Genomic DNA, 127,532 nt, shown 5'->3' with positions numbered 1-127,532 from the left:
CTCTTTAAAAATTAACACCATGAAATTCTTCTTCAATAGATGTTCTCCAGCCTTGCAGATGTCAACATGTGCCACAGGTGTACCTATGGAGGAGCTGTTTTGGAACTGCTGTAGCACAGGCATCAAGGGCTCCAGGGATATCTCACCTCTCAGTCCCATGGGGACAGTTTCTCCCCTTAGCCAGGCAAACAAGGTGGATAATCAATAAATACAAATGCAATGCAGAGCAGTCAAGAACTTCTGGCGCACAGTATGACACATCAGCCACCATTTTTGGGCAGGTCTGGGGGTGACTTTACCTCAGAGCTCATTGCCAGACCTGACACACGTCTTCTGCCCATCTCAGAGCCTTCAGTAATTTCAACATGATGTGAGTTTTTTCACTTTCTCTGCAAACCTGAGCTGGGTAAAAGCCTGTGGGAAGTCAGGATGGGATCAGCCAGCTCAAAAACACATGAGCCACTTTCCTTCAAGCTTACTGAGGGCTTTTTCCAGAAGTTCTGAAGCCATGGTTTGCTCAAGAAGGACATCACAGAATGGCAGGGGTTGGAAGGGACCTGTAGAGATCATGTAGTCCAGCCCCACGTCTCCCAGCCTAAGAGGTCATGCTGTATCAGAATGGAGAGCAACAAGATTGATGGTATGAAAAGACCTGATGCCTTGCTCCTGGTAGGAGTGAGTCATTCTGATAGTGTGATCCCCACTAGATGAGAGTCTGGGGCATTGATTGTTTTCTGATCTTCAGCTGCTCTTTGGTTAATGATTGCCTTGGCAGCACATCTGGATGCCAGTGGTGATACAACCACACTACAACCATGTTTTCCCCATGCCCTCAAGGTGATGATGCCAAACTGTGAGGGTACAGCAACACAGAAATCTATACTTACAGAATAATATGAACATTGGAACTGCAAATGTATTTCATACAGTTTCAAGCAGGATAAGAGATTTCTATTTTAGTAGGCAGTGGGTCAGAGGAACCCTTAGTACACCATGTTAGTACTGTGGCTGCTACTTATTACTGATTGAATTAACAGTTTCAAGGTAGCTCATTTTATAGAGAACACTTATTTCCTGGGGAATGATGTTATTCACCCATATCAAAGAGAGTGGGCGATTCTCTGTCTCTCAGCTCCAGAGGGTAACCTTGAGGGCCATCCCTGCTAGAGGGGGAAGATTTTCAGACACACTCCAACGGAGAGTGTGCAGAAATCCTCTCACCCTCACAGAATGGGACTGGGCTTGTACAGAATAAAGTGATTGACTGTAGAGCTAGCAAGAACTTCTGGTTTCCAGCAACAACATTATCTCTGAGATGTCTGTTTCCCTGCCCACTAGCTCAGGAATTTTCTCATCTCCCAAGTAAACCTTGGAGATAGTCAAGTCAGGCTGGTCTGTAACAGCCTTCACTGCTAGAAAACAGCCTGACCTTGAATTGTGCCTGGGAGTGACAGAAACCAAAACCAAAGTGGGGCACAAGAAAGCAGGATGCTCCTGGTTCTTGAAAGCGCTTTGTGTGAGATCACATCCAAAGGTGAAAAAGAAAACGTGTGCCCCTGGTTTGCCAGATTTCTGTTACACAGCCTAGGACTTTCTCTGGTGGAAAGCAGGAGGTGTTTTTTAACTCCTCCCCCAAGAGTGGGGATTTTTGGGAGCTCACTGCTGCTCAGATGGACCCAGCACCCACCCAGAGCCCTCTCCAGCTCATTTCAAGAGGGGTTGCAGTTTATTGCAGCAAAGAGGATGGGGGGGTTGTGCATTCAAAGAAAAGCAACGAGCACAAGTCTGCTGGGGAGCAGCTGAGGGAACTGGGGATGTTCAGCCTGGAGAGGAGAAGGCTGATGGGAGACATGAGCACTCTCTGACAGGAGAGTGGAGGTCAGTCTCTGCTCTGGCGCTGCAAGTGACAGGACAAGAAGAAGCATCCTCAAGTTGCACCAGGGCAGGTTTAGATTGGAGATTAAGGACAATCCCTGTCCCAGTGAAGTGGTTTTGCCTGGGGCAGGGTTTGGAAGCAGAGGAGCTACAGGGCTTCTTTAAACAAGGAGCTGCCAGAAGCTTCCCCTGTAGCTCACAGGGCTCATGCCAGGCAAGTCTAAGCTGGACCCACAGCTGCCCCAGGCCTGGCCAGTTAGTGACTGAGGTAACCCCTCTGGGAATAACGTCTTGGAGAAGGGGAAGAAGTTGCTGAACTGCAGCAGCAACAGGGAGTGAGACTGTGAAAACATCTCCACACACACCAAGGTGAGTGGAGAAGGAGGGGAGGAGGGTGCTCAGGCCCTGGCAGAGAGATTCCCCTGTGCCCTGTGCTGCAGCCCATGGTGAGGCAGCTGTGCCCCTGCAGCCCATGGAGGCCATGAGGAGCAGAGACCCACGGGCAGCCCGTGGAGGAGCCCACGCCGCAGCGGGTGGGTGCCTGAAGGAGGCTGTGACTGCGTGGGAAGCTCACCCTGGAGCGAGCTCCTGGCAGGGCCTGGGAGCCCGTGGGGAGAGAGGAGCCCAGGCCAGAGCAGGGTTGCTGTCAGGGCTTGTGACGCCGTGAGGGCCCCGGGCTGGAGCAGCCTGTCCCTGAAGGACTGTTCTCCTGTGGGTGACCCACGCTGGGGCAGGGTGTGAGGAGCTGCCCCGTGACAGGCCCCGTGCTGGGGCAGGGTGTGAGGAGCTGCAGCCCGTGGGAAGGAGCCACGCTGGAGCAGTTGGTGAGGGACTGTGTCCCGTGGGAGGGACCCCACAGTGCAGCAGTGGGAAGTGTGAGGAGGCCTCCCCCTGAGCAGCAGCAGCGGCAAAGTCCATCTGTGATGAACTGACCGTAACCCCCGTCCCCCATCCCCTGCGCTGCTGGGGGGAAGGAAGGACAGTCCTGGGCAGAGGGAGGGGTGGGGGGAGGTGTTTTATGATTCAGTTTTATTTCTCATCTCCCCATTCTAATTGCTCCTTTAATAAATCAAAACTTTTTCTCCCCACGTTGAGTCTGTTTTGCCCCTGACACTAATTGCTGAGTGACCTCCTTGGCTTAACTCACAAAGTGCTCGTTATATTTCTCTCTCTCTCTCTCTCCAATCCAGATTGGGAGGGGAGTGATATTATGACTTGGTGGACACATGGCTAAATCACCACACCCAGGCTGCCCAGGGCAGTGGTGCAGTCCCCATCCCTGGAGGGATCCCAAAGCTGTGTGTCTGTGGGGCAGAGGGACATGAGTTAGTGGTGGCTGTGGCAGTGCTGGGGGAATGGGTAGACCCAAGGAGTTTAAATGGCTTTGCCAAAAGAAACAATTCTGTGATGGCCCCGTTTACGTCTCATCACTCTGCTAAAATTGGTCTCTTTTCCTTCCAAGGATTTCGTTCTCCACTGGTATGGGTATGGCAACCAACGAAATGAAGTCATTTTCCCGAAGCCATTTGATATTTGTTGCAAAATGGGAGCTGGCAATGCTTCACTGCACCGAGTTCAGAGCAGGATATTGGGGCTGATTAAACACTTCCTTTGAATTACACCTTTACAAACACATCCCCAACACCAACCACGCAGAAAGCAGTGATTAGGCTTTAGGATATCTCAGATCATCCTGTTTCAAGAAGGGTAACCCCAAATTCATCCTTTCTCTCCATCCTCCTCCTGTTTTTGGGGAGCAGAGGTTTTGTTGTGTTTTCCTTGGTGGTCCCCCAATGCTGTCCCCATCCCAGCATTCCACCAGCTCCCTGTGGCAGCACCTTTGGGATGCAGCCGCAGCCGATACGGAAGTCAGGGTGAAAGGAAAGCCCTCTCCTGGCATCATCCTCAGCAGCAAAACATCCTTGCTGCAAAACCCTGTCAGTTCTGCCACTAATCAGCAACACTGCAGTATTTTATTTCTCGAAATCCACTCTTTAGTCTCAAGGTGGCTTTGTGGTAGCCAACAATAAGGCAAGGCTGATGGCTCCTGTCCACATTTCCAGATCCCGGGCTTGATACCCTGAGAAACCACCCTCCTTTGGACTCATCAGTGGCTAATTACCTCAAAATAATGTCTGAGTAATTTAATTTCGGCATTACATGTGGATGATTTGATTTCTTTGGCCCTTCCCACAGCCTGTTTCTCTGTTGGCTGGATGGGCAGACTCTGGGCAAGGTGATGAGCCCAGCATGATCAGACAAATTATTGCAAATCAGTGTTTTGACCTTTTTGCCTGTTTTTGGAGGCACTTTTCCCTATCCTAGGGGATGCGGCGATGGCAGACACAGCCTGTATCCTCCGGCTTTGGTGCCATCTAGTGCCTTCCCATGGGCTGCTTCCAGTCCGGGCTTCCTCAGCCAAAATGTCAGTGGCCAAATTGCTTTAAAAATCATTAATATTTCCTCCCTCGCAGACCAGATGCTGCTGATAGTCCTTACCTCCACCCACACGCCTCCACTCAGCCTTTCCGTGGGATGGGGAGCGGGTCAGCCTCAGCCTGGAGCACCAGGAATTGAGGGATTCTCCCCAGGGCACAGGGAAGAGGAGGATGCAGGTTTAAAGATTTTGAAGTGGTTTTGAGAACTTTTCTGAGCATTTTAGAGTTTTGCTCTACTCCTGCACAAGCTGTGAGTGCTGGTCCAGGGCAAGGCCTCCCTCACGTTGGCTATGGAAGCTCAGCATCACCCCTCCGAAAACAGAGTGTAAATCATTACAGAAACATCTTTTTGGCAGTCAGGGAGCCCAGACCCTCCTGGAAAGTATGTTCCCTGCCTTGTGCTGTGCCCAGGTGGGACTGCTTTAAAAATTACCCTGTCTTCCTCTTAACCAGCAGCTGGAGGAACGACAGATTGTGCAAGGAGCCAGCGGTTCCATATCTCCAAGCGGGACGAGGCTTTTAATGGTTTGATACTGCGTTTTAGTGGCAACCCAGCCACGGGAAAGGTCCTCAAATGCTTCCAGGAGGTGTGGAGGACATTCAGGTGTGCACCAGGGGCTCATCCTTGTTTTGCAATGGAGGAGGTGAACTAAACAGCATTTTCAACTTGACAGGTCTTGTCTGAGGCATGCTGCCTTTTGAAGGTATCCCTCTTTTCATTAGGATTTTCTCATTGTGCTTTGACTTCTGCTCCTGGTTTCTTAAATCCCCAGCTTGCCCTTCACCTTCTCACTGCTGAACTCTCGAGTCTACCCTGGGTTACCTCAAAGACCACCTGCACACACCTCCCCACCTCTGCAGGGCACAATCGCCTACAAATACAGGGGAACCCAACCTGACTGATGAAAATGGTGAAAAAGTAAAACTCGAATGAAGAACAATACTGTGAAGAGTTTTATACCTCCTTGTAGCAGGTGAAGGCCAGCACACTGCTCTCCAGTCCCTTAATCACATCCCAGACGTCATGTGTCAGGGTCTGAGGTGGGGGCTGGGCTTGGCTGCACAAGGAGTCCAAGGGCTGCACTGGGGCTCTGATGCTTGTCGGGAAGGATACACCTACAACACATCCGTGGCAAATGAGTGCATCAGCACTGTTAAACACCCCATCTTCAATTATTCAAGGGAAGGCATCTGCTTACTCCAGCCTAAGTAATGCATGATCAATTGAGCAGCTTCACACCTCCCCTGGAGCCAACAGACACGAAAAAGCCACAAGATTGTGTGAGGTGTTAAGAGATGGGTTGGGTGTCTGGTTATTTAGTACGTCCTGGGGTTGTGGGAGCAAACCTCTGCCCGGCCCCGAGTACCTGGGGAAGGTCAGATCATATTCACACTGCTTCCCCTACGTGCTTCTGTCCCCACGTCTGCCTTTTCCCAGGCCTGACACGGTTTGTGGACACACAGTGACTCCCAGTGATTGGAGTTTTCATCGTTTCAGGGACTTTTTTTAATGAGAGGTATTTGGGAGGTTGGTTGGGCAAAGCACAGACATGGGGTGCTTCTACAAGCCCACGGCTCTCACGTCTGATCGTTTGTCAGGATTTTGTCTGGATAATCTCCACCTCTTACATGTCCAGAGATGGAAATGGTTATCTGAAAAGTTCTGGTCCTTGCACAGACCAAGGGTGAGCTCCCATCACTACCTCTCCAGCCTAATGTTCAGCATGGTACTGGAAACGTGGCACTAACAGTCTGAGGAAAGACCCAGCAGGCACAAAGAACCATCAGAAACAAAAATGAGCTGACAAAATAACCAAAGCTGCAGCTTCTCCTACTTCAGATGATTCTCAAGAGACAAGCATAGCCTGTCTCTCACCTTCATTGAGAACCATCAGAGACCATCCCCACCAGAGTTGTGTTTACAAGCCAAGGATTTGGCTGAATTGCTCCACCGTACCAGGGATGACCCTTCTGCCCAGGGCTTGAGGATCCCCTCCAGAGGCAAGAGGAGAAGGTGGAGAAGCAGATCAGGAGTCATTCACCAGTTGGCCTTGATGACATCCCACTCCCACGGGTCCCATTCTTGTGCTGGGAGGATCCCTCGATCCTACCCCACTCCTGTGCAACAGAAGTCATCAAATCATAGAATGGGTTTTGCTGGAAAAGTTCGTGAAGATCATTGAGTCCAAAGCCCTCCCCTCAGCACCTCAGCTTTGCAATAGCTCCAGGGGTGGGGCCTCCCCCACCTCCCTGGGCAGCCTGGGACAGGAGCTGACAACCCTGTCAGGGAAAAAGTTCTTCCTCATCTCCCAGCTAACCCTCCTCTGGCACAACTTAAGCCCATTTCCTCTTGTCCTGTCACTCATTGCTTGGTAGAAGAGGCCAATCCCCACCTCACCACCAGATGAGAAGCTGAGCAAGTGCAGTCCCTCACCTTCAGCCAACCACAAATGCTCAGAACCGTCACCTCCCCCAAATCTATTCATTCACTAACATCACTTTACTTAAGAGCAAAACCACTTAAGATGTTGTTCCCTCCTGCTGCTCTGAGCAATAGAGAGATGAGGAGGGATTATCCTCCCTTTGGGATGTGCTGCTGACCAAGAAAAGGAGGAAAGCCCAGCCAAGGAGGTGGTTTCCAGCACATGAATGCTTCTCCTTGGCTTTTTGTGCAGCTGGCCGACCCCGTTGGAGCTGTAAAACATGAGCAGAAGGGAAGTGTTAGGGAGGCGTCAGAAAACATATCCCAGGCACTCGGCCGGTGATTTGTAACTGGTGGGTTTGTCACACACTGTCCAGGAAGAGTGAGAATAAATGGGCCTGAATGGGAAGTGTAATCATGTGGAAAAGCAGGAAAATTACCCTTTCCTGAATCTGTCATATCCTGTGCCAGGTAAGATGAGCTTTGAGTGAGAACACGGAACACCGGTGGCACATTTCCCATTAGGATCTGAAGAGCATCACTCCAGCCCAACCAGCTGACTTGAAAGCTCCTCTTTGGGTTTACAGGACCCAGATAAACATCTCCTTCATCTCTACAACCCCAGAAGGCGGATTTGGATGCACCCTGCTTTGAAATGGCAGCCTCCTCTGAGGATCTGTGCTGCCAAATGCTGGGGCACTCAGAGGCCTATAGCTGTAATGATGAGGGGCAAAAAACCAAGAATATTTCACAATGCAGGTAATGAAATCTGCATGTGTCAGCACTGGGAAAGAGGCATTAGCAAGGAAGCAATGGAAAGTCTCTATTTTTATCATAGAATCACAGAATGGTAGGGGTTGGAAGGGATCTTTACAGATCATCTAGTCCAACCCCCCTGCAGAAGCAGGTTTACCTAGATCAGGTCGCATAGGAACATGTTCAGGCAGGTCTTGCAGACCTCCAAGGAAGGAGCCTCCACAACCCCTCTGGGCCGCCTGTGCCAGGGCTCCCTCACCTGAACAATGAAATAGCTTTTTTTTTACTTTTTAGTGGAACTTTTGTGTTCCAGCTTCATCCCATCACCCCTTGTCCTGTTGCTGGCTACTATAGAAAAAAGGGATGTGCCAACCTCCTGACACCCACCCTTTAGATATTTATAAATGTTAATAAGATCTCCCCTCAGTCTCCTCTCCTCCAGACTAAACAGCCCCAGTTCCCGCAGCCTTTCCTCGTATGAAAGATGTTCCAGTCCCCTGATCATCTTGGTGGCCCTGCACTGGCCTCTATCCAGCAGTTCCCTGTCCCTCTTGAGCTGAGGAGCCCAGAACTGGACACAGAGCACCAGATGAGGCCTCACCAGGGCAGAGTAGATGGGGAGAAGAACCTCCCTTGACCTGCTGCCCACACTCTTCTTGATGCATCCCAGGATGCCATTGGCTTCTCGGCCACGAGGGCACATTGCTGGCTCATGGTCGGTTTATTATCAATCAGGACTCCCAGGTCTCTCTCTGCAGAGCTGCTCTTCAGCAGTTCGACCCACAGCCTGTACTGGTGCAGGGGGTTGTTCCTTCCCAGATGCAGGACTCTGCACTCGTCCTTCTTGAACCTCAGGAGGTTCCCCCCTGCCCAACTCTCAAGCCGGTCCAGATCCCTCTGAATGGCAGCACAGCCTTCTGGGGAATCAGCCGGTCCTCCCAGTTTGGTGCCAGCAGGGAACTTGCTGAGGGTCACTCTGTCCCCTCATCCAGGTTGTTGATGAAGATGTTGAACAAGACTGGGCCCAGAATCGATCCCTGTGGAACTCCACTGGCCACAGGCCTCCAACTCGCCTCTGTGCCATCGATCACCACCCTCTGGGCTCTGTCATTCAGCCAGCTCTCGATCCACCTCACTGTCCACTCATCCAAGCCACACTGCCTGAGCTTTCTGATGAGGATGTTGTGGGAGACAGTGTCAAAAGCCTTGCTGAAGTCAAGGTAGATGACATCCACCTGGCAGAAAGGAACTAGGAAAGATTTGGGTGTCCTTGAACACAGGCTAGGCAAAAGCTGTTGCTGTGGTTTAACTCCAGCCTGTGCTGCAGAGCAGCTCTTAGCCCTCCCTGCCAAGGTGATCTTCACCTGCAGGAGATGGCATTTTGTCAGAGGCAGATGCAGGAACCTCCCTGGAAAAGGCACTAATTGGACTCCACGAGTTCTGTATTCCATTTGCATCACCTACAGCAATGAAAAATGAATTTGATGGGGAACTCTTACCTGTTTCTTTTCCCACTGCTGATGTGGTTGTGCTGGGTTCCCCGAAAGCTGCTGAAATTTCAGTTTTCTTCTCCTACCTACTCCTGTATTGTCCCAAGATTTACAGTCTGAAAGATCTCTACTTCAGAGTAGGTGCAACTCAGTACCAACATTAAACTGCATTGCAAATCCAGATGACTAACCAAGAGAAAACTTCCCAGCAGCATTTATGTATCAGTGGTTGTGAATCTATCAGGAATCTATTTATACTTTCATAAACTCCCTGGTATCAAGACATAGACGTGGTAGGGGCTGGATCCTCATCTCCTGTTCAGTTTCGACAAAAGGAAAGTGTTCACCTTATTTGCACCAGAGATTAAAGTAAATCACAGAATCCTAGAATGGTGGAGTTTGGAAGGGACCTCCAGATCTCATCCAGCATTGATAAGAACCCCCCTCAGTGTTCTGTTCTCCAGGTTGAACAGCCCAAGTTCCCAGAGTCTTTCCTCATATGAAAGATGCTCCAGTCCCCTGATCATCTTGCTGGCCCTGCACTGGACTCTCTCCAGCAGTTCTCTGACCCTCTTGAGCTGGAGAGCCCAGAACTGGACATGGGACTGCAGATGAGGCCTCACCAGGGCGGAGGAGAGAGGGAGCAGAACCTCCCTTGAGTTGCTGGCCACACTTCTTGATGCATCCCAGGATGCCATTGGCTTCTTGGCCACGACACACATTGCTGGCTCATGGTTAGTTTGTTGTCCAAAGAAAACAACTGTGAGGGTGGAACAAGGAGATGCAGTTGGAAAAATACTGGTACGAAGGAGTGCCTGAAGGACCGCGGTGTGTAGGAAGATGTAAGCTGGGCAGAAATGCTTGAGGCCAGGGAGGCTCTTGGGAGTGCCCTGGTCAGGCTGGAGCGATGGGCCGAGGCCGATCGCATGAGGGTCAACAAGGCCCAGTGCCACGTTCTGCACTTGGGCCGCACCAACCCCAGGCACCGCTACGGGCTGGGGGCACTGGGGCTGGAAAGGTGTCTGGCAGGAAAGGGCTTGGGGGTGTTAATCGACAGGCGGCTCAACATGAGCCAGCAGCGTGCCCAGGGGGCCAAGAAGGCCAAGGGCTCCTGGCCTGTATCAGTGTCCTGGTTTGCACTGGGATAAAGTTAACTTTGATGAGGAAGCAGGAAGGGGCACAGCATGGGCAGCTGACCCAGGCTGGCCACAGGTATTTGATACCATACTGATGTCATGCCCAGTACATATAGGCAGGGAGCTAGTCGGGGGCAGCGCTGTGGGAGCGTGGGATCGGCTGCCAGTTGGGAGCGGTCGAGTCAGTCCCGGGTGGTGAGCAGCTGCAGCACGCACCATTCCTTTGTATATCTCCTCATTTACTGTTAGAACTGGGTTTTTTCCTGAACTTGTTTCTTCTTATTGTTGTTCTATTAAACTGTTCTTATTTCAACCCACGCGGGTTTTCCCCCTTTGCCTCTGGTTCCCCTCCCCGTTTCACCGGGAGGGGGAGGAGTGAGTGAGCACCCTCGTGGCACTTTGTCCCCGGCTGGACAAAACCAGGACAATCAGAAATAGTGTGAGCAGCAGGGCCAAGGAGGCGACTGTCCCCTTGTACTCGGCGCTGGGGAGGCTGCACCTCGAGTTCTGTGTCCAGTTCTTGGCTCCTCACTGCCAGAGGGACACTGAGGGGCTGGAGCGTGTCCTCAGCCAGACAACAAAGGTGGGGAAGGGGCTGAAGCACAAGTGTGATGGGGAGCAGCTGAAGGAATGGGGGTGTTCAGCCTAGAGGAGACCGAGGGGAGACAGGAGCACTCTGTGTAACTTTCTGACAGGAGGCTGTGGTGGGGAGGGTCGGTCTCTGCTCCCAACCTACATGACAAGAGGAAATGGGCTCAAGTTGCCCCTGGAGAAGTTTAGATTGGAGTCTGGGAAGAACTTGAGTTGTCAGCCCCTGTTCAAGCTGCCCAGGGAGGTGGGGGAGTCCCCAGCCCTGGAGCTATTGCAAAGCCATGGAGCTTAGGTGCTGAGGGACACGGGTTAGTGGTGGGTTTGGCAGTAAGGGGAGGGCTTGGACAAAATGATCTTAAAAGTCTTTTTCAACAGAAATGATTCTGTGAAACCACAACTCTAGAAGGGACATGCAGAGCATGGTGGGCAGCAGCCACTTGCTCCTGTTCCCCTGGCAGCCCCTGCTGTGCTGTGGGCAGAAGTGCTGGTCCTGCCCCGGTCTGAGAGATAAAAGCAGAGCTTCTGCAGTCAGGAAACACTCTGGACATTCAAAATGAAACGTGCTACAGAAATTGGGCAAGCCTATGCTTCTGTGAATTGTGACTCGCTCCTAGAGCTTCTGTCTTTGCTTCGGAAACGTAAAAATACCAAAGTGATTAAAAAACAAAATCCCAAACAAATCGATATTGTTTAAATAATACACTCTATTTTATTTTGTCTTAAAATAGTTTAACCTTTATGCTACAGACTTGTTTCAAAAAACAGAAGTTCTCATCTTGCACCAAAAATATATATATTTATATATATATATATAACACTCTGTTTTATTATTATTTTTTCTCCAAAGACCATTAAATACTAGATGGAAAATGAGAACTAAATAGTGAGTGTCGAGAAGAATCAAATTTTTAAACTAGAGTTGCACAGTTTTAACATTTATATACTAAAGCAGTGATTTGTCTTCACTACAGAAGATCCCAAGTTCACACTCCAGCAATTCAGGAACTGCTAAACCATGGAGGGCTCAAGCCAATACACACTGAATTCAATGGAAAGCCCTCCACCAGCTCCAGTGGGTTCTGGATCAGGCTCCAATTGCATTGGTTCTTAGCCATACAACAGCTAACACTTCTCTTTCCTGCTGAGAAGAGCAAAACCATCCGGGAATCTTTTGCTCTTTTTCATTACAAAGGAAAAAAAACAAAACAAAACAAAACAAAAACAGAAATAACAATTAAAAAAACCCAACAGGAGAAAATCACTTCCCAGCTATCCAATGACTGCGGTTTTCATGTCACTACCCTTCCAAATTTGTTAAAGGAGAAAATATGTAGTGTTTTAAGTAAAAGAAAACCTGCATCAGACTGCAATACAGGGGTTGTTTCAAACAAGCACAGTGCACAATTAGAGGAAGTTTGGTTAGGACTCAGTCATTTTCATATTTACAAGGAAGTCACATCAAACTAAAAAGCAAAAGAGAGTTAGTTTGCATTTTTCGTGGAAGGATGACAAATGGGTCCCTGCAGCTTTCTTCAAAACTGGTCTTGCAAGGGCTCTGTGAAACACGGGAAAGCAGCCACGCTCCCTCACTGTTCTACAGTTGCCTTTGCAGCACGTGTGCCAGCCCACTGCTGGTGCCAGCCCACTGCTGATGGTCGAGCTGCACCATTACAAGAGGAGGAGAACAGACCAACAGCCACTACTGACAGTGCCCCGAGAGCGCAGGGCACCTGCAATGCAGACGGGCTCCCTCCCTCCCACTCCCACAGAAAGAACTCCCTCACTACAAGCACCATGTGCATGTTTCTGGCCATGCAGTAACACACTTGGATGTTCAAGAAAGGCTGATGTTAGAGTATCAATCCCTTACCTAGTTGTTTGTTAAAGTGTAGCTCATAACCGCTCTGCTTATTAAAGGAAAAGCTGTTTGTCACTATTCCACTGCTGCTGTGCTGGGTTCTGTCTTTCTTTTAAGTTATGTGACAACTAAGGTAATTTTATGTCTCTTCTTTTATTTTTTGCCCATGGATAGTACTACTGGAAGCCAAACAAATTTAGAAACCAGCCAACACACACAGAAAACAGAACTTCCCATGTCCTGACCACCCCCTGCCCAGCCTCAAATGGCAAAAGAATCTGACGACACCGCTGTACAAAATTCCCACTAGAAACATTTTGAATACAAAGGAACATTTTAATTGCACATTCGACATTTAAAGTATCACCTTGTCAAAAGTCTAGTCTTTGGTTTTTGCCTTGAGAAATGAAGGATGAGGGGCAGGAATTTCCACACACGCTACAGAAACTGGAGCCCACTAGAAGTAAGTAGTTCCACTGATTTGGGGAAATATTCTGGTAGAATGTGTTTCCTGGATCATACCCGAAAACCAACTGCAAACCTGGGATAAGAGACTTGACCTAAAGCCAGGAAAATGGTGCAGATCTAGTTAAATACAACAACATTAAAAACCCACAACCCTAAAGCCCTGACCCTGCAATACCTTTTTCGGGCAGAGTTTTATGCACTTGAATGGCCTCATGAGTTTCAGCAAACTGCTGGGCCTGAATGCAACACAGCCACTAAAGTACTTTGTCAGGCTGGGCCTTTGCAAGGTGTGAGCAGGTTTGTTGTTTGTTTGGAGATGGTCAGTGAAGCAAATAAGCAACGGTAGAAATGAAGACTATGAGCAAAAGGTTTCATCCCTTTCCTACTCCAGGCAAGATTCGGGTATAATTATATATACTGAAAAGGGAGGGGGATGTTGGGCCTTTTTGTCACTTTTCTTGTGCTTTTGCAATGCTCAGCAGCTATGAGGTCACTACTGCTACTGCTATTTTAAACTGTCACAGGCTAGGGGAAACGATCAGTGAAACACAGTAGTCAAGCAGACAGAAGACTCAGCACTGACAAGAGTGTAAACTATAAATTATATTGAAAATAGAAGTCCTTTAACTAAAAGCTGCTCAGTGCATATGTTATGGGCCATTTGTATTAAAGACAGTCCCTCCTGCTGGTAACCACATCAGCTGGGGTATAAATAATCCTGGCCCAACTTTCAGAAGTGTTGAATACCCCACTGCCAGGTTCCACTGAAATCGGTGAGGACACAGCATTTCTCAAAAGCACTGATGCTCACACAGCAAAATACTAACTTCTACAAAGAAACTCAATACACTGATAAATTAACAACGTTCTGAAGCTGGGAGGTGGGAAAGGGTGGGAGGACGTTAAGTTTGCACACAGTTACTCCTTCAGATTAACACACACATGTCAGTAACTGTAGATGCGCTTTAAATCTGGTGCTATTGGGTTTTCATTCTGTGGAGCAATACTCCTTTGAGAAGGCAAAAACATTTTAAATGATACTGAAATTATACTACATTCTTATGGAAATGAAAAAAACTTGGTGAGTTTGAGTTCTGTAATGCCAGGAACAGGGCTTCTGAAGCTGAAGCTTTAGCAATGAACTTCTGTGCCACAAAAGGGAGAAGGGGTGAGGGCAGAAACACAGTGACACCGCACTACAGTAGATATTTGCGTCTGGTATCCTCATCCAAAGTGAGGTCTACTACTTCTGGGGGCGAAGACCAATTCTGCTGGGGAGCCACAGCTGTCCATGATGGTGTTTGCTGAGCGCTCCAGAAAGACACACTCTGAATCACACCTCCCCTTGGATGCACACACCTGTAAGCAAGGCAAAAAAACCCACAAAGGATTAAAGATATTACTGATTGAATCCAGGCACAAGATTCTTCGCTGCAGTGTTTCATCCCTTAGGCATGTTGTTGACAGCTTCCTCTCCAAATGGTCCTCGTGGACTTTCTGTTTGTGGGCTCTGTGACATCTTAAGTACCCAGTAACAAAGCTGAGACTGAACTTTTGGAACTCGTGGGTGATGGTGGGGATGAAATGCTTTTTAAGAACTGTGTAAAACGTGTGCATTTTTCAACTCCTGTCCATATGTGCACGGATCCTAAGGATCCTGAAGAAGCCTGCCCCATCATGTGTGGTACCATGCATCCACTATTCAGAAGCATAGTTCTCTGCTAGCAGTTTTGTCCACTGGACTTGTAGAAAGGGAAAAAAGTTAAGTGGGGCTTGATGAGGCAAAAGCTGTCTTTCTGTATGAAATCAAAACCACGTTAAAATAAGCACATAACGATACTTTCATTACAATAATTACAAGAGACATCTTGCAATTACGTTATTACAGCCATTGCATTTGACTTTTCTTCAGTCTTGACTGGAAATTACAAACAAGCTGGGAAACACTCACTGATAGCAGTACAGCCCCACTTCAGCAAAACATTTCAGCTTTCAGTGATTGTCGTCAACCAGACCAAATCACATATTTAAAGATAAGCACACACTCAAGTGCTTTGCTGAAGTGAAGTACATATCTACTTACAGGGGTTTTTTTACCTATTCTGTTCATAACAGATATGTGACAACTGAAGGGGAAGCTAATAGTAATTAGAAAAAAAAGCAAAGAGAAAGACTTTGTTACACGACAAAGTGATGACAGGAATTTACTGGAGTCTTTAAGATGATCATTCTTTTCCAGCTGTAAATCTTAAAACAAGTGCTAATAAAACTTTATACCTAGTGCTCCAAAACTTTGTTTGCACTGGTGGTGGCTGTAGCTGCTCCTGGCTGCATACATAAGCAGGAGATGTCTGGCTGCTGGGGTAACCTTTTCCTGTTTCTTCTTTCCAAGGCATGTATGTGTACTTGGTTTCAGGAACCCAGTTTTTCTGCACTGGTCAAATATCCCTGACATTTCCATTTTATTTGTTTTAATTTATGGTAGTGCAACTTATTTCCTCCAGAACTACTTAGGTTATGCTCATCTCTCTTGGCTCTGGTTAGAGTCTCATGAAACAGAATAAAAAATCTCATCCTCTCCAAGCTCTAACTGCTCTGAATATAAATGTCTCATTTCCTTCTCAGACACGCTGTTTAGTTTTGGATGAGATGTTCAGAATGACTTTTTTATTACTTCCTCAGTCTTAAAAATACATACTTAAAGGACATATCTACAGAGAATCAGTAATAAAGAGACTGGAACTCTAACAAATGTAGGAGATTTTGGGTTTTTTTTCACAAAAAGCTTTCTTTTAAGGTGAAATATTTTTTTCAGCATAACTGGTAAGAAAAGCTTGTACCCAAAGCAAACTAAATATGATGTTCAGTCCCAGGGACTATGGCGCATTGTTTTGATACAGAACAGTCCTCAATGCTTAGGCAAAGCTAATACTAACTTTCCTCCCTCAAGACAACAGAAAGCAAGCTACAAATGGTCTCACAGAAATAACTACCTTGCAAAAATAACAGTGTTTCTTCTCAAGTCACAAAAGAAGCCAACAGCAAAATTTCAAGCACGAGCTTAGAGAACATGCTTTCCAATCTGCAGCTAAGGGAAGTCACCAAGGAAAGGCAACCAAAAAAAGGAGGGGGGGGAAGAAAAGCCTTGGGAAAAAACAGAGGAAGACTGTTTTATACATATGCATGGGAAAAAAAAAACCCAACAATTTATTGGAGAAGAACAAACTGAAAAACATGTCCTAAGATGGACAAACTCAAGTGTCACAACTCATGCCAGTCCAACGATGACATGGAACATGGAGCACGATAAAACATGGTGTGAGCAAAGGGACTGAATCCAAACACCACACCAAGTAAGCATGCAAAAAAAACTAGGCAAAAACTTAAACCTTTTCCAAATGACAACCCTGTCTGAAGCCTATATGTACTTCATAACTACAAGCCTAAACCCGCAAGAGAAATAACACTCTAAATAAAGATTCAAACAACTGAAATGTGTGATTATTCAATGAAGCCAGTAAAAACTAGTCTGTGGAGAAACGGTAGATGGTTACATGAACAAAGGAAAGCACAAATGTCTGTTTTAAGTCTGTCTTTGCTGAAGTTATTTAAGCCTACATCTAGTAAACCTGACTTTCAAGAGTAACTCTGCATTTACTTAACATTTCTACTCCTGTACATGGCAAATACTATCAAAGCAGCATGGAAAGCTTTTGAATTAGGGGACCTCAAGCAGAGGGTTGTGTGTACTTAGTGATACACAGATCCACACAAACTAGTATTAGAGGACAAATTCACTCTGCTTATCTTTAGGACAATGTCCCTCCAAGCCTCAGGTGTGCTGGATTAACATTCAGGAGTATCTTCATTCAGGAGTAAGGAATGAGTATCTTCCAAAAGCATTAGCCATGTAAGGACTTCACTATTCTAAAAGAGAAAACTAAATGTGTCTTCCTTCAGCTCCTTAAAATTTCCTTTTTTCACATCCAACAGCACTGGACTGTTCCCATACTATCTGTAAACCCTCCTGCCTGGGAATTTGGGTCCTGCACACATTCCTTCTTGCTTTCCTCGAGAAAGGTGTGGTCAAGGAACAACAAGGAACTGCTCTGTTCTTTTTCCCTTACACTCCTTTTCACCCTCCAAGCATCCAGCAGGCAGCAGATTAATTGTAGAAAGAGCTTGTCTGTATACCGTTTTAATTGTTTTTATTCTACCAAATTAACCCTGCACACTATGTGAAAATGCCAGTCTTGATCAACTGCCTCATAATACCTTCAGCCAAAGAAAGACCGTAGACCAATGATGAAGAGTAACATTAAAAAATGCTTATTGAGAACAACAGCTGAAGCACAGCTGGACAGCTTTCCACCTGAGCTTGAGACAAACTTCTGGCTTCCTTACCCTCAGCTGCTTCGGGGGCTTGAAGCCTCTTGTATCTTGAAACAACACCAAGATTCATAAAGATCTGATTTTTAACCTAAAGGAGCTATCTTATAATATTAACCATTGGACAGTTGATAGTGTTTTGGCGTTCATTTACATTAATTAATTAAATACACTGGAAGCTGATCAAATGCTTCAAGAGAATACTTTGAAAGGAAACAAGAACACTCACAGAAATATTTTTGTTTATGTATTTGCATGTTCACTTGATGCCCTTAAAATCTGCAATTCCAATAATATTTCCTGAAGTAAATCAACTTGGTGTCTCAATATTTGGTATTTTAGTACTACATATGTTTAGCCTGTTAATGTTTAATACCAACTCACAACGTTAACTTGAATTCTTATCAAGTTGGTAACGTTCTAAAGAAAAACACATTCCGACATCACTGTCAGAATAGAAAAAACAAGTGCAACGTTTGCTAGCTTTCAGGCATCAGTCATGGATGGATAAATACAGGAGTGGATGTCAGCAGTTTTTTTCTTCATTAATTTTGGCAATACAGATATTCTGAAAAAATGAAAGAAATATTAGAGCAAGAAAACAGAATCCATACCTGGCATGTTCTTGAACTCCAACAATCTCTACTTCACTATCAGAAGAGGCAATATTAATTTCTTCATTGATCTGGGCATTAGCAGAAGAGGTTTTGTCACTTGTAAGGAGGTCTGGATCCAAATGACCTACGTATTGAGAAGATGCAAAGACAATGTTTAATAGTTTACATAACTCAGGAATCAGCTGGAAAAGGCATTTCCCAAGCTAACACCACCCTCTCCCCTCCAAAAAAAGACTAGAACACTGAGGCCAGAAAATCTTATATTGTTACCCAATTTCCAGTTCATCACCTAATAAAGGATGAACACTGGATTTATCCAGCCTCAACAGCTCTACTGATGGTGTTATTACACAAATGTGAAAACCCAACTATTGCCTCAAGAACACCTGAAGGCTTTCCAGCTGTGATTGTATGACAACAGTAAGAGTTAGACTGTGCCTAAACCTCTTTGAAATAAACACAACAATCTATTGTCATTAAATCAAACTGTGTTAAAAAAAGCCTATAGGCTGAGCAGGAACATCATATACACCCAGGAAAATGGATTTCTCTTTTTTTATTATTAGGGAAAGCTGGTCAATGACAAAAAAACAACAAATCCATCAGTTTTTGGTTGTGCTGCTTCTCACATCTGCTCTAACATTATTACAGACACTTGAAATCTGGTTTTCCTAAGTTCCATATCCTGCAGTGTTGGGCTTTTAATACAGACCCTCAGTGCTACCCAGGTCCTCAATCTGTCAAAAAACAAATCCTCTCTAAACACATACGATGATGGCGGCAGGTTTTGCCTTTCCTGCCAAGTGCTGCCAAGAAGCAGACAAGATTATTATTTGAGTTCCAGAAAGTAAATGATTTTAAAATTAATTTTTAAAATAATACTTCAATAAAAGGATACAACTTCTACTTTTTTTTTTCCCTTAAAAAGCCTCAAGATTACTTCTACTGTCTCTCTTTAGCAATAAGCTGTAAGATGCCGAGAAGCCCTGAAGCAGATAACACTACCTGTGCTTCCTGGAAACAGCTCACACAGGAGAAGAATCATTTGTCAAGCAGGAAATTTGAGATTAGATTAATATATTACGCATATCTAATTTGACTGGCCGCTCCTTCAAAGATGAGAGAGGGAGGATGAAGTAATGATCCACCAGATTGCAAAGGTGTGTGACTATGCAGAACTGATCGTATCCCCCAGGCAGATCAATAGGACACAGAGAAAGAAATTAAAGCTAAAACAGATGCCAAGGAAACCTTGTAATGACTGCTTAAAGTACTTGGAACAGATGCAAGCAAACAGAGGGGCAGAGATCATACCGTATGTTGAATTTTTGGAAAGCAAAGACCGTTGGTGCAGCATCTGATCAGGGTTAACATGGGAAAGAAACCTGTCTGTTGCCATGTACTCAAAGGAAGTTCCCACTTCTCAAGACAAAAAACATCTGTCAGCTGAATTTCAAATAAATTAATGGCCCAGGCAGAATTTTCCTAACATTACAGTTCAACTGAACATTCCTTGACAAATATCAGTGACTACCAGAAAGTACCAAAACAGGTCGAGGTTACTTCTTCAATAGACATGGCTGGGCACACTATGAAACATGACATGGGAAGTGCTTAGAGGCTTTGATTCATGCTCCTGAACACCACAGGCAGCAGGACAGCAACACAGTCCCTGGTCATTTGATTCATGCAAACTGGGATGGACACCAACCTGCCTTAATATATTATATTAATCATGTACCACCATTCCGCACCATGCTTGATAAAGGAAATGGCTGGCAGTGGGACAAAGCAGACCAGCTATTAAATAGCCCCAAAACGAATCCCCAGATGCATAAACAACAATCCCAAATGTAGGCTATTACCATAGACAACAAAAAGGTGGATAGCAGTGGAGAAAGCATGATTAGCAGGATAACTATTGCAACAGTTGCTGAGCATAAATCAGGATTACAGCATACAGATAGATTTACAGCCTCTGGCCATAGAAATTTCATGCCTAATGACATGCCTACGCTGTTAATTTCTCTGCACTAACATTAGGATGATGCCCAAAGGAGATGTTTTGTTTGCCCTACAACATCAGGGCTTGCAAAACACCCCCAAATATTTGCCCATGCACAAAGATGTGATAGTGCGGCCTAGTAAGATTTTTCACTTCGATAAAGTCTATGTTGTTATTTTCCCATGGGAACACGTCATTTAATGTCTGTTAAGCCAGATACTGACTGAAGATTAAATTTGTGAACAAGATTTGAGGATTCTGCTTTCCAAACGTGCAATCCCAGAGATGGTAAGAAAAGGCCAGTACTGACAGATATCCAGGCAGAAGTGTACTGAGGCTACAGGGCTCTGGGGCAAGGGGTATGTATGCAGGAAGGAAAAGTTTCATCCTTTCACAAATGGACGTGGCCACAGCACCAGGAGCAAATTAGTATGAACACCTTCTCACAAGGTGAGGGACAAAAAGGCTTCTTGAAGTTTTTTTTCTAGTTTTGTTTTACCTGGTGACATCCCCTTGGTTGTCGGCGGAGGAAGACAGACAAACTCCTACCTGCACCCCAGCATTGTATTCATAACTGGAGGAAATCTTGGTAAGAAACACGACTTTTTATTTCCTGGCACTCCTTTGTGGTACCAATCAATTAGTGCTATGTAATAATTTCTGGCGTTATCATTTAATAAATCACTTAATAAAGATGTGGGCTTATTAGAGGTCAAATAGCTAACCATCAGTCAGCTGCTATCCTGCAAACAGCACCAGTGAGTTTGGAAAACACCACGTAGCTTCAAAAAGGCTGGAACAACATCCAGCCACAGACAGCAGTGAAAATAATGCAACAGAGATCCTCACACTTGGATAATGGACTCGTCCATTCCATAATAATGGAACACTTCTTTCAAAATCAGCCACACACTTGTCTTTCTTTAAGCCTTACAGACACTGAAAAGAAGGAAAATTGAACAATTCCAGTGTTGGTGGAAAACACAGCATGAAACAATAAACTGCCACACTCCAGCACTGCATGTGCTAAAAATCTGTTAAAAAATGAGTGGAAAGGGAGGCAGAATGTTGGTGTAGAAGGCTATGGGATGATGTTGACAGGAAACACTCCCTATTAGCTCTTTGCAGCCAAAACACAGAAACATTTCATGTTGCTGTTTAACTCTTTAGTTAGTGAAGAGCTGCAAGGCTGAACAACTTTCATGAGCTACATCAACTTCTCAGAATTCTTCTACAGTGTTCTTGCTCCTGTCTTCTCAAAGGAACTTTCCTTGCTGTCTCCTGATGCTAAGCCCACTAACCAGCACCTTTTTACCCTACATCTGATGCTGGTCTGTTCAATTTTCTAAAGTACACTAGAAATGCAGATGGAATATGGGAATAATTGATGCCCATACGTTAAATAAATAGAGAGATAAATGAAAAAGACTTACACAGATAGCCATGATACTTAAAATGAGTTTATGACTGGTTTACTAACTGGTGGCATGGGTCATCGTAATCAACCACTCAGTAAGAAGCTCAGCTCACTTTCATTTTAAAAAAAACCCTAACATCAAGCCCCAGGACTAAGTTCCAAGGAGTAATTACAGGGAAAAGGGGAAAAAATAATTCAAAACATTATTGTGATAAAATACAATGCAGAAGTCTTTGTCAAATTATATCAGTTGTGTTTTTGGAATACATGTCAGGCATTTTTAATAAGCATCTAGACTGATTTATAGTAAAAGCTACAAGAGAAGTTTTAAAGCTGTATAAACTACAAAAACACTCAAAGCAAGGGAGGCAGAGACACTGGCTGAGATTCTGGAGGAAGGGAATTTAAACAAACCTGTTTCAGCACTCGGGTCATCTAGCAGCCCTCTGGTTTTCCATGTTGATTCCGAGTCTTGGGTTGCTAAAGAATTATTGTGCTCTTGGACTACCGCAGCCGCCAACAGATTGTCCACATTTACCACTTCTGGGTCTGAATTTGTGTCTGATATATCATAATGAGCTACAACTAGAGGTCCATCTGCAAGAGGAGAGAAAAGCAACATGGATTAGAAGTCAGGACACTGTGAAAGACATCTTCAGAAGTACAAATAATTTAAGGATTAATGCAATCTCCTACATGAAGCTCTTAAAGAATTATAAATTATATGAATTATTAAACTTCAGTTAATGAACACAATCTGAGATTACAGAGACATTTACATCTTTGCATACACAGAAAACACAAATGCAAGAAAAACATGTCCATCAATGAACTGGTTATTTGTGTATTATCTTTCACATTAACACATAAACATCTCCACAGCTGACAATGTTACATTTACAAATCTTCAGTTTAAAATAAAAAATAGTAAGTTACAGGACATTAAATTTGGCAAGTCAAGATACTTTAACTAGAGAATTTTACAAGACTCAAGTGACAGGTCACAATTACTTCAGGGCTGACTGAATAAAATCAGCTTTCTGTTGTAACTGATCCAGTGACAATTTAACGTTAGGCAACCTTCCTTACATGGCATTTACCTGTCAAGGACAGCAGAATAATTTTTCAAATTGGCAATGCTCTTTGGTGTTGGGGCTTTTTTTAAGATCAAGAACAACAAGAAACAAAACTATAATGTGCACTGATAAATATGGTTTTAATTCAGTATGATTACCATATGCATTCTTGGCCACCAAAGTGAAGCAGGAAAGAGGGAAAGAAAATTGGTTGCACAATTCTGTAATCTGTTCTTGAGGAATAACAAAAAGCTATTTCTGATCTGCTTTGTTAGGATGGACTAATTTCTTTGTGAGGGATGAAAATCACTTCTAATGGAAAGCTTGCTAGAAACACAGGAGACTCAAGAAAAAAAAGGTCAAATTCAAGATGGGGATTAATGTGGAAACAAAGAGATAACAGATAAATATTGTAATTCTGAAAGGATAAACATTTTAACTTAAATTCTTTGTCTCAGCTACAGCCTGTTGACTCAGAATGGATGAGAATTGGTTGGAGTCTCCACTCTCCAAATGAGAGAATCAAAACTTTCTGTGGGTCAAGACTTCAACCACAAGAAAAACAGCTTGGCCAAGCTCAGCTGCTTTGTTACTGTAAGCCTGTAACTCCAAGGAAGTTCTGGCAGTTGAGTGTCTGCAGGACTTTTTCATCAGGATTATAATACAGAGAGAGTAGAATTTGTGTGGGAAAATAGAAAATAACAATAAACTAATCGTGTGTTTGGGAAATACAGCCTTCAGAGGTACAAAATGACTACAGAAATACTTAAAAGTTCCAAAGAATAAAACGAAAAGGAAAGATTGGTTTCTTTTAGGAGCGTGATGTGCTGTTGCAGATACGAAGAATGTGACAAATAAAAAGTTTCTTATTTCTTTCTCTGAAAAGCTGTTTCTACTGAGTTCTTTAGGGTGGGTGTTTTTGATTTTGATGGATGTACTTTGTAACTTGGTCCCTTAAATATCATTCAACTCACTATTTTAAGAAACATCTATTTTGTGACTGGCAACACGCTTCCTTAAAGAGCAACCTCATTGCTTAAGCCGTACTAATGATGAGTTGTGCAACAAGGCATGAAGAAATTCACAAAATATTTCCAATCAGATCTGCCTCCCAAACAACAAATTTCATAAAACAATGTTATATCACAAACTTAAAACAGACCCGACAAAAAGAAATGGGGAGTTAAACGTCAATGCATCAAAGACCAAACTGTTCACAACACGAAACGCTGATGATTACGACTGGAAAAGAAGTCCCAATAATTAACTGAAAAGCAATCTTTGTCTTTTCAAAAGGCAGTTACAAAATAATGGACTATCCAGTCCAAAATCGAGCCAGCTGATGTTCAATTAATCATTTGTGAAAGCCGATGATTAAATTACATGCAGATATTACAACTGGACTGAATCACGAGAGGCATGTTTTCTTTCAGTCTTATCATCAGAGTTCAGCGTGAACGTATATAATGCGATCTATAAAAATAAACAGTCGAGTGCAGAAGATACGAGGGTCAAGTACAATATTGACTGTTTGACCATTTTTTCAATGTTATCTAAAATTTCAGGAGCTATGAATTATTAGAGTTCCTTCCTTATTCAAGTTCCTTCTCTCGCTTCTTACTAAGATCTCCAAAAGCAGAAGCAAAATTTGGTTTTAGATAGACGTGTCTACACAAGTAGAATTGTATTTGGACAAAAGGCACCAATAGTCTCAAGTCAAAATTGTACCACTCCTACATGTATAATCATGCAAAAATGTATAATAATGTATATACATGCAGAGTGATATTCTCATCACCTACCCATATAAATAACTTGTGTGAAAGTCTTCATCAGTAGGAAATACAAGCATATACTTGTTATCTGTAGCTCCACTCTTGTATCTTCCACACTTCCAAACAGCACACCTTATAACTTAGCTTAAATTTAGTATACATCAAACAGACAAAAATATTTTCAATATAATTTACATATTGTAATTATATTTGTCAGTGTAATAGCCATCAATTTAACAATCTGGAAAAAAACAAGCTGCCTATTTACAAAGCAATCACAGCAGAGATCTAATTTGGCATTTCTCAGCCTTGCCTTTCAGGATCAGATTTGGAAATGAAAGGCCCCTGTCACCAGGGTTACCCGTACCTATTCACCAGTAATTGACCAACGAGGCCAAAATAATTACCACAACCTGCAGCATATCCCAGGACTCCCAGCATGTATAAAAGAAGAAATGAGCAATAAATGCCTGTGATAAAAAAACCCCAAACAATTCCAACCAAACAATAAATAGCCCAATAAATAAGTTGCAGACACCCACAACCAGATGAGAGTTGCAGCAAAGGCATATAAAAAAAATTCCTCTAAAAATCCTCCATTCCCAAAAAGCTGTTTCGTTTTCAGTGCTACAAGGAGCAGTTAAATTTAGAAATAAAGAATACTTCCTTAGCCAACTACGTGATCATCCAATGATGTGATGCAAAGTGAAAGTGTGGTACCAAGACATAAGGACAACAGGCTTTAAGCTGGAAAAATCAGTGAGGGACAAAAAAATGCTTTCAGGTTGAAAAAGGTAAAAGGATTAAGTACAGCCACAGTTGCAACTTCTCATCTTTTCTTTACAAGTGAGCCACTCCTCATAATTACTGACTGCAACGGGATTTCAACAAATAGAAAAACAGACACTAAACCAAACAGTGCCAGAATCAAAACTTAATGTAGCACGATTAGGAGGTTCCCTGGTCAGTAATTTAAACAATTCATTTAGGAAAAATCACATCTTTTGAGAAGACAAGGTAGCTGGAAGACTTACATTTCCCTGGTGATAAGCTTTAACTCATTTCTAAAGCAAAAAAAATGCTTGGAAAAAGCAAGGCTGAAAGTTAATAAGTACCAGCAGCAAAATACAGCTGTTGACATTTAATGTTAAGAGGAGGAGGGGGAAAGACTGCTTTTTAAGTGTTTTTGTAAAGAATTTTGAGGCAGAGGTCACTGCGGGGACAGCATTTCCAAGTGTCCAATTCTCCCTTAATTTACACAGCTCATCAAAACTAATTCTGCTCAGGACAACCGATTCAGAAGCCACATGCACATAAATCCAGGTCTACACATATCAACTTTCATTCTAAGCTTGCAACAACGAAAATTCAATCATTTACTAGACACTCCCACGCTTTTCACAGAGCCACATCTCAACATTCAGTGGTCTAAACTCTGTCCTCAGACCCACACTCCTATTATCCCTTCATTTTCATGGCAGCACAAGCAAACAGGGGGAATCAACTGGAAAATTTCAGTTGTAGGTTAAAAGCAGCCATGCTGTAAGCAGCACCGTACCTTTGCGGCAGCTGTCTATCAATGCACAGCAGTACCTTATCGTAGGAAATAAAAGATAATTAGCTAGCAGAACCTTAACGGGGAATTTAGTCCTTGAAGTTATTACTACTTTTTAGCTTGTTTAAAATTGGGCATGGAGGGCCAAGCTTTTCACCTAGACTCCCTTCTGCTCCAGCCAAAGAGCGGAATTTCAGGGTCAAGTAATCTTGGCCTTGAAATCGTAGCCTGAAGCATCATCTTCTCCCCTCCTTTCTCAGTAAACAGAAAGAGCATGGACAACCACCTCACACATGGCACCTAATTTTTGCACTGTTGAAGTTCAGCAAGATGAATGCCAGGCTTGGGGATGGGATTTGAGCTTTGCTGTATTTTCTCTATAAGTAGTGGAAAGAGACTGAAATCTCCAGAGGACTATCCTGATTGAAATCGTTACAAAATTAGAAGCCTAATTTTGGTGGTCTGAATTGCCCTCTGGAGTCATCAGGGTCTTTGGAATGAGTAAGCATGGAGACTTATTTAGGTGTAAATATCACCTGAGCTTTAAACCACACTAAACAGGTACAATAGCAATAATAATTGCAGCACTTTATTATAACAAAAAGCTTTCCATCAGTGGAACCCTGAGAGCTCTGAGGTGGTTATTAACCTCCTTCTGCCTATGGGGGAAACTGAGGCAAGCAGAGATTTGCTGCTTGCTCAAGGCTAACACACAGAGGAGCTCAGCTTTGGTGAAAACATCACTCCTCTCAAATTACTGAGCTATTTTTAACTGGTAAGTTATTGAGGAGATTAAAAAGTGTTTAGGAAAGCTTTTGTGAAACCTGCAAAAGCTAAAAATTGCAAGCCCAAGGAAACACAAGTTCGTCCAGCCTCACCTCTAAATCTTCCCTGTGAACGTGGGCACTGCTTTGACTCAACCTCAGCACTCTAAATTGCATTTGTTTCTATATGACAAAAGAGAATACTGAAGCATTTAAAAGTAAGAAGACATCTAAGAATGCCCTCATTTCAAGTTTAAGCAAAACACAGAATGGACTTCAACACCTATGTAAATTTTAGGATCTGATGATCATTACAGTAATCAAAATCATTGTATTTTGTGTGCTAAAACCTAGAAAATTCATCTTATTTGCCAGACTAGTTTTAGCGTATACACACAGATCCAAACAGAAAGGTTTAATATACAAGGCTACAGGCTGAAGTGACAGTATTTTTGTTTTAGCTAAACAATACAAACCTGGTATCATTTAAAACATGATCCAGAGCTGTGGTTTATAAAAGCATGTGTGGTTCCCATGGCACAAACTAGCTGAACCCTAAAAGAATTCCCAAAGGAGTGTGGGGGGCAGGAGATTTTTATGTTGTTTAGAAACATGAAACACTTCACTACGCTTTATATTTATTTATTTATTCCAGGTTACAGTAGTTACATTTCAAAATTTACAAGGTTAGGCGAAGATTACATCGTAAATACAATAAAAAACAACAGTAGTGAAACAACATTCTCTCTAAAATTATAAAGTGAACAAAGAGTTACTGATGAAACCGCTTTCCTCACATTTTCCTCCATTTCACACAGTAAAGCTTTTGTGTTTGCCTTTTTTAAACATAATAATAAAATAACAACATCAAAACAACAGGATCAAATGAGTATCTGTTCTCAGACTGGATCATTTTTAATATATCACATCAAAAAAGGTCTTAAAAATTCAAGTCTTGCTAATCAACATTCATTTTATTCAGGCTTTTTGATGACTAGATGGAAAATATCTTGGATTTCTTTCACTAAATTTATGTATAAAGACATATTAAAGCCTTTTTCATTGTGCGTTAAGCAGAGGCACATGGAACATGGCTGTCTATTGAAAATATCAGGAAGTGGGATGCACTTTATATCTCATAACCAGATTTATTTTCCCTGATGCCCCCTAATGATTCATCAATTATGGAAGCAGATGTATATAGCCAGATCTCACCCCCAGTTTTACTTGCAAAAGTGTTTTAAGAGAGTTTTGGAAACATCATGCTCTATTCTTACATAGCTGTGACTGTTAAAAAAAGACACAACAAATGTGTGTATTTCCCAATGAAAATACAACTTACATTAGGAAAAGGCAGTCAAACACACACCTCACACACACTCCTCCAGAAAACACAATATTTTTGCAAGTACAAACTGCTTCTACCCATGATACAGCCTTGATGCAAAACTTTTCATGTTCCGGACTGACCCCCCGCTCAATCACTCCATGAGATTTAACAGAGAGCTCAAAATTGCTTCTAACTTAATAAGCCTATTTTCCATGTGCCTTCATTTTGCTGATCTAACACTGTGAGACTAATAAAATTTGTGAGAATGGCCGGTTCCTAGCTTCATGTTTTGCAAGGTACTGTCCATCTCTATCAGTCAGCCTGAATATCTTAGCTTCTACAGTACAAATAACAACAGTGCATTTGTTCCAATGCTTCCAAATGTAACTGCAGTGGTCACAGTGCAGACCTTCATTATTTTAAAAACATCCACTCAACTGGCCTGATTTATAAGCTCGTCAGGCAAAGACTCCCCTTAGAGCCAGCTGAAGGATTCTCTGACCAAACACTGCAGAATACGTTCAGTTTCTAATGAGGTGAAATGCTAGCCCCATTGAAATGAGTATCAATTTTCTACTGGTTTTAATAGGGCTAGGATTTAGTATATCTTAATGCCCTTGAAATATTACTTAAAGAGAAAAAAAAAAGACTGACAGTATGTGGATACAGGAAGAGGCAAAATATATTAACAAGAAAAATCGGTGATAATAAATAAGTTTCAATTTGTAAATATCTGCCAAATATCATTCCATTTCATTGAAGTTAAGACTGGTCCTCCAGTCTTAACTCTAGCAGCTCAGATAAAATAACTCAATAATCCAGCAAAACCACCAAAAGACACTGTGAATTAAAAAAAAATTAGAGGTATATTTCTGCCTGAATCCTTTTGTCCTAATGCTGTTCAAAGTAACACTGAAGAGCAGTATATCTGACAGGTTTAACATTTTTCTCTGTTTTTTCCCTGCTCAGGTCTCTTTTTTTGCAATGGAAACACTGAATAAGGTTTCACTGCCTTTACTTGAATCTGGTTCATGTTGTATATTACCTTCAATTTCTTTTTTCTAAATAAAGTTATGATGTTCTCTTAGAAGGACATGAGGCAAAACCCCTGACTCTCAGATAAAAGGATGAGTGAAGCTGAATTTCTTACAGACCTTCCTTACCAAACCCCATGCAAGAGAGGGAAGCAACACCAATGCCTGGGGAAGAACATGCGGCCAAGCCTGAAAAAACATTGCACTCTTAAGTCCCTGGACTTCCAAGGAATCCTTCATCAAGCCCAATTCTAGGAGTAAACCCTTTAATTTTTCATTTACTGAATTGTCAGTTTGACATTTAGTGACATTTAAGTTGAGCCTTTACACAAAGCCTGATTTCTTTTGCACTTGCACTAAAAACGCTAATAAAGTGGCTGTGGATTTGCCTGCTACTAAATCCTAGTCACAGGGGTGTTCAATTACTCCCATGCAAACAGCTGTCACATTGAAAACATATAATTTTATATTAAAAATGACAAAACAGAAGCTTGAATGAGCTGGCTGGGTTGAAACTGGAAGCGCCTTCCCTGGAATTGCACCAGTCTACCCCAGCTGACCTGACTTCATGCATTTATTTTTTTCAAATCTAAGAAAACTTAAATTCTTTTTAAAAAGCTGAAATGTTCCTTTACTCCATTCCGAAGTGTAAAACCTTGGGCAATTAAGAGAAACGCTGTGATGTCCCACAGCTGTGCAAAACTCCTACTGCCTTCTCCTCCACTTGTTAAATTTGGTAGGTTTTAAGTAATTTGTTGGGATGTGAGGATAAACATACATTTAAAATGCAACTCTGGGTTGGAAAGTAGAGTAATTTCCTGCTGATAATCTTAAAATAGCTTCAAATGAGGCCAGACTGCTTTAGTGAAATTTGGAATGGACGGGATTAAAATAATAAAAAAAAAAAAATAAAATTTAAGTTAAAATTTAATCTGAAGAAATCTCAACTCCCTGAAAGTTTCCAGTCAAAGCCCTTTGAAAATAAGACCTTTGAAATGGAAATCATGACAAACTTCACTGCAGTCATACACTATGGCCAAAAATAACTCCAGGAAGAAAAAACAAAATCTGAAATTATGTATTAGGAACCTGTTTTCTCAAAGAGAGACCACAGGCTGCCACACATACGTTTAAAATACAAGACTCATGTTCCTATGCGACCTAATCTAGGTGACCCTGCTTCTGCAAGGGGGTTGGACTGGATGATCTCTGAAGGTCCCTTCCAACCCCTACCATTCTGTGATTCTATGATCACTATCTGAAGGTTCGTTTCTTCAGTGCCCTGCAGCTTTCCAATTCACAGTACAAAACAAGATGAGAGATGTTCCTGTTTAATTGCACAGCCTGCCAAATCCTTCATGAGGTGAGTTATACTACACTTGAGCAACAGAAAGGTGGGGTTCCCCTCTCAGTTCCTAGAAGGAGAAGCATTTCTTCACATGGGAAATGAGCTGAGGGACCAGATCTGCAACTGTGTAAGGCAGCACACACTTTTCAAAGGAGCTGATTTATGACAGCTGAAGTTCTGGCTCCAGTTTTGAGGTGAGTGAAAAAAAGAAGCCAAAAATATTTAACAGTTACCATTTACAAAACCATTTACACAGAGCTTCTTAACACTAGGTAGCTTTTGTAAGGAAACTAAGTTAAATTTCTATCTATTATGAACTACTCCCTCAGTCTTCTGGGCTCCTTGGAGTAAGTTTACCCTAGGAAGCGTACAGCATTACAGTCTGTATGCTCGACTGCTGCTTGTTTCACATTCACAGCTTCTCAAATGGAAAACAAGAACTAACAGGAATGACTACAAATGTTTGAAAGTTAAAAGCTTTTGTCTGTAATAACCAAATCTAATTTTTTATCCCTAATGAAGTTATCACCCACTGATAAGATCCATACCTAAAGGTGTGTTAGTCTGAGAGATATTTGTACTTCAACTGATCTCCTTACAATGTTTGTTTCAAAATACCTAATAGCTCCATATATACTATTTTATTATAAAAGGTTAAGGGCATGCTTATGGACATATAGAGTTAAGTGACTCTTATACATTAAAAGAAACCAGTCACTGCAAAAAGCTGCTTCTGCATGCATGGGAAAACTTGTAAAGTTGTCATGCTTTAAAATATGATGCTCTTATCATGGTCATAAAGGTATCTATACACATATGTGTATGTATATCAAATCTATGAACACCAGAAGGATCAGATTTTTCTTTTTCACATCAGTAAATATTCTTCCCTGAAGGATCTGGAGTTTTAAACAGATGAGGACATGTTTATTCAATTGTAATCCAACATAAAATGACTGATGTAACTTTTACCTACAGTTAAAAATGCACACAATTTCAGACGAGGGGGTTTTCTTACAGGTTCATATCAAAATCTTTGTATCAAAATTCTTCATGAAAGTGATCTGTAAAGAATTTATTCCGGTACTTAAAAATTATCTCCTACATAGTCTTTCAAACAGTTACTCTGAAAATAACACAGTTCTCTAACCTCTTTTGTTTAAATGAAGGCATTACGTACTTTAAAAAAAGTTAAGTCTGGGCCAAGTATAAGGTTAAAGCACCAGTGTTTACATTATACTGACAACAAAAAGGAATTCTTGAGTTCCTGTTACAGGTTTGATTCAAATCCCCATATAAATTGATGGGAAAATTCCCAGTGACTTCAGAAAGGAGAAAAAAGAAAAAAGCCCTCAGGCCTACAGAAGATGCAGTGGTTACTTACAATAGGAAAAAAAAATAATTACCCTAAAATAATTAGGGAAAAATAAATGTTTGTGCAAAATAACAGAGCTAAAGGAAACCTATAGTATTCTCTTTACTTAAATTATGTCTACGCAGACTTTCAGTTTCCACTATTAGAATTTCTATTTCAATTGCATTAGAAACTTTTAGCAAGTTTAACTGATGATAACTATACATTTTTGGTAGCTACAGAGAAGTTAGTCCACATGAAGAAAGGCCTTAATGAAGAGGTGACCAAAAAAATCTCTGTGTATAGTGAAAATAGAATTAAATAGAGATTTGTAAGATATAGTTTAAATTAATCCTACTTTAAACATCACAGTTTCAAGCCAGGATAACTATTAGTATTAAAAAAGCCACACAACAGCGAGTTATTCTATTATTTAAATGAAACTAATACTCTGGCATTCTCCATCACAGGTAAATAATGATTTCAGTGGCATCCAAATGTGGTTCAGAAGAAGCTCTTGCTGCCTGACCCAGACCAGCAGCCCACACCTTCAGACCACCACAGTGTTTACTAATCTGTCAATCCTTCCTTTGCCAAGGCTTAATCCATCCCCCAACAGCTGCTTATCTTGGGGCTGACACGACTATTTTAGTTCCAGCCTGAAGAATGTGGTTTGGTTGTATATACAGAAAGATGCAGTAGTGCTTTGTGTGCATAGGTCATGCATGCACACGCACTTGGGTGTGTTTCATCTCACCTAACTTTAGCCAAAAGTTCTCTAAAGTGTTTCTAATGGAGGATTAGACAACGAATGGAAGAGAAAGACCTTGCCGGGAGGTATCCTCTGTAGGTGCTCATCTCTTCCCATGGACTCAGGAGGAGATCCACACAACAGCAAACTACACACCTAAAATTAGAGGAGATGCCTTCCACCCAAACCTTTGAACATAGATATATGTATACATGTGCATAATTGTGCACACAATAGAAGACAGCTGCTTCCATAAATATGCCTTGTGCAACACAGCAGTAACATTAATAAAAACTCTGGACAGAAAATGAACCACTAAATGGGAGACAAAAAAAGGAATCAGTTGTGCACATTTGTTATATATAGCTAAATCTTTAGGGCAAGCTTATTTATTACTTCTGCCTACAAAGGAAGAAGAAAAACCTAATGTGTCACACGTTCAAGCTGGAAAACTTGGGAGTAAATAGATAGTTAAGGAAATGTTATGGGTCTGTATCTAGACTGGTTCTCTAAGCTACTTTACATCTTTAAATATAAAACTTATTTCCTTATATAAATGTTTTAACATGCAAAAAGAGCATTTGGACAAAGACTCTGAATGCTCCTATTGTAGCAAACATAGCTCTACAGAGTTTAGGGTACTAAACAGGGATTCTAAGTTATATTTTCCCAAGTTTGATTGATGAAAGCTTAGGGTGGTTCCTCCATCTTTAAAGGTGTTTGTATGTGTGTGTGTGCTGGCACATGCACATGGGTATACTGTGGGGTGTTTTTGAACTACATATATATTCTCTATAAATTAAAAAAAAAAAAAGGCATCATGTTAATAAAACCCAAAAGAGAAAAACAAAACAAACACATACGAAGAAAAAAGCAAATCATCTCTTTAGCATAATCCAAAATAACATCGAGATTGTAAAGATTGGTTTTGCTTTGTTTTTAAAGTTTATGATTGATTCAGATCAGGCTCTGCAATATTCCCATTCTCTGGAAAGATAGGTGGAAAATTGTTATTAAAAGTTGCTGGAAATTCTAGCGTAGCATCAACGTTTTGATAGCCCACATAAGAATTAAACGACTGCTGTGGAAGTACTTGGCTATCAGGCATCTGTATGAAAGCCCCTGACTGTGTGGTAGGGGGAATTCTTTGGCCAACTAGTTGAATTTTAGGTTCCCTGGGCTCCAGTTGTTGCTTGCTTTCTTCATCTGTGTCAAGACGGGTTAGTTTTTCTATCCACATGCGAAATTTCTCCTCTGTCTGCCTCTGCATCTCGGCAAAGCAGTTCATGGCCTCTTCCAGGACATTGCCTATGCAGTTCCTATCCCACACGGTGCCCCTGTCAAGCAATCCTGGAATTTCCCTGGTCGCTCCTCCAGATCCCCCAGCACGACTGAAGCCAGCTTTAAAGACATTGAGGCCATTTGATAAGACATTATTAAGTCAAGAACATCATATTGTTTATTAAGGCATGTTAACTCAGGAAAACAAACTGTTCTAATTGTGTCCTTTGGGTATGACAACAGGGGAGGAATTAGCAAATATTAATCAACAGCATTACCATTAAAAAAAATTTACACTCACTGAGGTTATAATCAAAATTTTGGCTTCAAATTTATTTTCATTCCAGAATTCTCAGACAGTTGTCACATTTGTTTTTTCAATAAACCAAATTAGTCCAATTCCCTTGCACTTCGTTTTGAACTCAACTGAAGGTGTGAAAAACATTATACAATCCAGTTTAGCTCTATTAAGTTGTGATCCAAAATATTACTGTTTAACTGATGAACTTGAATAACTATGCATATTTCACTTATATACTTGAACGCTTTTGTAATGGACTTAAAACCAGACAAAATAGTATGCAAGATAACAGTGATAAAGGCTGGTAGAGTGATTGCAGCATCTCAAGTAGCAGAGCCCAAAACTCTTGGTCTAAATTTGGAGAACAGACTAAACACCAATGAAGGGAATACACAACATGAGCACGTTCACAAACACGGAAAGACAGGTGAATGCAATGCTAATACAGGAGGTGAAAAGCCTCTTGTTAGCACTGATGGACAGAGCTACACCACAGGGGTAAATCCACATGACACACACAAGCCATCAAGCCCCCACCAACTGGAAGCGTGCCCTTTGTTGCACTAGCCACCAGATGTGCAGAGTTCCTAGTGTTAATTCCGGGTAAGGCAGAAAACAGACATGGCAGATATGGAAGGAAATTGTTCTCCTTCCTTCTATCCCTCAGAAAGAGGGTTAAAGTGATTGGCTTTGGGACTATGAGGAAGAACTTTAGCAGCAAGAAGAAAAGGCCATCCTCATTATCTTACTCAACGTATCAGTAAGAAAAGGCAGAGGTGTCTGTATTTTTAAGTTTAAGGTTCACTCAAGAATCCTCTAAAAAGCAATAACCACCCCACCCCCCCCCCCCCCTCCGCCCCAAACGAGGTAATGTGCCTGTTTGAGCAATAATATACAATGTATGCATGAAATGTTACCTCAGGTAATTCCAACACAAGACAAGAATTACATTAAACTACACAAAACAGCTACAGAACCTGACAGTTTCATAGGGAAGCGTTTAACTTGGGGGATCCTCTAGCTTAATAGAAAATATCCTAAGAGTGAAAGAAATCATTGCACAACCTAAGCAAGTATTTACTAATAAAAACATAAGGCACTAAATCTTTTTTGGGACTTCACTGTGAACACGAAATTACAGTATTACTTGAATGATACATTCTTTCTGGGAGCTCTTTAAATGAGGTATACTTAAGTCCTTCAGTAGCAGCTACACAAAGCCTAGGATTGTTCTCTTATTTCTGAGCAGTAGCAATGCTACTCATCAGCAGCCAAAAATCCTACTTTCTACGTTTTCTCCCCCATCTGTTAACACATCACGCTGGAAATTCAGCATTCAGGCCCTGAGCACAAAAATAAATTACTTTACAGCAACTAATTTACATTCTTCTGACAGTATTTTAAGAAAAAGTAATTCAGTAAAATGGTATCTTTTTCCTAAAATGTGTCTCTTTTTGTGTATTCAACATCTTTTTCCTCCCTGAAAAAAAATCCACTACTTCTGATTGCAAACTCCTAGTGTGGAACATGCAGTATGATTCTGTTTATTCATTTTCAGTCAGAGATCTTATTCTGAGTAACTAAATGGCAGTCTTCCTGACTTCCACGGGCTTTACGATCAGACACCTTTAAGTAAAGTTGAGTAAGTTTTAATTGCAGTTTAAATAAAACCTATGGATGGCGATGTGTGGAACAATCTAGCTAGGCTTTTAAAGTTAAGAATGCATGGCCAAAACTGACAAAAATTGCTTTGTGAATTGAAATTGTATATTGAAAATTGTAAACTGAATTGTATATTGAAAAATATACAACACTATTTTTAAAAGACATCATTCATAATATAGCTATGATTTACAGATCAAGCAAATCAACGTTTCAAATGCTTGCCTTGCAGTTCGTGTAACAAGCCTTATTCAACCTTTTCTTTACTGATGGCCTTCAAAATTAAGTCTAAAAATGCATTTTGTTACATTAAAAATGCTACTCTTTATCTAACTGGTCCCTTAGCCACCTGTGACCTTAGAGCTCTATAGATTTTAAAGTTATGTCAATCAAAAAGGCGAAGGGGTCAGAATCCAAGACTCTTATTTTCAAGACAGTATCTCCTGCAAAATAGCACCTAAGAAGTGCTCCAATGCTGTCTCTTTATGGGATCTATTAAGTACTAACTAAATAATAACCAAATCGAAAGTTATTTAATTTAGGAAGTCTGACAATGTAACAACGTGATAGGCTTCGGCTTCATTCTTAATTAGCAATGGTGGATTCCTCCATGTTGTTATGCTACTCAACATTTCCAAATGAGTGTCTCATTGCAAATCACCATCAAGCTGTTGTTTTTTTTCCGCTGTTCTTACGTAATTGTCATTCTGAGTTACTTCAACCAAATTCACTCCTTACAAGATGCTTCAACCAAGGTCTGTGCACAATTCGTAAGAGGAAGTAACCTAGCTGAGAGTCCCTCACACACACTGTGCCCGTCTCTTTGGATTTCTGCATATTGAAACTTTTCAACAGATTTGTTTTGAAAGACTAAAACACCACTTGCCCCTATCTCAATTTGCGTTTTTCTGAGTTGTAGAATGCACAATGGTGACGAAATGCCAATATTTTTATACTATATTTGAATATTTACAAACCGCTTCCTTCTTCCAAAGAAAGTGTTTACACAGAAATAAATACTGATTCCCAGACTTGCTCTCATGCCAAGTTCATTCAGAGTTAATTTGCATGGTCAAATTTGAAATTATTTAAAGGAAAAACTACCAGGAGCAATAGGTCTAGCAAAACCTATTTCAGGACTCAAAGATCATCCTCTTAATGCTGTGAATACAATCAGATGTTTGTTTAAGAATGGTGCAATCCTAAATGCCAACAGAGAGGCTCAACTACTAAAATAAAGTGCTCCCCATCTGCAATAAATAAAAAATCATTTTATTCTTTGATTTAAAGAGCCCAAGTCTATTGTGTCTGCTTAGGCCAGTGCAAGGATTCTCAGTAGCACCATCATGTTTAGACTGGATCTGTATTTTCAGCTGTAAATTAACACAATGCACTCCAATTAACATAACATATGTTGCGCTTAGGTGTTGCTAAGCTCACAATATTTGTATTGAAGTTTCACCACAAGATCTCAACTCTTTACAGTTCAGTTTTTCTTGAGAAGAAAAACAACCCTGCCAGTATTTTAATTCACATTACATGTGAGTTCAGCAGAAAAAGTGACTCTGTTGCACAACTGCTCAGTTCACAACTTCATGGCGTTATAACGTTCACCACTGAGCACTTCCCTCACCTTATTCAGAGCCAGTAATGTGGAGGGTTTGGAAAAACACAAATAACTGTACTATTAAAATGAAAGAGGTTTAGTTACACAATATGAAAGACGATTGTATTCTCAAACGTGGCACTTAAATTTTCACACCACTCAAAGCATACTGTCACACCACGTGTCAATAGAACATTAAGAGACAGAGTACATATAACCTTCATATGTGAAGGTCACACTGTCACCAGAAGTTTTAGAGCATCTCTGTTGGCAAATCTATTTTAAGAAGTTTGAAGTTTGAAAATCAGATTATTATAAGCTACATTGAGACAGTTGCCAACACTATTGCTGTGTCCAAATATAGTAAAACTAAAGGGAAGACAGGCTACCTGTAATCTGCATCAATGTGTACAGACTTTTTCTAAAAGTAAAGGCAAAAGTTTCTTCAAGTTTATGCCCTTCTGACAGATACACTCCAGTTTCTTGCCACTCAAGTATCAAGTTAAACCTCTTAGCTTTTGATTGTGTGCAGAGGACACTCATGGCCTGAATGTAATGCTTTTTGATACCCTGTATTATTTTCTAACTACATGTTCATTCCCTAAATTTTGAAGATATTCACAGTGTAATGCTAAGTGCACTAAAATAATTTTCCATTAAAAAAAAAAGTAAGCACTTTGCCAGTTCCAAGGAGAGGGATTGCAGATGGCATGTGAACCTACCACTGCGACAGAGAGCTGCAGGTCCTTCTCAGACTCACAGCTTCACTGCATCTCTCAAGACCATAAGGTTTCTTTAACCCACAAGCAACACGGGAGGCATCTTTGGCCAACTTCATCCTTACTTCTATAGAGAATATGTTTCTCTTGTACTTGGAGATTGTTTCCCACATAACAAAGTCACTTCTATTTAAAGTAAAACTGCAATGTGGCAGGTATGCATTGTACCTAATTCCAAAAGAACAGCTCAGAAGTAAGTGTCTTAAAAGTAATTAAGATCATACAGAGGATGCATGCTATGAAATAAGAATAAAGATCCTTGTTCCTTGGGATGGTTTTTTGACATATTCCGTCTTGCATTGCAGGTAAAATCGGGCCCTGCTGTAACCAGCACTGCAATGGGAGGTTTTCACTGCAAACACCTCATGGATAAGATTGAGAGCTCAAATACAGAAGAGCCTAGTGACACTGAACAAGGACTCTGGAGTGGTTTCAGGTCTCTGCAATGGAAGTCAAAAATCTAAGCAAGTCTGAAAACACCATGTTTTGCCTTTCTGGGTCACAAGGTATTTTTAAGACTTTAAAAAAAAAACCCTCAGTGGATTTATTGTGTGTTTGTTTTGGGGTTTTTTTGGAGTGTGGGGAGGAATCTGTCCTAAAACTCAGTGAAATAGTCTTCTTTGGCAGGCTTTAGGTAAAATTAGTAAATAAAAAGACACCAAACTATGAAAGCTAAAAGTTTGTCTAACTACTAAATTGGTAAAAATATTTTTAGATGTTTATTAAAAGTTTACCACACAACAATTTTAGGAGGACCATTCCTTTCTTTCTAATAATAAACATTAATTTCCTTTATGCAACCTGCTTCCTAGCAAAATTTGGGAAAAGTGCCAGTCCTTGAGGTGACAGAATCATTCACCATAATCAAGTCAGTTAAAACATAGTTATTTGTAAAATACGCTGCAAATATTTCCAATAATTCACCTAGTAAACATCAGTTCAGCAACTTTAGACTAGTTATTGCAGTTTTCCTTTAAATATTCTTGCCCTGTGTAAGCTGATAAATTTATCTCAAAAACAATATTCCAGCACAAGAGGCCAAAAGCCATGTAGCCCAGTAAAAGTTGGCAAGCCAAAAAGTTTATTTTTATGTGGTTTTATTTTTGATTGCTTTGTGAAGATTGCCATAGGATCATGGTTTTGTGGTATAATATGCTGCAAGAAAAACCCACATGAAATCCTGTCCACAGCACTTGGGCTAATAAAATAACAAAGACTCAGCAGACAAAAAGTTAAAAGTATTCAGCTTTCTTTTGCTAATAAAATCATAAGAATGGCCCTATAATTTGCTGCCTCCAATCCTAACACAGATGTGTCAGGAAATTAGAAGTATAGAAATCATAAATCCTTATGACATAGGAAAATGGAAAGAGCTTTGTCTAACATTGAAAATTTAGGTAGCTTGGGCACCTGCATAAACAAATTTATATTGATGTCCTAAAATAGGTGACCAGCTGCAATTTGCAAGAATTTACAATAAGGCTAAGAAGGTTTGGCATGCACTGGAACGTAGAGCTGAAAACACAGCTTAAGTGCAACAAGGAACAGGCCTTACTGTATCACAGGCAAGAGGTATGCCATGGCATTTCTCACACAGCTGCTGAGCTGTGGTCTTAATATATCAAAGCAAAGCTGGCCACTTATCTTAAGAATGTATTTATTGGATTATCACCATCTAATGGGATTTGACAACACTGGTAGGAGTTCATATAGGCTTACAAAGGAAAAGATATGGAAATCCAGAATTCAAAGATAGTCCTTCCTCCAATTTACCATTTCTATGCTTTGTTGGTGTGTAAAAGTGCACTGAAAACCCAGAAGAGACTTTTAAATTTGCCCATGTCTTGTTAATATACTGCAGACTTCAAATTTACACAGAGCTGCAGTTCTCCTGGTTTTTCTCAAGTGTCACTCATCTAATTTAGCATGACAGCTGAGAAATGATGTCAGATGCGTTACAGTTCAGTTTAAAAAACATCCTCTACCTGGTATCTCTGCAGTGATTGTCTTGCTGCTCCCTGAAAATTCTTCATCATCATCTGATGAACTCGTGCTCGAGTCGCACGTCAGGTCACTATCACTGGTACTGCTGTCCTGCAGCAGGTTGTACTTCTTGCGAGCAGCTGCCTCCCTTTTCTGTCTTAAGAGACGGATTCTTTCTTTGTGCTTTTGGCTTCTATGACCTTTTACCTTGGTAACTCGACCATTCTGCTTATCACTAGACTGTCGGTTTTTCTTGGCAGCCATTGTTGAAGTTTCACTTTCGGACCTGGATCGCCTGGATTTCCTCCCAATTGCAGTCCCAGACACCACAGAAGGGTCTCCCTCTACAGCAGCTTCAGCTTGACAGGGCTCATTCTCTTCTGTAGAAGACAGCGTATCTGAGTCAGCCAAATGCCCACTGGAAGAAGGGGAAAGCATGCAATGATTAGAAGAGTCACTCTCATAAACTCGACCACTCATTGGCTTATCACTCTCTGTAGATGCTAGTTGAGACTCCGAGGAGTCTCGCCTCAGTTCCATCAGTAAGCAAGGCATTGAAGAGAGCACCGCAGAGTCTGCTCCAGCTGGCACAGTGTCTTTCTGAGTCTCTGTCTCGAGATCTATAGGTCCGTCTTCATCAGGAGCAGTCTCTTGCTTTTCAGAAGTCTTTGGTGGAACTTCTGAATCAACAAGTTCTTCTGCTTTTCCCACTGCCTCCATCTTCATTTCAGAACACCAAGGGCCTCCTGGTCTCAAAGCATTGAGCACACGGTCTGGAAGACTGGGTCAACTAGACACGGGCTTCAGTAGTACAGCAGCCTGCACAAGAACAGAACAGGAAGAACAATTTACCCAAATAACTCCATTCTGGTCTTCACAGTATTACCTAAACAGCTCATTGCTTTCAATTACAGGCAGAGCGGTTCAGTATCTTACTGGTTTTCTCCATTTACTTTTTCCTAGTGAACTCATTCAGTTACACCAAACTACTCTTCTACACACCGACAAAAGATGGCACGGGTATCACAATAAGCACAGTTTACCTCTCAAGAATAATCAAAACAGATCAGAAAAATAATAAAACTGTTTCTAAGCTCTTACAACATTTAAATTAATATATTTTAAGCAAGATGTGCTAAACTTCTTTACCTACAACTTGAAACATATTTTAATGCAGATTATTAGCTCTTATAAACAATGTCAGCCTGAATATTCCCAACCTTGGTAGACATCTGCCTGGACATAAAAGAATACAGCTCAGTTTCCCTATCTATGAGAAATTTGCTTTCAGTTGAACAAGATTTCAGCCTTATAAAATTGTACTCTTTATGGTAATTTGCAAACTTACAGTACTACCATGACACAGGAGAAACCCAGTCACTTAGAGCAGAAATCAAGTAGCTGCTGAACATTACAGAGCAAGACTACAAACCCCTTCCCTTTCCAGTGCACCTGCTCCTACATACCAGAGACCTATTTACAAGACATGTCATGAAGTGGTACTCGATTGTCAAGGTTTACGACACCTACAGGAAAGGTCTTCAGAAGCATTACTATGAGTAACACAGACTTGCTTCCAACAGAGAAGCACCATGCTGGTGAGTCATGTAAAGAGTTTTTAGGAGTATCTAATACATCATTCCAGTACTCCTTGAGTGTCTCCCATACAAGCCCTGGTTGTATGAGAACCTACAGGCTGACCTAGTTTCTCTCAAGTCTGCCAAGAAAACAGCATCAAATAGTAAGGGCTGCAAGCAAGAAACAGTATCCACCCACATCAGTATCCTACATTTTACTTCAAGTTATAGTTTAATTGCAATTAAATACAAAACCCAAGCTATTTATCTGATTGATAACTTGCACCTTATCAACCCAAAAGCATGTGAAGCAGCTTCAGGGAAATTTTGGTTTAGAGATCCAATATTAATCACGGATTTTCCACAAGGATTTTCATTTGGATTCAACACAGAATAAAGATCTTTCAACTATCACACCTGCTTACAGATGAACGGTAAGGAACAAATTGTTCCTGGGTTTAGAAGCAATAAATTCATGGCACTTCAAAAAAGAAAAAGGGCATAGACAAGAAAAAACAGTAGTAAGATTTAATCTTCTGTTTTTTAAAAAATGCAGTTCTGTAGAAAAGAGGGATTAATACTGGAGCAGCCAAAAAGCAAGGATGGTTCAGAGACTCTCCTGTACCCTGACAATCCTCCAGTTTCCTGATCCATCCCAAGCTGCCTCTAATTTTATGTGTGCAATTGTATATATGCAATTGCATGTATGTCATTCCGTGCTGCTTCCCCCTCTCCATCTGCAGCACAGAATAAGGCTACTTCTCTGCCTCAAAAGGTGCTGTGAAAAGCTCAGTGTCCCACTTTGAAACTTCATTTTTAAAGATTACTGAAACAGAGTTCATGTTTCCTTCAGGCTAACGAATGAAATGCTGTAGGGTGCAAGGGAATTATGAAACTATTTATGTGAGAGAAACACCAGTTAAGAAAGAATGCTTAGTTAACATCAGACAATGCAAGAACGGTGAGATGACAACATCAGGTCTGCTAAGTATGGGGAAAAAATAATTCCCAAAACCCCGAACAAACAGTAAACCCAGCATTTTACTTCTAAAAAAACCTTACAAAATAGAAACTGTAAAATACAGGGACATAAATATAAAGAAAAATGTTTGACAATACTCGCACTGAGTGAAACTCTCTTGAAAGCAACTTAAAAAAATTATTTCTGGAGATGGTAATTTAATGCAGGCCGTAAGTATCAAACAAGAACCAATTTATTTCCAAGGCCACAGCACAGCATCAGCAAACCCAAATGACGAATACACAGGTTTTGAGACATAAAAGCATCCCAATACTGGAATAACATCAGTATTTCTACATGTTTCACCTGCAAATCTACATGTTCAAATAATTCTCCTGTTATACGTGTAAGTAAAACACAGATTTGATGGTTAAATGACTGGCCAAGAGTTGTACAGCGTGGGATATGTGTTGTACTTACTAGGGTAACTCTCCAGCTTTGCTCTGGTCATGCACTTTGAAAATAAAAACATCTTTTTTGTGCAGAGTTTGGAAATGTACACTCAATAAAAATTCTGGTTGCTCAAATACATACCAGAAGAGTATGAGGCTGGCCAAAAGAAATGTGTTTAAATAATGATACCACAGACCAGCTTCTGCACTATTCATCCTTTTAGCCTGAAGAGCACAAAGAACAGAGCTTGACACAAAGCTAAAGGGCAGCCAAAGTGAACTACAGACTCTTTTTTTCACAAATGTCCTACTTGGGAACATCAACATCAGCTCCATCACAGCTCCCAAAGGGACTGTAAGAACACCAGTTCTTGCCTTTCCATCCCTCAGGCCTATCAGCCAGAAAAAAATAAAAGAGTTTCATCTATATGTTCTTGCAAAAAGGAATTATAATGCCTTAAAGAGATACTTTTTTTTTGTATTAATAAGTAGGATCTTTAACTACTCAAACCCTGCTGGTTTGATCCCTCACATAGCATGATTTCAGTGAGACGGCAGCACAGAGACCAGAAACTCATCACAGGTAACTCTGGTGAACCATAACACATGTTTCTATGCATGTAGGAAAAAAAATACTTGCTCTGAGGAGGTTTGTATTCTCCAGGTCCCTTGAACTGTCTACTGAAATGCCAACAATCTGAGTATTCGTATGTATCTAAAAAAGAACTTTATCTCACTGGAAAAAAAAAAAAGCCTATCGTGACTCAAACAGATTTTGCTGCAGTGAAGAACACAGGCAGTTTCAGGGAAAATATCTATGCCAAAGAAAGCCTTGCCTGAAAGAAAATGAAAATGTACTGATTTAGTTCTACTTGAGAGCTGTTTAGATGAGAGGAAGTGACTACATTCAAAAACTCCCATTCCTTTTTTGCCATTCGCTTTTCCCGTAACAGCACTAGAAAAGGTAACGGCAAAGTGACACTAGAGAAAGACCAATTTTAACTTAAATGAGAACACAGCACTCAAAAATAAGTTTCAATGCTTGGAGACACGACGGATACTTAATTAGACATTGCATTAAAATGTTGTTCTCCTTGTTCCGATGGGCAGGTACTGTGCTGATGATTTTAAAAGGCAGTACTGTAGAAACTTCTGTGGTAGATTATTCCCCACAGAATTTATTTTCCAGTCACCCATAGAACACACCAGTGTAGAGAGGCTATTAAAATCTAACTGTACCTTTAGCTGGGAAATGTTTTCGATTTGTGAACTCAATTATAAAGGCAGATAATTTGTATATACTACAAAACCTGCACTTTAGTGAAGAAATACAGAAGGATTTTAAATGTCAGAGCCCAGCCAGTCAGACAGCCAGTCCACTGTCACTAAGAGGCATGGGTTTTCCCCTCTGCTCTTTTACCATCAAATCATGGCTACACAGACTTTTTCCCTCCTTTGCACCAGAACTGGTTTATCCCTTCACTTCACTATAACAGCAGAAAACAAAACCAGAAAACAGTGACATTTTCTGCCAGATCTGACAGGAACGATGGAAAGCAGGGCAAGCACAGACCATTCCTTTAGGGGAAAAAAACCCACAAATCTGATTAAAGACTTCCTAATATTTGGTCTCATCATACCTTGAGCTCACAAGTTCCAAGCAGATACAGGAGAGAGTGCTGAGTGTTTCTTTACAGTCCTGCTTGTTATGCAACTTTTAATGATAAAAGTTATCAAAAAGGAAAAAAAAAACCTCCAAACAGAGGGGTTGGTAGTGCCCTAAAGACACCTATTATGGAATGTATGCTATTAAGTAATATACATTGCAGCAAGAAGAGTGTGGGCAGCAGTTAGAGGGAGGTTCTCTTCCCCTCTCCTCTGCCCTGGTGAGGCCTCATCAGGAGTATCCAGTTCTGGGCTCCTCAGCTCCAGAGGGACAGGGAACTGCTGGAGAGGTGCCAGTGCAGGGCCACCAAGATGATCAGGGGACTGGAGCATCTTCCTTATGAGGAAAGGCTGTGGGAACTGGGGCTGTTTAGTCTGGAGAAGAGGAGATTGAGGGGGGATCTTACTAACATTTATAAGTATCTAAATGGTGGATGTCAGGACATTGGGGCAGCGCTTTTTTCTGTTGTATCTAGTGACAGGACAAGGGGTGATGGAAAGAAGCTGGAACACAAAAAGTTCAGTTTAAACGTTTAGAGATTGTTGGGTATGTGGCACTTAGGGAAATGGTTCAGTGGCTGATAGGGCTGGGACAAAGGGTGGACTCAATGATCTCTTCCACCTGAAACAATTCTATGATTCCACAAGGAAAAGCTTCTTTACTGTAAGGGTGAGGGAGCCCTGGCTCAGGTTGCCCAGGGAGGATGTGGAGTCTTCTTCTCTGGAGGTTTTCAAAACCTACCTGAATATGTTCCTGTGTGACCTGATCTAGGTGGGACCTACTTCTGCAGGGGAGTTGGACTAGATGATCTCTAAAGGTCCCTTCCAATCCCTACTATTTTATGACAGCCTACTGCACAGTGTTACCTTCAGGATGGCACACGTGCCCCTTATCCATCAGTAACTGGTTACCCACACAGCCTTTGTAATAGATTTTTTTTGTTGGTTTCAGTAAATGCTGTTTATAATTATCCTGCAATGTCACAAGGAAATGACCTTCATCCAAACAAATGACAAAGCCTGAAATACTTAAACACCATGACACCTTAACCTTAATTGCACATTGCCATTTTAAGTGTTATTGAACTGATTAACAATAAAGAATGCCTAGCTTAAGTGAAGCAAAACACCTCTTTTTCTCTGCAGCTGTGGGTATGACAGATTACTTCAGAAATACTAGGTTTTTCACAGCAACTTGCTGACACATTTCCTCTTATTCAGTGGTCCAACAGACCACTTCTCTTCCCTGCTGACTAAGGTATCACCTTCTTATGCTAATTCCACCAAGTGTTCAAATGAAATAAGTTACTGAGTGGAACATTGTCTTTTAATGACATTTTAGTTAGCTCTGAAAGAAAACTCTTGACCACCTCACATCACTAGTAATTCATTCACGAGCTGTATGAGAAACTGCACCCACAATTTTGCAGAAAATAACACAAAGTATGTTCTTTAAGCTTTTGTGACCACAAATGAAAAGCTGAACTGCACTGCTGCTTAGTAGTCACTTTCTCAGAATACACAGCTTAACTGCAGAGATCCTTCCAGAGCACGAACCATCTCACAGCTCCTGCACCATGGAAGTCAGCTTTTTCATCTAAATTTGAATATAATTTCATATTTATACAGAACAAAAGTCCATAGTGGCTCTTACTTACATAAGCAATTATTTCCATTACTAGTGGATTACATTATCTCACACTTACCCAATATAACAGAGCACAGATGGAATAAATCAGACCTGTGAGAGACAAACATACACAACTAAGGCTAATAAAATTACATAGACCAGCTGCCTTTTAAAAAAATACCAAACAGGTAAACACTCAGGCAAACTCATCAAGAACTACCAAACACTTCATAGATTATGTGTCTGAGGGTGGTAAGTTGGAAAAGAACAGAAGCAGCACACAACCAGGGTACTGAAGAGTTGACTCTAACACACACAACCACTTTGTAGTACAGGAGGAACTTTTGGCAAAGACCAAAGTTATGTTCTCTTCTGACAAGAGAGCCACATAATTCTGAAGATGACTGTCTACTTTCAAAGCCTCACCAAAAGCCTTTGTAGTGTACCTGCCTGTTGGTCAGTCTTCCCTTCCACTAAAAGCCAATACACCTAATTCAGTAAACTCAGCAGTGACATTCTAGTATGAATTACACAGAGAAGCCCAAAAACAAAATGTCTAAGCAACTAAAAACTGATCAATCTAAACAATTAGACCTGGATCAGAAAAGACTAGTCTGCACTAGACAAATGCAGAGATCAAAACTTTCTGCAATTCCCGACCACTGTCTTCTGGACTTGTTCATCTCCTTCCCAAGGTACCAATACATTCTTTTTTTATTTTCTTAGAAGTGTCACACATATCCATGCACTTAAAACAACAGAAGCGTGACCAGCACCCAGTTTAACACAAGACAGTTGACTCAGCTCTGTGTGGATGTGCGTGTATGATGCTCCAGAGCGGATTTTTCCCAACACTAAGCCACCCCCACACAGATACTATGTAATTTATATAGTATTGCTTTGAAAATGCTGCCCTGAAGCTGACTCACTGGTATACAATTCTACCTAAGGCATATTTCTGGGAGTGGAGCTGGCTCTTTATCAGATGATTCATAAATCAGGCCTGGTTGCAATCCTACAGAATAGGACCCTTCCACCGACAGGAGAATTGTGGTGCTAAACAAAAGAATAAAGGATTAAACTAATGCTGTGCTTCAACTGGTTTTGCATAAACCAAGGTTAAAAATAGGCTGCTCCTACCATGCTCAACAGGCTGCATCTACAAATTATCCATGACTGAATAAAAATTACAAGTATACATGTTAAAAGAAAGCTTTGTGGAGCATCCTTGCAACCCTGAAAAGCAGCATTTCTTTGTAGTAAGAAGCAAGGCTTTACATTTAAATACAGGTTTTTGCATTGGAATGCTTAATGCACATATTCCGTCTCTTTCAAATGAAAGGTAACGACCAGCTCTGGGTTAGTTCACAAGCCTCCACACAGGTTCCCAGAAACGAGCTGCACTGGAGCTCCACAACACAAAAAAAATATCAAAGTCCTCATAAAAATGAATTCATTAGGATACAGATAAAGGCACACGGGGTTGGCTGCATTTAGCCTTCTAAAAACCTCATTTCTTTCTAACAGTGAAACCATTTTTCTCAAGTGCACAGCGATTTCAACTCTACAACACTCTCTAAAATTTGAGGAGGCATATTTTTATTACTCCTAAAAACATAATCAGCTTGCAATTTAGGTCTTTCACTGTTCTTTCAACAGCACTAGTAGCTGAAATCAATGCTAGGATAGCCATGCTTCGTTTTCTCTCTGCCGTGTGTTAGCTTGCAGGTCACACTCCTGACAAAACAGATGAACCATTTTTTTCTAAGATTTGTCAGTTTTAAAAGTTCTCCCACTTGATATATGCATTTCTGTTACTCAAAAGAAATGTATTCTGTGCTTCCTTCACCAGGCTGAATGGAGCTTTGACCAACCTGATGTAGTGGAAGGTGCCATTGCCCATGGCAGAGGGGTGTGAGCTAGATGATCTTTAAGATTCCTTCCAACCCAAACTATCCTGCAATTCTATAGAAACAGACATCCTGGTTTATTGTTCTGCAGTGTTGAATAAAGCAGTGCTTACAGAAAAGCCACATATTTAAATTGCTTGGGAATAACAGTAACAAATTGATCCCTACCTTCAAAACACATTTTTTTTCCCTATTAAGAACATTTATATGAAATATCCTGAAAGTTATCACACACTGTGTTATCCACTAACAGCTGCAACTGTCAAATCAACTCAACTGTAACATAACTTACAAGCACTAAAGTCATCTCAGCAGTGCACTACCCATTTGAGATGGGCTTGTGCTGTCTCCTCCAAAAAGCAAAGGCAGGGTAAGGGCAGGTACAGAACACTCTGTATGTCATTATTGCCACTGTTTGGAAATCTTGAAGCAGGGAGTGCCACGGGACATCGACTGCAGTGCCAGTAGCCCTGCAGTCCATCTCAGAGTCTATTGCCACTGTAAAGAGCCAAAACTGGCTGCCACTAGGCACTCATCAAGTCCTACTGTAATTCAAGCTCCCAGAGGAAAGCTCTGCACCTCAGCACAGGGCAGAGTTGTCTAGGTGAGACCAGACTCAGAGTCCAGAAGGACAGCACGGCACCTTACACAACAGACAGCAGACCAGGTCTGAAGCAAGGGAAAGCACTGGACAACACACTTGATTTTGCAAAATACCATTCTAAAATTGCACAACCCTTCACACCTGGAGAGAGACTCTCAGCAGATAAGAGAGCTGTTTTGTCAAGGTCTGTGTAACGTTCCTTTCCAGCATGTCATGAGTTCATGTGGAGCTGTTTCTGGTAATGGGGAAGGGGCTGTAAAGATGGCTTCTATAAGAAGTTGCACCAAAACTCTCCCCAGCTCTGAGCCAGACCCACTTCTGGGGCTGAGCCAGTTGGGCACCTCCACAATGACTTTTTAAGAAGAAGATGGAAGAGGAGGGTTCCTCCTGTTCTTTCTTGCTGTTCTTGCTTTTTTTTCCAGCTACTGGTGGTGGAAGGAGTTGGGAAAGACAGTGAGAAGTGGCCAGGAGAGCCCCAAGATCAGCGAGGGAAGAGAGGAGGAGGTGTGCTAGAGCAGAAATCCCTCTGCACCCCATGGAGAAGAGTGGTGGAGCAGTGATTTTTTGACAGTTCATAGATGACCTCATGCCAGAGGCAGTGACTACACCCAGAGGAGGCTGTGAATTCATGGGAGGACAGCATTGCAGCAGAAGGTGCCCAGAATGCTGCTGGCTGCAAAGGAGTCTCACACTGGAGGAGTTTGTGAGCAGAATCTGTAGCTACTGGGAAGAACCCACAGCAGAGAAGTCCTTTCAGGACTGTGTCCCAGGGGAAGGAGCCCATATCAGAGCAGGGAAAGAATGCCAGGAGTTGTCCTTATCTGAGCAGAGAGAAGCAGCAGAGCCCATCTGTGAGAGACTGACCACATCCCCCATTCCCTGCTCCCCTGAGTCCTTGAGGTGGGAGGAGGTGGAGATATGAGGAGCAGTGAGCTAGGCCCAGAAAGAAAGGAGGGATGGGGGAGATCTTGAAGTGCTGGTTGTGATTTTCTCATCATCGTGCTCTCTTTTTGTTTTTGTTTTTTTGTTCTGTTCTGTTTCTTGTAGGTAGTAGAATAAACTTTCCCACTTTATTCTCTCAGTCAAGTAGTGGAGTCTGTTTTGCCGTAACTGGCAGCGAGCCCTCCCTGCCCTTGTCTCAATCCACAACATCCTTATTTATCTTTTTCCCTCCCATCTCACTGGGGCCTCCATTATCCTAAGGAGAGTGGGGGTGGATGGGAGGCAGTGAGCAAGAGACTATCGTGGTTCTTCATTGCTGGCTGGGCAAAACCATGAGACAATAACAGTTCTGCTTACCAAACCCACAACACCACAACCACCCCAGCCATTTGGAGGGCAATTTTGGAGCAACTCACTGGCGTCTTCGCATCTCTCACAGCTATATAAGAGCTCAAGCCACCCAGTGAGAAGTAGTATAGATTTATGAGAGTCTTTCATTTCAGCAAGTATCTTTCTGATGCAAAGAAATAGCATACCCATCTTCCGGTTTGGTCACCTGAAAAATACCAGATGACATGCACAAATTCTGCAGAAAGGCTGGAAAATAGCTGTAAGCCAGGAAAACCCTGATCTCAGCTCATTTTCTCATCCATGAACCACTATTTGTTTCTTTAATTACTGAACTAGTAGTAGATTGTAGATAAAATCTAAATAGTGAAATGTGAATTTGTAGTAGGTACATCGTGAAAAAATAAATGGTATCAATACACTAAAGGTAAAGTCACATCAAATTAAAACTTTAACAACTGTGCTAACAGTAAGATCCCAGCTGTTGCAGGGCTGTTCTTGACACCAAACCGTTGACTGTTCTTTGACCAGTAGTAAGAGGTGTCAAAGGATTTCAGCAACCACCAGACTGCTAGCAATGGATACCATAATCTTTATGTGTCAAAAGTGCTCCTAAAGATGAAAACGCTCATGACACTGGTCAGTCATGACCTACTTAAGACTTAGTAACAGGTATAGCTTGACTGGGAACAATCTGCTACCTTCTCACCAAGAAAGCTCACAATCACAGAATCTTAAGGGCTGGAAGGGACCTCAAAAGCTCATCCAGTGCAACTCCCCTGCCAGAGCAGGGCCACCTAGAGTAGGTCACACAGGAAGTTATCCAGGTGGGTTGGAATGTCCCCAGAGAAGGAGACTCCACAGCCCATCTGGGCAGCCCCTGCCAGTGCTCCCTCACCTCAACTGGGAAGAAGATTTCCCTTATGTTGCTTTGGAACCTCTTGTGTTCCAGCTTGTGCCCGTTGCCCCTTGCCCTGTCATTGGCCATCACTGAGAACAGCCTGGCTCCATCCTCCTGACATCCACCCTTCACAGATTTGTAAACACCTACACTCAAGAGCTCAGGTAACTCAGGACTGCTAACCTTTCAGTCTATATCTTTACCAGTCCTAATGCTCTCCCTCCTTATTTGAGCTTTCCTAAGAAAGTAATGTAACAAAAATTTGAATTGTTGTAGGTTTGTCTGTGGACACTGGCAGAGTTACAGAGACTGTGGTGTGGTCTGTTATGGAAGAACAAAGCGTGGTAGAGAAAAAGGACAGTGCAGGAGACGGTTAAATTTAGAACAAGCTTTTGAAAAACAACAGATGAAAAGACAGTATGAAGTAAACATGGTTTGATTCTATAAAAGAACAAAAGCTACTTTGAGTATTTTAAAAAAAAGAACTGAGTCAAAAGCAACTTAGAGGCATTATTCATAACACACATGTAACACAAGTTTTGCTATCAGACACTTCCTACAGTATTTACTCCCAGCTGGCAGAGGTGAAGAAACTCGACCTCTACTTTGAGAGGATAACAGACAAACAAGGACACCAACATTTCTTTCCCACAACATACAGAAGGTTTTACATACATTTGACTACAGAAATTAAATAAAAGTATGTAAGAGGATACCACGTTAACAGCTATACAAAGGGCAAAACAAAACTGAAAGGTGGTTTCGTCAGTACCACGCAGGTACTGACAGACCAAAAAAACCCAATCCCATACAAATCCCTCCCAAAAAACTTACCTCTAAATAAAAGTACCATGTACCCCCAAATGATTTGCTGCATTATTTTTCTTGATTTAGGAAGAAGAGGCTCAGATTGCAGAGGTTTCTTAAGAAAGAAACGAAGGGCTAGTAACAGGAGATATAAACAGCATAAACAACTTCCTGAGCAAAAGGGAAGACAGAAGGAAAAAAAGAGCATCAAGTCTGGGGTATTAATTCAATCACATTCTGTTCAGGCACCACAGTCATTTTACTGCTGTAGCTTGCTGAGATCCACACAGACAAATAAGGAAATCCACTACAGGTGTTAAAAAGCAGAAAAAACATTTTGATCTTGTAAAACAAAGAACCAGAAATCAAGTGGCTGTATCAAACCAACTTTAAATTGAGGTGAGATTCATAAGCCCTCAATAATTAGCTAACTCTGGTAAGATACTCAGGAAAATCCCCTTAGTTTCACAGTATTCATCAGTTTCTAGATTTTCTTCATTACAGTGAATGGATCCAAAGCCTGTGAAGTGCCTTTAAAGACAACTTACTAATATCAGTAACTGGAACCGTGGAAAAATACAACTTCACCTTAAAGGCTTTTAAAATACTCAAGGAAATGTTTATGTTTTTTTACAGCTCCTCACAGATTCTGCCTAGTAGTGATCAAAAGATATTACCAGCTCTGGAGGAATCATAGCTATTGACAACTCAATTGTTGTATTTATCAGCAACTCAGTTTGTGGGCCCTGTTACACACCAGCCTATTCCTTCCAACAATGACATCTTCATTTCCAAAAGTCAGGAGGAGCCTTCACACCCTCCCTGGGCAGCCTGGGCCAGGGCTCCCTCACCTCAACAGTGAAATAACTTTTCCTTATGTTTAAATGGACCTTTCTGTGTTCCAGTGTCATCCCATTACCCCTTGTCCTGTCACTAGATACAACAGAAAAAGCACTGCCTTAACATCCTGACATCCTCCATTTAGATATATGAAAATACTGATATCCCCTCACAGTCTCCTCCAGACTAAACAATCCCAGTTCCCACAGCCTTTCCTTATCGAACTTATTTCACTAGGAGTAAAAAACCAAGCCTTGTGTTACATTGTACCTCCAACCACAAGCACACAGAGCAGAGAGCTTCCTGACTTACTCTTTACCAACTCTTTTCCCTAGAATTTTTCTTCTGCCAGATTACTTCGAATTGCCTCTCTCGCCAGAGTTGACACTCTCAGAGAGCAAGGACCGGGACAGTTAGCTGAGGAGTCAGGAGAAAGCCACAGTACCAGAGAGCAGTACTGTCTTAACCTTACCTAGCTGTCATGTTAAATTGTTGTTTTTACTTTGTAAAGTTTGACAGTAGTACTGGAGCATACAACCACAACTTCCAACTGCTAACAGGGGAAATTAACATTCCCAATGAAAAAGTACTGAAAAGGCAATAACTGCATCATCACACAGACAACTAGTGTTATAAAATCCATCTCTCAGTTATTCCCAGTTCTGCTACTGTGAGCCTACCCGTTTTGGATGAACAGAAGTGAAATCTGCCTTCTCTGAAGTAAGTCTTGAAGGCTAACAACAAAGCACCACCAAAAAAAGACATTACAGCAGAAACTTAGCAAGAAGAACACTTATCCAATCATCAACTGTCTGTTCCTGCTCATTTCCAGGAAGTTTTGAAGCATCAGAGCAGAAGAGTATTGTGGGGGACATTGCAGAAGTCTCACTATGAAGTCAAATCCACAACCCACGTAGACTGAATTGAAAATGCTACCTTGAAAGAGTCTTAAACACTTGCATTTCATTAAAAAATGGCCATTTGTTTTTCTTATGATTAAAAAGCTGTCAGATTCAGCCTTAACAGCTGTTAAGCTGTCTTCTTGGAGACCAAATATCACACGGCATGATATGGCTGAGTCTCCTTCTCTGGAGACATTCAAAACCCACCTGGACAAGTTCCTGTGTGACCTACTCTAGGTGGTCCTGCTCTAGCAGGGGGGTTGCACTGGATGAGCTTTTGAGGTCTCCTCCAACCCTTGAGATTCTCTGATTCTGCTAGTCAGATTTCTGAGCACTCAAGACACAGACTACACAGTTAAATTGATACAAGACACCTTTCCCAATAAAAAGCAGTATTAGTTTGGATCATTTTGAATCTAAAGCTGACTTGCCACATGACTGTGGGCATGTTACTTGACCTCCCTCTGCATTCAGTAATGCATCTGCCACAGTGTAATGGCAACACCTCAACAACTGAGCTGCATCTCATTTTCAGCCCTGAATGACTAATCAATGTGTGCCAGAACTGCAGAAAGGAAGTCACATCCTTGGAGAAACTGCTGCATTGTACAGGCTCTATTCAGGCTGATCAGATGTGTGAACAAGTGGGAACAGACAACCACAAATTTAAATTCTAACCCTTGTCAGTAACACCCTGTGACAAGCTATCAGCCACTCCAGTCTACCTCACAGGTGTGCTCTGTTGTGCAAAATCAACTGCAGAGGCATATTTACACTATGTGCACATTTAATTTACAGTCTCTTTCATCAAGTTTGCTTGTTGCTCAGAATTGCATCTTTGTAGATGTTGCACTCCAGACCTCACCTCACAGACTCAGAGCTGGGTTACACATTGAAAACCTGGAACAAAGAGACAACAGAAAGACAACACAAATCACCGTGACAATCATACCAATTCCCTGCAATAATATTTGCTGCCATAACAATTCAGCTGCTCCTGAATGCTCATGAGTGTCAGTTCTCTGCTGAACTTCAAGCCACAGACTGGAAAAACCAAGACAGAAGTGGTTTCCTTGCCCTGTAAACCTCAGGTTATCTCAGAGCTGGAACCACACAGCAACACACACTGTATCACACAACTTTATTCCAGAGCTCTTTCCTGGTACTACAGCTGTCACCCTCTCTCACTTTTGATTTCAGTATTTCTTTCTCAGGCTGCTTGTTCTATGATGTGACTTGAGACACCTGCAACTACGGTATTTCAATCTTTCACTTTGATCTAGTAAATGTGTTAATAAATCTGCTGCTCAGTTTCTGTCAATGTTTACAGTTTTATTATTCAGTCAACTGCAAATAAAAACCACAGAAGCTAAGACTGACCATAGACCAAATTTTGCCAAACAATACCATCAACACAATAACTTTGAAATGTTACAGAAAATTAAATACAGGCTGCTTGAAACTATTTACTCATTTGAAAAGTTTCCAAAGCTCTAGCACATCCAGTGGTGACACTTTGGTCATAGGGTAACCAGACAGTTGTAAATGCTCAGTCTGCAGGTGCTTTCACCCTGTCATTATGTAGAGACTCCCATCTCCTTAGCAGATGTTTAAGTGAGATATCGATATACTGGCGGCTCATAGATGGACATATATCCTCAGTGGTACAGGGAGCTGATGTGATAATATACAAGAGATACAGAAGGAGGCAAACAAAATCAGGGCAAAGCAAAACAGTGTGCATTTTAAAAGTAAATACACTGCAAGGAGATGGGGGGTCAGGACGACTAAGGCAATTATTTCTTGTTGCTCCAAGTTACACCAACTTATCTCCATAACCCTTAGTGATCAAAGCCCCTCATGATTCTCTATATTTACCTTTTGTTCATCCAGTCTTATCTTGCCTCATTAATCCCCACCTCCTCCACACTGCCAGCTGCCAGCGTTGATTTGCTCATTTGTCAAACATATACAAACATCCTTCCTACCCCTCTTTTATTAGTTAGAGCTGTGCTTGATTTACATGTGATTACTCTGTATCGACCATTCCCAACGGCCTTGTGGTTGGCTTCAGGCTCCTTCCCTTTTCCCTTCCCTCTGCAGCACCCAGTAGAACGGATCCACTCGTTTCCCAACTTGTTTGTGCACTTTCATTTCTACCAAACAGTCAGCCTTCCTGCACTGAGGAAGCACACGCATAGATGGCCAGGCTGCACTGCAATATACATTGTATGCTTCAACGTGTAAGACCACAGACCTTTCCTCTTCCTGACTTCTCAGGAATTTCTCATCTCACCTCTTCATGATGCCAACAAGCAATTAGGCTGAAGAGCAAACAGAAATAGTCGACATGTTATAATTAAAAATTCAAGCGTTTAAAAGTGAGTCAGAACTGTTCTCCTCGCACTTGAGTATAAATACCAGCTGCCCAAACTCACCTACTACCTTCCATCACCCCCACTGTCTCTCCTCCTAATCCCCTAGACAAAACAACAGTTTTACTAGTATGCCAGGATCATGAAAAACTATTTCATTAGCTTTTAGTAACCATATAACTACTCCCTTTGCAGCTTCTTTAGCCGGCACCAGACTGCTCCAGATCACTAGATGTGAGAAATACTCACAAAGCCACCGCTGTCGGACAGCTGAGTTCTCTGTATTTCATCTTGCTGCTTTTGTAGCATCCAAGTATATGGGGGGTGGGGTAAGCTTGGGTTCAGCAAACACCTGACAAAGAACTTTTGTTGGCCTTAGAGATTATCACAAACCTATTTGCTCCACAAAAGCAATGTTTCCCTCCTCCTCCAGGGCAAAGTGGGAAGAAGCAGCACTGTTTTGACTGCCTGATCTTCAGCTCTTCTATCACAGAAACAGCAATCGTGTTAACTAGGGCAGGAGAACCTCAAGATGAAGACCTCAGAAGAGCAAAATACCCAGTTTCCACCTCAAGGTCAAGCATTTAAGGGGTTTTTTTTAACAGACTTAAGACATTTTAAGAGAAAGATTTTAAATTTACCATACGTTTGCTGCTTTAAAGGGAGAGCTGTTACTGTTCATACTTAAAATTGTAGCTCAAGAACTGGAAATAGGCTAGTATTTGCCTCTAAGTCCACCTATTATTTGGCCTTATCTTTGTCAATCACAGGAGAAGACTTAAAACAAAATAAATCCTTTTTTTCTTTTTGGAGAGGCTTTACATTTTTTTAAGAGATGCTCAAGTGTTCAAAATCTTACTACTCATTCATTCTTAAAAACTAGAATTACTTGCCAGTGAAAAAAAAAAGAAGAAAAATACCAAACAGGGCTGGATTATGCCATAGCACCTCTATATACAAAGGGGGTTTTTGTCTTTAATTTACTTTTAGGTACTTGATGCTGGTTTAAAGTACATTAACTAGTTACAACCCAGACCTTGTGTAAGTAAATTATGGTTTCACAAAGGTACCTACAAACTTTAATACAAGTCTCATTTCACCATTAACAAACTAAGGACATAAACACAATCAGATGTTACTTCACAGAAGTGAAAGCTCTCCCCACCCACACCATGTAAACCTGAAATAATCCAAACAACCAAGTCTTTCAGAAGCTGGCCTTTTAAGCAGCCGTTCAATAACCTCAACGCAAAAAAGAAATTACAACACTGGAACTGGGGAAATAGTAAAAACGTTACAAGTTCGCTCAGACTGCCCTTTTCCTTTTTAAAAAGAACAAGTAGCACAGTTAAATTTTACATTCTCCTCGGATGGCTGTGTCACCGACAGCCACATCTGCAACCCATTAAACGTTAGGATCTCAAGGGGAACTCGGGATAGATAAGCAACGGGCACTTCAACTTCTTGTTTTTTTCCACATAAAATATATATCACCCAAGGTAAACAGAGAAATAAACCCGAAAAAAATAGAAAAGCATAAAAACTCGAGCGACTACACGCCTTGTTTTTCAAAGGGTTTTCTCCCGACAGCTAATACGATCCTACAGAAGTCTGGGGAAACACGAAGTGACCAGAAGTTGCTTCCAGGAGCCGCGGTGAGGCTTTCGTCGCTGACTCCGGGCAAGGTTAGGACAAAAAAGGGGCGGCTGAGCTGGACTCCCGCCTTCGCGGCACCGCGTCGGGCCGTGATGGAGGTCATCCCTCCGCGCGGATCTCCGAGCTGCCCACCGCGTACCGCATCATTTCCTCAAACGCCTCTGCGGGCGCGGAGGATGCCCGGTGCGGGCACGGCCACTCTCCCGGCCTCCGTGGGGCCGGAGCCCCGAGGCGCCGCGGGGCCGTGCCCGCCCGCTCCCGCCACGGCCGGCCCCAGACCCGGGAGAGAGGGGACTGGGGGGCGGGGAGGCCGCTCCTCGCAGCCGCCGCGGGACCCGGCCGCCCCCTCCCCGGCCGGCTCGCCTAGCCCGCGGGGCAAACGGCAACAGCTCGGCCGCCCGCCCGGCGCCCCCCGCGGCTGCGGCCCCACCGGAGCGCGCCGGCCGCACTCACCTGCACGGCGCCGGGCCCCTGCAGGGCTCCCCCCCGGGGGGCAGCAGCTGGGGCATGGGCGGCCGGAGCAGCAGAGTCTCTCCGCACCGTCGCCCCCCCACGGCTCCGCGCCCCCGCCGCCACACAGAATGTCACCGGAGGCCGCGGGGCTCCGCTGTGGGCGTCACTTCCTCCGTCCGCCGCCGGAGCAGCCGAGCGCCGCGCAGAGCGGCCGCCGCGCCCCACAGCGCCACCCCGCGGCGCCCAGCGGGCAGCGGCAGCGACGCGCGGCCACCCGCGCCCGGGCCCGCACACGCCGACGGGCACCCGCACCCCGGCACCCGCACCCTGGCACCCGCACCCCGGCACCCGTACCTCGGCATCCACACCCGCACAACCCCACGGGCACCCGCACCCCGGCACCCGCACCTCGGCATCCACACCCGCACAACCCCACGGGCACCCGCACCCCGGCACCCGCACCCTGGCACCCGCACCCGCACAACCCCACGGGCACCCGCACCCCGGCACCCGCACCCTGGCACCCGCACCCCGGCACCCACACACCTCAACAGGCACCTGTACCCCAGCACCTGCACTCACAGCCTGGCACCTGCACCCAGACCCGGGCCTGCAAACCCTGACGGGCACCTGTACCCCAGCACCCACACACCTTGATGGGCACCCATACCAGTACCTGCACCTGGACACGCACACACCGACGGGCACTCGCACACCCTGACGGGCACCTGCACTCTCATGGACACCCACTCGCCGTCATGGACATCAGCACCCTCACAGACACCTGCACACTGTCACAAGCACCCACACCCTGACAGACACCCACACAGCCTCATAGACACTCGCACATCACCAGAGACACCCGGTTCACTCCCAGCGTGCTCACTGCCGCCTCTCTGCACCGTGGGACAGCCTTCCCAAGCCCCCCGGATCGCCTGGCAGGACGCATCCAGCGCAGCCTGTCTGCTGCACATGTGCGAGGCTGAGAGTGTGAGGACAGGCTGAGATCATGCCGCTTCCATGGGACACGTGCAAACCAAGCACAGCGGCAAGGGCTGGCTCGGGAGGAAAAGAGCAGAGCGGGCAGAAGGAAACAGAAGAAAGAAATGTCTTCCCCCAGCAGCGAGAAGGGCCGAGCTCGGGAGGGAGGCAGGGGAAGGTGGCAAGAGATCAGCGCAGCAAATGCCTCGCAGCAGGCTCTTGGCCAGCACTGTTCTCCTTCCAACACTGATCTTGGTGATGCCTCCACACTCCCTGAGATCAGAGAGGCCTGGGGGCTGGGTGGGGGAAGAAGAGTGTGCAATTAGGACGACATCGTAATGCACACGTGAAACACATCCTGATGTTTCTCAATCAGAGCATGTAGCTTTGCAGCCCCGGGGTATATAGGCTGCACAACTGCACAGCACAGGGTAGGGAGTGCTCTGCAGTTTGAAAATGCGTGGCAGCAATCGTCTCAGTACCCTCCCTAAATTCTGATCAGGGCCTACAAATGCCTGGGAAATTCAAGTGCTGAACACCCACCATACGGCAGAGGCACCCTTGGAGGATCCCACTCCTCCACCAGCACTGCTATGGCTCAGAATCCAGTATAGGGTTGATAGTACAAAAACATATGCATCTACCCCCACCCTCTGCTGCCCCAAATGACATACACGGGCCTGGGAAACAAAAGCAGATACCACATGCTACCTCAGAAGAATGTATCACATCGAGGAAAGAGGAGAGGTTCAGATGGAAGCTACACATTCAGAAATTCGTGATTCTTTTTTAAAACTAGGTTGCAAGTATTTCTCACAGACACATAGAAAACTTCCTGTGCAGGAGCACCAGCCCTGTCAGTGCACCCACTATCAGTGGTGTCTGCATAAGAGGGAACAAGCTGACGAAACCTGTGCTGAAGATAAAGCCTGCCCTGCGTGGAGCTGCTGGGGGCTCTCATCCAGCATGCTCTGTTTTCCTATGTGGCTCTAACCATGCCCTGCCACCAGCCAAAATCAACCTCCACAATCCACCCGCCTGCTTCTGGGAAAAATAATCCTGAATTTGTAGGTACAGGGAAGAAAGTGCTTTGGAGGCATGACTTCTGAAAGACAGCTGTAGGAGAGCATGCTGTTGCACAGGCGGTAGGACACGGCAGCAAGGAACAGGCAATGCAGTTTTGGACGGTGTACAGGAAAGAATAACGATGCAGGCGAGGGCGGTGAGCATCTGCCTTGCATTTCCAAAACGAGTGGTAAGCGGGAAGGAGCTCCAAGAGCCGCCATGGAAGGGATCAGCAAGCTTTATGAAGGAAAAGGAGAAAGAGAGAGAAAGGGAGAGATAAAAGCATCTGACTGTCTAGGTATGATGACATCAGTAAAGTAAGCAGGGAGGCATTAGTGATCTGTAAACATTTGTGTGAAGTAAGCGGCCTGAAGGGAGAAGACTGGCAATATGTTAATGATTTTAATGGGGTGAAGTTAAGGAAGGGCATGTTTAAGCTGAGAATCAGGGTGGAAAGCTTTTGAATGGAAAACCGTAGGCTGGAAAATTGTCTCCCTAAGGGAAGTGGTGAAAGCTTTATTGCCTGAGATTTCAAATGCGAGATTAGGAGAAATGCCAGAGGACTCATTCTGAGTTTTCAGGGAGATGGACTGGAACGTTAGGAAGGCAGGAGGAAAGGCAAGAGGTGGCGCTGGCTCCAGGAGTTTAGGGAGTACAGCCCAGCACCTCTTCTACGCTCCTTTGGCTCCATTTTGTCATTCTTAACTGCCTCTGTCAAGCGTGAAATGATTTCAGGGTTAGTTACCTCCATGAGGAAGCGGTAAGAACTCCTCCATCACGAAGAAATGCGGTTGAGAAAGGTGAGCCTTCGTGGGACATCTCTGGAAAGAATCACTGGGTAAGGGAGTAGCAGATTCTCCTCCAGCTGCAGACAGTGCCGGTGACTGCCCCCACCACCACCTCCCCTCCAAAGCACTTGCACTTCCCCAAAGACAATGGGAGGAAATTAGCTCAGCACTGGAGCAGATGCATGAGCAACCCCAAGCCATGCTCCCACGTCAAAGTAAAAGCTGGTTGTGAGAGCATTTTGGCTCTAAGGGCTCCCAGGACAGCTTCTCTCGCCCAGCCCTCAGCAAGGGGCATGGAGGTCCTTTATCCCTGCTCCCATCTCTCCCCTAGGCCAAAACTTTCCTCCCAGTGCCAGCCTGGGAGCAGAATGACTTTTCAGGAGCCCAACACCATGTGTCCGCTGGCGGCATCCAAAAGCACAGTACCTAAGCATCCTCTGCAGAAGGAATATATGGAAACCTCACCTTCCAAGTAACATTTAGACAACGCCCATTGTCCAAGCTGGGCTGTGGGGCTGCCAAGCATCTGAAATCCCACACCAAGTCACCCTGGCTCCTCCACTGCCATCAGCTCCACGGGTACCATGGGGTGTTCACCTACCCCCCAACTAAAACCCACCTTCTCCTAGGGAATGGAGAGAGGGGAAATCTCTCCTTGCTACCAGGTTTTACCAGCCAGTATTGGCTAATTAAGAAGCAAACTGAAGGATATCCTGCACCAGGCAAGGCATTGTGGACCAGGATTTCTATTGTTTCACTGCTGACCCTGTAATCCAAAGAGCAGTTCAGAAACACAAAATCTTTCCGGTAAGACCTATTCAGTATTAGTTGCCATTAAAAAAAATATCTTCAGTCTGTTTACAGACAGTTTAACACAGTTTTTGCCTTTAGGATCCCAAACCAGAATCCTATATTTGAAGAGCAGTTTGAGTTTTCTTACTGGTGGTGGTACAAAACGTTACCAACTTACTTACTAAAATAAGGTTGGGATCTATTTTAATATATTAAAACTGTGTTTATAGTCCCATGTTGGTATTCTAGATTTACTAAAAAATTGATATGAAAAAAAAATGAAGACTTTGGTGAAAGTAAGCTTGAAAAGCAACCACAAAGTCTGCAATAAATAAGAGCATTGCTGTAGTATCAGCCACAAGGGATTCCATCCACATCTTCTGATTCAATGGATCTTGAGTAAATGGATACATGTATAAAACAGAAGTGGGTTTCAGTGCAGTAGCCTTAAACTTGCCTTGTGTATTTCGCATTTCTCTAGCATTTTAGTTTTATTATTATAGTTCTTGAAACTAAATGTTTTCTTTTAATTAAATCCCTAACTCCTAACTAAATTTGAGAATTAATTCTAACTTCTTTACTAAAGCAATTAATATTTTGCATATTGGCCTGATAAGAACAGAATGTCACTTTGTGGTAAAACATACAATGTCAGGAGGTTGGGGCATCCCTTTTTTCTATTGTATCTAGCAACAGGACAAGGGGTGATGGGATGAAGCTGGAACACAAAAAGTTCCATTTAAACATAAGAAGAAACTATTTGACTGTGAGGGTGAGGGAGCCCTGGCCCAGGCTGCCCAGGGAGGATGTGGAAGCTCCTTCCTTGGGGGTCTTCAAGACCCACCTGGACATGTTCCTGTGTGACTTGATACAGGTGGACCTGCTTGAGTAGGGGGGTTGGACTGGATGATCTCTAAAGATCCCTTCCAACCTCTACCATTCTATGATTCCATGATATACAAGTTGACCACCAGTTTTCAAGTCTAGACCATAATCTTAACTCCTTTCTTCCCCAGGTGGAATTTGGATGCATTCTTTCCAGGAGGAAGAATTGAGCTTCTGGCCATAAAACCAAGGGGTCTGCAGCTGAATCTGGCCCCAGACACTCTGTGGGCAGCTGCCCCAAAGATACAGGAGCCCCATATGAAGCTCTCAATGAGCACAACTGCTCTCAGCTTGCAGGTGTTCATAGATGAGTGTCTCCACAAATCAGGCTAGGAGTTCAGAGCACAGCAGCTGATGCAATCCGAAGTGAGGCTGAAGCAGCGGAGGCTTCTCCAGGCATCTGTGTCATTCTCATTTGGGCGATTATTTCATAATATCCAACAGCCGCAGGGTCCAGCTGGCAGCCTCCCTCCAGCCTGCCACAGCTCCTCACCACCCACTGTGACCCCTGTGGAAATACCCCACAGCTCCCAGAGCAGAGGTGGAAGCCCAACGTCAGCCATTTCCCCAGTTGAGCAGTCAGGCTGGTGTGCTGCTGACTGGGCAGGAGCTCTGTGAAGTTTTCCTGCGCCAACACCCCATTCCTGTGCTGGAAAAGCTGGTCTGCCCCAAAACACAGACATCTCGAAGTATTCTTGAGGAAGGACATCTCTACCTGCCCTGCAAGGGACTCTGCTCACACAGAGGCATAACCAAGGACCTGAGAAACCCATCATAAACCTCATTTGATTTTTCCTGTTTCCATTAAGAACTGAACCGTTGGACCTGACAACTGGCTGCTGATCTGTGCGGCAGATGGCTCAGCTGTGGCTCAGTGCTCCAGTGCAGCTGCTGGGTGGGGTTTTTTTTCCTCCCTGCCTTTCCAACACTAGCAAGGCGCATGTGGCTATCTTTGGAGAGCTCCCGAGTCAGAGCCTGGCCTTGCTGCTGCCTCTCTTCAGGCTCTTTGCCAGCAGGACACAGCACATGCTGTGAAGCAGCAGCTGAGGAGCAGTGCAGCTGCTTTGCAGGCACAGGGGGGACACCCCCAGCCCCAGGTTTGGCAGCTGGTGTGGTGTTACATGATGGAGTGGTGCTAAGGGAATGCCACAATGCCAGTAAATCATTCCCAGCCTTAAGTCATGGTTACACACGTGAGCTAAAAACATTTCATCTCACATTAGCTGAGTGCTCTCATTGATGAGCAGGGCTGGTAGCATTCTAAAGCCCTCATCTAATCCATCTTTCTATCCCAGAGCACGATCAACTCTCCCTCACGCTATATACACTTAAGCAAAGCATTCTGACATGCTCTTAAAAGTCTCCAGTGATTCAGATTCCTTAATTGTCAGGCTACGACCTACAGTGCCTTACACTGGCTTTCTTCTTAAATCATACCCTGATGGCTACCCAGCCACATTCTGGTGGCTTTCAAGACACTGATTTCTTTCCACGTCCACAACAGGAAAGATCAGATTGTGCTCTTGCTCTTTCTAGATTTAAAGACTGCTCCCTGACCTTCTTTGGTTGTTGTTTTTGGTAAGCAGTGGCTGTACTTGTGCTCACCCATGCTCTGGATTTCACATCGGTTACCTCTGAGGTGGCTTCTCTGTAGCCAGTTCAGCCCACGTGTACAAAAGTTGATTTGTCCATGTCCTGGTTTAGGTCCATCAGGAAATAAAAGACCACGATTAGCCTCAGGTACCAAAGACCTGAGAATTGCCAAAGGGCAGGGAGAGCTCAATTGCTGCTTAAGGTTGAGGACAAAACAGATCAGGCTACTTGGCTTGGGGAAGAAAACAGAAAATAATCGAATCCAACACCAACTAAAACATAACCATAAAACCCCAAAACATAACCAACACAAAACAGTACCAGATGATGTACCACTGGTACAACCAGCCCTTTAAGGCCACCTTCTCCCCACTCCTCCCCTCTTCCCGGGCTCAGAGCCCTGATCCTGGCGCTTTTACCTCCTTTCCCACTGAATGGCCCAGGGGGGCAGGGAATGGGGGGAGGAGGTAAATGGGGGGAGTCAGTCTATTCCTGATGGCTTCTGCCGTTTGCCTCTCCTAAGGGCAGGCAGGCTCCTCACAGATCCTCCCTGCACCTCCGCAGGGTCACTCACACACCCAGCAGCTCTGCAAGGGCAGTTCAAACGTCCGTTCATCCCAAAGGCTGCAGCTCCTCTCTGCCTCTCCTGTGGGGCTGCTCTGCGGCACATGGGCTCCAGCACAGCCTGTGCCATGGCCGCCTCCTCACAGTCTCTGCCTGTCTGGGTACACTCAGATGGAGCTGCTGGTGGCTCTCAGCCCTGCCATTGCCCTCCATGGATTGCAGGGGCACAGCTGCATTCTCACCACAGGTTGCAGAGGGGTCTCTGGTCTGGTGCTCCTCCTTCCTTCCTCCTCCTCTGACTCTAGGGTCCGTGTGGTCGCCTTCATCTTGTACCACTCTTACACCTCCTGCCAGCACATCAAATTCCCATCCCTAAATAGTGATGGGAGAGGCGCCAGATTGGCCTGAGGTGGGTCTGAACTCAGGAGCCAGGGGAGAGTCCAAAAACTCTTTACCAGGTCTTCACTGCAACCCACTCTTGCTGTTACCAAGCAGAAGCTGCTCCTTGCTAAACTATGACAGTCCACCTGCTTTGTCATCTCAATTTCTAGCTGAGAAGGAGATAAGTAGCCACAAAACTAAGCCAAGTAACCCTTTCCGGAGATCTTGATTTAAAAATCTGACACTAAACAGCAGCATAGGGAAGATGAGGCCAAAGATTCCCATGACCAGTGGCTCTCTGAACATCCTTCAATTCTTCCCCATCAGTGAAAGAAATGAGGGGAAGGTCACAAGGTGAGGAGGCTGTGGCACCTGACTGACACTGGTGTCATGATGAGCTTCCAGCTTCTTAGAAATTAAGAGCTACGCCCAAACCATAGCCAGATACAGACCTCATGATTCTGTTTATTTAAGGGAGGACACAAAGCAACAGAATCGTTCTTCCTGCAGTTCAGTGAAATGAATTTCAGCAGTGAACTAACAGCTCCTAGGCATAGGCACACTGTGCGAAATCACAAAATTGTTGAGATTGGAGAAGACCTTCAAGCTCATCAAATTCAACCATTTACCCATTACTAAAACAGCCACCACTAAACCCCAATCCTCAACCACAGCTACAGGGCTTTGAAACCCCTCCAAAATCAATTACTGTCACAGGCAAAACAAACTCAACTTGGGGAGAAAGAGGTTTAATTTATTAACCATCAATAAAAACTGATTAGAGAAATGAGAAATAAAAACTGATCCTTAAAAAAAATCCCTCAACTCCTCACTTAGTCCCAGGTTTCTACTTCCTCCAGCCTGGTGGAACAGTTCGTTACAGATCACAGAATCACAGAATGGTAGGGGTTGGAAGGGACCTTGAGAGATCATCTAGTCCAACCCTCCCTGCAGAGGTAGGTTCATCTAGATCAGGTCGCACAGGAACATGTCCTGGTGGATCTTGAAGACCTCCAAGGAAGGAGACTCCACAACCCCTCTGGGCAGCCTGTGCCAGGGGTCCCTCACCTGAACAGTGAAACAGATTTTCTTTAAGTGGAACTTTTTATGTCCCAGATGGACTTTGCCGCTGCTGCTGCTCAGGGGGAGGCCTCCTCACACTTCCCACTGCTGCACTGTGGGGTCCCTCCCACGGGACACAGTCCCTCACCAACTGCTCCAGCGTGGCTCCTTCCCACGGGCTGCAGCTCCTCACACCCTGCTCCAGCACGGGGCCTGTCACGGGGCAGCTCCTCACACCCTGCCCCAGCGTGGGTCACCCACAGGAGAACAGTCCTTCAGGGACAGGCTGCTCCAGCCCGGGGCCCTCACGGCGTCACAAGCCCTGACAGCAACCCTGCTCTGGCCTGGGCTCCTCTCTCCCCACGGGCTCCCAGGCCCTGCCAGGAGCTCGCTCCAGGGTGAGCTTCCCACGCAGTCACAGCCTCCTTCAGGCACCCACCCGCTGCGGCGTGGGCTCCTCCACGGGCTGCCCGTGGGTCTCTGCTCCTCATGGCCTCCATGGGCTGCAGGGGCACAGCTGCCTCACCATGGGCTGCAGCACAGGGCACAGGGGAATCTCTCTGCCAGGGCCTGAGCACCCTCCTCCCCTCCTTCCCCACTGACCTTGGTGTGTGTGTGATGTTTTCACAGTCTCACTCCCTGTTGCTGCTGCAGTTCAGCAACTTCTTTCCCTTCTCCAAGACGTTATTCCCAGAGGGGTTACCTCAGTCACTAACTGGCCAGGCCTGGGGCAGCTGTGGGTCCAGCTTAGACTTGCCTGGCATGAGCCCTGTGAGCTACAGGGGAAGCTTCTGGCAGCTCCTTGTTTAAAGAAGCCCTGTAGCTCCTCTGCTTCCAAACCCTGCCCCAGGCAAAACCACTTCACTGGGACAGGGCTTTCTTCTGGGGAAGAAATTGTCCTTAATCTCCAATCTAAACCTGCCCTGGTGCAACTTGAGGCTGTTTCTTCTTGTCCTGTCACTTGCAGCGCCAGAGCAGAGACTGACCTCCACTGTCATGGCCACAACCTCCTGTCAGAGAGTTGCAGAGAGTGCTCATGTCTCCCCTCAGCCTTCTCCTCTCCAGGCTGAACATCCCCAGTTCCCTCAGCTGCTCCCCAGCAGACTTGTGCTCGTTGCTTTTCTTTGAATGCACAACCCCCCCATCCTCTTTGCTGCAATAAACTGCAACCCCTCTTGAAATGAGCTGGAGAGGGCTCTGGGTGGGTGCTGGGTCCATCTGAGCAGCAGTGAGCTCCCAAAAATCCCCACTCTTGGGGGAGGAGTTAAAAAGCACCTCCTGCTTTCCACCAGAGAAAGTCCTAGGCTGTGTAACAGAAATCTGGCAAACCAGGGGCACACGCTTTCTTTCTCACCTTTGGATGTGATCTCACACAAAGCCCTTTCAAGAACCAGGAGCATCCTGCTTTCTTGTGCCCCACTTTGGTTTTGGTTTCTGTCACTCCCAGGCACAATTCAATGCCATGGTGTTTGCTGGAGTGCTTTCTCCTCTCTTTTCACCCTTTCTCTATCCATCCTTCATTTTGCCTTTAATTTTTCCACCATGACCTTTCCCTGGAGGTTCTCCTCTTCACTGCTGGTCTCCCAAGACCACCAGGCTTTTTGTTTCCACTCATATGAGACCCTCAAACCCCCTTGGCCTGTTCTTCTTCATGGGGTTTGTAAAACCCACCACCCTCCCCACTACCTAAAATCACCATCACAAATCCAGCCATGGTGTAGCAGGGCACTCTCCCGAGTTAAAAGACAGAAGCTGAAGGTCAGGCTGTTTTCTAGCAGTGAAGGCTGTTACAGACCATCCTGACTTGACTATCTCCAAGGTTTACTTGGGAGATGAGAAAATTCCTGAGCTAGTGGGCAGGGAAACACATCTCAGAGATAATGTTGTTGCTGGAAACCAGAAGTTCTTGCTAGCTCTACAGTCAATCACTTTATTCTGTACAAGTCCAGTCCCATTCTGTGAGGGTGAGAGGATTTCTGCACACTCTCCGTTGGAGTGTGTCTGAAAATCTTCCCCCTCGAGCAGGGATGGCCCTCAAGGTTACCCTCTGGAGCTGAGAGACAGAGAATCGCCCACTCTCTTTGATATGGGTGAATAACATCATTCCCCAGGAAATAAGTGTTCTCTATAAAATGAGCTACCTTGAAACTGTTAATTCAATCAGTAATAAGTAGCAGCCACAGTACTAACATGGTGTACTAAGGGTTCCTCTGACCCACTGCCTACTAAAATAGAAATCTCTTATCCTGCTTGAAACTGTATGAAATACATTTGCAGTTCCAATGTTCATATTATTCTGTAAGTATAGATTTTTGTGTTGCTGTACCCTCACAGTTTGGCATCATCACCTTGAGGGCATGGGGAAAACATGGTTGTAGTGTGGTTGTATCACCACTGGCATCCAGATGTGCTGCCAAGGCAATCATTAACCAAAGAGCAGCTGAAGATCAGAAAACAATCAATGCCCCAGACTCTCATCTAGTGGGGATCACACTATCAGAATGACTCACTCCTACCAGGAGCAAGGCATCAGGTCTTTTCATACCATCAATCTTGTTGCTCTCCATTCTGATACAGCATGACCTCTTAGGCTGGGAGACGTGGGGCTGGACTACATGATCTCTACAGGTCCCTTCCAACCCCTACCATTCTGTGATGTCCTTCTTGAGCAAACCATGGCTTCAGAACTTCTGGAAAAAGCCCTCCGTAAGCTTGAAGGAAAGTGGCTCACGTGTTTTTGAGCTGGCTGATCCCATCCTGACTTCCCACAGGCTTTTACCCAGCTCAGGTTTGCAGAGAAAGTGAAAAAACTCACATCATGTTGAAATTACTGAAGGCTCTGAGATGGGCAGAAGACGTGTGTCAGGTCTGGCAATGAGCTCATGGGTAAAGTCACCCCCAGACCTTCTCCACTGACCTTGGTGTGTTCAGCAACTGCCCAGCAACTTCTTCCCCTTCTCCAAGATGTTATTCATAGAGGGGTTACCTCAGTCACTAACCAGCCAGGCCTGGGGCAGCTGTGGGTCCAGCTTAGACTTGCCTGGCATGAGCCCTGCGAGCTACAGGGGAAGCTTCTGGCAGCTCTTTGTTTAAAGAAGCCCTGTAGCTCCTCTGCTTGCAAACCCTGGCCCAGGCAAAACCACTACACATTTATAAGTGCAAAGCTCCATTACCCCTTAAAAATGAGCATGCTTGCTAGAGGATCAGAAGCGTACCATGAAACAGTAAAAACAGCAAGGAATACATTGTTGTATTAGTGCAAATAAACAGGCAAGCAAAAGGCAATCTTCGATACAGTCCACTTCAGGTGGACTAGAGTCTTCTGAACTCTGACATGTCACCAGTCAGCTTTTGAATGCGCTTTGTGATCTCTTCATCCATGACAGCCTAGCAGGAGAGAAAAGCAAGAGGAAGCAAGGTCCATGAAACAGTTTCCTTACATTTTTGTTACACAAATATAATCAAACTTTGGCATATCATTAGCACCGATTAACCCAAGATTTGAACTGGAAAGTCTCATGACTGCAAATGGCAACAGTCTCTACAGACAACTACAGAGAAATCTCCAAATGAAGGCCTGACAAGCTCAGCTGTCTTCATACTATGCCCAAACTGATACTATATTCCTCCAAGCTCAACAGGCATTGTCCAGTGGTGACCATTCTGAAGATGAGCTTATATTTCTGAATCAAAACCAAGTGGATTATGAACCTGAGCAGTCCCATCTGAAAATGCACATATTATTCTCAAATAGCTCTCGTGTTATCACTCAATACCTTTTGCTTTATCTATAAGCAAACAGACCAGGAGCCCAAAGAAACAGAGACAGGTTTTATGCTCAAACATGGCCTAGCTCACTCAGGAAAGCTATGTATGAACTTCCCAAACACCTTTATATGAGTGTTACCCAACAACCGTGCCTGCAGATTACACAAGCACGGATGAAACGTTATGTTTTATAGGGGAAAGTCCCCACTGCAGTTACAAGGCAGCCATTAAATAAAATATGTGCCCTAGGGCCTTTTGAGGAGTTCAGGAACAGCAAGGAAGGTTGTGAGATCAATAAGCTGCACCACAGTTGAGTGAATAAACATTTTGAAGCAAACAAAATCCAAAGGGATACAGATACCTAATCCCCGCAGATACCATTATGCAAAGCTTCTGCCTTACCAGAGCAAAATTTCCCTCTAGAGATCATTAAGACTACAATCTCAGGTAGATAAATCCACAGCCAATTAATATATATAGTTTGTTTTGAAACAGCACCACCCATTTAAATGTCTGTGAAAGATAAAAAGAAAACCACCTCTTACCAGTTCTTGTTTTACTTCTTCAATCTTCACTTGTGCAAGGGAAGGATTCTAATGAGAAAAAACAGCATTAAAAACATAATCAATATTTCAGTTGGAAACACAGAGTCCCTGCATCATTGCAAGAGTCTAATGATGTGCCACAGGGAATTTCAGGATGAAATCAGTTTTGTGAACACCCTTCTCATGCAGAAGACACTGACATCAAAAGCTGACTATCAGGTCTGTTTGCTGACTATCATGTATTTTTTAATATTGGTATGATCTAGAGTGTAAAAAAAACCAAAACCCCCAATTATGAGCAATCTTCCAAACCTACCAAGTAAAGAACTGGATTTTAAACGTATCTCTGCACAAATAGAATATGCTTGCAAGGACAAACCTCTCTCTCTTCCCTCATATTTTGGAAGCAAGGCACTAGAGCTCTCCTTATCTCTAGGGAGGTGGAGGAGGGGGAACTGGAGAACCTAATCCAATTTGAATGTCCTGTTTTGCTTGAGGAAAGGAGGCAGCTGCTTCTTGGAGTAAGATGGGTTTAAAAGAGAAGCAGTCTCACCCTTGCTCTTCATCCTTTTCCTCTTGGGGGAGACAGGTAGTTGTGAGGGAGATGTGTTGAGAGGCAGGAACTCGATGGAGGGACTAAGGAGGGGAGAAGTAAGGCCCAGCAGACAGATCCCCACTTCACAATACAAGGGAGGTGATTAATCACACAGTTTCTGGGTGACTTTGGACAAGTCTGTTTCTCTGTCGTCTATACTCTAAGTACTGGAATAAATGTTTTCCACCTCTTGCACAGCAAGGTCTGAGGTTAGCTCTGTTAAAGGCTGTGAGTGTTCGGATGAGGAGGCAGCAGGGGCCATTGCCGGCAACTCAGGTGCAATACTGTAAACTCGACATTGGCAATTGTATTTAATAAACCCCAAACCCATTCAACTACTCACACTCCAGATTTTGCTACTTCTCCTCGATCAACAAAATACTTATCTGTAAAAGCAATGAAAACCTTCCAAAGGAGACAGCAAATACTTGGGTTCAGAAGCCCCAGATATCACGGGCAGCAATGTACAGATGTCATATGCGTGCCCAGGATTTCTCACGACCACTACAAAGTTGTTTACACAATTACCCTTAACTGAAAGTCTTTTGTACCCAGTGTTTCCATTTGAAAGTGATAACACCCTATTTCTATTAGGCAGTCTGATGGCAACTCCTAGTGTGCGGACCAACAGTGACAACAGCCAAAACATAAACACACACAGACAGGGGGTTTCAAAACTGCACTTTAGTCACCTAAATGAGAAACATGAATTTTCAGAGAGCTCAGTACCCAACCGTCTCAAGATAAATCAAAGAAAATGACAGAGCAGCCAGTACTCACTTCCACAAGCTCAAGTACTCACCTAGGGGACAATGTCTGCATTTGGCTATTTCTTCGTAATCGTTACAGTCTTGCTCAGAGCTCCAACCTCTGCACAATGTGCTGTGTCCACCATACTGACAGTCTGATGACATGTGCAGCCAGTATAGTGGTAAACCTCAAAAAACTTGCTATACTAAGGAATGACATTTTCTACCACATTTCTTTGTGTAAGTTCTAGTTAATTCACCTTGATACCGAGCACGTCCAGGAAGTCTGTGCCTTTTGTTAGAACAAAGTTGGTGAGCATACTTAACTTCTTGGCTTTGATTAATAAGCAGATAGCTTTCTGTTGAAGTAAAGCTTTTGGTTTACATCATTAATAGACTTGAAGGACATTTGCAGAGAATCGTTGAGGAAAAGACCCTAAAGCTCATCAAGTTGAGCCACTGTTCTCCCAGCACTGCCACAGCCACCACTAACCCGTGTCCCTCAGTCCCACAGCTACACAGCTTTGGGATCCCGCCAGGGATGGGGACTGCACCACTGCCCTGGGCAGCCTGGGACAGGGATGGACAAGCCCTTGGGGGAAGAAATTGTTCCCCATCTCCAGTCTAAACCTGCCCTGGGGCAACTTGACCCCATTTCCTCTTGTCCTGCTAGCTTGGGAGCAGAGACCAACCCACTTCCCAGACACAATCTGCTGTCAGGGAGTTGCCAAGAGCAAGAAGGTCTCCCCTCAGTCTCCTCTTTTCCAGGCTGAACAGTCCCATTCCCTCAACTGCTCTCCATCACCCTTGTGCTCCAGCCCCTTCCCGAGCTGCCTGGCTCTGGCCATGCTCCAGCCTCTCAGTGTCTCTCTGACAGTGAGGGGCCCAACACTGAACACAGCCCTCAAGCTGCAGCCTCATCAGGGCCCAGTACAGAAGACAATCACTGCCCTGGGCCTGCTGGCCACACCATTTCTGACAAAAGCCAGGATGCCCTTGGCCTTCTTGCCCACCTGGGCATGCTGCTGGCTCATGTTCAGCCAGCTGTTCACTTGTCAACTAAAACCATCTCAACAATATCCTTTACAGTCTGAAGTTCATTAAAAGTAATCTGATGGCAATTAGTATAGAATAGTGGAAAAGATAATTACAGGAGTTAAATCTTGGTAGTACTCCAGTTCTTTGTCCAGAGGCACAACCTCTGCCTGCAGTTCAGACAGTTTCTGTAAAGAAAGCAAGGCAGGTTATATTCAACAGTCTTACTTGTAGAAAATATAAATCAATGAGTCAGATCCACAGTCACTTACAGCATTTCAGAATTCAGATCTTGATGAGAGTTCTCATGAGCCTTCTTAAAACCCATGAAAAAACTAAAGATCTGCTATTCATTCAGTTGTCAGTTAAACTGAGGTGAAACTTTACACAGAGGTACCAACTATTTTTCTTTCTAGAGACATCCTCAGATCTCTTTTCTTATAGTATAACTACCTGATCTCAGTTCCCTGAACAGAAAGGGAATTTGATATGAAAACACATCAGAGGACTTCACTATCACCTCAGTGTAGGCCAGAGAGCCAAGCCCCAAGGAAGGACACACATTCCCATGCTCATGGCTTCTGTGTGAAAACAATTTGCACACACGGCAGCAAAGACTCTCCTCACATTTGTACTGCTTTGCTTATTCTGTTAACAAGGGGAAATAATCTCTCTTTGGGAGTTAAAACTTATTATCTTCCACAGTCCTTGATTCCTTTCAAACAAAGTAAAAAAAAACCACAACACAAAGTAAAAAAAAAAATCACTTTGAAGATAAAAGTTATTTGTGCTGCCCAGTTCCCTGAGGCAAAGCAAATACAGAAATGTCAGCGAGCCCAAACCATCCCAATGCTCATGTTTTAGAAGATGACAAGTCTATAAGGTTACCTATGAGTTGCTCTGTAAAATTAAAACAGAAGTCATTTTTGGATCATTCTCTTGTGAAACACTGTGTAAAGCAAACACTGCCACCCAGTGCTGGTTTGTCAGAACAACAAGCCAGGAAATCTATTTTCATTGTTCAACTTAATTACAGGCAAGGAAAACTGCAAAAGAAATGGGGAAAAACTCATTACAGTAATAGCAAAGAATAATAAAATGTGGTATGTGCAGACAGAAAAACACCACGAATACGTGTTACATGTGTACAAATGCCTCAGCACAAAGCTGGGGAAACTATACCTAGTAACTCAAGAAATGTGCTCATTCCTTTCACAAATTATCCTGATGGGTTTACAATATATTTAAATATATTACTTCAATACAAGAAGGGAAAGGGAAAACAAAAGCACTCAGTGGTTCAGAACTGGGATTCCACTTGACCTCCTCCCCTTGCTCCAAAGAGTCTGGAAGCAGGTTTATTTCACACAAACTAAAAAACAAAAATCACCTGGGTCATTCTATCAAGTAATTGCAATACAGGTAGCCATGTAACAGGTTATAGGCCACAGTATATCCTCTCTGATTAAACATAAAGAGAGCAGGCAGACCACAGGCTGACAGTTTTCTTTCAGGGGCAGGGAATTTACTCCGTGGAAATTCTTTAGTAGGCTGTATTCCATATTAGAGGCAGAAAAGAAAGAGTGAGTGAAGGAAAAAAAGGCAAGAAAGATTCTGTTGTTCCCTTTAATCAGTCCAGAAGGAAAGTTTCTGCCCAAGTCCAAAATAAGCTGATGTTTAACCCTGAAGAAGAGGTACAACTTCAGCACTTCTCATTTTCTAGGAGACAGAAACTCATCTAACATAACCCAGTTCAGAAATATCCATCTAGGGGATTTTTATTTCTGCTTCTTTTCATCATCCTTTTTTTTTTTAAGGTAACCAAGGGCAGAGCAAACTCAGTTTCCTGAAACCGTCCAAACAAGCCTGATCTGTACCATTGCAGAAACATCCATTGTGTACCCAAAGACTTACCTTTGACAGATTCATAAGTGACTCGTGTGTCAGTGACTGTTCCAACCCTGTGGCAGTAATCTTTTCCTACAAATAGGAAAGAGATTCCTCATAACTGATCACAAAATAGAACATGGAGGAGAAAGATTATACCATCTCCTTGAGTTTTAGTCTAAGCAGGTCAAGAAGAACACGGTCTGTCAACAACAGAAACGTGTATTATTTGAACCACGGCTGTAGCTGCTATATGAAAATAGTTGCTACGAAAATTTGGGGAAAGACTTGTTACTCTTGACACAAAACTACTGAGAGAAGAGCACACGGCAAGGCTGGGAAGAGGCTTCTCAGTAAAATGTCACCAACTCTAAGACAACACTTTCCATCTCACATTTGTCAAGGTATCACACAGCATCCAGGTCTTAAATAAAGCATTCACATGACCTTCATCATGTAGCAAAGTCAAAGGAGAAGCCAGTACATCTTCTGCCTTCTGTTTTTAATCACTGATTATTTTTAAACGGCTATATTCAGAATTTTAACACACAATTTACCTCAGTGAATCAGCTGCCCTGCTTGTAGGTGTGTACACTTAAATGACAGTACCTCATGTAACTGCAAGGTAGTCTGAGCTACTACAGTTCCCTGTGAAAGAAGAGAAACTGTCCTTGCATTTGTCATACTATGTCCTGAAGAGAGGCTGTGAATATCGTAAGAGCAACTGAAGTGCAGTGACACACTGTCCTGCATCCTGGTTTCTGCTGGGATAGGGCTCATTTTCACCCTGGTGTCTGCTACAGGGCTATGCTTTGGATTTAGTGTGAGAAGAAGTGTTGATAATGATTATGTACTTTTATCACTATGAAATATATTTCATTTTAATTAGGAAACTGTTCTTATCCCAACCCACAAGTTATACTTGTTTTTTGTCCTGATTCTCTTCCCCACCCCACAGGGGTGAGGGGCAGTGAGTGAATGGCTCCACAGTGCTCAGCTGTTGGCTGGGCTTAAACCACGACACCCCCTTAGCCCAAGAGTCCTCACAGCCCTGCAGTTTAGGAACCTCCAGGGATGTCGTTAACTAGAATTTTTGGTCCAGCCAACCATGAGTGTGCCATCTCATCACATCTTGTTAGAGAATTCCTTCCATTTACCTCAACAGACCTGATCTTCATTTTCAGTTCCTCACATTTATGTTTCAGGAATTCCATATTGTGGAGAAGTCTGTTCATTTTTTCCCTTCTTATTTGCAATTTTCCCTGTGTTTCTTTAATATCGCTTAAAAAAAGCACAGAAAGAAACTAATTTTTACAGTTAAAGAGATACTAGTATACAAATACTGCTTAATTATCTATGCAAAAGCTAAACTCTGTAATATAACCAACACAAGAAAGGAGAAAAACTTGTGTTTCCCTATGAGATTTCCCAGTGGAAACACCCACAGCTGTTAGTTATATCTAGAGTCCCAAAGGCCAGGGAAGGGGGAGATAAAAAAAAAAAAGGAGGCCATTTGCCTAAAAGCAAAGTCACAGCCTTCTGCACAATTCCGTGTCATACAAGTTAAAATTAAGATCATAGAGAGGGGCTGTGGCAAACCTGCACAACACACACAGGTGTGGGAGCTTTAGCACCACAATTACGACTTAAAAACAAACAGAAACTAATCAAGACTGGAAGGGGGCTGTGGAGATCATCTGTGCCAAGCACCAGTCAAGACCAGGGTTGATCCTGCTGTGCTTCACAATGCCCTTCAGATCATATCCTCTAGGGAATGGACTTAAAAGAAACAAATTTTATTGATGTCATTTACAGGTCTCTCATACATGGGTTAAAGGAAATTTTTACACGGGAATGGTTTTTGTTTTGCCTGGTTCCATACTCTGACTTCAGAGCCCACACTAAATGTGGCAACAAAAATCAGGTCTGCCTTCAACCACAGAGGCTACTGGTGGAAGATGCCAGCCCATATCTGAAAACTGCTTGCAGACCATTTTTGGTTTAAAAGAATGGGTTTGATGGTATTCCAAGCCTCTGTTGCTTACTGAATGTATGCATAGCACATGGATTTTCACACATACTTCCAAATATTGTGAATTAGGGATGTATCAAACCCCTGAAAATTCTGTTATCCTCATTAGTTATCACAACCAAAGTTCCACATTGCAGGGATCCACATCTTCCTTGTTTACACCTTCCTCTTTTCTCAACAATTACTCACTCCTTTAACTGCTGTTCCAGAGCCAACATTGAAGTTAGGTTTTTGTTAATGTCTCTCAATTTCAATTTCTTTTTTCTGTTTTTCAACTGTGTTGCATACTGCAGTGAAGTCATCTCACAGATGGCAGCGAAGAAGCTGGTGAAGAAGAGAGATTCAGTGGGAATGCTGAGGAGTCAACTCTTCTGAAATTCAGAATTATTATCATTATTTGCTCCACACTTCCCACAAATTATTTTTCGTTCTCATGATACTTCAGGTAACTGCCAGCTATTTCAGAGGAGGAAAGTAAAATGAGTCACTAAAGGTATTTACCTTCTTTAACTAACAAATATTTCATCTGGAAGGGTAAACATGACAGCAATGTTTGTAGGAGGAAGTGAACAAGACCTGGCACTCCAGTGTGAATATCTCTGGGTTTGAAATCATCAGATGCTCCACTCTGGCCTTGCCAAGTTGCCTTTGAGAGACTGTATTGAGTCCTTGAAAATGCACACCCCCGAGATATACCCACCAGTCTTTCCCCATACGGTTCAAAGATTCCTTTTCCTTGCAGCTCAGAAGAACTGGAAGATCCAAGCTCCTGAACACTAGACAAAAAATGCATTTTAACATTTTGTCCCTTCTTTACTGCCAGTGTTATGGAACAAAGCCAGGCTAAGGTGAGGGGCCCAGGAAGAGCAGACTAAGAGTGGCCATTTCTCTGTGTCTGAGCTAAGAAAATCTCCTTACATTAACTGAGGCCAGATATAAAAGGGAAGAATGAGGACCTGGGACAAAAATCAGTTACAGATCCCTGCTCCTTGCCTAAGCGGTGTGAAACCTGCTCTAGCTTGTGCTACCTGGCACGACAGTCTGGAGTGGAAGCATCCTGCAGCCTCTCACAAAAAAACAGGGGCAAAAGAGGGATTTAGATGTGGCCAAGACACCACTCAGGCTTCAGAGACTTCCTTTGGTGGGATAATCAGGAGTTAGAGCTTTGTGCTCAGTTCTTCAGCTGCCTAAGGGATGCAAAAGAAGCTAGACAAGTAAGATTGCTGGTGTGAAAGTCAAATTTGAAAGTGCTGAACTGAAAAACCCAAGGCAAACAGCAGAAACCACCACCCTTGATGCACAGTACAAAGAATTACCAGGCAAGAGAAGTGTCTTTTGTTTCAAGCGTCATTGCGGTGTTTACCAGAAACATGAGGCAGTTGGTGCCTTCACTGGACAGACTGGACAGGAAAAGATCCAAGCTTTCTTTGAGAAGGTCCTCTAGAGAGTTAGCTGGAAAACAAATGGCCCAAAGCTGTAGTATTTTAAATGTTATTGTTCTCTTAAAGTCTAGATGGGACTATTTCCACACACATGTTAAAAATGTGTTACTGTCCTCTGAATCATTCATTTGCTCCACCCCCCTCCCCCTTATCAAACACTCACTCTAAACAGCATAACTTCATTGCCTCACTGTTGTTTCAGGTTCCTCAAGTGCTTTGCTTAACACTGGATTAGCATCAGCTCAGATTCTTAAATCACCTGCAGGGTTGCTTCCCTGTCTACCCTGCCAATATTTGAATGCCATGCTGCTCAGCCCAGAAGGCTAGGAGGTTTTAGCAATTGATCTGCTTGCCTGCATTCACAGCCTGTTCAGGATGACTTAAAAAATTGCCCTTGAACAACCTGACCTCACCATAAATTCTCCAGAAAGGCATGGGATGCATTACAGTAAAAGCTGTACCAGAAAAAAGCCCAGTTTGTCTCCATTTTATACAGATTTTATGCACATGTTTATATGGATATATGTTTGTCTCTAAGATTTTAACAAAGACAATCTTCAGGGTCACTAAGGAAAACCAACTTTAATGGAACTGAGAACTGGAGCTTCAAACTCACCTTCCTCTTGATATTCTGTTGCCTGCTTATTCATGTTCTCTATCAGCAGTGAAACATCCTTGTCTCTTTCTTCATTGTACTCTGCAAATTTATACAGGACATCAACTGCCCTTGCACTCTTTTCATACTCTGGAACAGGCTGATCCTTATACATTTTCTCTAGCCATGAAGTAACCTGTCAGAGAAGGGGACAAAACCCGAAAAGAGTAAACAGTCAAGTGAAATGACAACAAACGTGAAAAGCTGATAAATGTGAGAAATGTAAAGTGCTGCCAGCTCAGCATTCCTGAAGAATATTTTTATTCACATGACCTGTTTCCCGTGGGCACACAAATAAGCCAAGAGACGTGAAATGGGTATTTGGGCAGCTGGCAAGAAGTATATTATAGCAGTGTGAGATAAAACTGCCCAAACCATGACCATTGGGAACAGTCTCTCCGGGCTAAGGCAGTAGAAGGGGTTACTACAGCTTGCAGGCACAAGCCCGAAGAGCAGTTTTTACTACTGAAGTCAGAAACAGGATCAACATAGTGCTCTCAGGTGGTATGGAAAGATTAGTTTATGACTGAAAATAACTGAAAGCATGAAAGTTGAACACTGAGGTACCAAATTTTTGCCTAAGACTAAGCAATCAGATGGAAAAGAATCCGACCTTTTAACTTAAAAAGACATTTCTTTCTGTTGTGTCTTCCTTTATGCAAACCACCACACCAGCATCTCTGCTACATACCCTGCACACAGCAACATCACCCTCACCTGTCCTGCAGAGAAAACCATAAAGAATCAAACAACACTAATGACATGTAGATTAAAACTCTAATTATAGAATCACTTACTTGGAATACATCTTTAAAGCTCATCAAGTCCAACCATTCCCCCATGGCCACCACTAACCCATGTCCCTCAGCTCCACAGCTACAAGGCTTTGGGATCCCTCCAGGGACGGGGACTGCACCACTGCCCTGAGCAGCTTGGGATGGGGCTGGACAGCCCTTGGGGGAATTAATTGTTCTCCATCTCCAATCTAAACCTCCCCATCATACTGCAAGACAGCCAAGTTGGCAAAAAGCCGATGGACTACATCTTTCTGCCACTCTCTCCAGAGAGAAAGACTTGACATGCAAGGATTTCAGACAAGATGATCTTCACAACCTACACTCTGAAACCAGCTTAAAGGCCAGCGAGCTCATTATGTAGCAGAGGATGAATGAGGTAAAATACAGACTTCGCTGCCGCAAAACCCACCCAGCGACCACGTCCTGCCCGTCTCCCAACGCTTACAAGGCTAAGCAAAGGACAAGGCGCCGCTTCTAGCCGCGCAGGCCCGAGAGACAGGGAAACATAGCGACAAGCCGTCAGCGCCTCGTGTGGAAACAGACGCTCTCGGGAGAACGGGACGAGGGCTCCGATCCATTACCCGCCCCGGGAGGGAGGAGTACGGCTCCTGCCCCGCCGACAGCCCCTGAGCCGGCGGGGAGAAGCCCCGCGCAAATGAACGGCAGCCGGGCCGGGCCTAAGGCGTCCCTCAGAACAGGATCCTGTTCGCCAGCCCGGCCGGACAGACCCCGGCCGGACAGACCCCGGCCGGACAGACCCCGGCCGGACAGACCCCGGCCGGACAGACCCCGGCCGGACAGACCCCGGCCCCGGCCCCAGCCCCGCCATTACCCGCTGCAGCTTCTCCTCCATGGCGGCCAGCACGGTCTCGAGCTTCCCGCCAACGGCCCTGCCTCCCCCGCGCGCCGCCGCGGGGCCTGACGGGAGTTGGAGTCCTGCGGGGGAGCGGGGCTGAGACAACCCCCGGCGGGCACCGCCCCGCGCCGCCGAAAGTCATCGCTGAAAGAAACGGCGCAGCTCACTGCTCGCGGTGACGGCTTTTAGCAAGGTGGGTTTAAATGCCCATTTGAAAGAATTTCTCCCCCCCCCCATACTCAATACTTAACAGAATCACAGAATGGTGGGGTTTGGATGGGATCTCCAGAGCTCATCCAACCCAACCCCCTGCTTAAGCAGGTTCCCCTTGAACAGGAGGCACAGGAACGTGTCCAGGTGGGTTTGGAAACTTCCCGAAAAGGAGCTTCCACACCCTCCCTGGGCAGCCTGGGCCAGGGCTCCCTCACCTCAGCACCAAAAAAGTTTCTCCCATCTCCTATAACATCCTCATCAGAAAGCTCAGGCAGTGTGGCTTGGATGAGTGCACAGTGAGGTGGATCGAGAGCTGGCTGAATGACAGAGCCCAGAGGGTGGTGATCGATGGCACAGAATCGAGTTGGAGGCCTGTGGCCAGTGGAGTTCCACAGGGATGGGTTCTGGGGCCAGTCTTGCTCAACATCTTCATCAATGACCTGGATGAGGGGGCAGAGTGTAACCTCAGCAAGTTCCCTGCTGGCACCAAACTGGGAGGACCGGCTGATTCCCCAGAAGGCTGTGCTGCCATTCAGCGGGATCTCCACCGGCTGGAGAGTTGGGCAGAGAGGAACCTCATGAGGTTCAACAAGGGCAAGTGCAGAGTCCTGCATCTGGGAAGGAACAACCCCATGCACCAGTACAGGCTGGGGGTGACCTGCTGCAGAGCAGCTCTGCAGAGAGAGACCTAGGAGTGCTGGTTGATAACTAACCTGCCAAAGCAGTTTCCCTTCAATCAGGGGGCACAGGAACGTGTATAGGTGGGTTTTGAGAGCTTCCTGAGGAGACCCCACACTCTCTCTGGGCAGCCCATGCCAGAGCTTCCTCGCTCTTACAGTGAACATGTTTTTCCTTAAGTGGAAGTTTTTGTGTTCCAGTTTTTGTCTGTTACCCCTTGTCCTGTCACTGGTTGCCAAGTGTGCTGTCCCCACTGGACAGGTGGATCTCAACATGGGAGACCCCTGTGCACCATTAGCACAACTACCTCTTACAGTGAGACACTCCTCAACTCATGATGCTGCTGTTGTCACCTCTTATGTTGAGGCAGCTTTTAGGTTTCCATATTATCAGCAGACAAGCTAAAAAAACCACTTAAAACTCCTCCAGTAAAAAAAACCCAACCAAGCAACACGGAACAGCGTGTTGCGACCCTCCCCACCCACTTCAAAAGCTCTGGAGAGATGCCAGCGCTCCTTTGTCATGCTTTTCATCTGCCACCACCAACAGCGCCCAGAAAAACGGGGGCACCCCTCAAGCACCCGCTCCCCCACCGCACCGGCAGCGCCAGCTCCCAGCCGCCACCGAGCCCTCACCGCCCTCCGCCGCCTCACGCCCTCCGCCCCTTCCGCCCGCCGAGGGCCGTCTCAAGGGCACCTGCAGCTACCATCTGTTTTCACGAGGGGCCGCCTCCATGTTATTTTCGCGGTGAATACGGGTGTCTGTCTGTGCCCCTGCGCAGACGCGGGGCACGGGGCGAAGCGCCCTCGAGCCACGGGGCCGCCGGCCAAAGAGCTGCCGCGCCGCGCCGCGGGCGTGGCCGAGCCGCCCACAGAGGCGGGGCGAGCCGCCGCCATTTTGCGAAGCGAGCGCGGGTGAGGCAGCTGCCTGCTGTTCGCCTCAGTCTTCTCCGGAGGAGCCGCCATCCGCCGCAGCAATGCTCTCCGCCCGCGTGGCTGCAGCCCTCGCCCGCTCCCTGCCGCGGCAGGCCGGCTTGGTGAGCGCGCTCTCCTGAGGCGAGCGGGGGGAGTGGGGGCGGGGGGCGTCGCCATCTTGGGGGCCACGGTGACATTGAGGGAGCCGCGGCCTCCCGTTCCCGAGGGGCTGCGTTGGGGTGCTTTGTGGGGGGCTCAGCTTAGCGCTGCGTGGCTGCGAGGGCCGACTCCCCCGCTGAGGAGCGGGGTGCCCTGACCTAGGAGAGGCGAGGTGTAGAGGACGGCGTGTCCTTCCCCGGGCGTGCGGGTTGGCCCCACGGAGGCTCAGGGTCTGCAAGGTACTGGAGCCCGGTCAGGGTTAGGGATTCGAACATCTATGAGAAGAGCGAGGGTATGAAGATCTGTCAGGAGCCATTCCCGGCCGGTGACCTTCCTGTGTGAAGGTGAACTCAGGAGAGGCCTACTCCTGGCTTCAAGAGGAATTCCAATAACGCAGCATGGGACTGTGCTGCGAGCTCTGTTTTATATGTAGGGTTATCATCTTGTAATACATTCATTATTACAGAGCTTTCTTTTTGTCGTCATACATATTGTAACTGCACTTCAAAAGTACTGCATTTAGGTTGTTCTTAGAAATGCCACCCGCTGGAAGACAGGATCTTACATTTCCCTTATGCAGAACCATGAGGATTGTGCTGCTTTCTTTCAAAATCAGCACAAAGGTAGCAAACAAGGGGAGACCCTCCTTCGGGTGCTGCTGCAGGGCTGTGATGGTGAGATCAGTGTGATGCAGAAGGATGCAGTAGGTGATGTAGAGCAGTGTCCTTTACCATCTTTACGTGCTTGGTAGTGTTGAGCTTGCTGCCATAACTGCAGCTTGTGGAACACCATGGAGCTCAGCGCAAGAGAGATGCGCTGAACATACGTATAAGCTCATGATCACAAATTTCAGTGTGTTACCTCTTAAGGTTTCTTTAGTATGCCTAGTGAAATCTCACTGTTACTGAAACAACTATGTATTTTAGATTTCCAGAAACACCCTGGGTGCAGCGTTTGTTGCTACAAGAAACATCCATGCCTCCAAAACGTGCTTTCAGAAAACTGGTGAGTCTAAGAGAGGTCTTTATATGAGAGTGGGGTTTCAGAACTTACTTTATTAGACAAAAACAAATGTAAATACGAAAGGGAGGGAGGGTATATGTCAACTTGATGAAACACTTGGAGAAATTCGTGTTGAACAGTGAACTGTTACTTACATAGTCACATCCAGGAGATATCACTTTAATTATTGGAATTATGCCCAAAGACAAAGTGTGGTCACAGGCTAGTTGGCTTACACAACTTACCAGCTTCATCAGGATTCAATTCAGCCTTCAGCTGATGCAGAATTATTTGGAAAAAACAGCCTCATTTAATTTTTGTGTCCCGTGTGTAACAGTATGAAGAAGAGGATGACTTTGCCAGGCCTGCCTGGGTTTGACCTTGTGTCCTTGAGCGTGGCAGCATCTTGCTGTTTAGAGGAGTCTGTGGCACTGCATAGTTGTGCCTTTGATAGTGGTTCCTGTACAATTTTTGAAGTAGTTGAGGGCGACTAAAGGTATTATTAGGAAATAACAGTTTCACAGTGTTAATTTGCTGTCTCATCACTGAGGAAATAAGCTGTTGGAGGTACTGTGTCAAATTTGAGGAAGGTAGGGAACGCTCTCTTACAGTTCGCATCAGACAACTTGCTGCTGAAATATGTTGAGTTCCTTTAAGCGTATTTGGAGCTTGGATTAAAAATCAGTTGACAGGGTGTTTTGGTGCCTCCAGTCTTAAGTAAATGCTCTGCAAGCAGAGGTAGCATGTCAGCTCCTTCTGAGCTAAGGCCAGTTGTTTAATCTGATTGCTTCCTAGGGGGAGCAATTGCTAATAGTGTAGGACATAATGAAGAAGAGTGATAAATGAACAGCTGTCAATGTTTTGATTGAAGATGCTTTTATTTGCTGTGAAAGAAGAAGCTGTGTCCTGTCTTAGGCATGTCTTTATGCTTTCTGTGTAAGGAAGAGTGTTGCTTGTTAGACCTTGTAGCACACCTGAGAAAGGCTTGTGAATTCAGGACAAGCTTGCTGAATTCATTCTCTGTCTTAGTGCTAAGTCTGGATTGAAACATCTCTTTCCAGGTACTGCTGAGGTATCCTCTATTCTTGAGGAACGTATTTTGGGAGCTGACACCTCTGCTGAACTTGAGGAGACTGGCCGTGTGCTCTCCATTGGTGATGGTATCGCCCGTGTGTATGGCCTGAGAAATGTCCAAGCAGAAGAAATGGTTGAGTTCTCTTCTGGACTGAAGGTAAGCTATCACTAAAGCAGTTTCTTTAGCCTAGAAATACACAGGTTTAAGAGGGTTTCTTAAGAGGACTGTGAGTCTCTGCTTGGAGGTACCTGCGTGGACCTTTTACAGACTTCATTGCAACCTTAATGCATAGTAACTACTTGAAGTAATACTCCAAAAAGCAAATATTACCTGGATTTGTAACACTTCCGGCCAACATTTGAGCTTTCTTAATCTTCATCTAGGAAGTATAAGAACTAGTCTGGCATTGGATTTTTGTTTCGTTTGGTTTCAGGCTGGCTTTTCTGTTAACTGTGGAACAGTAGCTGCTCTGCTCCCATACAGTCTGCAGTTTGCTGACTTCTTAAGAGTCTTAAGAATACACTGGAGTTAAAAAGCTGTCTGACTGTGCTGACAGCCCTTGCAGTGTTTTTAATCAGAATGGCTAGGGTTGGAAGGGACCATAAAGATCGTCTAGTTCCAGCCCAATGACTGAACTCACCTTAGGCAGAGAAGAAACTAGTTCCTTTTATTTGTCCAGTTCCTGGGCAAGAGAAAAGTGTTGTACTTGAACTCTGCTTTTTACCCTTTATGCTATTTTCAGACAGTTAAACGTTTGAATGCTAAGACTGCTGCAGGTATAATTATGTAGTAAGCTGAAGTCAGACTCTCTAACCACCATGGAGGAACATAAAAGCATAACATTTGAGATTGAGGTCAGTTACCTTGGATGTTCTGCAGTGTAGAAAAATCTCCATGGTGGTAAACTGTGAGACTTTGTAAGCGTGGGTACCAGTTTTCTCAGGACAACGTGATCTTTGTCCTAGGGTATGTCCCTGAATTTGGAGCCTGACAACGTTGGTGTTGTCGTGTTTGGTAACGACAGACTGATCAAGGAAGGGGATGTTGTGAAGAGGACTGGTGCCATTGTGGATGTTCCAGTTGGGGAGGAGCTGCTGGGCCGTGTTGTAGATGCCCTGGGCAATCCAATTGATGGGAAGGTAAGTGTGACTGGGTGTTTACTGCCTCTGCTTGTATCTGTGTGATGCAGACTGTAACAGGATTTTCTCTCTCTCTTTTTTAAGGGTCCTATTACATCTAAGACACGCAGAAGAGTTGGCTTAAAGGCCCCTGGGATCATTCCCAGAATCTCTGTGCGTGAGCCTATGCAGACTGGCATCAAGGCTGTGGACAGCTTGGTGCCCATAGGTCGTGGCCAGCGTGAGCTGATCATTGGTGACAGGCAGACTGGGTGAGTTAAAAGCTCAAGCTAAAAATGTTTCCTTACACAGAGACTCAGGTAGGGCACGAGCTGGTGTACAGAGGGTCTGAGTACAGCTGTGTAGAGGGTGGGCAGCCAAACTTAACCAGCCTCTGTGTTACACAGGAAAACTTCGATTGCAATTGACACAATAATCAACCAGAAACGATTTAATGATGGGACAGATGAGAAGAAGAAGCTGTACTGCATCTATGTTGCAATTGGCCAGAAGAGATCTACTGTTGCTCAGCTGGTGAAGAGGCTTACTGATGCAGGTACAGATTTTTGAAGATGGTTGAGCCTGGCAACTAGTGGCAGCCTTTTCTCATAATGCTGAACACTGCCATGACCTCTCCTGCCTGCAGGTATTGGCAGAATTCCTGTTACGTGAGTGAACTACTTGCTTGAGTGCACAAGAAGTCTTTCTAGATATCTGGATTTAGGGGGGAAACCCCTCGTTCTTGCTCTGTCACCTTAGAAGACAAGCATGAGGCTCCAAAACTAATGAATTGCTTCTAGGAAAGTCAGCCTATGTTTCGGGGCTTTTTAACCAGAGTTGAGCACATCCTCTTGTTGGGCAGGTGTGATGAAATGCAAGTATTTATTGACTTGGCATTGTTCCATGTGGATACAAGTCAGTCTGAGTAGTAGTTCACAGTTTAGTGGAGAGAGACTTCAGTGCCAAAACACAGATTTGATTCCCCAACTGTAAGGGATTACATGCATTTGGCACCTTCTCTCTTGCCTTCTGGTGAAGCAGAGTCATACCTAGCAGGAAAAGAACCCACTATATTTTAAAAACAATGAATTATTTGGTACTGGGAAGCAAAGGAGAGTATCTTTTATCAATGACCTGGATGAGGGCATTGAGGGCACCCTTGGCAAATCCCCAGATGACACCAAGCTGGGCAGGTGCATAGACCTGCTTGAGGCCAGGGAGGCTCTTTGGAAGGCCCTGATCAGGCTGGAGCGATGGGCCGAGGCCGATCGCATGAGGCCCAGGTGCCACGTTCTGCACTTGGGCCGCACCAACCCCAGGCACCGCTACGGGCTGGGGGCGCAGGGGCTGCAAAGGTGTCTGGCAGGAAAGGGCCTGGGGGTGTTAATTGACAGGCAGCTCAACATGAGCCAGCAGCGTGCCCAGGGGGCCAAGAAGGCCAAGGGCTCCTGGCCTGTATCCAAAATAGTGTGAGCAGCAGGGCCAAGGAGGTGACTGTCCCCTCGTACTCGGTGCTAGGGAGGCTGCAGCTTGAGTTGTGTGTCCAGTTCTGGGCTCCTCACTGCCAGAGGGACACTGAGGGGCTGGAGCGTGTCCTTTGTTGTCCTCAGCTGGGCAACAAAGCTGGGGAAGGGTCTGGAGAACAGGTCTTACAAGGAGTGGCTGAGGGCCCTGGGGATGTTTAGCCTATAGAATATGAGATGTGATCACTCTCTACAATGACCTGAAAGGGGGACTGTAGTGAAGTGGGGGTCGATCTCTTCTCTGCAGTAATGACTGATAGAACATGAGGAAAGGGGTTTAGGTTACACCAGGGGAGGATTAGATTGGACATTAGGAAGAACTTTTTCGCCAAGAGGGTTGTTAAGCATTGGAGGAGGCTGCTGAGGGAGGTGGTGGCATCACTGTCCCTAGGAATATTCAAAAGACACAGAGATGATGTAGGGAGGGATATGGTTTAGTTCAGTGACGGGCCTGGCAGCATCAGGTTAGTACTTGGACTCAGTGATCTTCAAGGTCTTTTCTAACTGTAATGATTCTGTGATTCTGTCTTTTTGCAGAAGCCAGGAAATCAGACTTTTTCTGGTTACCTCTAGAACTGAAGTAGATCTTTGTGAAAGTTTAAGCTTCATTTAAAAGGGAAAGAAGCCTGCAGGCGTTAAGACATTAGGTGCCATGAACCCACTCTTCAAACTTGTGGAGTTGGTTGAGCTACTGCACACGTTCATGCAGCACGGTGTTCTTTGGTGTACCGGTGCAGTGGTGCTGCCTGGACCTGTTTCGGCAGCTGCTGCTTCACGTGTATGTTGTCTTTGCTGGTTTACGGGCATGAGGAGGCAATAACTCAGTGGCGTGTGTCTGCACTGCTTTGCAGATGCCATGAAGTACACTATCGTGGTGTCTGCCACAGCGTCTGATGCAGCCCCCCTGCAGTATCTGGCTCCCTATTCGGGCTGCTCCATGGGCGAATACTTCAGGGACAATGGAAAACACGCGTTAATCATCTACGACGACTTATCCAAACAGGTGAGGAAATGTTGCTTGTAGGCCTCGCAGTCTGACATTGGTGTTTGTAGCTCCAAGATGACCTTAGGTTTAGAAACTGAGAATTTTAAATGAGCAACTGAAGACTGAAAGGTTTCTTTGTACAACACAGGCCGTTGCTTATCGTCAGATGTCTCTGCTGCTGCGTCGGCCACCTGGTCGTGAAGCCTACCCAGGTGATGTGTTCTACCTGCACTCTCGTCTGCTGGAGAGAGCAGCCAAGATGAATGATTCCTTTGGAGGTGGCTCTCTGACAGCCTTGCCTGTCATTGAAACTCAGGCTGGTGATGTGTCAGCTTACATTCCAACCAATGTCATCTCCATCACTGATGGACAGGTGGGATTTCCTCACATGCCTGCGCTTCTGTGTAACGTGCTGGCAGGCCTCTGACCAGAAGGCTTCCAGTCATCTGACCAAGATGGTAAACTGATTTTCTTCTACAGATTTTCTTGGAAACTGAATTGTTCTACAAAGGTATCCGTCCAGCCATCAACGTTGGTCTGTCAGTGTCCCGTGTAGGATCTGCTGCTCAGACCAGGGCTATGAAGCAGGTAAGCACGTGCAGCTTCTCTTACTAGAGATGAGTAGCGTCAAACATTCCAACCCATCTCGCTCATCAGGGTTGTGAATAGAGAGGGAATAAAGCTTAGTTGGGAAATTATAAAAGAGAGAACTTGGACATCTCTTTGATATTACCATTGTCTGCTGGGATGGGGAATATCTGCATGATGGGAGTATCTGCAAGATACAGGACTTAAGTTTCAATATACTGAACTGGCTACTGATGTGACTAGAAATAGAGCATGCCATCTGAACCTCATGCTTTTGGTCCAGATACAGAATTGGGTTTAATGTCAACTGTCATGGTTTTAGGAAGGATGACATACTCCTGTTAAAAAGGCCAAGCAGGTGGTGGGACTTGCAGAAATGCATCTAATCATCTGTCAGACTCTTGTGATTCCTTTGGCTGGTACGAAAGGCAAAGGGACTTGGAACCAGAGAGATAACCTGTAGACTGCTAGAGATGTTTGAAAAGTGGTCAAGCTCAGTCTGGGCTGTGTCTCGTGTTGTAGGTGGCCGGTACCATGAAGCTGGAATTGGCTCAGTATCGTGAAGTCGCTGCCTTTGCTCAGTTTGGGTCTGATCTGGATGCTGCCACCCAACAGCTGCTGAACCGTGGCGTACGTCTGACAGAGCTGCTCAAACAAGGGCAGTATGGTGAGTGTCTCGAACATCACAAGGCTGTGTTTCCTGTTAGTGTCTTGTGCTAATGAAGATGGTTGTTGTGGCAGCATTTAGCTTGTCCATTCTGCAGACATGACTGACTTAAACCATGGTCTATTTAGAATGTCAGGAGTTGCTGAGGTTAGAAAAGATCTTAAGGCCCCCAGAGGTCCAACCATTCTCCCAGTGCTGCCACGGCCACCACTAACCCGTGTCCCTCAGCCCCACAGCCCCGTGGCTTTGGGATCTCTCCAGGGATGGGGACTCTACCACTGCCCGGGGCAGCCTGGGACAGGGCTGGACAACTCCTTCTGGGAAGAAGTTGCTCCTCATCCCCAATCTAAACCTCCCCTGGTGCAACTTGAGGCTGTTACCTGTTCTGTCACTCATAGCTCTGAGGAGAGACAAACACCCCCCCTGTCCCCAGCCACTGTTTGCTGTCAGGGAGCACTCCTGTCTCCCCTCAGCCTCCTCTGAACATCCCCATTCCCTCAGCCCCTCCCCAGCACCCTTGTGCTCCAGCCCCTTCCCCAGCTCTGTGCCTGGCTCTGGCCACACTACAGCCCTCAGTGTCCCTCTGGCAATGAGTGAGGGGCCTGACACTGAGCACAGCACTCACAGTGATGCTCTTGGCTACCTGGACACGCTGCTGGCTCATATTTGGCCACAGCTGACCAACGCCCCCAGGCCCTTTCCTTCAGGCAGCCTCCCAGCAGTCTTCAGAGAAGGCCTCTGCAGCCCTGCTGTAAGAGTTGCCAGTGGCACGAGCACTTTCTTGTCTGCAGTTCCCATGGCTATTGAGGAGCAGGTTGCAGTCATCTATGCCGGTGTCAGAGGTCACTTGGACAAGCTGGAACCCAGCAAAATCACCAAGTTCGAGAGCGCTTTCCTCGCTCACGTGCTGAGCCAGCACCAGGCCCTCCTCTCCACAATCAGGTATGGAGGTTTATCCTACTCCTCCCAGGGCCATCGACTGGCATTAGCTGTTCCTTCTGCCTTCCCTGCCGCTGAGCGGGGTGGCGAGGACTGAGTGTTGCTGTCCTCCTGCCAGCCGGTCCTCGCTGCTGCCGTGAGTCCAGTCATGTGCAGCACAGCTCTAGAGGTGCAGCCTCCTTGAGCTACCTGCAGTTCTTGACCAGGACTGGCTTGTTCAGGAGAAGGGGTGTTAGTTTCAGTGGTGCAGCTCCATGCATTGGAACAGAAAAAGTATTAACCGTTAACTTCTGTTGGAAATTGTTTCATTTTAAAGTGGGTTTTTTTGCCTTAGTGAGGCTTTGACTGTGTGTCTATTCCGATGTCACAAGTTTTAACTATAAACTCCTTCCACAGGACTGAGGGGAAGATCTCTGACCAGACAGAAGCAAAGTTGAAGGAAATAGTCACAAGCTTCCTGTCTACTTTTGAGGCATAAACTCTTACAACTGTTCAAACAGACCAGGCTGTTGTTGTGACCCTGTGCTCCAGCTCCATCAAAGAGGAAAAATGTGCGACCTGAATGTACAGATCTCAGAATAAAAGTTTCAGTGTAAAAAGGCCTCTATGTTCTGTGCTGAGTGCTGCCCTTCCTGCCTGGCTGCCCGAGCAGCACGTGCCTTTGTAGACTCCCCAGGACACGTGCTTGCTCAAGGAGCTCCAAAAAACCAGGGCGTGTTGTCACTGGTGGGGGATTTGAGACCCCTGCGAGAACAGAGAGCAGCAGCAGCCGGTTCTGTGACATGCCAGGCCAGAGGGTCGTGTGAAGGGGGAGAGGAAGCCTGTCAGCATCCCTCCTGGGGGACTGGCACTGAAGCAGCTTCGCAAAGCCAAGGGTTAGAATTTGATTTGAGCCACAGTTCCAGAAGGCTGGAAAACAGGTAATGGATAGATGTGACAGATAAAACAGATTCAAGATTGCTCTTGCTAAATAGAGTCACTGCAGTAGCACTAATACATGATGAAGGGGCAGCAATGCTGCTGCTGGGGGTGTCCCTGGCAGGGTGGAGGAAGAGGAGCACAGCCCATCGGCTGGCTCACCTGGGTCTTCAGTCTTTCTCCTTGCTCTGTGTCTCTAAGTCAACTTGTAGAGCCAAAACGCTCAAAAGGCTGAAAGGCTCCCTCTCCCTGAGGGTTTCTCTACCCCAAACTTCACTGCCGCCCCTCCCCACCATGTGCAGGGTGGTACTTAACATCATTTGGGTGCAGAGAGGAGGACAGTGGTCATAGATGCTCAGCATGTACCACTTTTTGTTCATTGTGCGTGAGGCTGCCAGAAGGGTGTTCAATGTAAGCTTAGTTTCTCAGTCAACGAAGCCAAGGTCTGTCTCTGGACACTGAGGCCTTGGGGAAACTTTTGAAGCTGCGGTGCCTGTGGGCCTTCTGCTGAACACAGATGGTGTCCTGGTGAGGGTGCAGAGGTGGAGCTGCTTCATGCACTTGCTTCAGTACTTACAGACAAGGCTGGCCCTGGGGAAGCCCAGCCCTTGGAGGACAGGGAGAAGAGAAGATATTCCCTTGGTGGAGGAGGATGGGATCGGAGACCTGATAGGTTTGGGGGACACCCATAAATCAATGGCTCCTGATGGGATGCACCCACAAGTGCCAAGGGACTGCAAATGTTAATGTTAAGCTGCTCTCACAGAATCACAGAATCTCAAGGGCTGGAAGAGACCTTGAAAGCTCATCCAGTGCAACCCCCCTGCCAGAGCAGCACCACCTAGAGTAGGTCACACAGAAACTCATCCAGCTGGATTTGAATGTCTCCAGAGAAGGAGACTCCACAGCCCATCTGGGCAGCCCCTGCCAGTGCTCCCTCACCTCAACTGGGAAGAAATTATTCCTTGTATTTCTTTGGAACCTCTTCTGTTCCAGTTTGTACCCATTGCCCCTTGTCCTGTCATTGACCATCACTGAGCACAGCCTGGCTCCAGCCTCCTGACACCCACCCTTTACATATTTGTAAACATTAATGAGGTCACCCCTCAGTCTCCGAGCTAAAGAGCCCCAGCTCCCTCAGCCTTTTATCATACGGGAGATGCTCCACTGTCTTCAACATCTTTGTGGCCCTGTGCTGAACCCTGTCCAGCAGCTCCCTGTGCTTCTTGAACTGAGGGGCCCAGACAGACCTGGACACAAGATTCCAGAAGCAGTCTCATGAGTGCAGAGTAGAGAGGGAGGAGAACCTCTCTCCATCATTTTTGAACAATCATGGGGGACAGGCGAGGTGCCTGAGGACTGGAGAAAGGCCAATGTCACTCCAGTCTGCAAAAAGGGCAGGAACAATGACCCAGGAAACTACAGGCTGGTCAGCCTCACCTCCATCCCTGGAAAGGTGATGGAACATCTCATCCTGAATGTCATCTCTAAGCACATGAAGGAAAAGATGGTCATCAGAGGGATTCAACGTGGGGTGTTAGCTTTAATATTAACTGCTTCATTAATGGTGAAATATCTCATTCTGGGCACAGTGGTCTTGCTGAAACTGTTTTGAAGCTGTTTATCTGCTCTGTCCCATGATTCATGACCAAAACAAGACTGTCTTGCCCCTGCAAGGGTTCTTCCCTCAGCTGCTGATCTCTCAGGCCTCCTAGGGAAAGTTAACCCTATCCCTGCCAAACCCAAGACATTGTCCACCCCTTACTCTAGTCCATCTACATCATGCCCAAATCATACACATTCTAACTTCCTATCAACGTGTTTCTGTCACTGATTTACCTACACACAGAGATATCATCCCCTTAGTCCACAGGCCACCCCTCTAACCTGACCACTGAGTTCATTTGGCCCATGACTTCAGGGCTCCAACTGTCACAGCAGTCTTTCAGGTTTTCCTGCTGAGATGATACCAACCCACTGCTCCAGGTTCCGTTCTCAGCGCTGGGTGCATCTCCTGCATCAGGACACCTCTTTCTGAAGAGTACACTCAGGGCAAAGCACTATTAGGAAACACACGAGGCAGAACAGCAAGTTCCCACTAACATGGAGTTAGAAGGTACTTGTGGAATCAGATCCACAAATCCACATCTGTTGCCTGAAGTGCTTGTGCTAAAACTGTCACTCCAGTGGGTGAACACAGCCTTTGCAACGGGACAAAGCATCGAGTCTTTATGACAAAGTGGTGGTTATTTAGTAATTAATACCACTGGGTTCACTAGCTATTCTCATCCAAAATCAAATCTCCCTGAGGTACGCATCGAACTTCCCCAACCTTCCCCATCACCCACCAGGTGCATCCAGCAAAATCAGTCCCTTGGATGGGTTCACCTTTGCCCGAGGCAGGATCAAACCAAAATCGTTTGTAACATACTCTTTACACTGCCAGCTCAACCCACAGATCCCCTCGTATTGACTCTCTGGGTGGCCTTTGGTAGATGTGTGTCCCGATGTTCAAGGTCCCACCCTCCATTGCTATCAATGTGGTCCCTAACAGTCCACCACATCGCTCACTTTTCCCAGGGGCTGGTGCATGACATGGGATGTGAATGACCCACTCCATGTGGTCCTCTTTGTTGTAAGGGACTCCATGCAGCCACCTTCCACCTCCAGTGTTTCCCCACAATATATAAAAGGACCCATCAAAGAACAAAGCATATTGCTTCTCATCTTCTGACAGCTCATTATATGGTGGGGCCTCTTCAGCACGTGTCACCTCAGTCTCAGCTAATGTTTCATAATCTCTACCCTCTGGCCAGCTGGGGGTCGTTTCCAGAATGCCTGGGTGTCTGGAATTTACTATACAAGCTCATTGTGTGAAGAGCCTCCTGACACCACCTGACCCATTCTGGAAATGTCTCATTGCTGTGCCAATGTGGCAACAGCCATGAGAACTTGTAGAGGAGAGCTTTGTGTTCTCTTGCTCTCGTGATCCTTCTTAGATGGTCATACAGGTGGCTAAAGGAGGCTCAAAGCAGCTTCAGTCCTTGCCATGTAATCCAATTCTCTCACACTAGAGCCACAACATCTCCTCGTTGATGCAACTTCAGTAGCCTGCAGTCAAGTAAGGGAAAAGAACTCAAATTCTATATCTTGCCCATCTGTGCAGCCAGAAGAGGCAGTTAACAGCTTATCTGTTAACTCTTCTGCAGCTTTCCTATGGTTAGCCTATAGAACTGGCATCATTGAGTCCTGAAGAGTTCTGTCAAGCTCAACTAGGTCTGTTTCAGCCTATCACCCCTAGCTGAGTAGCGTGTCAGGACTCCTGCAGGACTGTCATCTCTGGTCGTTCCATCAGATTGCTGCAAATCTGCTGGGGAAGAAAAACTTATCTACACAAAAGTTAGACAAGCAAGACGTCCGTCCGTTATTTGGCCTTGCACGGGGGATGTGGTATCATTCCCAAACAATGTCCCACGAGGCGTTAGAATTAACATGTATTTATACCCAACAGCCTTTGGTTCTTTTTTACCCTGCATAAAAGCCCATTTAGAATTGTTCATTACATTTACACTTTACCTGGATTAGTTATTTGTTAGTTTCACCCACTACATCACTCTCATCGATTGGTCCCTTATTACACAAGAGATCCATATTCATACTTATTTCAAAGTCACTTGGCCAACTGACTGACTGAAGCTACTGATTATTTGGTGTTCTGAACCAGAATGGTACCAACTACCTGGCACTCAGGACCAAAAGTCACAGGGGTTCAGGACAGTAAACAGCCTAATGGTTAATATAACAAACTCTTTTCCTCCTCTGAAGCAATCACTCCCAACATTGTTCTCAGATGTTTTATGGCTTGTGGGTGCATGGGTTTATACAATCCCCCTCGTTATCACTCTTGTTTTCACTGTGCCTGATTTCTCATGAGTGTTCTTCTCTTTGGGAGCGGCTTCACCAAGGAGGCTGAGTTTGGGAAATTTTCACGATACCAGAAAAAAACAAAGGTACAAGAAACTCCCCCAGAGGTGGATCATGCAGTAATCCCCACTACATGGGAAACGGATATTATGAAAGAAATCTCAACTAGCCCAACCTGTGAAGGTTGTGTTAAAGGTAAAGTTAAATCCTAGCGGAGCGTGAATCAGAGTCTAATACTCCCGTTTTGTCAGTAAGGAAGCCCACGGGTGAGTACATCCACGCAGTGGTGGCAAATCCTACACGTTGTGAACAGCTCTTAAAGAAACATACTAGTCTCTTGCAGTGCTTGATTTAGAGGATGCTTTCTTTTGCATACCCCTGGAGCAGAAAAGCCATAAATTGTTTACTTTTGAGTGGGAGAACCCACAGACAGGGCACAAGGTACAACGATTTGGACACGACTACCCCAAGGATTCAAAAGCAATCTGACAATCTTCAGGAATCAGTCGGCAAAGAAGCTAAAAATCTGGAAGAAACAGTGACCTCACAACCAGAACACCTGATCCTGCAGTACGTGAATGAGAGTTGAACAGCCATTGAAGAAAAGCCAGCCTGTGTTCAGGTAACCATTGGACTTTTAAACTTTTGGGGACTTAATAAACATAAGATGCCCATGAAGAGAGCTCAGACAGCAATCCAAACTGTAATATATTTGGGCTTTGAAATTTCAAAAGCCAAAAGAAAGCCGGGAACTGAGCAAAAGGAAACAATCTGTGCCATTCCTGAGCCACAGACTGTGCAAGAATTAAGGGCATTCCTGAAGATAGCTGGCTGGTGTCATCTTTGAATAATGAACTATGCCCTGATAGGCAAACTTGTATATGAAGCCCAAAAATCTACTCCTTTTGTATGGGGTCACCCTTTTGAAATGCCTTTTGAAAGCTTAAGCAAGCTCTGATGTCAACAACAGCTTTAGGATTACCTCATGTAACTAAAGACTTTCAGTTATTTGTCTATGAAAGGACAAATGTCTTGCCCTGGGAGCGCTGACCCAGAAGATGGGAATCTGGAAGAGGCTGGTGGGATGCTTATCCAAGCACACAGTAAGTAAAGGATGGCCTTCCTGTCTGTGAACTGGAGCAGCAACAGTGATCCTGATACAAGAAGCGTGGAAACTTACTTTGGAGAGAATCGTGACATAGTCACTACAGTATTACAACAGAAAGGGGGACATTGGCTCTCTCTCCCAGCAAAATGATAAAAAGATCAGGTAATTCTTACAGAACAGAACCACGTGGTCCTGAAATTCACAACCCATCTTGTGAATCCTGCAGTTTTCTTAAGTGCTCCTCAGGAGAAAGAACGACCAGAACATGACTGCATAGCAGCTGTTGAACACGTGTGCTCCAGTCGAGAGGACCTGAAGGCTGTCCCTCTGGAAGCCCCTGCATAGGAGCTGTTGACAGACGGCAGCAGCTTCTTGCAGAGAGGAAGCCGATCCCTGGATGTGCGGCACAACCGCAAATACGGTAATAGAGGGGAATGCATTGCCCAACGTGACATCAGCACAAAAGGCAGAATGAATTGTTTTGATATGAGCTTTGGAACCAAGTAAAAACAAACAAACAAGAACCATACGGACAGACTCGAAATACGCTTTTGGAGTAGTCCATGTCCACGGAGCCCTGTGGAAAGAGCGAGGATTCTTATCCTCCCAGGGGACAAATATTAAGCATCAGAAGGAAATGTTGTGAATACTGATGACGATTAAAAAGCCAGCCCAAACAGCAATAATGCACTGTAAAACACATTACCCTGAAAATATAAATAGCAGAAAAGAATGAATACACTCATGTATGGAATGCAAGGGAAATTCTGATAAATAGTGCACAACCTTGAAGGTCGGGTTGTTGTGCCTCAATTATAAGAAAATACTAGAAAAATCCAGCTGTGCAAAAGAAGTTCAAATGGGACAACTAAGAACCAGAATAAAACCTGGTGACTACTGTCAAACTGATCCCGGGTCTGAATCCACGACACCAGAGTGAAGTAAGAACCATCCCCAAACTGAAGAGTAGTGGGAGACCAAGAGACTTTCAAGCTGAAAATCTCTGTATGTAGATTTCCTGTTATTTTCACAGTCTGGTGGAAGCACAGATAAAGATCTCGTCCAGCCTAGTGTGGGTAACTAATGATACTCAAATTCAAACCCATAATCCAAATGATTGGTGAGTAAATGTAACATTAATCACAATATTGCTCATTTTGGTATAGGTATTTCTAATAATAGGCCTGCTTACACCTGTCTAAAATACTAATTAAGCCACAAAACAGTATTTAATCAAATGATTATTCAAGCAATAACAAGAAATCCAAATAAACTGACAATCCGCCATCACATGAAAACTAAGCATATAATGATCACAGAACCACAGAATGGTAGGGGTTGGAAGGGACCTTTAGAGATCATCTAGTCCAGCCCCCCTGCAGAAGCAGGGTCACCTAGATCAGGTCGCATAGCAACATGTCCAGGCGGGTCTTGCAGACCTCCAAGGAAGGAGACTCCACAACCCCTCTGGGCAGCCTGGGCCAGGGCTCCCTCACAGTGAAATCGTTTTTTCTTATGTTTAAGTGGAACCTTTTGTGTTCCAGCTTCATCCCATCACCCCTTGTCCTGTTGCTAGATACTATTAAAAAGAGGGATGTCCCAACCTCCTGAAACCCACCCTTTAAATATTGATAAATGTTAATAAGATCTCCCCTCAGTCTCCTCTTCTCCAGACTAAACAGCCCCAGTTCCCACAGCCTTTCCGCGTATGAAAGATGTTCCCTACCCCTGATCATCTTGGTGGCCCTGCGCTGGCCTCTCTCCAGCAGTTTCCTGTCCCTCTTGAGCTGAGGAGCCCAGAACTGGACATAGGACTCCAGATGAGGCCTCACCAGGGCAGAGTAGACGGGGAGAAGAACCTCCCTTGACCTGCTGTCCACACTCTTCTTGATGCATCCCAGGATGCCATTGGCTTCTCGGCCACGAGGGCACATTGCTGGCTCATATTTAGTTTATTATCAATCAGGACTCCCAGGTCTCTCTCTGCAGAGCTGCTCTGCAGCAGTTCGACCCACAGCCTGTACTGGTGCGTGGGGCTGTTCCTTCCCAGATGCAGGACTCTGCACTTGTCCTTCTTGAACCTCAGGAGGTTCCCCTCTGCCCCAACTGTCAAGCCGGTGGAGATCCCGCTGAATGGCAGCACAGCCTTCTGGGGAATCAGCCGGTCCTCCCAGTTTGGTGCCAGCAGGGAACTTGCTGAGGGTCACTCTGTCCCCTCATCCAGGTTGTTGATGAAGATGTTGAACAAGACTGGGCCCAGAATCGATCCCTGTGGAACTCCACTGGCCACAGGCCTCCAACTCGCCTCTGTGCCATCGATCACCACCCTCTGGGCTCTGTCATTCAACCAGTTATGATTGGAAAGGACCTTTAAGATCCTCGAGTCCAAGCACTAAGCTGACACTGCCAAGCCCATCGCTAAACTAAACCAGCTCTGCCTCTTCCACACAGCATCTTGAAATCTACCATGTCGTGATCCCCGCAGCCAAGGTTGCCTCCAACCTCCACATCTCCAACCAGACCCTCCTTATTTGTCAGCACCAGCTCCAGCAGCACACCCCTCCTCGTTGGTTCCTCAATCACCTGTGTCAGGAAGTTGTCATCAACATGCTCTAGGAACCTCCTGGACCGTGTGCGCTTGGCTGAGTGGCTTTGCCAGCAAATATCAGGGAGGTTGAAGTCTCCCATGAGGACCAGGGATTGTGACTGTGAGGCAGCTCCCAGCTGTTTGTAGAAGGCCTCATCCACTTCCTCCTCCTGATCAGGTGGCCTGTAGCAAACTCCTACGGCAGTATCACCTACCTTACCCTGCCCCTTAATTTTCACCCCCAAGCACTCAACCTGCCCCTCCTCCCCACTCAGGCAGAGCTCAATGCACGTTAATTGCTCCCTCACATAGAGAGCAACTCCACTCCCTCGCCTTGTCAGCCTGTCTCTCCTGAACAATCCATAGCCCTCCATGGCCATGCTCCAGCTCTTTATTCTTGAGAAAAGACAAAAAGAAGACAAGCTCGGGACCTAATTCTTAAAAAAAGGTCTGTGCTTTAAAGGGCCTTAGACTAGGTTTTCTTCCTCCTGGGGGCTGTTTCTTCAGGACCTTTTTCTCCATCTTTTTATAGGTCAGTCACACATCGTTGGCAAATTTCTTTGGCCACTGGGTCTATTCCTACACATCCCTATCTTCTCAAAACTAAATCCCATCTTGCTTGCGTCCCCCCGATGTCTTCTTGGATGGAAAATAGCCACCATTTCCCTCATAGCTTGTTTATTTATTGTTTCTTTTCCATCCGGGAGAAGCCAGTTTCCCTGTGTCTCAGAGGTTCCCAACTCCCTTCATGTTGAGTCTTCTGTAAATACTGGAGTCCCTTTTGGCGAAGGTGCTTGCGGGGTGAGATTGGACACACTCACAATTGCATGACCTAACGCTGCCTCTTTGGCCATTTCATCGCTTAGGCCATAAAAGATCTCCCTTTTGGATGCCCATTCACGTGGACCACCGCAATCTCATTTGGAAGTGATCAGTTCTTTAAAGCCTGTTTAATGAATTCTCCGTGTACCAATTCTCTTCCTTTGCTACTGATGGAGCCTCTTTCTTCCCACTTTTTCCAGAAGCGTGGACCACTCCAAAGGCATACCTTGAATCAGGAGAAACTGATCCTTCTTTCCCTTCTAACGGTGGTGAGGCTCTGGCGAAGGCATCTAATTCACATGTCCGGGCTGGCCAGCTATTTGGTAACGGCCCTGCTTCCTTTGTGTCTTGACTCATCCCTTTAACAAGTGCACAGCCACTGTGCCTTTTGCCTTCAATTACTCCCGAGGAACCTGGTCTTTAGGACTCGAGGAAACGGGCTGCAGTTGCATCAGGGCAGGTTTGGATTAGAAGTTAGGAAGAGTCACCATCACTTGGAAGATTCAAAAGACAGGTGGATGAGGTGCTGAGGGATGCCATTTAGTTTTGGGGTGGGCCTGGCAGGGTGAGGTTAGTGCTTTGACTCCATGATCTTCAAGGTCTTTTCCAACCGTAATGACTCTGTGGCATTTATTGAGCCATCAATAAATAGGTGGGGGCCTACGTGTGAAGGAGTGTCTTTGAAATCCTCTCACACTTTAGTCTGATACTCTGCCTAAACAACTGTGTTCAAGGTCGGCACATTCCATGTCTCCCTTCCAGAGGAAAGTGGCTGGATTAAGGCATGAGCCGGAGTGCTGCGAAGTTTTCGGCTCTTGGCCTAAAAACCAGACTCGAAGTCTGCAAACCAGGCTCGAAGCCTGAAAAATGTACCAGGCTCGAAGCTTGAAAAACCAGCTCTAAGCCTACTTCCTGCGGCGATCAACCCAGGGTCCGATTCTCAGCTGGGTGGGAAGAAATCAGTCCTACTCAATGTGAGTGACAGCAGAAATCTTCACTTTATTAAAAGCAGGCTCTAACTTCTATATCCAGCAGCTTCAAAGCTAGCTCAGCAACAGCAGCTAATAGATTACATTCTCATGTTCATCCTACTTGCGGTTTCTGCAATAAGCGAGCTCCCTCACATTTTCCTATCTTGTTTTTCTCCAAAGTTGTTTTCCACCTTGAGCTGTTAGCTCGTTAGCTGAAAACAGCCCGACCTTGAGGCAGCAGAAGGCGGCCTGCTGTCTGCGCTGACTACGTGACAGCAACTGCTTTAACCATGGCTCTGACTCTGGTCTTGATTGTGCATTAAATTCATATAACTAGAAATCAGACTGCCTTGCCCCATCAGGCCTAACATTATACCCCGGGATCCATGTCCATGCTCCCTTAAGCATTCCTCCACACCAGAGGCCAAGACAAAATCCCCTTTTTCTCTTAACATTGCCTCACATTTTCAGATTCTAAAATGGGTTAGCCATCTGCCAGCCTTCTGTGCCAAAGCCGTTTTCACTTGTGGCACAGGAGTCAACGCTGCTGAGGCGGCTCCCTCCTCTACTGTGACAAACAGCTCAAAGGCTTTATCCAATTGTGGCACTGCTTACACCAGAGCCGTGATTCAATGTCCGAGAACTCCTTACCAGGCCTGCACTGCAGCCCCCTGCCCCTCTTAGCAAGCAAAAGGTGCTCCTCGCAGAGCAGTGACAGCACTGTAATTCCTGGATTAGCTTTTTCTCTCCGTCTGCCCAAGTTAACGCCTTTGCTTCTTCATTTAGAAACTTGGAATATACCCCTTCTGTTTCTTGTGCCTAAGAAGCTACTCCCAGTGAGCAACAGGCGGCTGGTCCCCAAAACCTTTCCATTCCTTTCTGGTTTGCAGGAGGGGCAATTCCACAATTGCCTTGATTCTCTCTGGATTAACTCTCCGTTTCCCTTCACCAATCAAATGTCCCAAACACCTCCCTCCTTTTTGGACGCATTGCAGTCTGGGGTTTGATACTCCTCGCTCGCTCTCTTCTCTACTACTCTTCTCTCTCTTCTACACCTCGCCCGCATCTCTAAGAAGACTGCGGCATTTTCTTCGCAGCCATCAGCGGGCACTGACGGGTTACGAAAATAGAGAGCGGTGGAGAAATGGATTGCTTTCTGGAGAGCTCCCTTGGATTCCTCTGCCATTCGTGGCCAGCCCAGGCAAAATCCAGCATGGAGGAAGATAGCCCAGGGGTCTCCGCCTGAAGAAAATACACCTCCCACAGACTCGTGGGGTTTTGCCTATAAAGCTGGGCGCCCTGCACTGACTCACTGGTGGCCTCCCCTGTGGGAGGATCCATAGGGCAGATGGTTACGTATCTTTCTTAATCAATATTGCTATTCTCTTGTGCAACCAGCAGGTGCATTGCCATCCTTATGCTTTTTGCTGCTTAGGAAGAAGCCCACAGCACACGACATGAGATTGACCCACAGCTTTATTGCGTGGCACCAGGCGGCGGCTGCTGCAGGCGCAGCCGGGACAGGGCTCACGGCTTGGCACAGCCGCTCAGTAGAAGAGGGGCTGCCCGTACTCCTGTGCCAGCTGCAGCAGGCACTCGAGCAGCACCATGGCGTTGGGCCGCAGATCCGGCGGCACCTCCTGGCTGACCACGTGGCGCAGGAAGGCCACGTTTGGCTCGGCCGGGAACCAGTACGACCGCTCCAGGCGGCCGTAGGTGTTGATGAAGGCCTCGATTGCGGGCAAGTGCACCTCGGGGACGTAGCCCAGTGCCCACAGTCGCCTCATCACAAACTCATAGTTCCAGATTGCGGCCACGCTCAGATCACGGCTAGCTCCCCGCTCCGTCTCCTCGACCATCTGTGGCAGAGAGGGTACGGTCAGTACCGGCACCCGCGGGTGACCGAGCACAAGGGGGACCAGGGCGCACCGGGCCGTGGCTGCGGGCACTGTGCCCGGCTCCCCGGCTTGCAGCACCAGCCTACCTCCACGATTCCCTCGGGGATGGTGGCGGCACTGAAGCTGCGGTAGCGATCCGCGTTGGGGAAGACGCTGTGGACGATTCGGCGGTCAAGCTGGAAGGCGATCTCGCCCAGCAGCCGCTGCCATCTCGGCTGCCAGCTCTCTGCGGGAACCAGCAGCGTCAGGCACTCATCCCCAAACCAGTGTTTTCCCTCTGTTCCTCCCCCGACACCTGCCAGGGGCTTCCAGAGGCCGCCGTGCCAGCCTTGCCTGTGCACAGGCTTCCAAAGGTTGCTCCCAAGCTCTCCCACGTGCCCCTGGTACAGGGCGCCCCGATGTTCTCTCCCATGATTCCGCCACCCCCCCCCCCGGCACTCACCTCGCCGACTGAAGCTCGGCTCCCTAGAGAGGGTTCTGGATTTCCAGCTCTGGTCTGTCAGTGTCAGCCCCCAGTCCAATGGGCTGGCAACAGGACAAGGTGTGGATGTTGGCAGCTGCCGCACCCACAGGCCCGAGGCCGCTACAGAGCTGCCTGCGTTCTCAGCAGAGCTGGGGAAAGAGAAGGGTCCTGGGGCTCTGTGTGGCACAGACACATAGGGGGGTCATGGAATCATTTTGGTTGGAAAAGCCCCTCAAGCTCATCGGCTCCAAGCCTTCACCTCACACTGACAAGCCTGCCACTGAACCATTTCCCTCAGCACCTCAGCTCTACTGGTTTGGCATCCCTCCAGGGATGGGGACTCCCACACCTGCCTGGGCAGCCCACGCCAGTCCAACAAGCCTCTTGGGGGCAAAGTTCTTCCTCATTTCCCAGCTAAGCCTCCCCTGGAGCAACCCGAGGACACTTCCTCTTGTCCTGTCATTCGTGACTGGGGAGAAGACGCCGACTCCCACCCCTAACCGCACTACAGCCTCCTGTCAGGGAGTTGCAGAGCGTGATTGTGTCTCTCCCCAGCCTCTTCATCTCCAGGCTGAACATCCCCAGGTCTCTCACTTGTTTTCATTGTCACTTGTTTGCACTGTGGCCACAGTTGAGTTTGTGGGCGAGTTAAGAGAAACATTTGTTCCATGTATATTACAAACCAACACATGAATTTTTCGTCTGCGTGTGCCAGACAGTCCCAGTGAAATTTTTTGAGAAATCACAAAATCGTTACGGGTGGACAGGACCTTGAAGATCGTCGAGTCCAAGCACTAAGCTGACCCTGCCAAGCCCATCCCTAAATTAAACCATATCCCTCCGTCCTTCATCTAGATGTCTTTTCAATATCCCTAGGGACGGTGACTGCACCGCTGCTGCCTCCCTGGGCAGTCCATTACAATGTTTAACCACCCTCTTGGTGAAAAAGTTCTTCCTAATGTCCAACCTAAAGCCCCCTGCTGCGACCCAAACCCATTTCCTCGTGTTCTTTCACTCACTACCGCAGAGAAGAGATCAACCCCCACCTCCCCACAACTCCCCTTTAGCTACTTGTAGAGAGTGGTCGTGTCTCCTCTAGGCTAAACGCCCCCAGCTCCCTCAGCTGCTCTTCACACAACCTGTTCTCCAGACCCTTCCCCAGCGCTGCTACCCGGCTCTGGACACGCTCCGGCCCCTGCGTTTCTTCTTGCACTGAGAGGCCCAGAACTGGACACAGCACTCGAGGTTGAGCCTCACCAGTGCCCAGTGCAGGGGAACAATCACCTCCCTGGCCCTGCTGACCACACTGTTCCTGATACAGGCCAGGATGCCCTTGGCCTTCTTAGCCAGCTGGGCACGCTGCTGGCTGATGTTCATCTGGCTGCTGGTTAACACTCCCAGGTCCCTTTCCACGGGAAAGCTTTCCAGCCCCTGCGCCCCAAGCCTTGCTTTTGTGCCTTGCCACAGTGCTTTCCTACGGACCTGGGAGATACAGGCAAGACAACTGCGCTGAGCAGTACCGGGCTTTAAGCAGCCCCTACAGTTTTAAGGTCTTGCACTTCAGCAAGGTATGGAGTGAACAACACAACTATTTCAACCTCCACTTTGAGAGCACGGCTGTTTGAAGCACAGATGCAGAAATTTCGTGTGGAGAATGTGCCTGCCTTCAAGATCAGACAAACTCCCTGGCAGACCCCCAGTCATTAGAGAGGGCCAAGAGCCATCAGCTGTACACCAAGTACACGTTTGTTGTGCTTATCCCCTCCAGCTGTTGAAAGACAAATGGCCAAAGTCTATTCCAGCAGAAAGGATTTAAAGGGACAACCACTATTGGATGCAGGCTGGGAATGCATGCTGATGGACAGAGTTTTGTAGAGAACAGAGTAAAGAGGACAGGCACAGGCGCTCCCCTCCAATACCTCTGCACAAAGACTGAGTTCCTAGCCTTCAAAGCAAACGGCTGACAAAACAGCAGAAGCAGCGGCCAAATCTGAAGGTCTGGCCTTGATCCCTGAAAAGACACTGAGGATACTGGGCCCGATCCTGCCTTATGAAGAACGTGGTAGAAAATGTATCAGTGATTTGGCAGCAAAGGAACAAAAAGATGGCTGGGCAACAACCCCTCAGAGGCGACTAGGCCTCAAAATAAATCATAAGAAATAGGTCTAATAAGAGAGGACCCCGCCAAGGGGTCCAGCCAGGAGTTGAAAAGTGACCTAACACAGGTGAGAGCATCATCGCAGGGGTGGCAAAACCAGGGATGACCTCAGGGGAATACTGGCAAATAGACTTCACTGAGCTGCTGAGAAAGGGAGCCTCTCAGTATCTCCTCGACCTGGTAGACACATGTAATGGATGGCCCTGTGGCACCGATGTGGAACTGAAAGCAGTCACACAAGTCCTAAATCACAGCATACCCTGCTTTGCTGTACCAGCAGGAATGTTTTCAGACAGAGGCCTTGTTTTGTTGCAGAAGTGGTTAAGAAGGTGGGAGGGCATCTGGGAGCCAAGTGGGATTTACATACGCCCAACAGACCTCAAGCTAGTGGAAAAGTAGAAGGCGTGAACCAGAGCCTTAAGTTACAGTGGAATCAAATACGCCAAGAAACCTCCTTCTCTCGGTTACAAGCTTTACCAAAAGCTTTGCTAAGAGTACCAGTACAACCAGGAAGAAATTGTGTAAGCTCGTTTCAATGTGCTGGCTTTGGGCAAGACCTTCCAGGAGCTCCACAACCACGTGACCCCACCTCAACCAAGTGGACTAGGCGTTCCGGCACATCCATTTCAACCAGGAGAGTGGGTTTATGTCAAGACATGGAAGGACAAACCCCTGAGAGCTAAGTGGCAGGGACCTCTCCGGGTCTTGTTGACTACTTCCACTGTCCTGAGAGTGGCTGAAAAAGGATCTTGGCAACATTATTCTAGAGTTCAGAGAGCTACAGCCCCGTGCACAGTCGAACAAAAATCACCACTTACCCGAAAACTTACTAAACACCCTTGAACAATTACAAGAGAGCTGGCACCACACAATAAGGCTGTGGGTTAATCTCATGTCGTGTGCTGTGGGTGCTGCGGTGCGTACTATAAGAGCCGCTAGCATGGCTGCTGCTGCTGCTGCTGTGTGGGGACAGCCTTGAGCCAAGCAGCGATGTCAGGGGGTGCCAGCAGTAGCGGGGGATGGGCAGCCACGCGGGAGGTGGGTGGCAATGGCAGGCAGCGGGTGGCAGAGCCGGGGTGCAAGCAGCGATACCGGGGTGCAGGCGGCAGTGCCGGGTGCTGACAGTAGCGCCGGGGCAGCGGAGATGACGACACAGCCAAGGCTGCCGTCCGTTTTCACCGGGGGAGCGGTCGGATGCAGCAGCCAGAGGCGGGACTCGGCGCCTGGGACGGCCGTGGTGCCGTGGCAGGAAAGCCCCAAGTGGAGAGGGAGCCTAGTGCTGTTCATGCCCTTTGGTGTGGCTGGGGCAGGGCCTAGCGAGTTCTTGCTGTCACCAGCCGGCAGCGTCGTACAGGAACCGGGGCGGGCCCGGGCCTCAGGGGATTGTGGCTTAACTTCTTAAGTGGCCTAGATATTAAACGCTTTGTTAAAAATCAGCATCGTTCACAAACTAAGGAAAGGTACAACACCGAAAGGTTCTCAGGACGGAGCCCTCCAATCTCCCGTCCCACGGCCACTAAACCTAACCCGTCCCACAGCCTCGCACCAGCTCCAGCCTTCCGCGCACCACAACCCCAACGCAGCCGCCCCGCCGCCTTTCCTGACAGGCCTCCCGGCCCCCGCCCCAGCTCACCGCTCTCCTGCCTCTCTCTCCGCCACACCACCGCTGGCCTCGGCCCTCGCCCGGAACCCCCCGCGCCGAGAGGCGGCCGCCCGGCCGCGCCTGGAACGGCCCGGCCCGAGCTGCCCTGGCCGCACGGAAGGATACTGTCCCGGCTCCAGCGAACGCCTCGGCCGGGCCCGGCGACCGCCTCCGCCATCTTGAAACAACCGCCACTCCCAGAGCGCCCCGCGCCAGCCCCCCAGCGCCCGCCGCCCATTGGCTGCTCGCGCCGGCTTCGCCCCGCCGCTCCCGCGGGAGAGCGAGGCATGCTGGGAGCTGTAGTCCCGCGCGGGCCGGTCGGCCCGGAGCCTGCCCTCCCGCGGAACTACCGCTCCCGCCGGGCCGCCTCGCTCGTCCCGCCTGCTGCCGGCCGGCCGAGCCAGCGGACAGAGAACTACCTCTCCCAGCGCACCTCGCGGGTGCGGCCGCGGCCGCGGCTGCGGGGTGGGAGGAAGGGCAAAAGAGGTTACGCCCCCCGCCGGGGACGCGCACACGCCCCCATCGGTCTCGCCTGCCTACCGGGGCGCTGACGGCGAGGCCAGGAGCCTGAAAGAACGGCCTCTCAGCCAAAACTTTCTCCGTGGCACTAGGATCACGAGAACTGCTGAAAGCATTTGCACGTGGAAAGGATCTCAGCATCAGCCCTTCCATCTCTCAGCAGCTTGAGGCACGGAACTGTCATTTGTGTGGCCAGAAAGCGAGACATCTCTCCCGAGCCCTGCGTACCGCTGCTACAAATTGCAGTTTGAGAACATCTTCCTATGAATTTTAAAGCCAAAAGTGTCCACGTGATCTTAACTGTGTGCAGATGTGAAGTTGCCATATCAACTTTTGGCTGGGGGGGCTGGGGGGTGTGATGTGCGCCTGCAAGACACGGCAAGAAAGGTTTGGCTCTGAAAGTCCCGTGTTTGCTGATTTGTAATTGGATCTTTTTGCTTTTCTGTCTGGATCTGTGACCACTTGTGTGGCACAACATAGCAATGCAAACCCCAGCCCACTGCAGTAACTTGTAGTCTCTACAGAGTGGATAGTCTATAGGGTGTAACTTGCAGTCTCTAGCAAAGTCCTTAGAAGGTGGGCGATTTCTCACAAGCATTGTGGACGTTCTCATTTGAGGAAAAAAGAGGCTTTTTCCCCATGGCCAGTGTGATTCATTTTACGGACCTTCTATGAGTAATAGCAAGTTCCAGAAAGGCTGATTGCTCACACCTAAACTGGCATGGCAGGTGTTTGCTATTCTGGACTGCCCAGGGCAGGACCATACTTCACCATTTACAGTCTTTATTGGGTAAGAATGGAACTAGTCAGACCTTTGTAAAAGGTGCTGAGAGTTCATCTCACTGGTGTCTAAGCTTGGTGGCAAGCATAACATTGAGGGTGGGACTGTGAGGGATTCTTCGGAATAGTTAATAGGATTGGAGTCACCTGAGCTAGTTCAGCTTTATCTTCTGTCTTTTGTCTAACTCACGTGGCTCTTCATCTCTTCCCTCTAGAGGAAAAGGCAACCTATGGCAGACTTGGTTTCCTCATTAATGTTTCATGGAGCTGCCATCTCTCCCTACGCGCCTCTGCTAGAGGTGGCCTTCAGTTTACCTACAGGATACTTTTAATATAGCATTCAGGCTTTAAAGATGGAGGGTCTCTTTGTCTTCATCAGGGGTTTGGTTCAGGTCTCTTGAGAAGTTGCGGCTCTCTCGTTCGTAGACATCTTCTTTGGCTGATCCAATAGTTCATCTGTCATCCCGGCCGAGCCACTGTGCACGATGAATTAAACGTCCCTGTTGTTTTCTTTGATCACAGCAATAACAATTCCTCTGTTATTAGAATCATAGAATCATAGAATGGTAGGGGCTGGAAGGGATCTTTAGAGACCATCTAGTCCAACCCTCCCTGCAGAAGCAGGTTCACCTAGATCAGGTCACATAGGAACATGTCCAGGCGGGTCTTGAAGACCTCCAAGGAAGGAGACTCCACAACCCCTCCGGGCTGCCTGTGCCAGGGCTCCCTCACCTGAACAGTGAAATCTGAGTTGTCCCAGCAGATCCTTGCTCATCCATGGAGGCCTCCTACCTCCTTTTCCTCCTTTCTTGTGCATTGGGACACACTGATCCTGGGCTTGGAGGAAGTGGTGCTTGAAGATTGACCAGCTCTCGCTGGCCCTTCTACCATCAGGCCCTCTCTATTTGTCAGTACCAGGTCCAGCAGCACACCCTCCTTGTTGGTTCCTCGATCGTCTGCGACAGGAAGTTGTCGTCAACAGTCTGTAGGGACCTCCTTTCCTTTTCCCAGAGGATTGTTCCACTTAAAGGTAGTTAAAATTGGAGTTTTCCACAAGTTGTACTGCTTTGCTCTCCTGTCACCTGTGCTGTGGCAGCGGTTTCGGCGTCACGAAAGGCTGAACTTGAAGAGCTTTCAGCAACAGAAATTGCCTAAGTGCAGAGCAATAATATTTCTTAGTCTGAGCTCATTACTTAATAGTTTTGTAGAGCTTTTATAGAACCACGTGGACTTGGGGACAGAGTGTACCCTCAGCAGGTTCCCTGATGGCACCAAACTGCGAGGACTGGCTGATTCCCCAGAGGCTGTGCTGCCATTCAGCCGCCAAGTGCAGAGTCCTGCACCTGGGAAGGAACAACCCCATGCACCTGGAGAGACTGGGGGTTGAGCTGCTGGAGAGCAGCTCTGCAGAGAGAGACCTGGGAGTGCTGGTGGACAATAAACTAACCATGAGCCAGCAAGGTGCCCTCGTGGCCAAGAAGGCCAATGGCATCCTGGGATGCATCAAGAAGAGTGTAGCCAACAAGACAACCTCAAGGGAGGTTCTCCTCCCCCTCTCCTCTGCCCTGGTGAGGCCTCATCTGGAGTCCTGTGCCCAGTTCTGGACTCCTCAGCTCAAGAGGGATAGATGCGCAAGGGCTCACTGTCCGAATTGAGTGACGACAGAGAAATAATTGTGCAAGTTTACGGCACAGAGCAAATGTGCATGTGCTGCCATTCAAAAGCAATCAGAGAGATGACTTGCCAGTGCTTGATGCTGGTTCATTTGAGCTTAAAAGTGCCATCCAGCTGTTCCTCTGATGTTGTTTTGCTATGAAATGTATATTTGTCAACTAAAAATGACAATAAGGAGTTTGTGCATTAAAACAGGGTTGTAGTGTTGGGGTTTTTTTCATTAATCCTGTTAGGGTGTTGTAAGTGAGGTCTAAATCTTGCATGGTATTCTAGTGCTGTGTCCGGAAAAAGGCAACTTGCACGGAAGGCATTTAAAGTGTGTAAACATACTATGGGTTTAGCGCCTTCAGACTCCTGGTGTAGCTTTTGTTTGGTTTTAATATAAAGTTAGCTGATTTTCTTTTCTTGGAGGCTGTGACTTCCATCCTTCTTAGGCAGCATATGCTTAGTCCCAATCTTGAGATACCACATGCAAAGTCAATGTTGCAGGAATTCTGATGTTCCTTGTGTGACGTGATGAGCGTTTGAAAAATTCGCTTGTTCATTTCTCTTCCAAGTCTTCCACACCGACGCTGTCTTATTCAATTCCTCAGAGAACTAATGGTTGGCTACAGTGGCTTATGGAGGACACATTGCTGCATCTGCAGGAAGAGCAAATGGTACATGATTCAGGAGCTCTATTTCAAGCAGAGGACAGCAGTGCTATTTTAAAAGGCAGCGATGAAACCTACTGTGCAATACTGTTTTCAGTCCTGAGTCACCCCTTGTTCAAGTGAAAAATGAAGTTGGTGACAAAAGTTGCGGAGAAGGGCCACGGAGGATGGATGATGGGAGTCCCGAAGAACCTGTTTTCTGCGAAGGGACTGAAGTTTGTGTGGCGTGACTGGCTGTGTAGGAGTAGGTTGAGCTGGTGGTAAGGTGATTCGGGCAAGAGACAGTGCTGAGACAAAGCTATAGGCCGGTGTTGGAACAGAAATAAATGGAGATAAGCAGTCCACAAACATAAAGGTGACGCGAGAGGAAGGTTCCTGAAAATTTGAGCAATCAAAACCCCCCTTTCTATGATGGAGCTTGGTTGGCTTTTGAAAGGAATCGAGTGATGTGTTGTCTCTGTCAGCAGGGGATTGCCCTTGATGACACAGAAGATCCCTTGTAGCACAGCTGCACTTATATCGACAGGAGGGATTTAGTCTGTTTGTACTAAGTAATGTATACATCAGCAGCTTAGTTGTAGTCGGTATTTTGTTGTGTATTATGTCCTGTGCATTCAGTCAGCTCATGAATGTGTGAGGAGTGGATGTTCCTGGTAAATATGTTTTCCTCTGTACCGGTAACGCTTTCACTAATTCATCTGAAGCTTATTTGACTACTGGGAAGTAGGCATGCTTGCCACTTGCTGCTACATGCTACATTGCTGCTTCACGGGGTTATTGATGGGGAGCAGGGGAACCTTCCCTGGCAGAAGCCTTGGCAAAAGTTCAGCTCGAGAAAGAAGAGGAACCCATAGAACTTCTAGTAGGTACAGGTGTCAGATTTTCAGCACTAAATCGGACTTTATTGCCCGTAAGTACACAAAACGTCGATATTGTGGGAGCAACCGGACAGGTCGAGAAAACTTTCTTTTTGAAACCACTAAGATGCAAAAGTGGGAAGAGCGTAGGGATTGATAAATTTCTCTACCTGCCCGAAGCTCCTCGAGCACTTTTAGAATGGGATGAACTCAAACAATCGAACGCTGAAATGAAATTGAAAGGTGGAGAAATTGATTTTTAAGTACCGGAAGAAAACCACATTGACCTTTTCAGTAGAACTGCAAATTAGGAAAGAAGAAATTAGACACCAATTAAAAGACCAGGTATATCCAGCAGTACAGGCCTAAGGAGTACCAGGAAAGGCTAAAAATGCAGAATTGGTTGTTGTTAAACTCAAAGGAGGAGCACAACCTGTTACGATAAAGCAGTATCCCCCGGAACTGGAAGACGGGCGAGGACTGAAAAACATCACAAAAGAATTTCTAAGATTGGGACTGTCAATCGAATGCTTCACAGAGTAAAACACACTGTTCAACGCTGTAATGGTATGGGTGGCTCCCAACTCTAACAAATGGCTTGGTTTCTTTCTTTTAGTTCCATGTGACCCTGCGGCACACCAAGGGCAGAAAAGAAGCCAAAACCTCTCTCCTCCTGAAACTAAGGGAAGCTCTTTTGGAAGCTGAAGACGTCTCTCACTGCGGGGTTCTCCTCCACGTAGTCCCTCAAGGGCTCTGAGTGGCGGCACCGGAATTCCCCTACAGCTGAATCCATTCCGGAGCTCTTGTGCCACATATCCAGAAGGTAGGTTCTAACGCTACAAGTCCATTTTGCCTCGTAAGAGAAGAGAGGCCACCCATTGGGGAAAACACTGCACAGAGTAGCCTTCCGTCATCGTGTTAGGACGGGGAGATTGCTCTCAGGGGTCAGAGAGTACTGACAAGTACTCCTCGCAGCACAGCGAGGGTTGGGCCAATTCGCTTTTTGTTGCTAGGAGCACAACAGACCTTGTGGAGCTTCGGTTGGACCAATATTTCCTGCTTTTCATAGCTTGGCTGCATTTTGCTTGGAGTCTTTGGTAAACTCTGCGAAGCTCATGCGCGTGCTCACTGTTCTCGTGCCACGGTCCCGCAAGCGACCGCTGGCTTGATTCCCATCTCCCAGAGCAAGCAGGTTTTGGCATCGCTCTGCCCACTCCATAGGCACAGCTTTCCAGGGAAACCCTGTTCCTCCTGAGGTAATGGGGGAGCAAAGCCAGTAACTTGCCGATTGTTCTCCCAGTTCCGCTCATTAGGCCGGCAAGCAGTCCAAGGAGGAAAATGCACCTTTTCAGCCACATAATCCTTTGGGATCTTACGAATTCCAGCTCTCTTGTAATTGTTCAAGGGTGTTTAGTAAGTTTTCGGGTAAGTGGTGATTTTTGTTCGACTGTGCACGGGGCTGTAGCTCTCTGAACTCTAGAATAATGTTGCCAAGATCCTTTTTCAGCCACTCTCAGGGCAGTGGAAGTAGTCAACAAGACCCGGAAAGGTCCCTGCCACTTAGCTCTCAGGGCTTTGTCCTTCCATGTCTTGACGTAAACCCACTCTCCTGGTTGAAATGGATGTGCCGGAACGCCTAGTCCACTTGGTTGAGGTGGGGTCACGTGGTTGTGGAGCTCCTGGAAGGTCTTGCCCAAAGCCAGCAGATTGAAACGAGCTTACACAATTTCTTCCTGGTTGTACTCGTATTCTTAGCTAAGCTTTTGGTAAAGCTTGTAACCGAGAGAAGGAGGTTTTTTGGTGTATTTGATTCCACTGTAACTGAAAGGTCTGGTTCACGCCTTCTACTTTTCCACTAGCTTAAGGTCTGTTGGGCGTATGTAAATCCCACTTGGCTCCCAGATGCGCTCCCACCTTCTTAACCACTTCTGCAACAAAACAAGGGCCTCTGTCTGAAAACATTCCTGCTGGTACAGCAAAGCAGGGTACGCTGTGATTTAGGACTTGTTTGACTGCTTCGCGTGCCACATCGGTGCCACAGGGCCATCCATTACATGTGTCTACCAGGTCGAGGAGATACTGAGAGGCTCCCTTTCTCAGTAGCTCGATGAAGTCTATTTGCCAGTATTCCCCTGAGGTCATCCCTGGTTTTGTCACCCCTGCGATGATGCTCTCACCTGTCTTTTTGTTCCTTTGCTGCCAAATCACCGATACATTTTCTACCACCTTCTTCATAAGGCAGGATCGGGCCCAGTATCCTCGGTGTCTTTCCAGGGATCAAGGCCAGACTTTCAGATTTGGCCGCTGCTTCTGCTGTTTTGTCAGCCGTTTGCTTTGAAGGCTAGGAACTCAGTCTTTGTGCAGAGGTATTTGAGGGGAGCGCCTGTGCCTGTCTTCTTTACTCTGTTCTCTACAAAACTCTGTCCATCAGCATGCATTCCCAGCCTGCATCCAATAGTGGTTGTCCCTTTAAATCCTTTCTGCTGGAATAGACTTTGGCCATTTGTCTTTCAACAGCTGGAGGGGATAAGCACAACAAATGCGTACTTGGTGTACAGCTGATGGCTCTTGGCCCTCTCTAATGACTGGGGGTCTGCCAGGGAATTTTTCAGATCTTGAAGGCAGGCACGTTCTCCACACGGAATTTCTGCATCTGTGCTTCAAACAGCCGTGCTCTCAAAGTGGAGGTTGAAATAGTTGTGCTGTTCACTCCATACCTTGCTGAAGTGCAAGACCTTAAAACTTTAGGGGCTGCTTAAAGCCCGGTACTGCTCAGCGCAGTTGTCTCGCCTGTATCTCCCAGGTCCGTAGGAAAACACTGTGGCAAGGCACAAAAGCAAGGCTTGGGGCGCAGGGGCTGGAAAGCTTTCCCGTGGAAAGGGACCTGGGAGTGTTAACCAGCAGCCAGATGAACATCAGCCAGCAGCGTGCCCAGCTGGCCAAGAAGGACAAGGGCATCCTGTGTGGCCAGCAGGGCCAGAGAGGTGATTGTTCCCCTGCACTGGGCACTGGTGAGGCTCAACCTCGAGTGCTGTGTCCAGTTCTGGGCCCCTCAGTGCAAGAAGGAACGCAGGGGCCGGAGCGTGTCCAGAGCCGGGCAGCAGCGCTGGGGAAGGGTCTGGAGAACAGGTTGTGTGAAGAGCAGCTGAGGGAGCTGGGGGCGTTTAGCCTAGAGGAGACACGACCACTCTCTACAAGTAGCTAAAGGGGAGTTGTGGGGAGGTGGGGGTTGATCTCTTCTCTGCGGTAGTGAGTGAAAGAACACGAGGCAATGGGTTTGGGTCGCAGCAGGGGGGCTTTAGGTTGGACATTAGGAAGAACTTTTTCACTGAGAGGGTGGTTAAACATTGGAACGGGCTGCCCAGGGAGGCAGCAGCGGTGCAGTCACCGTCCCTAGGGATATTGAAAAGACATCTAGATGAAGGACGGAGGGATATGGTTTAGTTTAGGGATGGGCTTGGCAGGGTCAGCTTAGTGCTTGGACTCGACGATCTTCAAGGTCCTGTCCAACCGTAACGATTTTGTGATTTCTCTGAAAACTTCACTGGGACCGTCTGGCAGACGCAGAAGAAAAATTCATGTGTTGGTTTGTAATAGACATGGAAAAAATGTTTCTCTTAACTCGCCCACGAACTCAACTGTGGCCACAGTGCAAACAAGTGACAGTCAAAACAAGTGAGAGACCTGGGGATGTTCAGCCTGGAGAAGAAGAGCCTTGGGTTGCTTCAGGGGAGGCTTAGCTGGGAAATGAGGAAGAACTTTGCCCCTGAGAGGCTTGTTGGACTGGCGTGGGCTGCCCAGGCAGGTGGGGGAGTCCCCATCCCTGGAGGGATGCCAAAGCAGTAGAGCTGAGGTGCTGAGGGAAATGGCTCAGTGGCAGGCTTGTCAGTGTAAGGTGAGGGCTTGGACTCGATGAGCTCGAGGGGCTCTTCCGACCAAAATGATTCCATGACTCTGTGAGAGCAGCCGCCGCTGGGACACGGGGCCCGGAGCTGCTGGGACGGCCAAGACGCAGCACAAGAGGCGGTGCAGCCTTCCCATCCTCTGGCCTCCCCTTGCCTGTGGTGCCCCTGAGACGGGCCCCGTGGCACTGCCGGCGCGTGTGCCGGGTCCCAGAACCATGGAGAACCCAGTCCCTTTGTGACATCACCTCGGACCACACCCCACCTGCTGCTGATATCCTGCGCCCAAGGCACTGGCCTTGCCAGAGGCACAGGAGCCAGCACCAGGAGCGGCCATGGAGCCGGGACCCAGCGGGCACTTGCCTGGCGTCAGGCCCGGACTCTTCACGGTCTTTGACCAGCTGAGAGATATGACAAATCTGCTGTTTAATAGGAACCAAGAGCTGAGATGGGAATTGGAGCGGCAGGACCAACAGCCGTTCCAGCACGGCTACCGCGGCGCAGGTCCCAGCTCAGCACCCCCTTATGTGTCTGTGCCACACAGAGCCCCGCGATCCTTCCCCAGCTCAGGTGAGAGCGCAGGCAGCTCTGTAGCGGCCTCGGGCCTGTGGGTGCCGCAGCTGCCAACATCCACACCTCATCCTGTTGCCCGCCCTTCGGACTGGGGGCTGACACTGACAGAGCAGAGCTGGACCTCCGGAACCCCCTCTTGGGAGCCAAGCTTCAGCCGGCGAGGTGAGTGCGCGGGGGTGGTGGAATCATGGGAGATAACAGCGGGGCGCCCTGTGCCAGGGGCACGCGGGAGAGCTGGGGAGCAACCTTTGGTAGCCTGTGCACAGGCAAGGCTGGCACGGCAGCCTCTGGAAGCCCCTGGCAGGTGTCGGGGGAGGAACGGAGGGAAAACACAGGTTTGGGGATGAGTGCCTGACGCTGCTGGTTCCCGCAGAGAGCTGGCAGCCGAGATGGCAGCGGCTGCTGGGCGAGATCGCCTTCCAGCTTGACCGCCGAATCGTCCACAGAGTCTTCCCCAACGCCGATCGCTACCGCGGCTTCAGTGCCGCCACCATCCCCGAGGGAATCATGGAGGTAGGCTGGTGCTGCGAGCTGGGGAGCGGGGCACAGTGCCCGCAGCCACGGCCCGGTGCGCCCTGGTCCCCCTTGTGCTCGGTCACCCGCGGGTGCCGGTACTGACCGTACCCTCTCTGCCACAGATGGTCGAGGAGACAAAGCGGGGAGCTAGCCGTGATCTGAGCGTGGCCGCAATCTGGAACTATGAGTTTGTGATGAGGCGACTGTGGGCACTGGGCTACGTCCCCGAGGTGCACTTGCCCGCAATCGAGGCCTTCATCAACACCTACGGCCGCCTGGAGCGGTCGTACTGGTTCCCGGCCGAGCCAAACGTGGCCTTCCTGCGCCACGTGGTCAGCCAGGAGGTGCCGCCGGATCTGCGGCCCAACGCCATGGTGCTGCTCGAGTGCCTGCTGCAGCTGGCACAGGAAGATGGGCAGCCCCTCTTCTGCTACTGAGCGGCTGTGCCGAGCCGTGAGCCCTGTCCCGGCTGCGCCTGCAGCAGCCGCCGCCTGGTGCCACGCAATAAAGCTGTGGGTCAATCTCATGTCGTGTGCTGTGGGCTTCTTCCTAAGCAGCAAAAAGCATAAGGATGGCAATGCACCTGCTGGTTGCACAAGAGAATAGCAATATTGATTAAGAAAGATACGTAACCATCTGCCCTATGGATCCTCCCACAGGGGAGGCCACCAGTGAGTCAGTGCAGGGCGCCCAGCTTTATAGGCAAAACCCCGCGAGTCAGTGGGAGGTGCATTTTCTTCAGGCAGAGACCCCTGGGCTATCTTCCTCCGTGCTGGATTTTGTCTGGGCTGGCCACGAATGGCAGAGGAATCCAAGGGAGCTCTCCAGAAAGCAATCCATTTCTCCACCGCTCTCTATTTCTTAACCCGTCAGTGCCCGCTGATGGCTGCTAAGAAAATGCCGCCACTTTTTCACTGAGAGGGTGGTTAAACATTGGAACGGGCTGCCAGTTTAGGGATGGGCTTGGCAGGGTCAGCTTAGTGCTTGGACTCAACGATCTTCAAGGTCCTGTCCAACCGTAACGATTTTGTGATTTCTCTGAAAACTTCACTGGGACCGTCTGGCACACGCAGAAGAAAAATTCATGTGTTGGTTTGTAATATACACGGAAAAAAATGTTTCTCTTAACTCGCCCACGAACTCAGCTGTGGCCACAGTGCAAACAAGTGACAGTCAAAACAAGTGAGAGACCTGGGGATGTTCAGCCTGGAGAAGAAGAGGCTGGGGAGAGACACAATCACGCCCTGCAACTCCCTGACAGGAGGCTGTAGTGAGGTTAGGGGTGGGAGTCGGTGTCTCCTCCCCAGTCATGAATGACAGGACAAGAGGAAGCGGCCTCGGGTTGTTCCAGGGGAGCCTTAGCTGGGAAATGAGGAAGAACTTTGCCCCTGAGAGGCTTGTTGGACTGGCGTGGGCTGCCCAGGCAGGTGTGGGAGTCCCCATCCCTGGAGGGATGCCAAAGCAATAGAGCTGAGGTGCTGGGGGAAATGGCTCAGTGGCAGGCTTGTCAGTGTGAGGTGAGGGCTTGGACTCGATGAGCTTGAGGGGCTCTTCCGACCAAAATGATTCCATGACTCTGTGAAAGCAGGCGGCGCTGGGTTGGTGCCCCCGAGACGGGCCCCGTGGCACTGCGGGGCGTGTGCCGGGTCCAAGCACCATGGAGGACCCAGTCCCTTTGTGACATCACCTCGGACCACACCCCACCTGCTGCTGATATCCTGCGCCCAAGGCAGTGGCCTTGCCAGAGGCTCAGGAGCCAGCACCGGGAGCGGCCATGGAGCCGGGACCCAGCGGGTACATGCCTCACAACAGGACCTTGATTGTCAACCAGATAGATCATGTGGAACGCCAATTACTGGCGATCAGGGCTGAGAATCAAGAGCTGGAGTGGGAACTGGAGCGACGGAACCAACAGCGGTTCCAGCACGGCAGTCGCGGCGCAGGGCCCAGCTCAGCACCCACCTATGTGTCTGTGCCCCACGGAGCCCCGCGATCCTTCCCCAGCTCAGGTGAGAGCGCAGGCAGCTCTGTAGCGGCCTCGGGCCTGTGGGTGCCGCAGCTGCCAACATCCACACCTCGTCCTGTTGCCCGCCCTTCGGACTCGGGGCTGACAGTGACAGAGCAGAGCTGGACCTCCGGAACCGCCTCTTGGGAGCCGAGCTTCAGCCGGCGAGGTGAGTGTCGGGGGGTGGTGGAATCATGGGAGATAACAGCGGGGTGCCCTGTGCCAGGGGCACGCGGGAGAGCTGGGGAGCAACCTTTGGTAGCCTGTGCACAGGCAAGGCTGGCACGGCGGCCTCTGGAAGCCCCTGGCAGGTGTCGGGGGAGGAACGGAGGGAAAACACTGGTTTGGGGATGAGTGCCTGACGCTGCTGGTTCCCGCAGAGAGCTGGCAGCCGAGATGGCAGCGGCTGCTGGGCGAGATCGCCTTCCAGCTTGACCGCCGAATCGTCCACAGCGTCTTCCCCAACGCGGATCGCTACCGCGGCTTCAGTGCCGCCACCATCCCCGAGGGAATCGTGGAGGTAGGCTGGTGCTGCGAGCCGGGGAGCCGGGCACAGTGCCCACAGCCACGGCCCGGTGCGCCCTGGTCCCCCTTGTGCTCAGTCACCTGCGGGTGCCAGTGCTGACCGTACCCTTTCTGCCACAGATGATCCTCAGAACGGAGCGGGGAGATAGACATCTGTGCAGGGCTGCATTCCGGAACTATGAGTTTCTGATGAGGCGACTGTGGGCACTGGGCTACGTCCCCGAGGTGCACTTGCCCGCAATCGAGGCCTTCATCAACACCTACGGCCGCCTGGAGCGGTCGTACTGGTTCCCGGCCGAGCCAAACGTGGCCTTCCTGCGCCACGTGGTCAGCCAGGAGGTGCCGCCGGATCTGCGGCCCAACGCCATGGTGCTGCTCGAGTGCCTGCTGCAGCTGGCACAGGAAGATGGGCAGCCCCTCTTCTGCTACTGAGCGGCTGTGCCAAGCCGTGAGCCCTGTCCCGGCTGCGTCTGCAGCAGCCGCCGCCTGGCGCCACGCAATAAAGCTGTGGTTCAATCTCATGTCGTGTGCTGTGGGTGCTGTGGTGGGCCCCACAAGAGTCGCTGGCATGGCTGCTGCTGCTGTACGGGGACTGCCCTGAGCCAAGCAGCGATGTCTGGGGGTGCGAGCAGTACCGGGGGATGGGCAGCGGGTGGCAGAGCCAGGGTGCAAGCAGCGATACTGGGGTGCAGGCCGCAGTGCCGGTTGCTGACAGCAGCGCTGGGGCAGTGGAGATGACGGCACAGCCAAGGCTGCCGTCCGTTTTCACTGGGGGAGCGGTTGGATGCAGCAGTCAGAGGCGGGACTCGGCGCCTGGGACGGCCGTGGTGCCGTGGCAGGAAAGCCCCAAGTGGAGAGGGTGCGCAGTGCCATTTATGCCCTTTGGTGTGGCTGGGGCAGGGCCTAGCGGGTTCTTGCCATCACCAGCCGGTAGCATCACACAGCACCGGGGCGGGCCGGGGGCTCGGGGTATTGTGGCTTAATTTCTTTAAGTGGCCTAGATATTAAACCCTTTGTTAAAAATCAGCATTGTTCACAATCTAAGGAAAGGTACAACACCGAAAGGCTCTCAGCATGGGGTGCAGCTGTCGCAGGTATGTGAGGAATCTGCTGCACAGCGATCCCCTGCAACGCCCATGGAGGGTGGAGCGGCGTGGAGACTTGGCGGCCAGGCTCCGAGTTGATCCATGGGCATGAGCTGGTCCTCTAGAGGTGGTAAGCGGCACATCTAGCCCCTTGAGCAAAGGTCTGTGAAATCTTGATGAATTGCTATCCTTTGCGCGAACTTTGCTCGTTTTGATGTCATTTGAATACCGAAGCACAGCTCCATCCCAAAGGCTACCTGCCTCCAAGGCGCCACCACTCCTTGAGTCTGTGCCCTGAATTGTTTGTCAGCTCTACCTTGAAGTGCGAGGCGAGAGAATCTTACACCAACCCTAATAAAGGTATTTATGATTAAAGGCACTCGAGTGTTGTAGTGGTGCAAGCTGTATTCATTCAAAGGTTTGGAGAGGCTTAGTTCTGCTGAAGTTCCACAGTCCTTTACAACTCTTGTTGCTGCTATTTGAAATTTTGAGCCTTGCCTGATGCTGTTCAGTGCCTTTTGCCACCCTGGACACATTTCCCCTTGATTTCGCCTTGAATTCAACTACTGCTTTGCCTTCCACCTTGTCACAGGGTCTCCCTGTGTAGCTTTTAATCATCTCACAGTTGTCTGCTAGAAAGAAAAAGGTATCGGTAACTGTTGTAGTGGTGCAGGCTACAGCTATGCTCATTCAAAGGTTTAGAGAGGCTAGGTAATGCATGTGCAGAGACATACACGGGCAACGTAGTACAACCAACAGAGCTGACTCAAAGCCACACTGCCTTTGCTAGCTACTTCCTTCTATGCTGCTTTCACCCGTGGGATCACCCAGGGCCCACCTGATTAACTCACAGCACCTGTTTCTGATACTTGGAAGCAGCTTGCCAGCTGCATTAACTTGTCCCTACCATCTTTATTCAAGCTGGCTGGTCCAAGTCATATTTGTGCCTACAGTTTCCCCTCCTTTTCTTTTTGGACCAGCCAGCCTTCGGCAACACATTTCAAAATTAAAGGCACATGAAGAAAACATAAACATCTTTACCCGTGGCCATGACTTTACAACAAAAGGTCAAGAACAGCTACATCGCCGAACAACAGAACACAAAAATCCATAGACTCAAAGTAAACATAATCTGATATATGTTGCTAGGAGGGACGCATACTGGCGAGAAGGGATGAGTTCACTGTACTTCCACGGACGTTTCTGGTTCCCGAATGTAGGTGCGGACTTTTCTTCAACTTCTTTAGCATGCTTATCTGTGAGCGTTATCTGTAAGTTGGAAATATCTCTTCCTCCGTAGAAAACACACCATTTTTGCTTTCAAGTTTCCATTGGCCGTCTTGTTACGTTCTTCCGTTCTTTTAATGAGATACAGATTGCTGGAGGAATTTACAGCAGCATACGTGGTGCCACGGTTGTCAGGCTTTACATTTTAATAGGGTGATGGATTGAGGGTGAATCACTTGGTTCTTTCCTCAAGAAATCTTGAAATCTACCATCTCGTGATCCCCGCAGCCAAGGTTGCCTCCAACCTCCACATCTCCAACCCGACCCTCCTTATTTGTCAGCACCAGCTCCAGCAGCACACCCCTCCTCGTTGGTTCCTCAATCACCTGTGTCAGGAAGTTGTCATCAACATGCTCTAGGAACCTCCTGGACCGTGTGCGCTTGGCTGAGTGGCTTTGCCAGCAAATATCAGGGAGGTCGAAGTCTCCCATGAGGACCAGGGATTGTGACTGTGAGGCAGCTCCCAGCTGTTTGTAGAAGGCCTCATCCACTTCCTCCTCCTGATCAGGTGGCCTGTAGCAAACTCCTACGGCAGTATCACCTACCTTACCCTGCCCCTTAATTTTCACCCCCAAGCACTCAACCTGCCCCTCCTCCCCACTCAGGCAGAGCTCAATGCACGTTAATTGCTCCCTCACATAGAGAGCAACTCCACTCCCTCGCCTTGTCAGCCTGTCTCTCCTGAACAATCCATAGCCCTCCATGGCCATGCTCCAGCTCTTTATTCTTGAGAAAAGACAAAAAGAAGACAAGCTCGGGACCTAATTCTTAAAAAAAGGCCTGTGCTTTAAAGGGCCTTAGACTAGGTTTTCTTCCTCCTGGGGGCTGTTTCTTCAGGACCTTTTTCTCCATCTTTTTATAGGTCAGTCACACATCGTTGGCAAATTTCTTTGGCCACTGGGTCTATTCCTACACATCCCTATCTTCTCAAAACTAAATCCCATCTTGCTTGCGTCCCCCCGATGTCTTCTTGGATGGAAAATAGCCACTATTTCCCTCATAGCTTGTTTATTTATTGTTTCTTTTCCATCTGGGAGAAGCCAGTTTCCCTGTGTCTCAGAGGTTCCCAACTCCCTTCATGTTGAGTCTTCTGTCAATATTGGAGTCCCTTTTGGCGAAGGTGCTTGCGGGGTGAGATTGGACACACTCACAATTGCATGACCTAACGCTGCCTCTTTGGCCATTTCATCGCTTAGGCCATAAAAGATCTCCCTTTTGGATGCCCATTCACGTGGACCACCGCAATCTCATTTGGAAGAGAGGGTGGGCCTGGCAGGGTGAGGTTAGTGCTTTGACTCCATGATCTGCAAGGTCTTTTCCAACCGTAATGACTCTGTGGCATTTATTGAGCCATCAATAAATAGGTGGGGGCCTGCGTGTGAAGGAGTGTCTTTGAAATCCTCTCGCACTTTAGTCTGATACTCTGCCTAAACAACTGTGTTCAAGGTCGGCACATTCCATGTCTCCCTTCCAGAGGAAAGTGGCTGGATTAAGGCATGAGCCGGAGGCCAAGACAAAATCCCCTTTTTCTCTTAACATTGCCTCACATTTTCAGATTCTAAAATGGGTTAGCCATCTGCCAGCCTTCTGTGCCAAAGCCGTTTTCACTTGTGGCACAGGCGTTTATTACTAATAGTCCTCCGAATGTCAGCTTTCTGCATGTTCTTTGCTGGTTTTTTAATCAAGAGGGCAGTGGCAGCTATTGCCTCTATACGTTTGGGCCACCTCCTTGAAAGCGCGTCCAAAAGTTTGCATCAGTGTGCTATTGGTTGTCGTTTGTCCCCCCGTTCTGGAGTCAATGCTCCTGAGGCGGCTCCCTCCTCTACTGTGACAAACAGCTCAAAGGCTTTATCCAATTATGGCACTGCTTACACCGGAGCCATGATTCAATGTCCGAGAACTCCTTACCAGGCCTGCACTGCAGCCCCCTGCCCCTCTTAGCAAGCAAAAGGTGCTCCTCGCAGAGCAGTGACAGCACTGTAATTCCTGGATTAGCTTTTTCTCTCCGTCTGCCCAAGTTAACGCCTTTGCTTCTTCATTTAGAAACTTGGAATATACCCCTTCTGTTTCTTGTGCCTAAGAAGCTACTCCCAGTGAGCAACAGGCGGCTGGTCCACAAAACCTTTCCATTCCTTTCTGGTTTGCAGGAGGGGCAATTCCACAATTGCCTTGATTCTCTCTGGATTAACTCTCCGTTTCCCTTCACCAATCAAATGTCCCAAACACCTCCCTCCTTTTTGGACGCATTGCAGTCTGGGGTTTGATACTCCTCGCTCGCTCTCTTCTCTACTACTCTTCTCTCTCTTCTACACCTCGCCCGCATCTCTAAGAAGACGGCGGCATTTTCTTAGCAGCCATCAGCGGGCACTGACGGGTTAAGAAATAGAGAGCGGTGGAGAAATGGACTGCTTTCTGGAGAGCTCCCTTGGATTCCTCTGCCATTCGTGGCCAGCCCAGGCAAAATCCAGCACGGAGGAAGATAGCCCAGGGGTCTCTGCCTGAAGAAAATGCACCTCCCACTGACTCGCGGGGTTTTGCCTATAAAGCTGGGCGCCCTGCACTGACTCACTGGTGACCTCCCCTGTGGGAGGATCCATAGGGCAGATGGTTACGTATCTTTCTTAATCAATATTGCTATTCTCTTGTGCAACCAGCAGGTGCATTGCCATCCTTATGCTTTTTGCTGCTTAGGAAGAAGCCCACAGCACACGACATGAGATTGACCCACAGCTTTATTGCGTGGCACCAGGCGGCGGCTGCTGCAGGCGCAGCCGGGACAGGGCTCACGGCTTGGCACAGCCGCTCAGTAGAAGAGGGGCTGCCCGTACTCCTGTGCCAGCTGCAGCAGGCACTCGAGCAGCACCATGGCGTTGGGCCGCAGATCCGGCGGCACCTCCTGGCTGACCACGTGGCGCAGGAAGGCCACGTTTGGCTCGGCCAGGAACCAGTACGACCGCTCCAGGCGGCCGTAGGTTTTGATGAAGGCCTCGATTGCGGGCAAGTGCACCTCGGGGACGTAGCCCAGTGCCCACAGTCGCCTCATCACAAACTCATAGTTCCAGATTGCGGCCACGCTCAGATCACGGCTAGCTCCCCGCTCCGTCTCCTCGACCATCTGTGGCAGAGAGGGTACGGTCAGTACCGGCACCCGCGGGTGACCGAGCACAAGGGGGACCAGGGCGCACCGGGCCGTGGCTGCGGGCACTGTGCCCGGCTCCCCGGCTCGCAGCACCAGCCTACCTCCACGATTCCCTCGGGGATGGTGGCGGCACTGAAGCCGCGGTAGCGATTCGCGTTGGGGAAGACGCTGTGGACGATTCGGCGGTCAAGCTGGAAGGCGATCTCGCCCAGCAGCCGCTGCCATCTCGGCTGCCAGCTCTCTGCGGGAACCAGCAGCGTCAGGCACTCATCCCCAAACCTGTGTTTTCCCTCCGTTCCTCCCCCGACACCTGCCAGGGGCTTCCAGAGGCCGCCGTGCCAGCCTTCCCTGTGCACAGGCTTCCAAAGGTTGCTCCCAAGCTCTCCCACGTGCCCCTGGTACAGGGCGCCCCGATGTTCTCTCCTATGATTCCGCCACCCCCCCCCCCGGCACTCACCTCGCCGGCTGAAGCTCGGCTCCCTAGAGAGGGTTCTGGAGTTCCAGCTCTGGTCTGTCAGTGTCAGCCCCCAGTCCAATGGGCTGGCAACAGGACAAGGTGTGGATGTTGGCAGCTGCCGCACCCACAGGCCCGAGGCCGCTACAGAGCTGCCTGCGTTCTCAGCAGAGCTGGGGAAAGAGAAGGGTCCTGGGGCTCTGTGTGGCACAGACACATAGGGGGGTGCTGAGCTGGGCCTTGCGCCACGGTAGCCGTGCTGGAACGGCTGTTGGTTCCGCCGCTCCAATTCCCGCCTCAACTCTCGGTTCCTATTCCACAGCAGCCTGGTCATGGCTCTGAGTTGTTCAAGGTAAGTGTAGAAACAGGGCCTGACGCAAGGCCAGCGCCTGCTGGGACCCGGCTCCATGGGTGCTCCTGGCACTGGCTCCTGTGCCTCCTGCAAGGGTACTGCAGGTCTGTTCACGCTCTCAGCAGAGCTGGGGAAAGGGAAGGGTCCTGGGGTTCTGTGTGGCACAGACACGTAGGCGGGTGCTGAGCTGGGCCCTGCGCCGCGGTAGCCGTGCTGGAACGGCTGTTGGTTCCGCCGCTCCAATTCCCGCCTCAGCTCCTGGTTCCTGTTCCACAGCAGATTTGTCATAGCTCTCAGCTGATGAAGGACCGTGAAGAGTCCGGGCCTGATGCCAGGCAAGTACCCGCTGGGACCTGGCTCCATGGGTGCTCCTGGTGCTGACTCCTGTGCCTCTGGCAAGGGCACTGCAGGTCCGTGCATGCTCTCACCAGAGTTGGGGAAGGGAAAGGGTCCTGGGGCTCCGTGGGGCACAGACACATAGGGGGGTGCTGAGCTGGGCCCCACGCCATCTGCCGCACCCTGGTAGCTGCGCTGGAGCTGCTGTTGGTCCTGCCGCTCCAATTCCCACTCCAGCTCTTGCTTCTCAGCCCAGAGCGCCAGTATTTGGCGTTCCAGCTGATCAAGCTGGTTGAAGATCAATGTCTCGTTGCGAGGCAGGTGCCCGCTGGGTCCCGGCTCCATGTCCGGTCCCGGTGCTGGCTCCTGAGCCTCTGGCAAGGCCACTGCCTTGGGCGCAGGATATCAGCAGCAGGTGGGGTGTGGTCCGAGGTGATGTCACAAAGGGACTGGGTCCTCCATGGTGCTCGGACCTGGCACACGGCTCTGCAGTGCCACGGGGCCTGTCTCGGGGCACCACAGGCAAGGGGAGGCCAGAGGATGGGAAGGCTGAACCGCCTCTCGTGCAGCGTCTTGGCCTTCCCAGCATCTTCGTGTCCTGTGTCCCAGCGGCAGCTGCTCTCACAGAGTCATTGAATCATTTTGGTTGGAAAAGCCCCTCAAGCTCATCGGGTCCAAGCCTTCACCTCACACTGACAAGCCTGCCGCTGAACCATTTCCCTCAGCACCTCAGCTCTACTGGTTTGGCATCCCTCCAGGGATGGGAACTCCCACACCTGCCTGGGCAGCCCACGCCAGTCCAACAAGCCTCTTGGGGGCAAAGTTCTTCCTCATTTCCCAGCTAAGCCTCCCCTGGAGCAACCCGAGGCCACTTCCTCTTGTCCTGTCATTCGTGACTGGGGAGAAGACGCCGACTCCCACCCCTAACCTCACTACAGCCTCCTGTCAGGGAGTTGCAGAGCGTGATTGTGTCTCTCCCCACCCTCTTCATCTCCAGGCTGAACATCCCCAGGTCTCTCACTTGTTTTCATTGTCACTTGTTTGCACTGTGGCCACAGTTGAGTTTGTGGGCGAGTTAAGAGAAACATTTGTTCCATGTATATTACAAACCAGCACATGAATTTTTCTTCTGCGTGTGCCAGACAGTCCCAGTGAAATTTTTTGAGAAATCACAAAATCGTTACGGGTGGACAGGACCTTGAAGATCGTCGAGTCCAAGCACTAAGCTGACACTGCCAAGCCCATCCCTAAACTAAACCATATCCCTCCGTCCTTCATCTAGATGTCTTTTCAATATCCCTAGGGACGGTGACTGCACCGCTGCTGCCTCCCTGGGCAGTCCATTACAATGTTTAACCACCCTCTTGGTGAAAAAGTTCTTCCTAATGTCCAACCTAAAGCCCCCCTGCTGCGACCCAAACCCATTTCCTTGTGTTCTTTCACTCACTACCGCAGAGAAAAGATCAACCCCCTCCTCCCTACAACTCCCCTTTAGCTACATGTAGAGGGTGGTCGTGTCTCCTCTAGGCTAAACGCCCCCAGCTCCCTCAGCTGCTATTCACACAACCTGTTCTCCAGGCCCTTCCCCAGCGCTGCTGCCCGGCTCTGGACACGCTCCGGCCCCTGCGTTCCTTCTTGCACTGAGAGGCCCAGAACTCGACACGGCACTCAAGGTTGAGCCTCACCAGTGCCCAGTGCAGGGGAACAATCACCTCTCTGGCCCTGCAGACCACACTGTTCCTGATACAGGCCAGGATGCCCTTGGCCTTCTTAGCCAGCTGGGCACGCTGCTGGCTGATGTTCATCTGGCTGCTGGTTAACACTCCCAGGTCCCTTTCCACGGGAAAGCTTTCCAGCCCCTGCGCCCCAAGCCTTGCTTTTGTGCCTTGCCACAGTGCTTTCCTACGGACCTGGGAGATACAGGCAAGACAACTGCGCTGAGCAGTACTGGGCTTTAAGCAGCCCCT

General features: G+C 46.7%; 4 protein-coding genes across 9 annotated transcripts; 2 read left to right on the top strand and 2 right to left on the bottom strand.

The window, feature by feature from the left end:
- Window positions 1-11,501: 11,501 nt before the first annotated feature.
- Window positions 11,502-61,030, bottom strand: ARK2N (arkadia (RNF111) N-terminal like PKA signaling regulator 2N). 4 transcript variants are annotated; one of them, XM_062019094.1, is made up of 6 exons: window positions 58,085-58,241; window positions 54,466-54,500; window positions 40,064-40,880; window positions 21,877-22,059; window positions 18,038-18,164; window positions 11,503-14,393 (listed from the first exon to the last, which is right to left on the bottom strand). In XM_062019094.1, the coding sequence occupies exons 3-6, from the start codon at window positions 40,785-40,787 to the stop codon at window positions 14,231-14,233; spliced, it is 1,197 nt and encodes a 398-aa protein (XP_061875078.1). In that variant the 5' UTR covers window positions 40,788-40,880; window positions 54,466-54,500; window positions 58,085-58,241; the 3' UTR covers window positions 11,503-14,230. The 4 variants fall into 4 exon arrangements, with proteins under 4 accessions (XP_010199917.1, XP_061875078.1, XP_061875075.1 ...); XM_062019091.1 differs by lacking the exons at window positions 54,466-54,500; window positions 58,085-58,241 and adding an exon at window positions 60,876-61,030; XM_062019092.1 differs by lacking the exon at window positions 54,466-54,500.
- LOC133628899 (basic proline-rich protein-like) lies at window positions 57,808-58,707 on the top strand. The gene has a single exon (XM_062018862.1). It carries the CDS (start codon window positions 57,808-57,810, stop codon window positions 58,705-58,707), a length of 900 nt encoding a protein of 299 aa, XP_061874846.1.
- An 8,390-nt stretch (window positions 61,031-69,420) lies between the features above and the next one.
- On the bottom strand, window positions 69,421-82,276 carry HAUS1 (HAUS augmin like complex subunit 1). Of its 3 annotated transcripts, none has more exons than XM_062018162.1 (9): window positions 82,083-82,276; window positions 78,865-79,039; window positions 78,123-78,258; window positions 76,996-77,130; window positions 75,932-76,055; window positions 74,802-74,867; window positions 73,004-73,075; window positions 70,509-70,556; window positions 69,421-69,582 (listed from the first exon to the last, which is right to left on the bottom strand). In XM_062018162.1, the coding sequence occupies exons 2-9, from the start codon at window positions 79,016-79,018 to the stop codon at window positions 69,508-69,510; spliced, it is 810 nt and encodes a 269-aa protein (XP_061874146.1). In that variant the 5' UTR covers window positions 79,019-79,039; window positions 82,083-82,276; the 3' UTR covers window positions 69,421-69,507. The 3 variants fall into 3 exon arrangements, with proteins under 3 accessions (XP_061874146.1, XP_061874147.1, XP_061874145.1); XM_062018163.1 differs by having other exon boundaries at window positions 82,144-82,276; XM_062018161.1 differs by lacking the exon at window positions 82,083-82,276 and adding an exon at window positions 80,533-80,589.
- A 34-nt stretch (window positions 82,277-82,310) lies between these two features.
- ATP5F1A (ATP synthase F1 subunit alpha) lies at window positions 82,311-91,016 on the top strand. Its single transcript, XM_062018160.1, has 12 exons — window positions 82,311-82,483; window positions 83,447-83,525; window positions 84,584-84,753; window positions 85,563-85,736; window positions 85,821-85,987; window positions 86,123-86,271; window positions 88,090-88,241; window positions 88,372-88,596; window positions 88,704-88,811; window positions 89,334-89,478; window positions 90,270-90,420; window positions 90,814-91,016. The coding sequence occupies exons 1-12, from the start codon at window positions 82,424-82,426 to the stop codon at window positions 90,893-90,895; spliced, it is 1,662 nt and encodes a 553-aa protein (XP_061874144.1). The 5' UTR covers window positions 82,311-82,423; the 3' UTR covers window positions 90,896-91,016.
- Window positions 91,017-127,532: the final 36,516 nt, after the last annotated feature.

The sequence above is a fragment of the Colius striatus genome, chromosome Z (genome assembly GCF_028858725.1).
Source record: "Colius striatus isolate bColStr4 chromosome Z, bColStr4.1.hap1, whole genome shotgun sequence".
Classification (NCBI taxonomy): domain Eukaryota; kingdom Metazoa; phylum Chordata; class Aves; order Coliiformes; family Coliidae; genus Colius; species Colius striatus.
Note: the sequence above shows the minus strand (reverse complement) of the source record. Positions and strands in the feature narration are given on the sequence as shown.

Excerpts from the sequence above, each read along its gene's own strand:
- ARK2N (XM_062019091.1), bottom strand. The coding sequence starts at position 40,787 with ATGAAGATGGAGGCAGTGGGAAAAGCAGAAGAACTTGTTGATTCAGAA. Across the intron at positions 22,060-40,063 it reads AATCACTGCAGAGATACCAG|ATGGACCTCTAGTTGTAGCT; the intron begins GTAGAGGATGTT and ends CTCCTCTTGCAG. Across the intron at positions 18,165-21,876 it reads TGACCCGAGTGCTGAAACAG|GTCATTTGGATCCAGACCTC; the intron begins GTTTGTTTAAAT and ends CTCAATACGTAG.
- ATP5F1A (XM_062018160.1), top strand. The coding sequence starts at position 82,424 with ATGCTCTCCGCCCGCGTGGCTGCAGCCCTCGCCCGCTCCCTGCCGCGG. Across the intron at positions 84,754-85,562 it reads AGTTCTCTTCTGGACTGAAG|GGTATGTCCCTGAATTTGGA; the intron begins GTAAGCTATCAC and ends TCTTTGTCCTAG. Across the intron at positions 88,597-88,703 it reads TCTCCATCACTGATGGACAG|ATTTTCTTGGAAACTGAATT; the intron begins GTGGGATTTCCT and ends TTTCTTCTACAG.
- LOC133628899 (XM_062018862.1), top strand. The coding sequence starts at position 57,808 with ATGCCCGGTGCGGGCACGGCCACTCTCCCGGCCTCCGTGGGGCCGGAG.
- HAUS1 (XM_062018161.1), bottom strand. The coding sequence starts at position 80,553 with ATGGAGGAGAAGCTGCAGCGG. Across the intron at positions 77,131-78,122 it reads AAAGACACTTCTCTTGCCTG|CTTCTTCGCTGCCATCTGTG; the intron begins GTAATTCTTTGT and ends CTTCTTCACCAG. Across the intron at positions 74,868-75,931 it reads TGAAGATCAGGTCTGTTGAG|GAAAAGATTACTGCCACAGG; the intron begins GTAAATGGAAGG and ends TCCTATTTGTAG.